The 144,179-nt window shown below is 41.1% G+C and overlaps 3 protein-coding genes across 5 annotated transcripts in view; 1 reads left to right on the top strand and 2 right to left on the bottom strand.

The window, feature by feature from the left end:
- Positions 1–26,692, top strand: part of LOC140736795 (tissue factor-like) — a 50,884-nt gene extending 24,192 nt beyond the window's left edge. Inside the window, exons 4-7 of one of the 2 annotated variants that reach the window (XR_012101008.1) lie at positions 538–719; positions 3,145–3,298; positions 23,988–24,090; positions 26,556–26,692. Coding sequence is in view for 1 of the 2 variants with exons in the window: in XM_073062722.1 (XP_072918823.1) it covers positions 538–719; positions 3,145–3,298; positions 5,914–6,050 (473 nt within the window). In the remaining variant the exon portion in view is untranslated. Of the gene's footprint in view, positions 1–537; positions 720–3,144; positions 3,299–5,913; positions 6,579–23,987; positions 24,091–26,555 lie in introns of those variants that run through there. The other variant, XM_073062722.1, reaches the window with a different exon arrangement.
- Positions 26,693–40,826: 14,134 nt separating this feature from the next.
- Positions 40,827–77,697, bottom strand: acp5b (acid phosphatase 5b, tartrate resistant). 2 transcript variants are annotated; one of them, XM_073062380.1, is made up of 7 exons: positions 77,423–77,697; positions 76,445–76,538; positions 70,869–71,062; positions 69,576–69,703; positions 59,511–59,702; positions 51,320–51,467; positions 40,827–41,095 (listed from the first exon to the last, which is right to left on the bottom strand). In XM_073062380.1, the coding sequence occupies exons 1-7, from the start codon at positions 77,444–77,446 to the stop codon at positions 40,847–40,849; spliced, it is 1,029 nt and encodes a 342-aa protein (XP_072918481.1). In that variant the 5' UTR covers positions 77,447–77,697; the 3' UTR covers positions 40,827–40,846. The 2 variants fall into 2 exon arrangements, with proteins under 2 accessions (XP_072918481.1, XP_072918482.1); XM_073062381.1 differs by lacking the exon at positions 76,445–76,538 and having other exon boundaries at positions 77,423–77,695.
- Positions 77,698–84,754: 7,057 nt separating this feature from the next.
- On the bottom strand, positions 84,755–143,915 carry abcd3a (ATP-binding cassette, sub-family D (ALD), member 3a). Its single transcript, XM_073062721.1, has 23 exons — positions 143,758–143,915; positions 138,560–138,593; positions 138,355–138,453; positions 124,645–124,733; positions 122,103–122,172; positions 121,564–121,661; positions 118,469–118,592; positions 116,532–116,588; positions 115,924–116,066; positions 112,458–112,527; positions 110,113–110,182; positions 100,017–100,114; positions 99,805–99,896; positions 95,624–95,715; positions 95,032–95,095; positions 94,634–94,697; positions 93,599–93,676; positions 92,857–92,922; positions 91,019–91,108; positions 90,390–90,509; positions 88,356–88,460; positions 87,740–87,796; positions 84,755–85,213 (listed from the first exon to the last, which is right to left on the bottom strand). The coding sequence occupies exons 1-23, from the start codon at positions 143,865–143,867 to the stop codon at positions 85,136–85,138; spliced, it is 1,968 nt and encodes a 655-aa protein (XP_072918822.1). The 5' UTR covers positions 143,868–143,915; the 3' UTR covers positions 84,755–85,135.
- Between the last annotated feature and the right edge of the window lie 264 nt (positions 143,916–144,179).

Here is a 144,179-nt window from a genome sequence, read left to right as displayed (position 1 = left end):
CACCCATTTAAAATGGAGCTGAGGCAGAATTTCTTTTGCCAGGGGGTGGTGAATCTGTGGAATTCATTGCCACAGGCATCTGTGGAACCTAAGTCATTGGGTATATTTAAAGCAGAGGTTGATATATTCATTTTTAGTCAGGGCATGAAGAGTTATGGAGAGAAGGCAGGAGATTGGGGCTGAGGGGGTAAATTAATCAGCCATGATGAAATGGCAGGACAGACTCAATGGGCCCAATGGCCTAATTCTGCTCCTATATCTTATGGTCAGATGGCAGAGCTTCAGAATAGAAGGATGTCCCTTTACAACGGAGGTGAGGAGGAATTCCTTTAGCCAGACGGTGGTGAATTTATGGAATCCATTGCCACAGGCAGCTGTGGAGGGCAGGTCACTGAGTATATTTAACGTGGAGATTGATAGTAAGAGCATCAGTTATGGGGAGAAAACAGGGGAATGGGGTTATGGGATAATAAATCGGTCATGGGCTGGATGACCAAATTCTGTTCCTATGTCTTATGGTCTTTATTTTTATTCTAGCTCAGATTGGACAAGCCACGTTCAACATCACCAAAAAGAATGAAACTAAAATTCAGCTGACAATAACAGATCCAATAACCTACATCAAATTTCCAAATAACACTCAAAAAACACTCCGGGATATCTATGGATCTGAACTTGAATACAGAATGGTTTATTGGAAGGACGGTACAAGTGGCAAGGTGTGTGTTAAGTTTCTTTTAATTTTAAAATAAAATCTTCCAGGGCTACACTGAGAACAGAACAATATAAGTAGCTGAAAAAACACATCCACTAGACATTCTTAGCAAGACAGGCAGAGAGAATAATATGATAATCAAATCAGGTCAGGACCGGCAAAAGTGGAAAATGAGCCTGCTTTATGTTGCAGAGATGGAAAGAACAAAGAGAATATCTACGATAGGATGGAAAATGAGGGAAAATGAATGGCCCAGACTAATGTCAGCTATGAACAGGTGTTGAAGGTTAGAAGAACTGGAATCTGCCTGTGGGATATGTAAATAAAGAAGGTAGTGTAGTGGTTAGCGTAACACCTCTACAGTGCCGGTGAACTGGGTTCAATTCTCGCCACTGTCTGTAATAGGCTTGTACATTCTCCCTGTGACCATGTGGGTTTCTTCTGGGTGCTCTGGTTTCCGCCCACATCCCAAAGACATATGAGCTAATTGGCCACATGGGTATAATTGGGCAGCGCAATCTCATTGGCCCTGAAGGGCCTATTATCATATTGTATCTCTAAATAAAATAAAAACATCAAAGGTAGAAGGAATAGCAATGCTGGAAGAGAAGACAGAGCAGTTGCTAGAAATCTGAAGTAAAATGGAGCGTTGGAACAGAAGGGTAAACAGAGAATTGGAAAGGCTGGTTACTGGAATTTGTTCAGTTAATGCGAGGTCCACGAAGTCTGCCACTTGCCAAAGTGGAAGATGAGAAGAGTGTGTCTTTTTGACAGCTCTGTTCCATGAGCTGGCAAGTGAGGCTTTTCCTGAACTGAGGGTCGGAAGCAAAATGATCCTTCTGCGTTTGTACCTTACGGTTGCGGCTGAACATTCTCAGGTGAATGGAGGATCGATAGATTTGTTTCTGTGAAACAATAGGACTTACGCAGGTGCTAAACACATGCAGAATGGTTCCTGCCATTCGTTGGAACAATGCAAAAGGCTATATAGCACTACAGCACAGAAACAGGCCTTTCAGCTCACTTAGTCCATGCCGAACTGTTATTCTGCCCATCCCATTGACCCGCTCCTGGACCATAACCCTCCATACCCCTTCTACCCATTTGCTTATTCAATTTTCTCTTAAATGTTTTAATTTAATACGCCCCTACCACTTCCTCTGGCAGCCCTTCTATCCTTGCACCACCCTCTGAGTGAAGAGGTTTTCTCCCAGGTTCCCCTTAAATATTTCACTTTTTACTTTCAACCATGACCTAGTTTCACCCAAACTGAGGAGGAAAAACCCTGCTTGCATTTACTCTATCTATACCCTTCGGAATTTTGTGACCTCTATAAAATTTCCAACACTCCAGGGAATAAAGTCCAAGGCTGTAGAGTTTTTCCCTGTAACTCACTTCCTCAAATCCCAGCAGCGTCCTTGTCATTTTTTTCAGTACTCGACACAGAACAGATTGGGAATGGTTGCTTGGAAAGTGAGTTTTGGTGGGGATGCAAGAGTGAATGTCGATTTGTGGAGGGAGCTATTCATTCAGAATGTTGAGGGGGAGGAGGAGGCAAAGTTATGTTTGGAGGTGGTATCTCAATGTAGTGGGGTGGAAGGTGAGGAGAAGTGGAATTCTGTCCTTATTCTGGGTGGATGGAGATGGGACAATAATGGAAATTTGGGAAGTAGAATAGAATTAAAGTAGAACGGTTTAAAGCCCAGCGTACTAAAGTGGAGTGGAAGCCCTGCCTAATGAAGAAGGAAAACATCTTGAAAGCATCACTATGGAAAATCTGAAACAACAATAGAAAATGCTGGAAACACTCCACAAGTCAAATTGCAAACAGGATAGAGAAACAGGACTACCATTTCAGGTCAAAGACCTTTCCTCAGGACTGGGTTGGAAGGCTCAGAAGCTTCATAGCTGCTGGGATGTTGGGAGAGGAGGGATGACTCTGATAAGGTAAAACCAAGGTGACCATGGAGATAAGCTACATCCAAGGTTATCTGGTCAATAGAAAGAGTTAGAGAGTGAGAACATAGACAAAAAAATGTGAACAAAGGAATGTAGGAAGTGGCAAATTATGGAGTAGGAAGGCAGGTTGGTCCCATACACATTCTGAAGTAGATCGTGTTATCATCAGAACAAGTACAACTGTGCTGAAGAAGCTCTGAAAATGGCAAAGAGTCCTTACAAGAAACTGGGTAGAAAGAGGTGTAGAGAAGATTGAATACCATGAAATTGCTTGCATATTGGTCCCTAACGGAGATAACGGAGAGGGAGAAATCAGAGAGGACCACATGAAAGTGAAAGCAAAAGGTGAATTGTAGCCAAGACAATGAGGGGGCAGAAATACCATGACTACCATCAGAAACATATGGGGAAAAGATGAGTGGAAGGCAACTTTCTGTTCGCATTAATTGTTACATTTTTTCTCTTAACAGAAAAAGGAAACTGTAAAAGGTCAAGTGATAGTGATGGAAATTGAGCCAGCTTACAGTTACTGCTTCTCCATTCAGCCTCATATCAGATCACCATACAAGGAAGGCCAAAAAAGTCTTGACCAATGCATACGCGCCAACAGAAGCTTCACTACAGGTATTTCCTTCTTTGAGATTTTGCATCCTAAACTAAATATGATATTGCACTTACAGTGGAAGTTTCCAGAAGTATTAAATGACTCTGAGCCTGTACTCATTGGAGTTCAGAAAAATGAGGAGAGATCTTATTGAAATCTATTGAATATTGAAAGGCCTAGATAGAGTGGACATGGAGAGGATGTTCCCTATAGTGGAGGAGCCTAGTGGAGGAATACAAGGATGTCCCTTTAGAACAGAGATGAGGCAGAATTATAGCCAGAGGTTGGTGTATGAGACCAATTAACCTACTACCCTTTGCACCAGGAATGTGGGAGAAAACTGGAGCCCACACAGTCACAGAGAGAAGGGACCAGCTCCTTCCAGACAGCCAGGGAGCTGAACCTGGGTTGCTGACACTGTAATAGCATTATGTTAACTGCTACACCACCCTGTGGCACTGATTTACTGAGGAGGTCTCTCAAAGATCCAGTGCAGGCATGATGGTTGTATTCTGCACAGTGCAAGTCTCCATGAACAATGACATCCCTGAACAGCCCTATGGACTTTAAAGAGTGCAGGTCGGCAAAACCAGAACTTCTCACGAGTGTTTTAAGATTTTCAAAGTTCAAACTAAATGTATAATAAAATATGTATATATTACCATTTACTACCTTGAGATTCATTTTCCTGCAGGCGTTTAAAGGAAAAAAATAATACAATAGAATTTTAATCAAAAACAATACATAAACAGACAAGGACTCACAACAACCAATATGCAAAAGAAGACAAACTGTGTAAATATAAATAAAACTGAGAATGTGAGTTGTCACTCACCCGCAAGAATCAGTGCTGTGCATAATTTAGAAAAATAACATGCTTAAACAAATATAATCTTCTGCACAACAGATTATTTAGTTTAAATAAGGCCAGTTTCAGTGCCCAGTAATTTTCTCAGTTACCAAATGATCGAATGATTTGGAAAGGGGTGATTGGTGGCCTTTCAAGGAGGATCATTTCACAACACATTTAGATACCAACCAAACCACGTATTACTTCTCCAGAAAATATGTTGCTCTTAAAGAGCCAATCTTATATTACACCTTATTTGGAATATTGGCACCACTCGTAAGACCAACTCTTCAGTGAATCTGTAAATTTATCCTGGAGTGGCCGGTGCAGTGTCATCTCTTTGAATTGCACCAGTACTTGAGGCACCTACAGTGGTAAAGAGTTCCATGATTGAAACCCAGTGATACTGAGCAAACAGTAATATTTCTCCTTAGGAAGATGTAGCGTGACTTGAAGGTTAACATGTAAATAAGAGCATTCTCATTAAGACCATAAGACAATGGATAGAATTTGGTCATTCAGCCATTCTGTCATGGGTGATTTATTATCCCTACCAACCTCACTCTCCTGACTTCTTTCCCTGACCTTTGATGCCATTATTAGTCAAGAACATATCGATCTCTGCTATGCCCAATGACATGGCCTCCACAACCATCTGTGGCAATGGATCACAGATTCACCACCCTCTGGCTAAAGAAATTTCTCTTCATCTCTTTTATAAAGGTGAGTCCCTTGATTATGAGGCAGTGCTCTCTGGTCCTAGACACCCCCACTATAGGAAACATCCTCTCCACATCCACTCTATCAGCGACAGGTTACTGTCGATGCAATGCTCCTCAGACAGGATGAAGAGGTCAATACTCCCCAATGCCATTAGGCTTTACAATTCAACTGCCAGGACTTAAGAACTTTTTTTTTTAAAGCTATTATTAATGCTTTTTGAGTTAGTGATTTAGATGCATATCATATTATTACTGAGTTAAGTATTGTATGTAATGAGTTTTTGCTACAACAACAACAAGTGTATGGGACATTGGAAAAAAAATGTTGAATTTCCCCATGGGGATGAATAAAGTATCTATCTATCTATCTATCTATCTATCTATCTATCCAGGCCTTTCAATATTCAATAGGTCTCAATGAGATCCCTCCTCATTTTTCAAACTCCTGTGAGTACAATACAACCATAAAATGCCCCTCATATGTTAACCCTTTCATTCCTGGGATTATTCTTCCCAACCTCCTCTGGACCCTGTCCAGTGCCAACACATCCTTTATTAAATAATGGGCCCAAACTGCTCACCGTTGCCTTATAAAATACAGGAGCAGAATTAGGCCATTTGGACCATCAAGACTGTTCCGACCTTATGACCTTGCTAATCTAGGACACTGAGAGGTGATGCTGAAGAAACCTAGTAAATAGTCAGAGTGCTTTTGTAGTAAGAGCAACAGGAACATGCTAACAAAGCAGAGCCATTGATCTAATGATCAATGGATGTATGCACAAAAGTGACTCCTGTGCACATTATTTAAATAATTAGCAGCTTTTCATTGGGTTAATTTTGCCACTGATAACTAGAGTTCTGAACATACAGATGATTCACTAAAGTTAGTATTCCAGGCAATATCCTGTCACTGGAATCTGAGATGACAATCTCTGTTCATTTATGAAAGGATTAATTGTGTCTACCTCCCATATTTTGTTGCTGTTTGAATGCCAGAGTTCAGCGTATTTCTTTTTCTCACAATTATTTCATCCTTCTTTCCTGTTCTGTTCCCATCTAGAGTATGGCTTTGGTATGCTTGCCTTAATCGGACTCGGAGTACTGCTGCTTCTCAGCATATTTATTGTGATAATGGTGTTCTTGTGCCGACGCAAGACTGTTCCAAACGTACCTGAAACCAATCCCTTGAAAGCCTAGGCACAGCGTGGAAGAGTGTGTGTGTGTCCTTAACAGCTCTGTTCCATGAGCTGGTGGGTGAAGCTTTTCTTGAACTGAAGGTCGGAAGCAAAATGATTCTTCTGCAATTGTACCTTACGGTTACGACTGAACATTCACAGGTGAATGGAGGATCCATAGATTCGTTTCCGTGAAACAATAGGACTTACCCAGGTACTAAACACCTGCAGAATGGTTCCTGTCATTTTCTAAAGCACTACTTAGCAGACTGTCAATGATTGATGAGGCACTTTCATTTATATTTCTCTTTTGGTTTCTGGGTGATACTATGATGCTGTGAAATTATAGATGTTGTAAATGTATTTAATAACTAGATTTCAAATATTTTTCTTTCTACTGACGGGCACCTTAAGGAATCTTGTGTATATTGGGGTTTATTTATCTTGCATATCTTTCAAAGGAAAATATATATTTTGTATGAGTATTTTTAATTTTTTTAGTAAAAATAAACTGAGTACTTAATAAATGATGGTGATGGCAGCATTGAAATGGTTGCGGCTCTTTTATTTCAAGTATGTTTGGAGTGTACAAATGCTTTGAATTTGGGAACCGTAGTATCACTATCTTAATATCACAGAGCTTCTGTGCATACAACTTTGTCATTTTCCTTTCGAAGTTTAAAGGTTACGGAGAGAAGGCAGGAGAACAGGGTTGTGGGGGGATTAAAAAATCAGCTGTGGTAGAATGACAGAACAGACTCAATGGGCCGTAAGGCCTAACTCTTCTCCTCTGTTTGATGGTCTAAATGCCGACTGCATGTATGTTACCTGAGATTCATTATCTTGCAGGCATTTGTGGTAGAACAAAAAAAAACACAATTGGTGGAAAAACTACACACAAACACAGACTTTGTAGAAAGGGCCAACTGTGCAAACATAAAAAAGAACACAAATAATGATGAGATGAGGCCTCCGTCTGTCAGCATCGACCATGGATGTTGCGTCCTAGCTGTCTAGATACGCAAGCCTGGGCAGTATGATATGGAGAGCGAGCTATTGCCCATGTAGCAAGCTTTCCCTTGCACACATCTGATGAACCGAAAGGAAGGGCAGAGACCAACACATTTTAGCACCAGCCACATCACAGGGATTGCTACTCAGTGTGGAAGTCAACATGTGGCTGCCTTAGGAACTCCAGCTCCAGATTTTTCCCTCTCGGTTTACTCCTGCAGCCTTCCCCATAAGTGGGTAGAACACAAGGCAGCAGAGGTTTGAGATCAGAATTTCTCTTTTCTTCAGTGAGTTCCCAACCGCAGCTGATGAGCTCCATCTGTCTGAAGCAACTGGTTTTAAGGCACCAATAGCCCACCATTGCCCCTTCTCCTGTCAGTAGAAACAGTTCCACCAGGCTTGGTAGCTAAGCCACACATGAAGGCCAGGAGCTGGATTTGGTTCTCAGAGGGTATTTGAGATGTATGCCATTGGGGGCATTTAATGGGTAACGGGAGCTTCTCCTCACTACCACTCCCAGCTATAAAACCTTGAGGAACCTCACTAATAATAATTAATAAATATATAGGGCTGAGAACCTGAATTGTAGAGTCCTTGATAGGTTGTGTTCAGTGTTGCGGTGAGTGAAATTATCCACACTGAAGGGTAATAACTGTTCCTGAACTTTGTGATGTGGAACCTGAGACCCCTGTACCTCATCCCTAATGGCAGCAATGAGAACTGGGCATGGCCTAGATGACTGGGGACATTGATGATGAGTGTAGCTTGCTTGAGGCAGCACTCCCTGTAGATGTTCAATGGTGGGGATGGCTTTTCCCGTGCTCCCTCTTGCTGCCAATCTTTTCTTGAGGGTTACTTTTTCCTCTTTTTTGACTCACATTACAGTTCTGCATTCTTTTATAAAAATCCAAGTGAATATAAAATAAGATTGCTTACCTTCAACACCCTGCCAGGTGGATGATTTAATGTCATTCTGAAGACTACACAAGAGGGTTGTAACAACAATTCCTAGGCTAAATAATCTCTTTAACCCATTTGGATCCATAATGCCCAAATAATTTATTTCATTGCAGCTCACATTTAATAGTGAGCCTACTAAAGGCTGACATGTAATGAAAGAGTTTAAATTCCCTGTATTGGATATACTGACATTTAAGAAGGGTGGGAGACAGCAGAAAGGAAACTATAGATCTGTTAGCCTGACATTGGTGGTTGGGAAGTTGTTGGAATCGAATGTTAGGGATGAGATTATGGAATACCTGGAGGAACATAACAAGATAGGCCAAAGCAGGCATGGTTTCCTGAAAGGAAAATTTTGCCTGACTAACTCACTGCAATTTTTTGAGGAAATTACAAGCAGGGTAGACAATGGGGATGCAGTAGATGTGGTGTACTTGGATTTTCAGAAGGCTTTTGACAAGGTCCCGCAAACGAGGCTGCTTAGCAAGATAAGATCTCATGGAATTACAGGGAAGTTACTAGCATGGGTGGAGCATTGGCTGATTGGCAGAAAGCAGAGAGTGAGAATAAAGGGATCCTATTCCGGTTGGCTGCCGGTTACCAGTAGAGTTCCACAGGGAGTTGGTGTTGGGACCGCTGCTTTTTACAATGTATGTCAATGATTTGGACTATGGGATTAATGGATTTGTGGCTAAATTTGCCGATGATACAAAGATAGGTGGAGGAGTGGGTAGTGTTGAGGAAGCAGAGAGCCTGCAGAGAAACTTAGATAGTTCAGGGGAATGGGCAAAGAAGTGGCAAATGAAATATAATGTTGGAAAGTGTATGGTCATGCACTTTGGTGGAAGAAATAAATGGACAGACTATTATTTAGATGGGGAGAGAATTAAAAATGCAAATATGCAAAGGGAATTGGGAGTCCTTGCACAGGATATCCTAAAGGTTAGCCTCCACATTGAGTTGGAGGTGAAGAAGGCGAATGCAATGTTGGCATTAATTTCTAGAGGTATAGATAGATAGATAGATAGATAGATAGATAGATACTTTATTCATCCCCATGGGGAAATTCAACTTTTTTTCCAATGTCCCATACACTTGTTGTAGCAAAACTAATTACATACAATACTTAACTCAGTAAAAAATATGATATGCATCTAAATCACTATCTCAAAAAGCATTAATAATAGCTTTTAAAAAGTTCTTAAGTCCTGGCGGTAGAATTGTAAAGCCTAATGGCATTGGGGAGTATTGACCTCTTCATCCTGTCTGAGGAGCATTGTATCGATAGTAACCTGTCGCTGAAACTGCTTCTCTGTCTCTGGATGGTGCTATGTAGAGGATGTTCAGAGTTATCCATAATTGTAGAATATAAGAGCAGGGATGTGATGTTGAGGCTCTACAAGGCACTCATGAGACCACACTTGGAGTATTGTGTGCAGTTTTGGGCTCCTTATTTTAGAAAGGATATACTGACATTGGAGAGGGTTCAGAGACGATTCCAGGAATGAAAGGGTTACCATATGAGGAACGTCTGGCAGCTCTTGGGCAGTATTCCCTGGAGTTCAGGAGAATGAGGGGAGGATCTCATAGAAATTGTCCAGATGTTAAAAGGCCTGAACAGATTAGATATGACAAGTTATTTCTCACAGTAAGGGAGTCTAGGACTGTGGTGAACTACATATACCTGTCTGGACTGCTCCTGTGGCTCCTCCCACAGACCCCTGTATAAAGGCGATTGAGGCCTGATGCCCGGCCTCATTCTTCAGGATGTAGTGTTGTTCATTCTTCCAGTCAATAAAAGCCGATATCTCGCTTCTTACGTCTCAGAGTGAGTTATTGATGGTGCATCAAGGACAAGAGTGCATGACTTCAGAATTGAAGGACATCCATTTAGAACTGAAATGAGGAGAAATTACTTTAGTCAGAGGGTGGTGAATCTGTGGAATTTGTTGCCACGAGCGGCTGTGGAGGCCACGTCACTGGGTGCATTTAAGGCAGAGATAGATAGGTTCTTGATTAGCCAGGGCATCAAAGAGTATGGGAAGAAGGCAGGGGAGTGGGGATGACTGGAAGAATTGGATCAGCCCATGATTGAATGGTGAAGCAAACTCGATGGGCTGAATGGCCTACTTCTACTCCTATATCTTATGGTAACAGATGAGAGAGCCTGGCGATTGAAGTGTGTAAATTAGGGATGAGTGATGGTAATGCAGTATTTTCTTAACCCAGAGAGAGTAAAGTCAAAAACAATGTTGAGTTCATTATCATGTGCACAAGTGCATATATGCACGGGTCCATTGAAAAACTTACTTCAAAACCTGACTGCTTATCACTGACATATGTTGAGAAATGTGTTGTTTTGCAGCAACTGTACAGTGCAGGATTTAAAAATTACTACAACTTCCTAAAATAAAGAAGAAAACACAGAAATCTGATGGTGGCAAACACATAACACATCATAAACATAAAGACATCACATAAACACATCAGCAGCATTCACAAAAAAAAAACAGAACACAAATTTTATTTTTTATTAGAAAGAACATAAATAAAACAAAAACAGGACTAAGTACATTTTAAAGGTGGAAGTGTTGCCAGGGTGTTGACAGTGGTTGGGTTCAACCAACAGCTGAATCAGCCCTTGATGGGATCAGAGGCTGTATCAATCAGTTAAGTACCTGCATGGCTAACTCACATGAATTTCTGAACGTGTTTCAACAGCCCAAGGAATTACCAGGAATTTATCTTTTTATTACCCTTAGTTTCCTTCTTTCTTACACGATAGTAAATGGTTGGGGAGGGAAGCGTCCTGCCACAGGAAATTGGTTTGCTGTAGTCACATGCACCCAGGAGCAGTGGAAAACTTGCCTTGCATATTGTCCATACAAATCAATCCATTACAGCAGTGCATCGAGGTAGTACAAGGGAAATCAATAATAGAATGAAGAATAAACTATTACAGTTACAGAGAAAACAAAGCATGTATAGACTCCCTGTGATAACGGGGGTTTCCTCCAGATGTTCTGGGTTCCTCCCACAGACCAAAGGCATACTGATTGGCAGGTTAATTGGTCATTCTAATTTGTCCGGTGATTAGGCTTGGATTAAATCGGGGGTTACTGGGCAGTTTGGTTCGAAGGGCCAGCAGGGCCTATTTCACACTGTATCTCAATAAATAAATAAAAAAACAATAAGGTAGAATTCATATCAAGGTCAACAACCATAAAGTCATAGAACAATGTAACATGGATACCCTGCATCCACGTAGGGCACACTCAGACAGGTTGTTGATTAGCCAAGGCATCAAAGGGTATTAGGTGAAAGCAAGGGAGTGAGGAGTGGGGAGTGTGGCCTACTTCTGCTCCTATATCTTATGGTACACACACACACACACACACACACACACACACACACACACACACACACACACACACACACACACACACACACACACACACACACACACACACACACACACACACACACACACACCACCCCCACCCCTCCCAGTGTCAGTTTACGTATAGACAATAACTCTTGAATCCTGAACCATTGGCCTGAACTGTCTATGCTGAACATAGTGCCCAAACAGCCAGTCCCAATTTCCTGCATTCAACCCATATCCCTCTAAGCCCTGCCCTTCCATGTACCTACCTATCCAGGGCTTCTTAAATGATACCCATGTACCTGCTCAACCACTTTCTCTGGTAGCTCATTACACATACTTACCACCCTCAGGTTTCCCTCAGGTCCTGTTTAAGTCTTGTCCCTCTCACTCTAAATCTATGCCTCCTAGTTTTGGACTCCCCTACCTTGGGGAAAAGACAGTTACTGGCAGCCAAACATTTTAGTTACGATTCCCAATCCCATTCCACCATGTCGGTACATGGTCTCCTCTTGTGCCAAGGTGAGATCACCCGTAGGGTGGAGGAGCAACACCTTATATTCTGTCAGGGTAACCTCCAACCTGATGGCATGAATATAAATTTCTCCTTCTGATTAAAAAAAAAATTCCCTCCCCCTCCCCTCTTCTTCTATTTCCCACTCTGGCCTCTTATCGGTCCTCACCTGCCCCTGGTCCCCTCCTTCCTTCCCTTTCTCCTATGGTCTACTCTCCTATCAGATTCCTTCCTCTCAAGCCTTTGCCACCCACCTGGCTTCACCCATCACCTTCTAGCTATCCTCTTTTCCCTCCCCTCACCTTTTTAATTCTGATGTCTTCCCCTTCCATTCCAGTCCTGAAGGGCCTCAGCTCAGCCCAAAACATCGACTGTTCATTCATTTCCATAGATGTTGCCTGATCTGCTGAGTTCCTCCAGCATTTTGTGTGTGTTGCTTTAGATTTCCAGCATCTGCAGACTTTCTCATGTTTACTGTTACCATCTGCATCTTATAATGTTAAAGATCTCTGCAAGACCTATGGCCCTATCCTGCCCCGCAAAGTGCCTATCGTAGTGCTTCCCAAATGATACTATTGTACCTGCCTCAACCACTCCCAAGAAAGAATATATAAGACAGTGACTGCCAGCTTTTACTCATCAGTTCAAACTTGTGTACAACTGGCACCTACTCGCATTAACTGCTGGCTGGTGGTGTAGTGGCATCAGCACAGGACTTTGAGATAAATGGTTCTGAGTTCAACTCTAGCTGGCTCCTTGTAGGTTTTCCATCCTGGCTGGGTTCAGCTAGAAACCTGGCCCCAAAACAAACAGCCACATGCTACAGAAATGGCAAAAATGGCACCAAGTGTGAAAAGGAACAAAATCTCTCAATAACACATTCTGCTAGTGGTCATGAAAAGGTTAATTCTAGAAAAGACATTAGCTTTCAACATCAGAGATGTTGGCAGCTTGCCTACGTCATCTTACTGTACAAGGGAACTGTTCAATAGTTACGTAACCGCAGGGTAGAAGCTGTGCTTGAGCCTGGTGGTATACGCTTTCAGGCTTTTGTATAAGACCGGTAGACAAAAGAGACGATGTAGGCCATCCAACCCATCGACTCGGCTCCACCATTCAATCATGGTTGATCTATTGCTCAAAGTAAGTTCGTTACCATAGCAATACAGAAATTCACTTACTTGCAGGCATTTACAGGGAGAAAGAAATACAAAGAATTTCAGAATTGACGTTTTTGGTGACGTGCCAATCTACACAAGCTTCCAGTGAAGTAGAGGTGCTGGTCTGCCCTCTTTGGAATGACATGCTGGTCTCATGACAAATCCTTTTATGTTAATGCCCAGGAATTCAAAACTACTGACTCTTCACCTCTGTTCTCCTAATTCTCATGCCTTTCCTTGTAACCTTTGACATCCTTACTAATCAAGAACCTATTAACTAATACTTTACATATACCCTATGACTTGGCCTCCACAGTCATCTGTGGCAATTAATTCCAGCGATTTGCCACTCTGCCTAAAGAAATTCCTCATCACTGTTCTTGTACTCTGCAGCTGTGCCCTCTGGTCCCAGACTCCCCCACTATTGAAAACATCCTTTCCACATCCACTCTACATACTGCTGAAGTCAGAAGTTTACATACACTTAGGTTGAAGTCATAAAAACTCACTGTTTAACCATTCCACAGATTTCATATTAGCAAACTATAGTTTTGGCAAGACGTTGAGGACATCTACTTTGTGCATGACCCGGGTAATTTTTCCAACAATTGTTTACAGACAGATTATTTCACTTTTAATTGACTACATCACAATTCCAGTGGGTCAGAAGTTTACAAACAAAGTCAAAAGAAGTCAGCCAAGACCTCAGAGGGAAAAATAATTGTGGACCTCCGCAAGTCTGGTTCATCCTGGGAGCAATTTCCAAACGCCTGAAGGTACCACGTTCATCTGTACAAATAATAGTGCGCAAATATAAACACCATGGGACCACGCAGCCGTCATACCGCTCAGGAAGGAGACGCATTCTGTCTCCTAGAGATGAACGTACTTTGGCGCGAAAAGTGCAAATCAATCCCAGAACAATATCAAAGGACCTTGTGAAGATGCTGGAGGAAACAGGTAGACAAGTATCTATACCCACAGTAAAACGAGTCCTATATCGACATAACCTGAAAGGCTGCTCAGCAAGGAAGAAGCCACTGCTCCAAAACCGCCATAAAAAAGCCAGACTACAGTTTGCAAGTGCACATGGGGACAACGATCTTACTTTTTGGAAAAATGTCCCCTGGTCTGATGAAACAAAAATTGAACTGTTTGGCCATAATGATCATTGTTATGTTTGGAGAAAAAAGGATGAGGCTTGCAAGCCGAAGAACACCATCCCAACCGTGAAGCATGGGGGTGGCAGCATCATGTTGTGGGGCTGCTTTGCTGCAGGAGGGACTGGTGCACTTCACAAAATAGATGGCATCATGAAAAAGGAAAATTATGTGGATATATTGAAACAACATCTCAAGACATTAGTCAGGAAGTTAAAATTCAGTCACAAATGGGTCTTCCAAATGGACAATGACCCCAAGCATACCTCCAAAGTTTGGCAAAATTGCTTAAGGACAACAAAGTCAAGGTATTGGAGTGGCCATCACAAAGCCCTGACCTCAATCCGATAGAAAATTTGTGGGCAGAACTGAAAAAGCGTGTGCCAGCAAGGAGGCCTACAAACCTGACTCAGTTACACCAGTTCTGTCGAGGAATGGAACAAAATTCCAGCAACTTATTGTGAGACGCTTGTGGAAGGGTACCCAAAATGTTTGACCCAAGTTAAACAATTTAAAGGCAATTCTACCAAATACTAACAAAATGTATGTAAACTTCTAACCCACTGGGAATGTGATGAAAGAAATAAAAGCTGAAATAAATCATTCTCTCTACTATTATTCTGACATTTTACATTCTTAAAATAAAGCAGTGATCCTAACTGACCTGAGACAGGGAATGTTTTCTAGGATTAAATGTCAGGAATTGTGAAAAACTGAGTTTAAATGTATTTGGCTAAGGTGTATGTAAACTTCTGACTTCAACTGTGGGGTTTCAATATTGAATAAGTTTCACTAAGATCCTCCCTCATTCTTCTAAAATCCACTGAGTACAGGACAAGAGCCATCAAGTACCAACTATTCTCCTTTCTTTCATCCCACCTTTTATAAACTGGCATCTTCCCCCTTATTTCCAGTCTCTGTCCAAAATGCCAATGTATTAATTTCCATAGATGTTTCCTGACCTGTTGATTTCATCCAGTATTTTGTGTGTGTTGTTGATTTTGTCCAGCAATTTTCTGTTTCTTTGTAAAGTAACCCTTTCGTTCCCCAGATTATTTTTGTTAACTTCCTCTGGATCCTCCCCAATGCCAACAAACTATGCCTTTATCCCTTCTATCAAAGTTCATGACACATGCTTTTCTTTGTTTTATTCCATTTGCCATTTCTTCGCCCATTCTGCTAATATATCCATAAAACCATATAACAATTACAGCACGGAAACAGGCCATCTCGGCCCTTCTAGTCCATGCCAAATGTTTACTCTCACCTAGTCCCACTGACCTGCACTCAGCCCATAATCCTCCATTCCTTTCCTGTCCATATACCTATCCAATTTTTTTTTAAATGACAAAATCGAACCTGCCTCTACCATTAATATGTGCTAGGCCTTCTGCGGACTCTCTGCTTTCTCAACAGTAACTGCCCCTCAACCTCTTTGCATCATCTGGAAACATGCCGCAAAGCATCCAGATTATTAATATATAGCATGTAAAGTAGCAGCCCTAACATCAACTCCTGTGGAAGACCAGTAGTCATTTGCAGCCAACCAGAAAAGGCCCCCTTTATTCCCAATCTTTGCTTTCCGCCTGTCAGCTAATCTTCTATCCACAATTCTTTCCTGCGATGCCGTGGGCTCCTACCTTGTTTAGCAGCCTCATGTGCAGCACCTTGTAAAAGGCCTTCTAAAAATCCAAGTGAACAATATTCACTGACTCTCCTTTGTCTATCCTGCCTGTTATTTCCTCAAAGAATTCCAACAGATCTGTCAGGAAAGATCTTTTCTTCATAAATCCATGCCGACTGATTTAATTTATCATGTGCCTCCGAGTACACTGAATAATTTAAAGATGGACTCTTACCAACCACTGGCCTACAATTTCCTGTTTTTTGACTCCTTTCCTTTTTAAAGCGTGGAGTGACATTTGCAATTTTCCAAACCTCTAACCATGAAATACCTCCACAATCTCTTCTGCTACCTCTTTTAGAACCCTGGTCTGATAGAGTGAAGAAGATGGCAGGTGATAGGGAGACAAGATGGATGGGTGGAAGAGGGAGATAATTTGAGTAGGTGGAAGAGGTAAAACAATCTGATAGGAGTGGACAGTGGACTATTGTATTTGAGAGTAGGTTGAGGGAGCTTGTGTGTGGGTCATGAGGGCAAGGAAGGGAAGGGAAATAGTGAGACAGCCAGCAGAATGAGTGGGATGAGGTGGGGGGAAAAAAGGAGAAAGGTTACTGCAAGTTAGAAAAAATCAATGTTTATGCCACCAGGGTGGGGTTTATGAAGAGCGAACATGAAAGTGCTACACCCCACCCTGTATTTGCATAGCACAATACAAACGCTGGTAAGCAAAGGGCAAGTTTCTCCCACTACTAATGAGTTACAGATTGTGACCACCACTCACTGGGTGAACGCGATGTACAGAATAAGGGTAAGAAATGACAATGTACCCAAGGTTAGTTGTCCTCCCGGTTTATATAAACTTTAAAAGAGATCAGAAGTCAGATGCACATCCAAAAGACTCTTTTAAAGATAGACCAAACAGGGATCCTCAACTGAGTAATCACCCTGACTCATGGTTTGATCAGCCTGTCCAGGTGGATTTTGCTACAGCCAGCAACTTTCTGTGCCCTGTTCTAGTTTTAAGCTGTTTTCGAATAAACAAAATAATCCTGAGAATGTCTCCCTGTGATGTTGGATCCCTTCCCCAATGGAAAGCATTTTCTTTAATTAAATTGGCTCTGGAGAGATGCTGGGAAAGAACATTTTTCTTGCCCTACTGCTTTGCCAACACCATTGATTCCCATGATTGGAATGCATCCTGTGAAATGTGATATAGACCCGACCTTACAAAGAGTCCTTCACTGCTTCCCTTTCATATCCCGAGTGATCAGTGTTGTAGAGATGTGTGGGGGAATACTGTGGGAACAGTTTTTAAATAGTAATGGCTAAACATTTGATCTTTTCAAAAGTAGGTCGGTAGCATTACTAAATCTTGCTTATAAGAACAGAACCATTGTTCATTAGCAGTGAAGTGATTCGTGACTGGGTTTTCAATGTTTTAGCATACACGAGGTGCCACTGACTAAGCTGGACACTCACACGAGGAAATTCGGCTCGCAAATTTGATCCGCTTCGCCACACTCTTAACGTTGCATGCTTGACACATGTACCATGCACAACAGCCCATGAGAGGGGAGCCAGCGCTCGGGGACCGTACATTCCACAAATAACAAGAGTTAATCTAAAAATCTGTGAAGCACGGAGCGGATCTGAAGCAAGGGACGATGCGGCATCCGGGCAGCAGCAGTTGGCCATCGGACGGCTGTCGATGGCTGAAGTAGTGGACAATTGAGTGGGCCCTCGTCTGCTGTGCAGCGCCGGTGCCAATCACCTCGCGGGACGGCTTCAGAGGAAAAAGGAAGAGAAATCTCACCCAGCTGATTGTAGCACGCACGTGCACATTCACACAGACAGACACGTACATACACACACACACACACACACACACACACACACACACAACACACGGGCAGACACGTACATACAAATAACATACACACAACACATGGGCAGACACGTACATACACACACACAACACAACACATGGACAGACATGTACATACACATAACATACACACAACACATGGGCAGACACGTACATACACATAACATACACACATAACACATGGGCAGACACAAACATGCACATTCACACAGACAGACACGTACATACACACACACAACACAACACATGGACAGACACGTACATACACATAACATACACACAGCACATGGACAGACACGTACATACACATAACATACACACATAACACATGGGCAGACACGTACATACATACACACAACACATGGGCAGACACATACATACACATAACATACACACAACACATGGGCAGACATGTACATACACACACAACACATGGGCAGACACGTACATACACATAACATACACACAACACATGGGCAGACACATACATACACACACAACACATGGGCAGACACGTACATACACATAACATGCACACAACACATGGGCAGACACATACACACACACAACACATGGGCAGACACGTACATACACTCAACATATGGGCAGACACATACATACACACACACAACATGGGCAGACACATACACACACACAACACATGGGCAGACACGTACATACACACACAACACACATGGGCAGGCACATACATACACACACACAACACATGGGCAGACACGTACATACACACACAACACACATGGGCAGCCACGTGCATACACACAACACACGGGCAGACACATACATACACACACAACACACGGGCAGACAAGTACATACACACACACAACACATAGGCAGACACGTACATACACATAACATGCACGCAAACAGCACAGACTTTCAGAAAACAGCTCAGTTTCTTTTGGAGAATAGTCAAGAGATTTGTCCGATTTAGTGAAAGTAACATAGAACATAGAATAGTACAGTGCACTACAGGCCCTTCGGCCCACAATGTTGTGCCGACCCTCAAACTCTGCCTCCTATATAATCCCCACCTTAAATTCCTCCATATACCTGTGTAGTAGTCTCTTAAATTTCACTAGTATATCTTCCTCCACCACTGACTCAGGCAGTGCATTCCACACACTAACCACTCTCTGAGTGAAAAACCTCTAATATCCCCCTTGTACTTCCCTCCCCTTACCTTAAAGCCATGCCCTCTTGTATTGAGCAGTGGTGCCCTGGGGAAGAGGCGCTGGCTGTCCACTCTATCTTGTACACCTCTATCATGTCACCTCTCATCCTCCTCCTCTCCAAAGAGTAAAGCCCTAGCTCCCTTAATCTCTGATCATAATCCATACTCTCTAAACCAGGCAGCATCCTGGTAAATCTCCTCTGTACCCTTTCCAATGCTTCCACATCCTTCCTATAGTGAGGCGACCAGAACTGGACGCAGTACTCCAAGTGTGGCCTAACCAGAGTTGTATAGAGCTGCATCATTAGATCATGTCTCTTAAACTCTATCCCTCGACTTATGAATGCTAACACTCTATAAGTTTTCTTAACTACCCTATCTACCTGTGAGGCAACTTTCAGGGATCTGTGGATCCCTCTGCTCCTCCACACTACCAAGTATCCTGCCATTTACTTTGTACTCTGCCTTGGAGTTTGTCCTTTTAAAGTGTACCACCTCACACTTCTCCAGGTTGAACTCCATCTGCCACTTCTCAGCCCACTTCTGCATCCTATCAATGTCTCTCTGCAATCTTCGACAATCCTCTACACTATCCACAACACCACCAACTTTTGTGTCATCTGCAAACTTGTCAACCCAACCTTCTACCCACAATTGCAGTTTAATAGCTACAGGTAGCAGAGTCATAGATATTTGAATTGTTGATAAGCAAAAGCTTTAAACTCAAAAGCTGCCTGGCTTTTTCTACAGAGTCGAGTTCAGCCATCATAATTTCATAGTCATGGAGTTGTTCAGCCCATCTAGTCCATGCCTAACTGATATTCTCCCTAGTCGGACCTGGACCCGCACCCGGATCATAGCCCTCTATACCCCTCTTAAGCATGTACCTATCCAAATTTCTAGTCTGACACCAACCTACACACATTCAGCTGAACACAACTCCACTCCCTTTGCAATTTTTGCTCATTTCTTTTTCAATTCCGGCTAGAACTTTGTTTACATTTACATCATTTATTATTATATTGTAATTTGCCCTTTACTGTGCCTATTGTCTTGTTTATTTATTATTGTACTGTCTTACACTGTTTTGTGCACTTTATGTAGTCCCGTGTAGGTCTGAAGTCTAATGTCATTTTGTGTTGTTTCATGTAGCACCAGGGTCCTGGAGGAAAGTTGTTTTGTTTTTACTGTGTACTGTACCAGTAGTTATGGTTCAAGTGACAATAAAAGCGACTTGATGTGAAGTGTTGAAATCAAACCCGCATCCATCACTTCCACTGGCAGCTCGTTCCACCCTCTCACCACCCTCTGAATGATAAGGTTCACCATCATGTTCCCCTTAAACATTTTACCTTTCAACCTTAACCCATGACCTCTAGTGCTAGTCTCACCCAGCCTCCATGGAAAAAGCCTGCTCGCACTTTGATCTGTTCTGCCCTTCAATACCAATCCTATTTGCTCACATTTGCACCGCAAGTCTTGTTTTAAGTGTCTTTCTAAATCTCTCATAAATGTAATTGTATCTTGTCCACCACCTCCTCCAGGGGTTAGTTCCAGATATCAACCACTCACTTGCCCATCAGAACCCCTTAAGGCTCTTCCTCTCATCTTGAACCTATAGCTCTTCTTTGTAATAGTCCTACCAGGGAAAAAAGATGTGACAATTTTATCAAGGCAATTGGACTTGCTGTGCTGTTTAGAAGATACTTCACTGCTTATCCAAGGGGCTTCTTCAGTTCTGATCCATGGTGGGTAGTTTTCTGGCTTATAAATCTGAGTTGTTTAAAGGTATGGCAATCACATGAGGGTCGTTAAAAGTATTAGAGGTAATGAGAGGGTCATTAGTCTTGTCTTTGCATGAATGAGGCGTGAACTGTTGTGGGGACGCTGGGGTAGAGATGTTAGGACTGCATTGTAGGTAGCTGATAGGTGGTGTAGTATCTCACCCCCTCTGCAGTCTCAGTGAGTTTGGCGACCACTTCCTGTTTGTGCCCGCAGGTTAAGGATAGTTGACTTCATACTCAGTATCGAGAAGGGAGGGTCAAGGCTAGGCAATCTTTACAAAGAGAGAAGCAGATGGGAGACAGCGTTCATCACCAGATATTCTGGAAATACAGCGGGGGATAGAAACCTCAAATTTCGAGGAAGTGTCAGATAATTAGATAAGTACAGAAACTGCTCTTGAAGGTGTGTGGAGATGATTAGTGTTGGAATGATTACTGACGAATGGCCTCATAATGGTCGAGGGCTCTACTGAAGATGACACGCACTATGAACAAATTTGTGAAGGACTGAGACGAGATCGCGTAAAGGAAATGCGACTGACTGCCTGTTGACGTTTGTGGTTGAATAACGGTAATATGGGAAAAATGGGAGTACTAGGATAAGAGTAGGACATCATGCTTTATTGTGAATGTAATGGTATTGTTGATGTGGATGCAAATCAAAAATAAGATTATGGATTATCATGTGCCCCAGGTAAGTCAATCTAGTGGCTCCAGGGCTCTGCGATTTTTCATATATACCTGACTCCATGGTGTGAATGACGACAGCCGATACCACAACCAGCGCAGTGCCAGCCGTTGCTAGCGCCTTGTTGTGTGATGAGGTTCGGACCTACAATGGGAGTAAATTCAGTTCTTGTCATCGAAAAGGAGAATATTGTGTTTATCCAGGGGATTTAGTTAAGAATGGGTTAACAGGCTGTGGATTTGTTTCTTAAGATTATTTTCTATCCATTTTAACAGAATATTTCATTTTACGGCAGAGTGGGATACAGTTATTTATCATAATATTATTAAACAGTGGATTGAGTTGCTCAAGACTATTAAAGATCACGTGGGTTTAGCTAACGACGTTTTGCAGAATCCATCCGTTTTGGGAGTGAAGTTAATGTGCATCCTTGGATGTGTATTGCTTTACATGTTATTATTGCTGTGCTCGGGTTCAAATGGTTATACAATTTATTTTTCCCAGTGTTTTTTTATGACAACTTTAAAAACTTAACCCTTACATAGTGTTTGGGTCAAATTTGACCTGTTTTGACATTTGACAGCAGTAAAAACACCCTAAATGCCATTTTTTTAGCTGAAATTTGATGACTTTTCCTAAAGTGACCCAAAATGCACAAAAATGAAAATATTTTAAAATTTCATAGCTTTTGTACAGGTGCTACAAATTTTTGTACATTGAGGCTGTTCCGGGTCAAATTTGACCCGTATCTATTGAAATGGATTTTAGATCTCTGAAACATTAATTAAGGATTAATCGCCCATTTATTAATGTCAGATAGGCTATTTATACATTCTAAATAGATCTGTGGTAAAAATTTAGTATAGACTCTTGTTATGAGGGGATTCTTGGGCTGAGTCAAAACTGACCCGGACTATACTGTGAAGGCATAGAATATGAACAGCATGTAAGGGTTAAGTGTTTGCATGCCACATGCCATTCTAAATCTTTTTTTTTGTGATCTCAACAGCATGATGCTGTGTTATTGATTGATTGCTGTTAAATTCCTTGATATATGGTATGAAAGTGGGTACTTTTAGGTTGGACACTCAGGTTGGAGGAACAACACCTTATATACCGTCTGGGTAGCCTCCAACCTGATGGCATGAACATTGATTTCTCTAACTTCTGTTAATGCTCCTCCTCCCCTTCTTACCCCATCCCGGATTTATTTATTTCCCCCTCCCTTTTTTTATCTCTCTCTGTCCATCACTCTTTGCCTGTTCTCCATCTCCCTCTGGTGCTCTCCTCCCCCTTTCTTTCTCCCTAGGCCTCCCGTACCATGATCCTTTCTCTTCTCCAGCTCTGTATCCCTTTTGCCAATCACCTTACCAGCTCTTAGCTTCTATCATTTCGGATTTCCCCCTCCCCCTCCTACTTTCAAATCTCTTACTATCGTTTCTTTCAGTTAGTCCTGACAAAGGGTCTCGGCCTGAAACGTCGACAGTGCTTCTTCCTATAGATGCTGCCTGGCCTGCTGCATTCCACCAGCATTTTGTGTGTGTTACTTTTTTTTATCATGTTTCTTCATGTTTTTGTATTGATGATATTTTTAAATCTTTGTCAGTATTATTTGACATAGTCATCCTTTTGTGCTATATTTACTCAGATACATAGACAGTAGTGTGATCCCCAGGGTTTTCTGTGGATCAGAAGGGGGGAGATGATGGCCATGGCGGGTTGGAAATATGGAAGAAAACGTCAAACTCGAATGGGTCAGGGATAGTGGACAGGGACAGATCAATTGTCTTTGCTTCTGCCATGTGCTTGGAGATAGAGGCTGCCATTTTGTGGAACTATTTTACGTCCTCCATTTTGTGTGTAAGTTGCTTGGCTTGATCAGTGTTTCAAAGGAGACATGATGATGCTTCTGGCAATCTGCTGGAATTGAGATCATTTCCAAATTTAAAAGTTTTTTGTGAAGATATTCTTTGCTTGGATATGACATGCAGGTTTTGACTGTTGGAGTCAATATCTGTTTTGCATGAAACAATGTTGTTGCTAATTGCGAACAAAGACCCATGAATTGCAGATTGCCACTTGCTGGGAAGAAGGCATTAATAGATGCTGGCTTGGAGCAGAGCCAGTAAAAAGGTGTTGAAGGTCAGACACATGACCTACAGCCAATGACACTGGAATGCTACATTTGAATTAATAAGAAATGAATATAAAAATGATCACTTCGAGTGTGCTATCGGCGATAACTCCAGAAAATTATCATTGCAAGGAAGAACCCCAACACCAGGGGCTGAGAAAAGAAAGGATCGATCACTTTCACTAGTCCCCTATTTCGATGTTATAAATTGGAAAAGTGGTCTGAGTGACTATTGGTAGAGTGGGAACAGTAGAAGTCATGTTCCAACTTGCTGGCCCGGGGTCAACATAGTTATGGTGTTGTTTGTGCAGAGACAATAAAGTGTGAGCTTTGATTAATTATGAGCTGTGTAGTGAATTTCTTAACCTAGTTCCATCGATGAACAGTCAGCGTAAAAGTACATTTATAATAGACGTATGGATACCTTATACAATCTTGTGATTCTTCTCCTTGCAGGCAGCCACAAAAGAACGAAACACAACAGAACTCATTAAAACAAAGACCGTCGAATACCCAATGTGCAGAGAGGGAAAAAACACAAGTCATGCAAACAATGAAAGTAAGCAAATAGCATCCAGAGCTGAAGTTTACGGAAGTGGGTCCGTCCACAGACACAAAGTCAGTTACCACTGCAAATCATGAAATTTGATATTTTTCAGCATCAGTACAGTGCAATATATTAAAATGCCATAAATTACAATAAGACTATATACAGTAAAATAGATATTATAAATCGGAGCAAAATAGTAAGGTAGTGTTCATGGGTTCATGGACCATTCAGAAATCTGATGGTAGAAGGGAAGAAGGTGCTCCTATAATGTTGAGTGTGCCTCTTAAAGCTCCTGTACCTCCTTCCTGCTAGTAGTAATGTCCTGGATAGTGAGGGTGCTTGGATAGGAAATGAGTTGAAGAACGTGGGCCTATTACAGACACATGGGATTAGTGTGGATGGTCATCGTTGTCGACGGGGACAAGTTGTGTCAAAAGGCTCCTTTGGTGTACTACCTAATGCAGAACATTTAGGGGATGCAATGGGCAGAGGAGAGCCAGAGATAACAATAAGACTGCAAGACGGTCATTGGACAGAGAGCAGAGTGGGACTTTATAGAATGATGGTCATTTGGTGACAGTGCGATGGTTGACTGCTTTGTGTGCAGAGAAGTGCGTCCAATCTGATTTGGCCCCAAGCCTACAGCCCGATGAATGTTGAATTGACTTACTTTTCTTGCCAGCCACTGAGCATAAATTATGCTTTTACAGAACCTGGATAGAGATTCCAAACATAACACAGCTGTCTAGAGAGCAACAAAGACATAAGCACAGGAACGTTCTGAGCTGGGACCTCTTATCGACTGATCAGCGACCTGTCTGGGCTGGGTGCTGAGTGACACAGATGCAAGTTTGTGTTTGAACGCCCCCAGATACTTCCAACAAAGCAAAGTCGCTTGCTTCCCTGTTTCAAATCTTTGAAAGGCGGAATGCAAGCAGGCTGGTTCAGTGTGTGTCAGAGTTCACACAGAATGGAGCTTGGGAGGCCACTGAGCAGAAAAATAAAGAAAGAGATGCATTTATAGAGGCTGTTCACAGCCTCTGAACACCCTCGCAGAACAAAGAGACTATGGTGCCCTAGTAATACAGTCATAGAAAAGGACAGCTCAGAAACAGGCCCTTCGGCCCACCTACTCCATGCCGAGTCATTTAAACTGCCTACTCCCATTGACCTGCACTGGGACTGTAGCCCTCCATACCCCTGCCATCCATGTACCTTTCCAAACTTCTCTCTAACCTTGAAATCGAGCTGGCATGCACCACCTGCACTGGCAGTTCGTTCCACACTTCCACACTTCCATGACCCTCTGAGTGAAGAAGTTTCCCCTTGAACTTTCCACTTTTCATCCTTACCCCATGACCTTTAGTTGTAGTCCCACCCAACTTCAGCAGAAAAGCCTGCGTGCATTTACCCTCTCTATACCCCGCATTTTGATGATGATAACTCTTGTGGTATCTGCAGGACTGATTGTTGTTGTTCATGCAAACAACACATTTCGATGTACTTGTGATAAACTTGAATCTTATACTGCAAAAGTCAAACTTGAAAAACTTCATAACTTTCAGGGTGTGCATACAGTTAATTGGAACATCTAGACGAAACGAGCAAAATGGTTAAGGACCAGCAAATGGCTGTCTGAAGGTTTTGCCCTTTCCTAGTAAATTCTCATCTTGTGCAAAGATCATTGATTATGACACACTGAGATTGGATTATTATTATTATTATTATAGATTGGAAATTTTACACAGTCTGGTCACCATGTTAGGGCCTAATTGCACTGGAGGTGATCCACCAGGATGTTGCCCAAAAGGGAGTATCTCATTGATGGGGAGAGACCCGATTAGGCTGGGGTCATTTTCATAGGAGCACAGGACACTGTGGAAGTTCCTGATTTAAAAATTCTGAGGGTATTCAGGGTAGATAGTAAGGCATTCTTCCCCAAAGTAGAGGCATCCAAAACCAGAAGATGTAGGGTTAGAGCAGGGTTCCTGGCATTTTTTGTGCCAGTGAGCATTACCATTAACTGAGGGGGTCCATGGACCCCCAGATTAGACTAAAGGGGTTCTGATGGGATCTGAGGAAGAAATTTCTCAGGCAGAGTGTGGTCAAAACTTGGAACACACAGGCTGAGTGGGTGGTGCAGGCAGGTACTCACACGGCATGGGGTGTCATGGTAGTTAGCTTAACACTATAACAGTGACAGCGACCTGAGGTTCAATTCTGTAAGGAGGTTGCAGATGACTGAGTCTCCCTTCAGCCACAATGGTTTCCTTCCACGTTCCAAAGACATACAATTAGTAGATTAATTGATCACATGTGTGATTGGCTATAGCATGGGCTCGTTTATTTTATTTTATTTAGCGGTACAGTTCAGAACAGGCCCAATATCCCACCAATTTAACCCTAGCCTCATCACAGGACAATTTACAATGGCCAGTTAACCTATTAACTGATATGTCTTTGGATTTTTTTAGGGAACTGGAGCATCCAGGGGAACCCTAATGTTCACACAGGAAGAACATACAAACTTACTTACAGAAGACATCCCAATTCAACTTCAAACTCTGAATCTCCAAATGGTAATAGTGTCATGCTAACAGCTATACCTCTGTGGTGCCCAGAAGGGCCTGTTACCAAACCATATCTCTAAATAAATAAAAATAAAAAACATATGTGAAGTGGTTCATTTTGGTAGGTCAAATATGATGGCAGAATATAGTATTAACGGTAAGACTCTTGGCAGTGTGGAGGATCAGAGGGATCTCGGGGTCCAAGTCCACAGAACACTCAAAGCTGCTGCGCAGGTTGACTCTGTGGTTAAGAAGGCTTACGGTGCATTGGCCTTCATCAATCGTGGGACTGAGTTTAAGAGCCGAGAGGTAATGTTGTAGCTATATAGGACCCTGGTCAGACCCCACTTGGAGTACTGTGTTCAATTCTGGTCACCTCACTACAGGAAGGACGTGCAAACTATAGAAAGGGTGCAGAGGAGATTTACAAGGATGTTGCCTGGATTGGAGAGTCTGCCTTATGAGAATAGGGTGAATGAACTCGGCCTTTTCTCCTTGGAGCGACGGAGGATGAGAGGTGACCTGATAGAGGTGTACAAGATGATCAGAGGCATTGATCGTGTGGATAGTCAGAGGTTTTTTCCCAGGGCTGAAATGGCTAGCACAAGAGGGCATAATTTTAAGGTGCTTGGAAGTAGGTACAGAGGAGATGTCGGGGGTAAGTTTTTTACGCAGAGAGTGGTGAGTGCGTGGAATGGGCTGCCAGCAGCGGTGGTGGAGGCAGATATAGTCGGTCTTTTAAGACACTCCTGGATAGGTACATGGAACTTAGAAAAATAGAAGGCCCTAGGCCCTAGGGTAGCCCTAGGTAATTTCTAAGGTAGGGACATATTCAGCACAGCTTTGTGGGCCAAAGGGCCTGTATTGTGCTGTAGGTTTTCTGTTTCTATATAACAAATATCTAGCTAAAGCAGTTAAGTCATCAGGACATAGAAAGCTACAGACCAAGTGACAGAGTGGATGTGAAGGGGATGTTTCAAACAATGGGAGAGTCTAGGACAGAGGGCACCCAATAGAAGAATGTCACTTTAGAACAGAGATGAGGAGGAATTTCTTTAGCCAGAGGGTGGTGAATTTGTGAAATCATTGCCACAGATGGCTGTGGAAGCCAAGTTAAAGCAAAGGTTAATAAATTCTTGATTCATAAATACTTCAAAGTTTATGGAGAGAAGGCAGGAGAATGGAGTTGAGAGAGAAAATAAATCAGCCATGATTTATCTATCCATAAGTTTGCAGATGATACCACCATAGTGGGCCATATTTCAAATAACGATGAGTCAATACAAGAAGGAGATGGGGAGTTTAGTAACACGGTGTCATGACAACAACTTTTCCGTCAATGTCAGCAAACCAAGAAGGTGGCTATTGACTTCAGGAAGGGGACAGCGCACATGCTCCTGCTTACATCAACTATGCTGAGGTTGAGAGAATTGTTGAAAGCATCAAGTTCCCGGGAGTGATTATTAACAATAGCTTGTCCTGGTCTGTCCGAGTTGTCAGCACAGCCAGGAAAGCTCACCAGCAGCTCTACCTCCTCAGGAAGCTACAGCATGTCCCAGTTGACCCTTACCAATTTTTATTGTAAGTATCCTAGCTGGATGAATCGCAGGTCGGTGGGGCAACTGCTCTGCATGTGTCTGCAAGAAACTTCAGAGAGCTATGCATGCATGGGAACCACCCTCCTCTCCATGGACTCTGTCTGCACTTCTCAAAGTTCAAAGTAAACTTATTATCAAAGTAATTACATGTCATCATATACTGCCCAGGGATTCATTTTCTTGTGGGCAATTCACAGTAAGTACAAAGAAACACAATAGAATCATGAAAATCCACACACAAAGACAGAGAAACAACCAACATGCAAAGCACAACAAATTGTGTTGTACAAGAAAGAAAAAAATAAATAATAAATGAACAAAAAATATTGAGAACATGTTTCAGAGTTCATAGGTTGTGGAATCCGTGCTGTGCCGGGGAGAGAAGTTACCCATTCTGGTTCGGGAGCCTGATGGTAGAGAGGTAATAATGGTTCCTGAACCTAGTGGTGTGGGACCTAAACCCCCTGTACCTCCTACCTGATGGTATCTCTGAGGAGAGAGCATGGCCTGGATGGTGGGGTCCTTGATGATGGATATTGCTTTCTTGCAAAAGTGTTCCTTGTGGATGTGCTCAGTAGTGGGGAGAGCTTTATCTGTGACAGACTCAGTGGCCAAGTGGTTAAGGCGTTCATCTGGTGATCTGCAAGTCGCTAGTTCGAGCTTTGGCTGAGGCTGTGTTGCGTCCTTGAGCAAGGCACTTAACCACACATTGCTCTGCGACGACACAGGTGCCAAGCTGTATGGGTCCTAATGCCCTTCCCTCGGACAACATCAGTGGCGTGGAGAGGGGAGACTTGCAGCTTGGGCAACTGCCAGTATTCCATTAAAAAAACTGGAAACTTTCCAAGGCACAAATCCATGGCCTACCGAGACTCATGGAGGCCTACACACGGTATCCACCACTTTCTGTAGGAGTTTCTATTCAAGGGCATTGGTGTTTCCATACCAGGCTATGATGCAACAAGTCAGTACTGTGAATCTTTAGAAGTTGGTCAAAATTTTAGATGACTTGCTGAATCTTCACAAACTTCTAAGAAAGTAGAGGCACTGCTGTGCTTCCTTTGTAATGATGCCTACATACTGGTCCCAGGACAGGTTTCTGAAATGGTAACACTGAAGAAATCAATGTCTCTGACCCTCTCCACCTCTGATCCCCCGATGACGACTGGCTCATGGACCTACAGTTTCCTCCTCCTGAGGTCAAATATCAGCTCTTTGCTTTTGTTGACATTGAGTGAGAGTTTCTTATTGTGGTGCCATTCAGCCAGATCTCCCTCCTATATGCTGATTCATCACCAACTTTCATCTGGTCAACCACAGTGGTGACATCAGCAAATTTGAACATGGCACTGGAGCTGAGCCTAGCCTCACAGTCACAGGTATAAAGTGAGTTGAGCAGGGGCCAAGCACACGGCCTGTGTGGTGCGCCTATGCTGATGGTGATCGTGGAGGAGATGTTACTGCCAATCCGAGCCGACTGACCTCTGCGAGTGAGGAGATGGAGGATGCAGTTGCACGAGGGGGTACTGAGGCCCAGGTCTTGGAGCTTATTGATTCGCTTTGAGGGGATGATGGTGTCGAATGCTGAGCTGCAACCTGACGTACGCATCCATCCACCCTGTCCAAGTGTTCCAGGGTTGAGTGTAGAGCCAATGAAATGGCATCTCCTGTGACCTGTTGTGATGTTAGGCAAATTGGAGCAAATCTAAGTTGCTTCATCACCAATCTATCAATGCACCTCATCACAGTGAGTGTAAATGTTACTGGACGATAGTCATTGAGGCAGGTTGCCACGTGCTTCTTGGGCACCTGTTTGCTTTAAGCAGGCGGTTACCTCAGACTGCTGAAGTGAGAGGTTAAGAATATCCGTAAAATTTTGCTGAGGCAGCAAAGTTAAAGATCTCGCTGCTTCTGTAAAGCAGCCAGTATAGTCGAAGAGCCCACAAAGCCTGGTCATTTTCTCTTCTCCCCCCTCCCATCAGGTAGTACTACAAAAGACTGAAAATGTGTACCCCCCCCCCCCCCAGGTCAAGGACTGCTTCTATACCAAAGCCTTCAAACGCCGCTCATATGCCAATCCTTTCATTCCTGTGATCATTTTTGTTCCCTGGTGGACAATTGGGTAAATAGTCTTCAAGGTTCTCAAGAGCTTACCGTGGAAGCCACTGCTTCGCCCGATTCATCCCTGAAGGAAGGCCAGACAGCAGAATGAGCAAGTTACAATTGTTCCACATTGCATTGGAGACAAAATAAAGAGTGCCAGGAAAAGCTAAGACTTTCAGATAACTACCTGCTGTTCTTTAAACATTTGTGCATTTTACTACAGTTAACTACATTACACGTGTAGAAGAATGCGGTGGGATTTCAATGAAACCTACCGAATGTTGAAAGGACTAGATAGGGTGGAGGTGGAGAGTTGTTTCCTATGGCTGGGGTATCCAGAATTAGAGGGCACAGCCTCAAAATTGAGGGATGACCCTTTAGAACAAAAGTAAGGAGGATTTTTTTTTTATCCAGAGAGTTGTGAATCTGTGGAATGCTCTGCCACAGACCGCAGTGGGGGCCAAGTCTATGGGTATATTTAAGGTGGAAGTTGATTGTTTCCTGATCGGTCAGGGCATCAAAGGATATGGTGAGAAGGCAGGTGTATGGGGTTGAGTGGGATCTGGGATCAGTCATGATAGAATGGCAGAGCAGACTTGATGGGCTGAATGGCCTAATTCTCCTATGTCCTATCATCTTATGGTCTTGCGTGTACTTTGAATGTTCTAAATTTTCAAAATAGATTTCTGGAAGAATCGGAGAACACCCCCAATCATTATGATCTTGCAGTTTATTATTTTCCTGCCCTGCACTTTCTCCGTAGCGTTTACACTTTCTCCTGCACTGCTGTTGTTTGGCCCGGCCCCGCCTCAATGTGTTGTGTCATGATTTGATCTGTATGAACAGTATGCAAGACGAGCTTTTCCCTGCATCTCGGCAATGTGACATGATGCACCATCAATAACTCACTCTGAGACGTAAGAAGTGAGATATCGGCTTTTATTGACTGGAAGAATGAACAACACAACATCCTGGAGAATGAGGGCCGGCCTCAGGCCTCATTCGCCTTTATACAGGGGTTTGTGGGAGGAGCCACAGGAGCAGTCAGCAGGGGTCTGTTGGGAGCAAGCCACTCTGGTATATGTAGTTCACCACATTACAACAATAAACCATTGTTTTATCACCCCAATGCCGCGATGTGCTGCCACCTAGTGGAACTTTATAGTGAACCAGTCAAACTAATTCAGCAGACTTGTGCAAAGGTGGTGTTTTTTCTGGTGCGGGTACAGGGAGTAGTTTAAATTACATGCTGCATTGGTTTGCTTACTTAAGTACTTCCTGCCCGCAATAAACCCTCTTGCTTTTGATTGCATGTTCACCCTGTATAGAGAAGGCTTATGAGGATTGCAAACTGCCTTTTCCAAAAGCTCCCTTCTGGAAAGCTCTATGGGGTCATTAAAACAAAAACTTTGCCCTGTCTTTAAAGTTCCTTCCCCCAGGCAGTTAAACCATTCTCTCTATTGCCCCCATCACAGCACTGCACGGTAAACAATTCAACCACTTTCAACCTGTTGTTTGCAATACCACTCATTAACCTATTAACCAAGCAGCTTATTTAATAAAACTCCATTGTAAAATATATCCGGCTGGAGATAAGAAACACAGGGAAGCAAGAATTGCCAGTGGAGGTGAAAGTTGGAGAAATGATGATACAGGGGATGGAATTAAAGTGGAAATCAGAAATGCCCGCAATTAGGGTGATCTCAATCTACAAATATGTTGGTCAGACCCAATTGGCAATATTATAGTGGAGGACAGGTGCTTAAAATGTACATGTGATACCTTTTAGGAACTAGCCAGAGAACAGACTGTCTTAGACAGGGCGTTGTAAAATGAAAAAGAAATACCTAAGTATCTTTTTGTGTGCGTCATCGCCCAATGAACTTTAGACTCTGGAGCAGGAAGAGACAACAGTAACAAATGTAATTTAAAGAAAGGGGGAGAGAAACACAGATGTTTACATACCACAGTAAGCCAACCATTAGGAGGAGGGCAAAATGTTCAATCCATTTTAAAAACTAACAAGGTCTGATAGAACACTTCGAAAACATTAACGGCATTGAATAAAGTCAGCATGTGTTCATGTAGTGGTAAAATGTGATAAGGTAAAATGTTTAAGGGAAACTGAAGGGGAAGTTCCTTAAAGGGAAGGGGATCTTCTTCACTCAGAGGGTGGTGTGAGTGTGGAACGAGCTGCCGGTGCAACGTAATTTAAAGAAGGAGGGAGAGAAACACAGTTGCTTACGTACCAGTAAGCCAAGCATTAGGAGGAGGGCAAAATGTGGGTGTGGGTTGGATTGAAACATTTAAGAGACGCTTGGGTAAGTACATGAATGGGAGGGGTATGGAGGGCAATGGTCCAGTTGTGGGTCAATAGGACTAGGCAACATAACAGTTCAGCAGGCAAAGAGCCTTTTCTCCTGTCCTGTATGACGATGACTCGGTTAGTGTCTCAAATTAAAAGACATGAGACAGAGGGGGAAGTACTGAGAACTGGTACAGAGAGTGGGAATACTTGGGCCATTTGCTGGCAGTGACTAGGAGCTGCTGCTGGGGTCATCAGCTCTGCCAGGATCCAGCTACTCACAGTACATATTAATAATCTGGATCGAGGCTCCATGTGTAACATCTCCTAGTTCGCAGCTGCACGAGGCTGCAGCAAATACAAAGCGTGAGGAGAATGAAAAGAAGTTACAATGTGATTCGCTGAAGCTGGAGTGAGTGGGAAAAATTAACGGAAAATGGGGTAGAACGTGGACAAATGTGAGCTTTTCCCAGTCTGGTTCTAACAACAGAAATATAGATTACCTGCATGGTGATAGACTGGAATAAGAGAAGGTGCAATGGGCTCTTGGTGTTCTGTATACAGGTAAAGTCCTCAGAAAACAACTTCCCCGAGGATCATCATCTTGTTGTAATGGAGAGGCTTGTGAGTTCTTCCGATAAGACCATAAAACCATACGATAGAGGAGCAGAATTAGGCCATTTGGCCCATCAAGTCTGCTCTACCATTTCAATATGGCTGATCCGCTTTCATTTTCAGCCCTAATCTCCTGCCTTCTCCCCGTATCCCTTCGTGTCCTGACTGATCAAGTGTCTATCAACCTCTGCCTTAAGTATACCAAATGACTTGGCCTTTGCAGCTGCCTGAGGTAACGAATTCCACAGATTCACCACTCTCTGGCTAAAGAAATCCCTCTTCTTCTCCATTCTAAAAGGACATCCCTCTATTCTGAGGCTGTGTCCTCTGGTCTTAGACTCCCCCACCACAGGAAACATCCTGTCCACCTCTACTCCATTGAAGCCTTTCAATATTCCATGGGTTTCAATGAGGTAACACCTCATTCTTCTTAATTCCAGTGGGTAGAGGCCCTCCTAATATGACAAGCCTTTCAATCCTGGTATCATTTTCATGAACCTCTTTGAACCATCTCCAATGCCAGCACATTGGATAGGATCCCAAAACTGCTAACAATATTTCAAATGAGACCTCACCAGTGTTTTATGAAGCCTCAACATTACACCCTTGCTTTTATCTTCTAGACCCCGAAAGCAATGCCCTCTGGAATTTAGCCACCTGGGACTTAACATCCTTTAGGGTCACCCATGCGATAAGGTCAAAGGGGAGACAAGGGCTGCAGACAAAGAGTGATCCAACCAAGACCTCAGCAGTGGAGCTGGCGGAAGATGATGACGCATCACAACGCCAGTGAACGTGGAGGAAGGCTGCAGCAGTGAGGGTTTCCCAGTCATCTTGCATTCCATGGCACTGGACCCTGACCCCGAACTGTCAAAGGCCATAGCGGCTGCCCGTACAGCACATGCCCCACATTAAACAAAGTCTCAGAGGCGTTCTCCATTAAGGGAATCCATATTAAACAATCAGGTACAACGGAAATTGGGAAGGTAAATAATACATTGGCCTTCACTGAAAGAAGATTTGAATACAGGAGCAGGCATGTCCTGCTGTGTCTGTATGGTCTTACTGAGAGTCCTTCTGCAGTTTTAGTCTCTCTAACCTGACTTACTGAACACCCATTCAAAGTACTTTATTGACGTTTTTAAAAAGCAAGTTACTGGTGACAGTTTTAGCACAGCACTTATCTCCATGAAAATCTGAGAGCTGGTGGGAGATACAATAGAATATTTGCAACTATTGGACTCCAATAATTCCCTATTTGACAACATTAGGCAGTATTTCCAATGTGGGAAATTTTTACAAAAAAGACCCCTTTGCATCTGATGCACCATCGATAACTCTCGGAGACGGGAGGCGAACGATAGGCTTTTATTAGCTGCAAGAGACCACGATTAGTAGCAAGAGACCACCACACAACATCCTGGAGACTGAGGGGGGAGCAGTGCCTCCAATCGCCTTTATACAGGGGTCTGTGGGAGGAGCCACAGGAGCAGTCAGCAGGGGGGTGTGTCCAGATGTAGTTCACCACAGCATCTAAACAAGCTGTCTTTTAAATAGTCAGTGAGACCTCCCCATTCTCCAGCACTGGGGAGATAGCAGCAGCCAACTTTATGTCAGTGTTTCACTATCACAAACCTTTCTGGCAAGTGTGCATGTGCTAAGCCGGCAGACTGAATGCCGCGCCTAAGTTCCAAATTGCTGGCTGATTAGACAGCTTTGGCAGAAAGCAGGCCACAAGCAAAGGCTTCTGAAAGGAATGTAGATGTGTCAACAGCAGATAAGTAAATGTGGACAATGTTACACATACAACGGGTCCAGGGATCAGCGGCTCATGAAAGTGATTGGCAGCATCGGGAAAATATGCAGGTTGCTAGGACAGAGAACGGGAAATTGTGTAAATGGGGCTGCTGCTTTACAAGTGCTGACAGAACCTACGTAAACCATGCATGGTTCTGTCTGGTACAGCACTCACACCCTATTTCTAAAGCATATGACCAGCTATTGCCTGTCCCACAATTATTCCGCTCGGACCATTATCATTCGGACTGATAAGAGGGAGAGTGTTTATGGTCACATGGAGTGTTACCAGAATTATCTCTGCAGAAAATATACCTTCTCTGACTTTACTCTAGGCAATGGAGCAATACAGAGGGGCCAACAACTTAACCCTTAAAATGCCAGAAACAACCGAACATAAACCTGAGATGCACAGACACAGCAAATGCTGCATATTCATAAAAGATTTGCTAACACTGTAACTGGTGAATCGTTATGACAGAATGGAATGGCAGTTGGAATATTGTAAGGAAGTGCATGATCATGGTGTAGGGAACTCAAAGTTCAAAGTACATTGACCATATTTTTTACAGAAAAAATGTTATTAAAGTAATTCGTTGTATTTCTTGTTTTGTTAACCACCGGTAAGTTGTTGCTTGCCCTCAGTAACGCCATCTTAAACCAGAACACTAAGGTAGAAGGAAAAAAGATGTAGACCAGTGTTTCCAACCTTTTTTAGACCAACTCCCCCCCCCAAAACACTTTCATACTTGCCAAAGCCCCTCTTAGACACAATATTCTTTCCCATGCCCTGTATTGAATAAACATGTCTACCATATGCTAACATGAGGAAAATGATCCTGCTTTAAATTTTTATTTGTCTTTAAACCTAGCTTACTCAGTACCTGTGCGCTGTACAGATCATTGTGAACCTTGAGCTTGATGGCTTTTTAGCAGGAGTTGAAATACCTGGTTCAAGTTGTGACAGCAAAAGCCTTAAGTCCCAACAAGTAACGATGTTCATGCGGTTTCTGTTTTTCTGTGAGTACATGTTTCACTACATTAAAGCCTTTTTCAACAGTGTAGGAGGATGGAAATGCAATGAAGAGCAGTTTGGCTCTTCTCCAAAGACCAGGAAACTTTATATGACAATGTAGCCACATACCACAAAAGCCAACATTTTTGAAAAGCATTTTTGTTTCTTCATCATTCTGAATTTTAATAATTCCTTCTTGCAAGCTCTCTTTCTGTTCTTCCACCTTGCAAAGAAATGGGTTAATTACCCAGTCTGGAATTTCCAGATCGTTCAAATCCTTGAATCCATTCTGAAAATCCTTCAGTGACTGCAGGTGTAAGCAGTACTCTTGCAAATCACCATCTGTGAAAAACAGTGCCACACTTTCCATGCACAGAAAGTATGAGAACATCCTTCTCCCAATGTCTTGCTTATATATTTCAAATTTTCCAATAAAAGTGGACATTGCTCTTTTGCCATGATTAAATTGAAATTCTAGCCCTGCAGTTTCATATTTAAAATGTTCATTTTGTCATACGGATCAGCTACATATGCCACATCTCCACGTTGAAGTTCAATCTTGTTTCCTAAGCTCTTGTCCACTTTGGGCAAAAATTCAATCACTGTGTCAAAAAAAATCAAAGGAACATTTTTAGCAGCAGCCTTTTGACAGACAATGCACTTCAGTGTGAAGAAGCAAGCGTTCAAACTCCTCATTGATATCTTGTCATAACTGGAGAAAAATTCTGCTATTTAATGGATAAGCTTTAATTTTGTTGATTGCAAATATTACAAGGGTTATGCTTAAACAAAGTCATTTGCAGAGGTTTTTGTCTGTGAGATGCTGAAGATGAATTACACAATGGATTGCAAACAGATTTGGAATTTCTTTTCTCATAAATGCCACTAAACCAGCATGGCGACCTGTCATAAATAGTGCTCCATCTGTTGCACAAGAGATGATGTTCCTAATTGGAGTACTTTTATCATCAGGATACAGCTTGAGCTCATTGTAGATTGATTTTCCATTGATATTTGTTTTTAACTTTTTACAAAAGAGAATCTCTTCATAAACTTTCCATTTTTGATAAACCATACATATGACATTAGCAAAGCCTCATTCCATCTATTTCACCGAGCGCTTTGGGCCAGTGCTGCATCATTGCGTGACCTGTTTTCTGTAGATCTGTAGAGAAAGTTGAGAGGGCGTACTTGACTTACCAACTGCTAAATTGTATAAACTCGTTCCATGCTGCGAGTCAAGGGGAACTGTTGGGCACCTTGGTTGCTAATCTATGCATCCCCAATAATGTCTGTTTGCTTGGTAAGGTCAGAAGAGATTGCCGAGTCTCAGGCACGTTGTGACGATGCGTGCTCGCCACTTGGAGATTAATAGTTCTTCCTGTGTTCCAGTTCCTCATCCTTTTGTTCAGAAGTGTCTGCTCTACTAATGATCAATCAGGTCTCGTGCCTCAAGCTAGGGTGCCACTTACTGCACCTTCCCCCAAGAATCCTGAATGCCCCCGACAACTTCTATTTCCCCTAAATCCTCCTTAGGACACATAACTGCCCCCTTGGGAGGCGGCACCATCCCCAGTGGGAATCACTGACTATTCAATTTAGAATAATTTCTAAACGGTGCAAATTCAGAAATCAGAGATGCAAGTAGACTTGGGAGTCCTCCGGCAGGATTCCCTAAAGGTAAACTCGCAGGTTGAGTCAGTGGGAAGGAGGGCAAATGCACCATAAGCATTCGTTTCAAGAGGACTAGAATATTAAAAGGAAGGATGTAATGCTGCGGCTTTATAAGGCATTGATCAGACCGCACTTGAAGTATGCCTTGTGCAGGAAGGCACAGAGTCGACTGTACTTCCTAAGAAGGTTGGCGTCATTCAATGTCTGTAGTGAGATGCTGAAGATGTTCTATAGGTCAGTTGTGGAGAGCGCCCTCTTCTTTGTGGTGGCGTGTTGGGGAGGAAGCATTAAGAAGAGGGACGCCTCACGTCTTAATAAGCTAGTAAGGAAGGCGGGCTCTGTCGTGGGCAAAGTACTGGAGAGTTTAACATCGGTAGCTGAGCGAAGGGTGCTGAGTAGGCTACGGTCAATTATGGATAACTCTGAACATCCTCTACATAGCACCATCCAGAGACAGAGAAGCAGTTTCAGCGACAGGTTACTATCGATGCAATGCTCCTCAGACAGGATAAAGAGGTCAATACTCCCCAATGCCGTTAGGCTTTACAATTCTACCGCCAGGACTTAAGAACTTTTTAAAAAGCTATTATTACTGCTTTTTGAGATAGTGATTTAGATGCATATCATATTTTTTACTGAGTTAAGTATTGTATGTAATTAGTTTTGCTACAACAAGTGTATGGGACATTGGAAAAAAGTTGAATTTCCCCATGGGGATGAATAAAGTATCTATCTATCTATCTATCTATCTAAGTATTACATGCAGTTCTGGGCCCCTTATCAAAAGATAGTTGATACCTACATGCTCTCTCCTTGCTGCTGCCATCAGAAGGAAGTACAAGAGTCTGGTTCAGAATATTATTACCCCTCAATCATCAGGCTCCTGACCCAAACTGGATAACTCCAGTCACCCCAGCACTGAACAGGCTCTGTAACCTATGGGCTCACTTTTAAGAATTCTACAACTCATATTGTCAATATTATTTGCTTGTTTGCTTGTTTGTTTCTTATTTTGCTTTTGTTTTTGTATTTGCACAATTTGTTGTCTTTTGCACATTGGCTGTTTGTAGGTCTTTGTGTGTAGTTTTTCATTGTGTTTCTTTGTGCTTACTGTGAATGTCTGCGAGACAAGGAATCTCAGGGTAGTATAATGTGACGTACATGTACTTTGATAATAAATTTACTTTGATCTTTGAACTTATCTAAGAAAGGAGGTGCTGGTATTGGAGATATTTTACAGGAGGTTCATGAGAATGATCCTGGGAATGAAAGGGTTAACATTTGAGGAGTGTTTGATAACTCTGGGCCTGTACTTGCTGGAGTTTAGAAGAATGAGGGGGACTCTCACTGAAACCCATTAAATATTGAAAGGCCTAGACAGAGTAGATTTGGTTAAGATGTTTCCTATAGTGGGAAGTCTAGGACCAGCGGGCACAGCCTCAGAATAGAAGGACATCCCTTTAGAACAGAGATGAGGAGGGATTTCTTTCACCAGAGGGTAGTGAATCTAATGAATTCATTGCCACAATCAACTGTGGATACACGGTCATTGGGTATATTTAAAGCAGAGCTTGAGAGGTTCTTAATTAGTAATGGCATTAAAGGTTATGGGGAGAAAACAGGAGAATGGAGTTGAGGGGAATAATAAATCAGCCATGATTAAATAGTGGAGCAGTCTCAAACGGTGAAATGGCCAAAAGCCGCCCATCTGTCTTATGCTTCACAGGACCATTAAGAGTTAACCAAATTAACAGTGGGTCTATGTTCCCTGTAAATGAGTACCATCCCTATTAAAATAATGCAGAATTTCACAATCACCATTACCAATACTCACGTATTACTTTCCACATCTAATTAAATAATATCTGATTCCAAATTCTCCCAGTGAAGTGGTGAGATATAAACATATGTCAATGGCACATGAGCCCGAGCCTCTGAATTACCGACCCAATCATGTGGCCCTCTGTTACCAGAAATAAGGTTTTCTTAACAACTTACCCTCAGGTTTGAGCACTTTACCAACAAGATTAAATGGGAGCTAAATAATCATGCTGTTTAATTTCATGCTGTTTGTGACCAGTTGGATTCTTACAGTAAGTGTTACGGAATTGACTTATAGATTGCAAAAGTAAATGTATTATCAGAGTGCATGCATGTCACCACATCCAACCCTGAGATTCATTTTCCTGCAGGCATACTTAGCAAATCTTTAGAATAGTAACTATAACAGGATCGATGAAAGATCAGCTAGAATGCAGAAGACAACATAGAAACATCGAAAACCTACAGCACAATACAGGCCCTTCGGCCCACAATGCTGTGCCGAACATGTACTTACTTTAGAAATTACCTAGGGTTACCCATGGCCCTCTATTTTTCTAAGCTCTGTGTACCTGTCCAGGAGTCTCTTAAAAGACCCTGTCGTTTCCACCTCCCCCACCACCGCCGGCAGCTCATTTCACGCACTCACCACTCTCTGTGTAAAATAAACAAACCTCTCACATCTCCTCTGTACCTACTTCCAAGCACCTTAGAACTGTGCCCTCTCGTGTTAGCCATTTCAGCCCTGGGAAAAAGTCTCTGACTATCCACACGATCACTGTTCACCATTCTGTGCCACATTGTCTCCTTCTGCATAGGGGAAGGGTGGTGCAGAAAGCAAACTGATCAAGATGTTAGCCATCAGCCAAAACTGATCCCTGGTCATCGACCTTTTTGGTCCTTCAGTGGCACATTTTGAACCTTTGTGACTGGAATCACAGATAGAAGCAATACTACCATAGCTTTGTCTTACTAGTTTAGCAAGGCCTCTGTGAGAACAACTGGCTCCATTAGGGTCTCTGAGATGTCTTAGGCCAAACCAGAGAGCACATTGTGCTTACATATCCAGAGCCTTGATTTAACACTGGGCTATGCCATTTCTCTTTCACTAGGAAGGCTGTTTCTTGGCTTGGAATATAGGCTAAAGGATTAAATAGTGAAAACATATCATTATCTTCCTAAATTAAGATGTGAAATTTAGGAACCAATTAAGCCATTTGATATATACCATGAAAACTAAACATGTATCATTTTTAAAGAGTAAATTTTATTTGATGTAAAATTTACGCCTCGGTAATACGGTTTGGAAAACTACCGTGTCATATGGTTGCCTGTATGATATAAGCATTTGCTCTGGAATGATCTGGATCAGTGTGAATCCACCCAAGGCACTGATATCAGCATTGTAGAACTGCAGCCAGCTTTCTGGAATGTCCTTCTTGTGTGCCGTGGACTTGTCAACGATGCTCCCACTTCCGCTAACGATATATGCCGGCCCATCATCCTCGCGGATAAACTGCAGAGCGAAGCAGTATGTGTTAGTGTGGTGCATTTCATGTTTCAGTAATATTTGATAATATTGTATGATTAAGCATTCTTTATTAGTTTAAATAATTCATTATGGTTATATGTGCGAAGTGTGTGAATTGCATATGTCATCACATTACCGCTTCATACATTCATGTCCTGCTGAATGTAAAAATGAAATTAGCATACACTCATCTTGAACTCTTTTGGTTTCATTTTGATTAGTTTTATGTTTTGGAGTTACAACACTTAACACTGGTGACCAGATATTTTTAAAATGAACTTGAGATAACTATCTACCTGTTGAAGAGCAGTGAAATGTTTGACTTTAAAAAATCGCAGCTCTAGATGTGTCTCTTCAGAAGGGAGAGAGAGGGGTGGTCGAGTTTTAAAAAAAGCCAGAAAATGGATAATTCACAGGTTCATAAACAGTACAGAGTGATAATAATCATAATTTTCTAATAAAGTAGGAAGGGCTGACTGCATTTGAAAGACTGACATGTTCAATTGCAAAGAGATAACTGGATTTCACATACAAAGTAAATTAAGCAGTAATTAAACCAAGTGAGATGACTAATGAGAAATTAAGTACTGGTTTTGCTGAGTGCATTGGGTTTAAAAGCATATGGTTTTCTTAAAAGTTCAACTGTTCCAACCAAACCAAATGAAATGAACTATGCTGATACCTTGAAAGTAATGCAGAAACATTTAGAACCCAAACTATTGTTGATTGCAGAAAGCTTTAGCATTCATAAGTGGAATCAAAAGGAAGGGGAGTCCGTTTCAGCGTATGTGGCTGAATTGAAGAAGTTGTCTGAGTACGTTCTGTTCAGTGACGGGCTTAATGATACACTGAGGGATCATTTAGATAGTGGAATATAACAAGGAAGCATTCAAAAACAGCTCCTAACTGATGCACAGCTCCCATTTAAAAGAGTATTTGAAATTGCAGTATCAATGGAAACAGCAGGCAGAGATGCAATTGAGTTGCAGTCAGAAATGAAAGTGAATGTGAACAAAATTGAAGCATCTCGATGGAGGCCTGTCTGGCCAAATAATTTGTGCTACCATTGTGGTACAGGCTCACGTACACCAGACTAAAGCATGTTTGAAGGCAAAAGATGCAGAAAATGCAACAAAGTAGGACCCATCCAAAGAGCATGTCAGGCAGACAAAATAAATGCACTGCACAGGGAAGAGAAAAAGATAAAAAAGTCAAGTTGCAGGTTGGAAGAGACCACCAATCTGCATGCTTTTGCTGAAAAGTCTGATAATGATGACAGTGATACAGAATTGGGTAGTCTTGAGATTTACAATGTGAAAACTAACAGTCTAGCAATGGGGCTTACACCAGAAGTGAATGGCAAATCAATTAAAATGGAATGGAAAAAACCTCAGCTCTTTCAGTCATTCCACAAAATGAGTTTGAATGCCATTTCAAAGATACTGAACTGAAATCTAGAGATATCCAATTAAGAATTTATATCGGAGAAAAGACAACTCCTGTGGGAATGACATTTTGTAACAGTGAAATACAACAACCAGTGAGCTCGATCGCATGGAGGCTGAAGAAATTATTTCCAAAGTTGAGTGGAACCCATGGTCCCAGAAGCCAAGAAGAGTGGGTCTGTCAGGACCTGTGGTGATTTTAAAGTCACTGTCAGCCTAGCACCGAAAGTAGATCAATACCCTCTGTTCAGGATAAAGGATATCTTTGTAAACCTTTCTGGAGGAAATCTCTTTAGAAAGGTGAACTTACAGTGCCTATAAAAAGTATTTACCTCCCTTGGAAATTTTCATGTTTTATTGTTTTACAATATTGATTAACAGTGATTCAATTTGGCTTTTTTGCCACTGATCAACAGAAAAAGACTTCCGTGTCAAAGAGAAAACAGATCTCTGGAAAGTGATCTAAATTAATTACAAATATAAAACACAAAATACTTGATTGCATAAGTATCCACCCCATTTAATATGACACACTAAATCATCACAGGTGCAGCCAACAGATTTTAAAAGTCACATAGTTAGTTAAAAGGAGATCTGTTTTTGGAGACCTGTGTGCAGTCAAGGTGTTTCAACTGACTGTAGCAAAAATACACCTGCATCTAGAAGGTCCAACCGCTGGTGAGTCAGTATCCTGGCAAAAACTACACCATAAAGACAAAAGAACACTCCAAGCAACTCCCCAAAAGATTATCGAAAAGCATAATCAGGAGGTGGATATAAGAAACTTTCCAAGTCACTGAATATCCCTTGGACCTATGACAACTCTGGAGGAATTACAAGCTTCAGTGGCTGAGATGGGAGAGACTGCACATACAACCACTATTGCCCGAGAGAGGGGCAAAGAGAAAGCCACTGTTGAAAAAACTCACATGAAATCTTGGCTAGAGTTTGCTGGAAGTCATGTGGAGATTCATAAGTCAGCTGGAAGTTTCTATACTCTGATGAAGCCAAAATTGAGCTTTTTGGCCACCAGACTAAACACTCCACATCATCAAAAACACACCATCCCTACTATGAAGCATGTTAGTGAGTACGTCATGCTATGGGGATGCTTCACTGCAACAGGCCCTGAATGGCTTGTGAAGGTAGAGGGTAAAATGAATCCAGCAAAATACTGGGAAATCCTAGAGGAAAACCGGATTCAGTCTGCAAGAGAACTGTGACTTGGGAGAAGATTTGTTTTCCAGCAAGACAATGACCCCAAGCATAAAGCCAAAGCTACACAGGAATGGCTTTAAAGCAACAAAGTTAATGTCCTGGAGAGGCCAAGTCAGAGTCCAGACCTCAATCCAAATGAGAATTTGTGGCTGGACTTGAAAAGGGCTGGTCACTCATGAGCCCCATTCAATCTGACAGAGCTTGAGCAGTTTTGTAAAGAATGGGGGGGGAAATGGCAGTATCCAGATGTACAAAGCTGATTGATGTACAAACCTATCCACACAGACTTAAGGCTGTGATTGCTTCCAAAGGCGCATCTACTAAATACTGACTTGAAGGGGGTAAATACTTAACCAATCAATTATTTTTTGTTTTATATTTTTAATTAATTTAGTTCACTTTGTAGAGATATGTTTTCACTTTGACATTGAAGAGTTTTTTTTTCTGTTGATTATGTCAAAAAATGTCAGATTAAATCCACTGTGATTCAATATTGTAAAAGAATAAAGCATGAAAATTTCTGGGTGGGGGTGGTTGTGAATACTTTTTATAAGCACTGTAGCCAAGACCTACCTGTAGGTGGAGATAGAAGAGTCCAAAGCGTTTCTCACCATAAACACTCACAAAGCACTTTATCACTATCACAGGCTTATTTTTGGAGTAGCATCTGCACCTGCGCTCCGGCAGAAACCTACAGACCGGGTGCTGCAAGGTTGTGCAGGCACTCAGTGTTACCTGGATGACATCATTGTTATGCTAAGGATGACAAGGAAAATCTCCAAAATCTCAAGACAGTGTTAAAAGATGAGAAGATTACGGGCTCAGAGCAAAACACAATTGTGAATTCTTTAAACCAAGCATTGCTTGCTGCGGTCACACCACTGTCACTCAAGATTTACACAAGTATGTTGAGAAAATTTAAACAGTGCTGGAAGCCCCAAGGCCAGAGGATGTGTCACAGTTGTGGTCCTTTTTAAGATTTGTCAATTACTGTAGCAGGTTCCTGACAAACCATGCCGCCCTGTAGCCACTTGAACTCCTTACGACAGATCGGGAAGAAGTGGTAGCGGACAAAGCGGTGTGAGGGGGCTTTGCATAAGGTAAAGGAAATGGTGGCGTCAGACACTGTATCACACGTTATGATCCGCACCATCCAGTGAAGCTTGCCGTGTTCGAGATGACAAAGCATACAGAAGGGCATTCAGGGCTGCAGTCCCGAGTCCACCATGGAGGGGACCCCAGAACCTGAGATTGTTTCACAGCCACAGATCTCACCTTCCTAGCAGAGCGACACCAACACCCCGTCCGGGCAGACATTATCCCACAGAATAAGAAATCCTCCAAGACAACTAAATCTTTAGGCCTGAATGGGACAATTTAAAATTTACTATGCTGTAGATGTCTAAATAAAAGTTGAATTATAGAGTTTACTGTATACTATATGAAACTCCTTTTTACCAGGCATCTCTAGAGATGTGACTCATTAGCCCTTCACTAATGGCCACCGGACTCAGTGGGGAGAAAATCACTTTTCTCAAACTCTGTGTGTCTCGGGTCGGTATGACTTTGGTCCCAGCAGAAGTGGGAATTTGGGATGTCTTGACCACCCGAACCCTGATTTGGGTGAATACTGTGTAAATACTGCCACCATGCAATTAGCCATTGGCGAGAAATGACAGATCGTACACTGCGGACAATTATAAAGAAAGACAATTATATTATAAATATAAAGAAAGTATATTTACAAATTTCAGCTTTATCAATCAGTTAGTAGGAAAAAGAAAAGAAAAAGAATTTTAAAAGGGCCTACTACAGTTAACCCAGTCCAAATGTGAACTTAAGTTGGAGGTCATCTTGAAACAACAACACACACAAAATGCTGGTGGAACACAGCAGGACGAAGGGTCTCGGCCCAAAACGTCGACAGCGCTTCTCCCTATAGATGCTGCCTGGCCTGCTGTGTTCCATCAGCATTTTGTGTGTGTTGTTGTTTGAATTTTCAGCATCTGCAGATTTCCTCGTGTTTGGTCATCTTGAAGTTGTCTTTCACTCAAGTGCTAGACCCATGGTCTTCATAAAAGCACACGCCACTTTACGAATGTCGCTCGAAATCTGTCTCAAACAAATGAACCTCCTCCCCTCCACCCTACGGGAGTATCAGTCCTTCCTTCTTGTTACACAAAACACCTTGTGCAACAGGGACGGCATATTCAGCCATCTTCCCTCCCGTCTTCTCCCAGCTCCCGCCAAAAAGACCTCAACCCACATCAGTGTCCATCACCAAAACCTCTCCACCCAGTGTTCTCCAGAGCCTTTTCTCAATTCCGCCATCCTGATTGGCTGACACAACACTCCTAGGTTAAACAACATAGCCCATTATCTTTAGCTCAAACCCAAACATGCTAAAAAGCAGAACAGACTGCTGTTACAGAACTGCCAAAGTGAAATACCTACAGCGTACCAATAAAATCTTAACCAGGGTTTTACATATATAAGTGAAGATGAATTCTTGAGCAGGAGTTTCTAGCTAAGCAAGGACACCTACACTCTGTCTGCCAGAGAAAGCAGGATCTCCCAGTGGCTACACATTTTAATTCCACGTCCCATTCCCATTCTGATATGTCTATCCATGGCCTCCTTTACGTCAAGATGAAGCCACACTCAGGTTGGAGGAACAACACTTGGTATTCCGTCTGGGTAGCCTCCAACCTGATGGCATGAACTTTGATTTCTCTAACTTCCGTTAATGCCCCTCCTCCCCTTCTTACCTCATCCCTGATTTACTTATTTCCCCCCTCCTTTTTTCCCTCTCTCTGTCCATCACTCTTTGCCTGTTGCCCATCTCCCTCTGGTGCTCCCCTCCCCCTTTCTTTCTCCCTAGGTCTCCCGTCCCATGATCCTTTCCCTTCTCCAGCTCTGTATCCCTTTTGCCAATCAACTTTCCAGCTCTTAGCTTCACCTCACCCCTCCGGTCTTCTCCTATCATTTTGGATCTCCCCCTCCCCCTCCCACTTTCAAATCTCTTACTATCTTTCCTTTCAGTTAGTCCTGACGAAGGGTCTCGGCCCGAAACGTCGACAGTGCTTCTTTTTATAGATGCTGCCTGGCCAGCATTTTGTGTGTGTTGCTTGAATTTCCAGCATCTGCAGATTTCCTCATGCTAGTACTGTGTAGTTAATATTTCAGTAATATTGTAAGTATATTGTATGATTAAGCATTCTTTGTTAGTTGAAATAATTCATTATGGTTTCATGTAGGAAGTGCGTGAATGGCATACATCATCATATTGCCCTGTCATACAAATGCTTCTCGCTAAGAGTAAAAATGAAACTAACGTGCATACGTTCCAGCTTCCCTTGTTTTTATTTCGATTAGATTTATGTTTTGGAGTTACAAGACATAACAGTTAGATCCCCACCTCGTCTGGGAACACCAGTACTTTGCAACAGTCAAGGGTTTCCTACAGACTCGCCTGTAAACAGCAAGGAGGTGAGTGGTATTGAGTTTATTGAGTCAGCGTATATAGAAATCTTACTGTGATTATGTAGGGAAAGCTAACATTGCAGATGCTATGAATCCGAAATAAAAGTTTAAAAATGCTGGGACCCTCACCTAGTCAGTCATCATCTGAGGAAAGAGAAGCAGAGTTAGTGTTTCAGGTCTGGGAACCCTCATCAGAAGAGAGAAAACAATTTAGTTTTCAGCAGCTGAGAAGATGGGAGGACAAAACGGAATATCTTTGACAGGCAAAGGAGTATCATCGATAGGCTGAGACTGAATAAGTTAACATAGCAGTTATGATAGTTAGACGCAGAAGATACAGTCGTAGAGAATGAGAACCTGACCTTCGGTCCATACTAGTCTAACTCATCAGTACTGACCAAGACTCTCATCTAAGCTCGTCCCATTATGCATTTTTACCTGTGTATTCTGTTGCTAACAGCAATGACCTGCCCAGTAAACCAGACTGAAATAATAGTTAGTGGAGCATCTGCATTTTATCTGCAACTTCTTGTTGCCTAACATTTTAATTCACCATCACACTTTCACCTGAGTCTGTCTACATGTTATAATGAGGGCCCAATGCAAGCTTGAGGAACTACGCCTCATTTTTGGTGAGGGCACGTTGCAGCCTGTCGTACTCAGCACCTCAGTATCTCTCACTTCAGCTATCTCACTCTTTCTTTTCTGTCTGAAATGGAACCAGCCATTTCTGTCAGTCATCACATTAGCTCATTTTGGCAATTCCTCAGCACTAACCTCATGTTTCCTTGCAAACCATAATGACATACAGCCATTTCCCAAAGAACCCCACCATTTGGAGTTGGGAAATAACGTGGCGTGGCAAAAGGCCAGTTTGTCAGAAACCCAAATTTCATCACATCCATATTAAAAAAAGGATGAGCAAATCCAGCTGCTGAATCTTTATGCAATGCACACAAAATGCTGGTGGAACGCAGCAGGCCAAGCAGCATCTATAGGGAGAAGCACTGTCGACGTTTCGGGCCGAGACCCTTCGTCAGGACTAACTGAAAGAAAAGATAGTAAGAGATTTGAAAGCAGGAGGGGGAGGGGGAAATCCAAAATGATAGGAGAAGACAGGAGGGGGTGAGGTGAAGCTAAGAGCTGGAAAGGTGATTGGCAAAAGGGATACAGAGCTGGAGAAGGGAAAGGATCATGGGACCTGCCCTTATACTTCCTCCTTCACCAACATTCAGGGCCCCAGACAGTCCTTCCAGGTGAGGCGACACTTCACCTGTGAGTTGGCTGGTGTGGTATACTGCGTCCGGTGCTCACGGTGTGGCCTCTTATATATTGGTGAGACCCGACACAGACTGGGAGACCATTTTGCTGAACACCTACACTCGGTCCGCCAGAGAAAGCAGGATCTCCCAGTGGCTACACATTTTAATTCCACGTCCCATTCCCATTCTGATATGTCTATCCATGGCCTCCTCTGCTGTCAAGATGAAGCCACTCTCAGGTTGGAGGAACAACACCTTATATTCCGTCTGGGTAGCCTCCAACCTGATGGCATGAACATTGATTTCTCTGACTTCCGTTAATGCCCCTCCTCCCCTTCTTACCCCATCCCTGATTTATTTATTCCCCCCCCCCTCCTTTTTTCTCTCTCTTTGCCCATCACTCTGCCTGTTCTTCATCTCTCTCTGGTGCTCCCCTCCCCTTTTCTTTCTCCCTAGGCCTCCCGTCCCATGATCCTTTTCCTTCTCCAGCTCTGTATCACTTTCGCCAATCACCTTACCAGCTCTTAGCTTCACCCCACCCCCTCCTGTCTTCTCCTATCATTTTGCATTTTCCCCTCCCCCTCCTACTTTCAAATCTCTTGCTGTCTTTTCTTTCAGTTAGTCCTGACGAAGGGTCTCGGCCTGAAACGTCGACAGTGCTTCTTCCTATAGATACTGCCTGGCCTTCTACGTTCAATCGTTGCTTGAATTTCCAGCATCTGCAGATTTGCTCGTGTTTGCTGAATCTTTATAATTCCTTCCATAGAACTCTCAACCTCCGTATAATACTTTATTTTGCTTCTTAAAACCTACCTCTTCACTGTTTGGTTATTTGTCTCTAGGTGTCTTTATGTGACCTATTCCTGCTTCAGTTTATTTTTTAACTATTTTAGTTTTTGAGTTTGATCTAAACAGCAAACAGGTCATTCTTCAACACACATGAATGGAATTTGCTCCAGGGCAGCCTTCCCCTGTAACATACACTCAGGCTACATCCACACTAGACCGGATAATTTTGAAAACACCGGTTTCGCGTAAAAACGATAGGTGTCCACACTATGCATTTTTAAAAATATCTCTGTCCACATTGAAATGGAGATTTCGGCTAATCTCCTCCTACTGCACATGCGCAGGACCCATCTACCGAAAACAAGCGACCTATTTAGTGTCGATTCTCGCAGTGGAAGACGGTGCGTGTTTGTTCAGTTACAGACTAGAAAAACATAAATGATGGACAGCCATTGGATCTCGCACTGGAGAACTTAAAATTAAAAAAAACAAATACTGGAGCGTACAGAGGCAACCGACAGGGAGTTCACAGACAGTATGACCCAGCTGATGACGAACATTGAAAAACTGACTAACTCTGTTGCATTAATAAAGCCCCTTGTTAAATGTATAAAACATATCTGCATCAGTATTATCTTGTATTTCCATACAATGTTACATTAGGCTGTTACACATCTATTGTCAGAGAAATACTTGTATAAATAGGTAAACCACCTTCAAACGAGCAAGGACAGAAAACAGGGCAAAGTGAGTACAGTATATTTATGTATTCAGTAAGTTATGTGTCAAAGTATTTGGTGAGTACATTTCTAACTCTTCTGGCATCAGTCTCATTGCCGTCTGCTCCGGAATTGTTAGGTTGCGTTCAAGAAAACAATGAAATGGCGCGCTGCTGTCTGACAGCGTTTTCAGAAGTCTCCGGTTACCCCGTCCACACTGCTCTGGCCAATTGGGCGTTTTCAAAATTACACACTTTGGAGAGCATTTCTGAAAATCTCCCTTTTTGGGGGACGAAAATGCCGTTTTAGTGTGGATGGAGGGTAAAAATGAAGAGAATAAGCTTCGGTTACGGATTTATCCGGCGTCGTGTGGACGTAGCTTCAATGGTCACTCTATTAAGTACCTCTTATACATAATAAAGTGGCCACGGAGTGTATGTTCATTGTCTTCTGAGCTGCTGTAGCTCATCCACTTCAAGGTTTGACATGTTGTGCATTCAGAGATGCTCTTCTGCACACCGCTGTTGTAAGGCATGGTTACTGAGTTACTGCTGCATTCCTGTCTGTTAGAACGAGCCTGGCCATTCTCCTCTGACCTTCTCATTAACAAGCCACTTTCACCCACAGAATTGCCACTGACTGGATGTTGTTGTTTATCACACCTTTCTCTGTAAACTATAGAGACTGTTGCGTGAGAAAATCTCAGGAGATCAGCAGTTTCTGAGATACTCAAACCACCCTGTCTGGCACCAACAATCAGTCCGCAGTCAAAGTCACTTAGATCAAATTTCTTCCCCATTCTGATGTTTGGTCTCAACAACAACTGAACCTCTAGGCCATATCTACACTATTCTATGCAGCCACACAAATGTCTGGTTAGGTGTTTGCCTTAACGAGCAGGTGTACAGATGTAGCTAATAAAGTGGTCACTGAATATATATCAGAGAAAGGAAGTCTCTTTGAGGTATGCTTATCCTGAAGAAGTTTAAATTTTCTCTTCAACAGGGGGTCAGTGAACCCTCTGACAATACTCTCCCTCTGTGATCCCTGCTGCTCTCCGGCTCCTCGACCATGTTCTCAACCAGACTCAGTACCTTGTCTCCTTCCCCTAACCCACCCTCTTATTCTGGCTTCTGCCCCTTTCCTTTCCAGTCTTGTTGAAGGGTCTTGGCCCGAAACGTTGGCAGTTTATTCCCCTCCATAGATACTGAGTTCCTCCAGCATTTTGCTTTGCTCAGATCGGATGGGAGCAGATACTTTAAAATAGACACCCATAAGTTCAAAGTTTCCTACCTGCAGGCTGTGATCATGACCGCTGATGTAGGCCGTCACGTTGTATGTTTTTAGAAGTGGCCTCAGCTGATCCACGAGACAAGGAGTTGGACCGTGATGCCCAATGGACCATACAGGGTAGTGACCAGCAACTATCAGGTAGTCTGCCCTGAAGTAAAAGTACAGTGGACTTAACACCTGTAAACTCCATTATTTATCAAAGAGGTTTGAGCTATCATCTTCATTATCACCATTATGTGCCATGTTGTATGGCATGCTATAAATCTGAAATAAAAGTTTAAAAATGCTGGAACACTCACCTAGTCAGTCATCATCTGAGGAAAGAGAAGCAGAGTTAGTGTTTCAGGTCTGGGAACCCTCATCAGAAGTGGGAAAGGGAGAAAACAATTTAGTTTTCAGCAGCTGAGAAGATGGGAGGACAAAACGGAATATCTTTGACAGGCAAAGGCGTATTATTGATAGGCTGAGACGAAATGAGTTAACGTAGCAGTTACGATAGTTAGACACAGATGATACAGTCGTAGAGGATGAGAACCTGACCTTTGGTCCATACTAGTCTAACTCATCAGCGCTGACCAAGATTCTCATCTAAGCTCGTCCTATTATGCATTCTTATCTATGTATTCTGTTGCTAACAGCAATGACACGCTCAGTAGGCCAGACAGAAATAATAGCCTGTGGGGCATCTGCATTCTATCTGCAACTTCCTGTTGCCTGATACAGCTTTGACCATGATTATTCAGGGTAAATTTTTTGGCAGAAGTAGTTTCCCATTGCCTTCTTCTGGGCAATGTCTTTACAAGACAGGTGACCCGAGCCATTATCAATACTCTTCAGAGATTGCATGGAGTCAGCAGTCACATAACCAGGACTTGTGATGTGCACCAGCTGCTCATACGATCATCCAACCATCCACCCCCTGCTCCCATGGCTTCAGATGACCCTGATCGGGGGGATAAGCAGGTGCTACACCTTACCCAAGGGTGATCTGCAGAAGCACTTTACACCAGATGTATCTCCACCCGCCACCTGATTTAAGGTATTAATTTACAAAATAAACCATTGTGGTTTTTTCAAATTATTGGATGGATGCACAGTGTTCAATAATACTGCAAGTACTGAGATTTTTATAACCGCTGTTTGCATTCTTTTAATATATCTCAAGAGAAGTGATCACAGCTTTATCACGAAACTCTTATAAAAAACCATGTAGAAAAGCATTGGAAGAAGCAACCAAATGATAAAGAGTATGGTTTAAAAAGCCAAAACAGGATGCGAAAGATTGAGAAACACACATTAAATACACACACATATCACACAAACAAGATATGCAGAAACGCAGCAGGTCAGGTTGAGGGGAACAAACAGTTGATGTTTCAGGCTGAGACCCTTCGCCAAGAGAGATTGAGAGTTTTACAGAAGGAATTCAAGAGAAAAGACAGTTGGAACTGCTTAATCTTCAATTATGAGTTTGATGATATTAGTGGTCAATGATCAATTTAATTTCAAAGTCAATTAATTATTGTGCCATCTCCCTTGGTGGTACGATAGTGTAGTGGTTAGCACAACACTTTGCTGTACCAGGGACCAGGGTTCAACTCCTGCCGCTGCCTGTAAGGAGATTGTGCTGTACGTTCTCCCCATGAGAGCGTGGGTTTCCTCCAGGTACTCCAGTTTCCTCCCACAGTCCGAAGACCTACCAGTTGGTAGGTTGATTGGTCATTGTAAATTATCCCACGATCAGGCTGGGATTAAATCAGGGGGTTGACGGGCAGTGTGGCTCAAAAGGCCAGAGAGCCTATTCCACACTGTATCTCAATAAATTTTAAAAAATTTAAACCGCCTTTTGTTTTGCAAAAGAGAAGCCAGGACGGTGTGTTGTGTCCCAGGTACCAGGGTCCAGGATGTCTCAGAGTGGCTGCAGGAGGTTCTCGAGGGGGAGAGTGATCAGCCAGAGGTCCTGGTGCACATTGGCACCAGTGACATAGGTAGAAAAGGGGAAGAGGTCTTGTGCAGTGAGTATAGGGAGTTAGGGAAAAAGCTGAAGAACAGGACATCCAAGGTAGTAATTTGCAGAATACTCCAAGTGTCATGTGCTAGTCAGGGCAGGAATAGGATGATGATGATGATGATGCAGATGAATAAGTGGTTGAAGAAGTGGTGTGGGGGCAATGTTTCAGATTTCAGGGCCATTGGACTCTCTTCTACAGAAGGTATGACCTATATAGAAAGGGTGGGTTACACCTGAACCCAATGGAGACCAATATCTTTGCAGGTAGGTTTGCTAGAGTTGTTGTGGAGGGTGACGTGAATCAGAGCTTTAGGGCTGAGGATGGGGCAGTTGGTATACAAGTAGATGCAGTGTGTAATAAGACTGAGGAAGGACAGGCAGATTACAGGGCAAAATTGCAGTCAGTGGGATGAGGTGAAATGTAACGTGGGGGCAAAAGCAAAAAGAGTGATGAATACAGGGCTGAAGGTGTTATATTTGAATGCATGCTGTATACGGAATAAGCTTTTTGATCTTGCAGCACAGTAAGAGATTGGCAGCCAAGATGTTGCGGGCATCACTGAGTCATGGCTGAAAGGAGATCATAGTTGGGAGCTTAACAGCTAAGGATGCACATTGTATCGAAAGGACAGGCAGGAAGACAGAGGGGGTGGGTTGGCTCTGTTAGTAAAAAAATTAAATCAAATCCTTAGAAAAAGGTGGCATAGGATCAGAAGATGGAGAATTGTTTTGGGTAAAAAGACTCTGATGAGTGTTATAGACAGGTGTCCAAACTATAGCCAGGATGTAGGATAATTTTCAACAGGAAGTAGAAAAAGCATATAAAAAGCCCAATGTTAAGATAGTCATGGGGATTTCAATATGCTGATAGGTTGCGAAAACCAGGTTAGTGCTGGATCCCAAGAGGGAATTTTTTTAGAATGCCTGCGAGATGGCTTTTTCGAGCAGCTTGTGGTTGTGCCCACTAGGAGATCAGGAATTTTGGATTGGGTGTTGTGGAATGAACCAGACTTGATTGGGAGTTTAAGGTAAAGGAACAAGTGGGAGTCAGTGATCATAATATGATAGAATTCACCCTGCAGTTTGTGAGGGCAAAGCTAAAGTCAGATGTATCAGAATTACAGTGGAGGAAGAGGAATTACAGAGGCATGAGAGAGAAACCGGCAAAGTTGATTGGAAGGGAACACTAGCAGGGACGATGGTAGAACAGCAATGGAGAGAGTTTCTGGGGGGCAAATTTGGAAGGTACAGGATAGATACATCCCAGAGATGAAGAAGTACTCTAAAGGGAGGATGAGGCAACCATGGATAACAGGGGAAATCAAAGATAGCATAAAATCACAATATCATCATAATATAACAAAAAATAATGGGAAGTTGGAGCAATGGTAAGCTTTTAAAAACCAGCAGATGGAAACTAAAAAAACATAAGGAGAGAAAAGATGAAATATGAAGAACTTGTATAAGATAACTTGAATAGTCTCTTCCTGTACTGTTCCTTCATGAAATCATCCTTGTATCTTACCTAGTTAGAGCTCATAAAGCAATGGCAAACTACAGTCTGCGAACCTAAAGACCCAAAGCTTCCAAAGAGGGCAACTGGCAATTTCAGCAGGGGTACGTCACCAACTTGCTCTAAGACCCAGATTTACTTAGTGATAGCTGTCAATGATTTCTGGCCATGAGCTTCACCTTGAATCCATCTACACTCCCCTGCCTTTCTGGGATTCTTGAGTATTATGCTGCAATGTAACATCTCTAAACCATGCCACATCAGGCTAGCATAGGATGGCAATTAAAATGAATGCAGATTTACCCTTCCTTTACCCCTACCTCTCCTGCCCCCCCCCCCCCCCACCTTCTTAATCTGGCTTTTTCCCCTTTCCTTTTCTGTCTTGATGAAAGGTTTTGACTCAAAATATTGACTGTTCATTCCCCTTGCAAAGATGCTGACTTGCTATGTTCCTCCAGCACTTTATGTGTGTTACCCTTCACTTTAATGGGGATTCTCAGCTGACAGATGAGAGCTACAGTGTAATTACAGTACAGAAGGAGCTCGTTCAGCCCTTTGTATCCATCCTGGCTCCTGGAAAGCAGAGCCAATACCCTTCTATATCCGTGAAGCTCTGGAAGTTTCTCCTCCTCACGTACCTTACTATGACTCAACATCTCCACTTCTAACGTTCTCATGGGCAGTGCATTACCGGTCATTTCAAGCAATGCATTTCAAAGTAAATTGGTTTAATTTAATTCACTTATTTTTATTTAGAGATACAGCACTATAACAGGCCGTTTAAATCCAATGAGCTTACATTGCTCAATTCCACCCACATGACTGATTAACCTACTAACCCACACATTATTGGGAATGTGGGAGGACACCAGAGCTTCTGGAGGAAAGCCATGTGGTCACAAGGGGTACACATAAACTCCTTACAAACAACAGCCGGAATTAACACAAATTACTGACATTGTAATAGCATTACATTAGCCACTACACTACCAAGAATAGTTTAATGGCCTGAGTTTCATGATCTCTTAGTTAATGATTTTAGTTTTTGCAATTTTATAATAGTTTAGACTGATATCATCTATCTCAGATAAAATTGTTAAAATTAATTATGAGCTTTGACATTTAGTTTTACCTCCTGTCTCTGAGCACCTGGCTGACAATTCCTGGTATGAAGCAGCAAGACAATGTTATAGAAAACATAGAAAACCCACAGCACATTACAGGTCCTTCGGCTCACACACTGAACATGTCCTTATCTTAGAAATTACTAAGGTTACCCATAGCTCTCTATTTTTCTAAGCTCCATGTACCTATCCAAAAGTCTCTTAAAAGAACCTATCGTATCCGCCTCCACCACCATTGCTGGCAGCCCATTCCACGCACTCACCACTCTCTGCATAAAAAACTTAACCGTGACTTCTCCTCTGTACCTACTCCCCAGCACCCTAAACCTGTGTCCTCTTGTGGCAACCATTTCAGCCCTGGTAAAAAGCCTCTGACTATCCACATGATCAGTGCCTCTCGTCATCTTATACACCTCTATCAGGTCACCTCTCATCCTCCGTTGCTCCAAGGAGAAAAGGCCAAGTTCACTCAACCTATTCTCATAAGGCATGCTCTCCAATCCAGGCAACATCTTTGTAAATCTCCTCTGCACCCTTTCTATGGCTTCCATATTGTTCCTGTAGTGAGGCAACCAGAGCTGAGCACAGTACTCCAAGTGGGGTCTGACCAGGGTCCTACATAGCTGCAATATTACCTCTCGGCTCCTAAATTCAATTCCATGATTGATGAAGGCCAATACACCATATGCCTTCTTAACCACAGAGTCAACCTGCACAGCTGCTTTGAGCATCCTATGGACTTGGACCCCAAGATCCCTCTGATCCTCCACACTGCCAAGAGCCTTACCTTAATATATTCTGCCATCATATTTGACCTACCAAAATAAACCACTTCACACTTATCTGGGTTGAACTCCATCTGCCACTTCTCAGCCCAGTTTTGCATCCTATCAATGTCCTGCTGTAACCTCTTACAGCCCTCCACACTATCCACAACACCTCCAACCTTTGTGTCATGAGCAAACTTACTAATCCATCCCTCCACTTCCTCATCCAGGTCACTTATAAAAATCATGAAGAGTAAGGGTCCCAGAACAGATCCCTGAGGTACACCACTGGTCACCGACCTCCATGCAGAATATGACCCATCTACAACCACTCTTTGCCTTCTGTGGGCAAGCCAGTTCTGGATCCACAAAACAATGTCCCCTTGGATCCCATGCCTCCTTACTTTCTCAATAAGCCTTGCATGGGATCCAAAACAACGGAAAAACCTTATCAAATGCCTTGCTGAAATCCATATACACTACATCTATTGCCCTTCCTTCATCAATGTGTTTAGTCACAGCCTCAAAAAATTTAATCAGGCTCATAAGACAAGACCTGATCTTGACAAAGCCATGCTGACTATTCCTAATCATAGTATACCTCTCCAAATGTTCATAAATCCTGCCTCTCAGGATCTTCTCCATCAACTTACCAACCACTGAAGTAAGACTTACTGGTCTATAATTTCCTGGGCAATCTCTACTCCTTTTCTTGAATAAAGGAACAACATCCGCAACCCTCCAATCCTCCGGAACCTCTCCCGTCCCCATTGATGATTCAAAGATCATCGCCAGAGGCTCAGCAATCTCCTCCCTTGCCTCCCACAGTAGCCTGGGGTACATCTCATCCGGTCCTGGCGACTTATCCAATTTGATGCTTTCCAAATGCTCCAGCACATCCTCTTTCTTAATATCTTCATTGTCAAGCTTTTCAGTCTGCTGCAAGTCATCACTACAATCACCAAGATCCTTTTCCATAGTGAATACTGAAGTAAAGTATTCATTAAGTACCTCTGCTATTTCCTCTAGTTCCATTCACACTTTCCCACTGTCACACTTGATAGGACCTATTCTTTTATGTCATATCCTCTTGCTCTTCACATACTTGTAGTATGCCTTGGGGTTTTCCTCAATCCTGCCTGCCAAGGCCTTCTCATGGCCCCTTCTGGCTCTCCTAATTTCCTTCCTGTTAGCCTTATAATCTTCTAGATCTCTAACATTACCTAGCTCTCCGAACCTTTTGTAAGCTTTTCTTTTCTTCTTGACTAGATTTATTACAACCTTTGTACACCACGGTTCCTGTACCCTACCATAACTTCCCTGTCTCATTGGAACATACCTATGCAGAACTCCACACAAATATCCCCTGAACATTTGCAACATTTCTTCCATACTTTTCCCTGAGGACATCTGTTCCCAATTTAAGATTCCAATTTCCTGCCTGGTAGCCTCATAATTCCCATTACTCCAATTAAACGCTTTTCTAACTTGTCTGTTCCTATCTCTCTCCAATGCTAATGTAAAGGAGATAGAATTGTGATCACTATCTCTAAGATGCTTTCCTTCTCCCACTGAGAGATCTGACACCTGACCAGGTTCATTTCCCAATACCAGATAAAGTACAGTCTCTCCTCTTGTAGGTCTATCTACATATTGTGTCAAGAAACCTTCTTGAATACACCTAATAAACTCCACCCCATCTAAACCCCTTGCTCTAGGGAGATGCCAATTGATATTTGGGAAATTAAAATCTCCCATCACGACAACTCTGTTATTATTACACCTTTCCAGGATCTGTTTCCCTATCTGCTCCTCGATATCCCTGTTACTATTGGGCGACTTATAAAAACACCCAGTAATGCTATTGACCCCTTCCTGTTCCTAACCTCCACCCACAGAGACTCCATAGACAATCCCTCCATGACGTCTGCCTTTTCAGCAGCCGTGACACTATCTCTGATCATCAGTGCCACGCCCCCACCTCTTTTGCCTCCCTCCCTGTCCTTTCTGAAACATCGAAAACCCGGCACTTGAGGTAACCATTCCTGTCCCTGAGCCATCCAAGTCTCTGTAATGGCCACCACATCATAGCTCCAAGTATTGATCCACGCTCTAAGCTCATCCACTTTGTTCATAACACTCCTTGCGTTAACATAGACAAATCTCAAACCTTCAGTCTGAGCGTGTCCCTTCTCTGTCACCTGCCTATCCTCCCTCTCACACTGTCTACAAGCTTTCTCCATTTGTGAGCCAACAACTTCTTCCCCAGTCTCTTCAGTTCAGTTCCCACCCCCTACAATTCTAGTTTATACTCTCCCCATTAGCTTTGCAAACCTGTCACCTGCCGTCAAGCTGGCACCGAGGCCTTGCTGCCAATCCCAGCTGAAGAGTCATAGAGGACTAACGAGATAAACCCTCTGCAGCCAGACTTGCAAAGTGCATGTGGGTAAGGGCCATGGACATGAAACTAGGTAGAAGATTAAAGCCAGAGAGATCTAGCCCAGTCCAGGTAATAGATCTCCAAGTATGCCTTGGAAAGTATGTGGATCAGATCCTGCACCTGATGTTTGAACTTCCACGTAGGCACTTGTATGTGCCACCTATGTGGTGTTTCCATGTACTTTCTCAAACTATTGAAACCAGAATTGTGAAGTATGAAAACTAATTACACGTGATCTAGACTTTAATTGATTTCTTTTGGAGGGGTTGGTTCTATTTTGTAAAACAGCACCCTGGACATGATTTTTCTTTGTTGCCTTTTTTTTTGGATAGTTACCTGGAACTTGCCAGCTTTTTCTGGATCCACTGAAGTTGCTCCTGGGCTAAATGAGGATCTTCCGGTCCTATTGGCTGGTTCTTTTCATATGTGTTCCCACAGATCACAACGGTGTCGATCATCATAATGGTGACGGAAACATTGGTATTAGGGATCCTGAAAGTCAACTCATAGTAGAGATGTGGGAAATTCCTATAACAAAGGGTATAAACCATTTAATTCCATATTGAGCAAAATGCTTTGGCTTTTCCAACTGAACTCTTGCTAACCTCAGCTCTGGATTCTTGAGAACAAAACTGCATTGGCTATCTCATGCTGACTGGATTCTAATATCCAGAGTTTTCCCACAGATGTTTAGGATGCTGTCAACTTTAGAGTCTGCAAATCTCATCGGAACCAACTTTAATTGGATACACAGTGATGCAAGTTATTCTGAGGCACAGCACACTGTATTCCTCCCACATCCAATGGCCTGGTGGACAACCTTGTTGGCGGCAAACAGCCCTTTCCATGTTCTCTGGTTTGGAGCCAGATATCTGAACTTTGGGGGGTGGGGGGGAGGTGTTGAGGGTCATCCTCCCTGCAGGTCTTACAAAAAGTTTGCTTTCAAAATTTGCTGTAAGTTGAGGGCTGTTTTCTACCATGTTCAGAGTGCTTTCTGTGGCTGAGTACTTGACTCCTGTGATCTGTTTCAAAGTCAGAAACTATAGAGGGTCTCCATGACCTGTTTCCTGTGGTCAGAGGAGCAGCGATCTGATCTGCTTGTTGGTCTCAAAGTCATCCCTGGTGTAGGTGGGTGGATGGGGAACCAGGTGAGCTGATGGACCTCTGGGAGGGAATAGGTTGATAGGTTGCAGGGAAATAAGACCATAAGACATTGGAACAGAAATAGGCCATTTGGCCGATTGAGTCTGCTCTGGCATTCCTTCATGGATGATTTATTTCCCCTCTCAACTCCATTCTCAGTGGGAGAACGGGATTTCTCTGAAAGCTAACCTAGACTTGACAGGTCAGTGGCCTCCTTCTATATTATCCTTCTCTGATTATTGTCACCTTCTCGCTGTGGACAGACATGAGCCCCTGGGATTGAGAGCAATGCTTTAGCTCCTGGTAGGGTCACGCATGGCAGTAATGTTGAGGGGTAAGTTCCAGACGAAGAGCGATCCAACCAAGTCCTCAGTGGTGGAGCTGGTGGAAGATGATGACGCATCACAACGGCAGTGAAGGGTCCCCACTCACCTTGCATTCCATACCACGGGACCCTGACCCTGATCTGTCATGGACCCTGTGGTAACTGCCTCCCTCTATTAAACAGAGTCAGATACAGGCACACTCCATTAAGGAACATCCTGGTGATCAGCAAATGGCAAAAGGGGCAGGATTGTGAGGTCTGGAAGGTTGTGGATCCTGGATCAGCCTCTACAGGCACCTGAAGACTCACCAAAGGACAACCCCTTAGGAGAACATCACAGACAGCTGAGCGATCACATCACTACTACTCTACATAATCAGGAACTATGACAAATAACATGCAGCAAATGCACTGTGGGTGAAGCTCACTTCTCCATTCAGCCTAGACCACTGATTCCCAATACCCTTGGGTAGGGTCCCACGCAGATCACAGCAAAGCTTAAACAAGTTTGATATCATTTGGTTAAAAAATTCACAAAACAGGGGAAAATGAAGAAAAGCTATGCTTGGCATGATGGATGGTGTTGTTGACAGTCCCCAGAATTATCCAGGACAACTATAGCTTCTTAGAAGTAGTGGCTGTGCTGATAAGACCATAAACTATAGGAGCAGAATTAGGCCATTCAGCCCATTGAGTCTTCTCCACCATGATGTTAAGCATACAGTATTAATGATTCAAGATTCAAGGTGGTTTATTTTCATTCTTCAGTACACAAGAGTAAAGAAGGATGAAATGATTGTTACTCTGGATCGATGCAGCATAAAAATACACAATAAGCATAAAGAACAATTTTTTAAAGACCATTATAAATATAAAAGCAATTCTATAAACCAGAATGTACAAATAAATGTTATAAGCGTAGATTGATTCTAAGTAGATAACACGACGCTGGATGATGTGCATGTAGGAGCGGTGGGTAATGCGTGGAGGCATTGATCAGCCTGACAGCTCGGGAGAAGTAGCTGCTTTTGAATCTGGTGTCCCTGGTGTGGATGCTGTGTGACCTCTTTCCTGATGGGACCCATCGCAGGGTGGGTGGGATCCTTCATGATTTTGCCGGCCTTTTCTCAGCACCTTTCTGTATAGCTGTCCTATGAAGAGATACCTATTCACAGAGTGCAAATCAGGATTGGGCTGGTTCATCCCACCCGCCAACAGCAACAGGTTCACCAGCTGCTACGGTGGTGTCTATGAAAGGAATGGTGAGAGCGACCCCATTTTCTTTTCATCCCAAATGATCCCTCCACCTGAGGGTTGTTCCACACAACTGAAAAGCTCCGGTCTGGACCGTAACAGCACGCGTGCCCAGCTGCGGTGGGTCAGGATGTCCGCAGCAATGACCCCTGTCACGTTTGGTCACTCTCTGCAGAGGAAATCACTCTCCAGGGCAGCTTGCGCTACAATATATTAGGAGGACTACCTACTACTCAATGTTTGCCACTGACCACGGATCAGCAGACGCAGAAGGTGTATTGAGCGACTCTGTTGTGTTGTTATTCCCTCCCAGTCCCATCCTACCCCGAAGGGAAGACAAGTCAGCTACCAATAAGTTGCTCATGAAACTCACATGAGCTCATTGTCTGGCTATCTTCCTCTCCCCCTCACTCTCAATTTGCTCTTCTTTGTCTGGGCACTGTTCTCCATCTTCCTCTCCCCCTCACTCTCAATTTGCTCTTCTTTGTCTGGGCACTGTTCTCCATCTTCCTCCCACTCACTCTCAATTTGCTCTTCTTTGTCTGGGCACTGTTCTCCATCTTCCTCCCACTCACTCCATACAACTTACGGAGTCATTGGGACAGGCGGAGAGCTTGTGAGCTGCCGATGGGATCTTGGGGAGAACCCACAGGAAAGGGAATAGGATTTTAAACGGGTGGCTCTATTAGAGGCTTCCAAGGCAGCTGAGGTGACACGAAGTTCATCCAAGTAGCTGACTCATATAAGAACCAAAGGGGGTTTGCAAAGCTAAACAGCACATGCAAACCTGTAACCAATACAACTGAGGAAAGAATCCAACCTATAAATGGTCCTCCTCCTGAGATTTTATTTGGCAGCTAAGGGTAGACTTGGCCTCTGAGCACATTCTAAAGGCTAGTTACCATTAAGTAAATTAATGCTGCCATCTCTCCAAAATATCATTCGTAAGCTGAAGGATTTTTGTTTTCTTTTGGTGTAGAGATATAACTAGGAGTTTGTATAACTACCATCACTGCTCTATTCTTTCTACACTTAAACTGGGTGGCTAGACACAGCTCAAACGCCATTTATAAATCTACTGATGACATCCCTGATGTTGGCAAAACCTCAGACTGTGATGAAGAATTGTGCAGGAGTGAGATATATTAAGAACTTAAGAACTAGGAGCAGGAGTCGGCCATCTGGCCCATCGAGCCTGCTCCACCATTCAATAAAATCATGGCTGATCTGACCATGGGCTCATCTCCACCAACCTGCCTTTTCCCCATAACCCTTAATTACCCCACTATGCAAAAAGCTATCCAACCTTGTCATAAATATATTTACTGAGGTAGCCTCCACTGCTTCATTGGGCAGAGAATTCCACAGAATAACCACTCTCCGATTAAGCAGTCCTCTTCATCTCCATCCTAAATCTACTCCTCCAAATCTTGAGGCTATGTCCCCTAGTTCTAGTCTTACCTACCAGTGGAAACAACTTTCCTGCCTCCATCTTATCTATTCCTTTCATAATTTTATATGCTTTTATAAGATCTCTTCTCATTCTTCCCAGGTGACTCAATCTCTCCTCATAGTCTAACACCCCCATCCCTGGAATCAACCTGGTGAACCTCCTCTGCACTGCCTCCAAAGCCAGTGTATCCTTCCTCAAGTAAGGAGACCAGAACTGCACACAGTACTCCAGGTGCAGCCTCACCAGTACCCTGTACAGTTGCAGCATGACCTCCCTGCTCTTGAATTCAATCCCTCTAGCAATGAAGGTCAACGTTCCATTTGCCTTCTTGATAGTCTGCTGCACCTGCAAACCAACCTTTTGTGATGTATGCACAAGCACTCCCAAGTCCTCTGCACAGTAGCATGCTGCAGATTTTTACAACTTTAATAATCTGCTCTTCCATTTTTCCTTCCAAAGTGGATGACATCGCAGTTACCAACATTGTACTCCATTTGCCTGACACTTGCCCACTCACTTAACCTATCTATGTCTCTGCAGATGTGGTCAGCAGGAACAACAATGGGGTCCACCAGCTCCCACATCATGCAGCTACAACGCATCACCTGATCCTGCATCACCCCTTTATTTAATTAACTATAATTTAGCGACTTTTCACTTGCTACTTACCTCTGCCTCCTCACCGAAGCCTCTTGAGCCCAAGCCTCAAGTTCCCACTCCTACACTGGTCCACTCACACGATGGCAGCTCCGCTTTGACCCTGCTTTACCTCCATTTGTTCCTGCTAATGAATCGCAAATCGATTGGTCTGCCGCTGATGTGCTGAGCCCCACGAAACACTACTTTTTAAATTTCTTCTCCCCAACCTGTGCGAAGCTCACTCTCTCTTCGAATCGATTGATCCACTGCATCTTGGTTGGCTGAGTGTGGCTCAACCAGAGTCTTGTGCTCAATGTCAGTAAAATAAAGGATTCAGGAGGGGGAGGTCAGGAGAGCACACATCAGTCCTCATTAAGCGGTTGGCTGTGGAATGGATTCATAGCTTCAAGTTCCTGGGCATCACAGAAAATCTATCCTGGGCCCAACGTATTGATGCAATCTTGAAGAAGACATACTAGTTCCTGGGCAAACTTCATTAGGAGTTTGAGGAGATTTGGTATGCCACCAGAGACTCTATCAAATTTCTACAGATGTACCAAGGAGAGCATTCTGACTGTATGAAGGCTCAATGCACAGGATCAAAAGAGGCTGCAGAGGGTGTGGACTTGGCCAGCTCCATCATGGGTACAGGCCATTCCACCATGGAGAACATCTCCAACGGGGGTGGGCTTCAAGAGGTGGCATCCTTCAGTAAGGACACTCACAATCGGGACATGCCGTCCGCTCACTGCCACCATCAAGGAGGAGGTACAGGAGCTTGAAGATGCACACTCAATGTTTTAGAAGCAGCTTCTTGCCTCTGCCATCAGATATATGAATGATCCATGAAAACTACATCACTATCCTCTTTTGTGCTGATATTTTTAAGTTTTATGCCTGAAAAATCAACTGTTTACTCTCCTCCATAGAGGCGTGACCTGCTGAGGTCCTCCACCATTTTGTGTGTGTTACTCCTGTTCTCATGTCAACCTGGGCAGGTACAGATCCTCCACAAAGTTGTGCTTTCACACCTGATATGAAGGAACATCCCTGCGACTATACCCAGCTTGGCAGGATCCCTTGCATTTCAGTCCCTTATCCAGGTTTCACAATGGGATTTAGGTCCATTTATAGGCAAATAGTAAAAACACGGACAATTCAGAATCAGAATCAGGTTTCATATCACTGGCAAATATCATGAAATTTGTTAACTTTGTAGAAGCAGTGCAATGTAATTCATGTTAATATAGAAAGAAACTGTGAATTACAGTAAGTATATGTATCTCTATATTTCGATATTGATATGGAAATGGAAGTGGGTGAGGCAGAGCCAGAGGACCAGAGGCCATGGCAGGACAAGCCACTGCACGGGATGCACGGGATGCCAGATATCAGAGGTGGCTGACGTAAGAAAGTCCTACTAATGGCTGGAAATGGCAGGGCAGAGGACAACACAGAGGTGATGCTCATGGCTGCTCAAGAACAGGTGCAGAGCACAAGAACAGTAGAAGCAGGAGTCTATCACACCAGGCAAGACCCACGATGCAGATTGTGCAAGGAATCCACAGAAACCATCCAGCACATAGTAGCAGGGTGCAAGACCCAGGCAGGGACAGCATTCACTGAACGGCACAACCAAGTTGCAGGAATTTTGTACAGGAACATCTGTGCTGGTTATGGGTTGGACACTCCCAAGTTCAAATGGGATACACCCGAGAAGGTAATGCAGAATGACTGAGCTAAGATCCTGTGGGACTTCCAAATACAGACTGGTGAGCAGCTACTGACCAGCCACACATAGTAATACTGGACGAGGAACAGAAGGAAGCAATAGTCATAGATGAGGCAATCCTGAATGACAGTAACATTGGGAAGAAAGAATATGCGAAGCTGGAGAAATACCAGGACTTGAAAAAGCAGATAGAAAGGATGTGGAAGGTTAAAGCCAGAGTAATCCTGGTGATGATAGGAGCACTTGGAGCTGTGACACCTGGACTGGGAGAGTGACTCCAACAAATCCTGGGACAGCATCTGAGATCTCGGTCCAGAAGAGCGCATTACTAGGAACAGCAAGGATACTGTGCTGAACCCTCAAGCTCCCGGGCCTCTGGTAGAGGACCCGAGACTGAGGGAAAAATACACGTTCACACCACCCTTAAGGGGTGAGGAAAATATATCATAAATAGTTAAATTGAATAAACATAGAAAACCTACAGCACATTACAGGCCCTTCGGCCCACAATGCTATGCCTAACATACACTTAATTTAGAAATTACCTAGGGTTACCCATAGCGCTCTATTTTTCTAAGCTCCAGGTACCTATCCAGGAGCCCCCTAAAAGACCCTATCATATCCGCCTCCACCACAGTCGCCAGCAGCCCATTCCACATACTCACCACTCTCTGCGTAAAAATCTTACCCCTGATATCCCCTCTGTACCTACATCCAAGCACCTTAAAACTGTGCCCTCTCGTGCTAGCCATTTCAGCCCTGGGAAAAAGCCTCTGACTATCCACATGATCAATGACTCTCATCATCTTAGATAGATAGATAGATAGATAGATAGATAGATAGATAGATAGATAGATAGATACTTTATTCATCCCCATGGGGAAATTCAACTTTTTTCCAATGTCCCATACACTTGTTGTAGCAAAACTAATTACATACAATACTTAATTTAGTAAAAAATATGATATGCATCTAAATCACTATCTCAAAAAGCATTAATAATAGCTTTTAAAAAGTTCTTAAGTCCTGGCGGTAGAATTGTAAAGCCTAATGGCATTGGGGAGTATTGACCTCTTCATCCTGTCTGAGGAGCATTGCATCGATATTAACCTGTCGCTGAAACTGCTTCTCTGTCTCTGGATGGTGCTATGTAGAGGATGTTCAGAGTTTTCCATAATTGACCGTAGCCTACTCAGCGCCCTTCGCTCAGCTACCGATGTTAAACTCTCCAGTAGTTTGCCCACGACAGAGCCCACCTTCCTTACCAGCTTATTAAGACGTGAGGCGTCCCTCTTCTTAATGCTTCCTCCCCAACACGCCACCACAAAGAAGAGGGCGCTCTCCACAACTGACCTATAGAACATCTTCAGCATCTCACTACAGACATTGAATGACGCCAACCTTCTAAGGAAGTACAGTCGACTCTGTGCCTTCCTGCACAAGGCATCTGTGTTGGCAGTCCAGTCTAGCTTCTCGTCTAACTGTACTCCCAGATATTTGTATACACCTCCATCAGGTCACTTCTCATCCTTTATCTCTCCAAGGAGAAAAAGCCAAGTTCTCTCAACCTATTCTCATAAGAAATGCTCCCCAATCCAGGCAATATCCTTGTAAATCTCCTCTGCACCCTTTCTATGGTTTCCACGTCCTTCCTGTAGTGAGGTGACCAGAACTGAGCACAGTACTCCGTGGGGTTTGACCAGGGTCCTATACAGCTGTAACATTACCTCTTGGCTCTTGAACTCAGTCCCACAATTGATGAAGGCCAATATACCGTATGCCTTCTTAACCACAGAGTCAACCAGCGCAGCAGCCTTGAGTGTCCTATGGACTCGGACCCCAAGATCCCTCTGATCCTCCACACTGCCAAGAGTCTTACCATTAATGTTATGTTCTGCCATCATATTTGATCTACCAAAATGAACCACCTCACACTTATCTAGGTTGAACTCCATCTGCCAATTCTCAGCCCAGTTTTGCATCTTATTAATGTCCCACAGTAACCTCTGACAGCCCTCCACACTATCCACAACACCCCCAACCTTTGTGTGATCAGCAAATTTACTAACCCACCCCTCCACTTCCTCATCCAGGTCATTTATAAAACTCACGAAGAGAAGGGGTACTAAAACAGATCCTTGAGGCACACCACTGGTCACCAACCTCCATGCAGAATATGACCCATCTGCAACCACTCTTTGCCTTCTGCGGGCAAGCAAGTTCTGGATACACAAAGCAAGGTCCCCTTGGATCCCATGCCTCCTTACTTTCTCAATAAGCCTTGCATGGGGTACATTATCAAATGTCTTGCTGAAATCCATATACACTACATCTATGGCTCTACCTTCATCAATGTGTTTAGTCACATCCTCAAAAAATTCAATCAGGCTCATTAGGAACGACCTGCCTTTGACAAAGCCATGCTGACTTTTCCTAATCATATTATGCCTCTCCAAATGTTCATACATCCTGCCTCTCAGGATCTTCTCCATCAACTTACCAACCACTGAAGTAAGAGTGCAAATAAGTAGTGCAAAAAATAGAAATAAAAAGGAGTGAGTTAGTGTACATTGGTTCAATGTCCATTCAGAAATTGGATGACAGAGGGGAAGAATCTTTTGAATCACTGAGTGTGTGCCTTCAGGCTTCTGTACCTCCTTCCTGATGGTAACAATGAGAAGAGGGCATGTTCTGGTGGTGGTGGTGGACGCTGCCTTTCTGAGGCACCGCTTCTTAAAAAAGTTTTAGATACTATGGAGGCTATTGCCCATGATGGAGCTGACTAATTTTACAACTTGCTGTAACTTACTTTGATCCTGTGTAGTGGCTGCCCATACCAAACGTTGATGCAGCCAGTTAGAATGGTCTCCACGGTAATCTGTAGAAAGTTGCAAGTGTTTTAGGTGACAAACCAAATCTCCTCAAAGCCCCCAGTGAAATATAGTTGATGCCTTGCTTCTTTATTGCTGTATCGATATGTTGGGGCAGGTTAGGTCCTCAGAGATATCGACACCCAGAAACTTGAAATTGCTCACTCTCTCCACTTCTGATCCCTCTATGAGGATTGGTGTGTGTTCCCTCACCTTACCCTTTCTGAAGGCCACAATCATCTTCGGTCTTGCTACGGTCTTGCTGCAACACCACTCAACTAGCTGGTATATCTCGCTCCTATATGCCCTCTCATCACCATCTGAGATTCTTCCAGCAATGGTGGTATCATCAGCAAATTTACAGATGGCATTTGAGCTATGCCTAGCCACACACTCATGGGTGTAGAGAAACTAGAGCAGTGGGCTAAGCACACACCCCTGAGGTGTGCCAATGTTGATTGTCAGTGAGGTGGAGACGTTATTTCCAATCTCCATAAAAATGACAACAAGAGGTTGTCAAGCAATGAAACCAATTTGCCACAATTGTGGGAAAATATAACAGGGGAGAATCTACAAGTTTTTATTTTGTTTTTGTTATCTTGCCGAAATTTCTGTTTAAGTAGGGCTAGTGTCTGTCACAAAATATTATATATTAACTAGATGATAACCCTTTAAAATGGAATAATCAGTAACCAACTTCAATGCAAAAGACTAATATTTTAACTTCACAGCGGAAGAAGACTGAGGCGGAAATTATCATTAAGTTTCTACATCTGTTTATTTCATAAAGCAAACTTTTCCAAACAATGCAGGTTCTTTAGATGCCTCGGCCTTGTACGTGTCATTTCCATGGAGTAGATTAATGGTAGACTGTTTCTATTTCTAAGTTACTGAGAAAGTTAACCCCAAGAAAATGTGGAAAGCAATTAATACTACCTTATTATTTCATTATAACTATTAACAACCTGATATTCAAATTACTTACCATCTCTTAGAAATTCCTGAATAAGCAATCTGTGCTGACACATTACCCAAATGGTCATGGTTCCCTGCCAGAATGTACCATGGTATATCAACAAGGGAGGGAGCTTTAAAAACGTTCTCAAATGTTTCCTATTCAGACAAGTAAAAAAAATTACATCAGCTACTTAGTGTCTTAGTAATGGAGAAAGGGATTTAACTTATGAATGCGAGAGCAATTTTAAGAGAAATGCATGAATAGTTAACTAATAAGGAAACAAGAGCGTAAGTAGTTTACTGAGACAGATCTGAATAAAAACTGTAATTAAAACATGCCATTTTTTTCAAACAGGTGAATTTCCTCATATTTGTTCCACCTTAACTTTCTCTTGGTTACTTTTCATACTCATGTTAATTCAGAATTCTAGCTGCAAAAATTCTAAAATTTAACCATTGAAAATCCAATCAGTAACAATTATAATTCTATTACAATAAGTGACCAAGTTATATTTCATACTTCTACTGACTATGCTGATTTTAGTTTCTACTTGGATTGTTTTACAATAGTATATGACTTCAAAAGAAAGGATGTTCATTTAGCTAGAGAGTTGCAATGTCACTTACAGCACACTACAAAGATCCAGAATAAATTTACCATTTTGTATTGCTCATACGCACCTCACAAAATTTCATACATCTTGTAGGTGAATTTTATAAGCAAATGTGTTATTTAAATTCACTCTATATATATTTCTTAAGGGATACAAATTAATTTTACTACCCTCATATTTATCAGGATCCAATTGTGAAAAGTACTAGATTCTTATTTACTATCATGTATCCATTCACAGAGATTAAAACAACACATTCAATTTACAATAAGTTACCAAGTTTACTCACACTCAGTATAAAACATAGAGGTATTGACAATATTTGATCGAAAATCAATGAAGAGAAAACACTAGTAGAAGAAGCAAGTCTCATGTGGGATATAATACCCTATACATAGCACAGAAGTTAAACATAAGGCACCTATACTTCTCATGATCAATAATGCATGGAAAATTATTTGGAGTTTTATTTCTTTTCAATGGAGAGTAGAACCAGGTGTCTTGTCTAAGTAACTTCAAAAGGGAATTAGTGTGGCCTCTGTGACTTTCCAAGCTCAATATGAGAAGCAATAGAGATGTAGGGACCAAGTTAACATACTATGGGAATATAGCATTACTGTATATCATCAGCCTAAACACATTTTATGAGAGTAGTCGAAGATTTCACTTCCTCTCAAATATGACTATAACGAATTAACAATATTCACCTTAAATCTGCAGTCATTTACACTTGTCACACCGTGGAAGTAGAAGTTATCTCCGACATTAAGCACAAAATCTACTCCAAATTTCTGGGCAACTCTCGCCATCTCTTGTGCTGTGGCTCTCTGGATGTCAGTCACATATGGTGGATGAGGGAGGCCTCCCCCATCTCCAAAGGCAATAAACTGGATGGCATTATCTTATAATTAAAAGAAAACAAAATATAACCCCAGATATAACTGCTTAGTCAACGCTCAAAGTATGCATACATTATATGACCTTGAGATTCGTCTCCTTACAGACAGCCATAAAAATAAGAAACCTAAAAGAATCGATCAAACACCCGACATGCAGAGAGAACAAAAAACAAACGATGCAAACAATAAAAGAAAGCAAATGGTATTCAGAACAAAAGGGAGTTGATAGACACAGAGCCCCGAGCAGGCCTCAGACTCAACCTCAGTTTAGTGCAGAGCTGAGTAAACATCGCAGAGTCCTCAGACACAAAGTCAAGCGCAGAATCAGTAAGTAAGACAATTCAAAGCAGATGGCAAGTAGTTCACACTAACTACTGAAAAAGGCAAAAAAAAAAATGCAACTAGGAGTCAAACACAAATAAAAGTAAGGTTGTACCAGGGCTAACTTACTCAATCTTTATTTAGACTGATATAGTAATTGTATTGAAAAGAAATAGTGAAAGGAAGGAGGAGGTTAGATTATTTGTGATCCAAAATAGACAAAATTGCTTTGGGTAAAGAGGTCATGAAGAATTATTGGATACATATCTGAATGGAATACAAGGAAATGGAATGAGTACCAGTTAGAGTCAAAGGAAGGGAAAGGGGAAGGAGAGGAAGAATGCAAAATCTAAGAAAGGATGTGTTGACATTGGAGAGAATTCAGAGGAGGATCAAGAGAATGATCCTGAGAATGGAAGGATTAATATATGAGAAGCATTTGATAGCTCTGGGCCTGTGTTTACTGGAGTTTATGAGAAGGGGATCTCATTGAAACCAACCAAATATTGAAAGGCCTGGATAGAATGGACCTAGAGAGGATGTTTCCAGTAGTGGGAGAGTCTAGGATCAGAGGATACAGAATACAAGGTTGTCCCTTTAGAACACAGATGAGAAAAAAATTTCTTTAACCAGAGGGTAGTGAATCTGTGGACTTCATTGCCACAAACAACTGTGCAGACCAGGTCATTGGGTATATTTAAAGCAGAGGTTGATTGGTTCTTGATTAGTAAGGGTGTCAAAGATAAGAGGAAGGAGGCAGGAGGATGGGGTTGAGAAGGATAATAAATCTGTCATGATAGAATGGCAGAGCAGACCCAATGGGTTGAATGGTGAAAGGCCTTGATAGAGTGGATGTGGAGAGGATGTTTCCTATGGTGGGAGAGTCTAAGACCAGAGGACACAGCCTCAGAATAGAGGGGTGTCTTTTTAGAACAGAGACGAGGAGGAATTTCTTTTGCTAGAGAGTGGTGAATCTGTGGAATTCTTTGCCACAGGCAGCTGTGGAGGCCAAGTCTTTATGTATATTTAAGGCAGAGGTTGATAGATTCTTGATCAGTCAGGGCATAAAGGGATATGGGGAGAAGGCAGGAGATTGGAGCTGAGAGGAAAATGGATCAGCCATGATGGAATGGCAGAGCAAACTAGACGAACCAAATGGCCTAATTCTGCTCCTATATCTTATGGTTAAATGACCTAATCCTATGTCTAATGATCTTATGGTTAAAGGGAAGGCAAGATGGGCACAGGAGAAATTAAATGCTAAAAGGATGATAAAACAGCAATGCAGAATGTACAGAATTAAATGATTCATTGGGTAGATATACCAGGGTCATTATTTACAATCACTCATAAAAAAATCAAGCTATAATTAAGATTCAAAATTGCTGAATTTGGTGCTGAGACTGAAAAGTTGTGAAGTGCAGAATGGAATGGGAGGATGAAGTGGTAGTCAGCAAACTTTCATTTACTTTTATTCAAATAATGTAAGAGGCTGTAATCAGAGTAGCAAGGGGCAGAAGCTAAGACCTATGCCTGCAGTCTAAACTTTTGATCTCCTCAGCGTTGTGGAGACAATACCACGAGCTGCAAATAAAAATATTCTAATTAAATATTGTACAAGTAAGTCACTTCTTTACTGAAGGGAAATGTTGTGGGTGTTACGTGTGGTGAACTAGATATACCTGTCTGACTGCTCCTGTGGCTCCTCCCACAGACCCTGCTGACTGCTCCTGTGGCTCCTCCCACAGATCCCTGTATAAAGGCGACTGTGGGCTGCTGCTCTCCCTCATTTTCCCCAGGATGTAGTGCTGTTTATTCTTCCAGTCAATAAAAGCCGATATCTCGTTTCCTAAGTCTCAGCGTGAGTTATTGATGGTGCATCATTACGGAAAGGAGGGAAAAGACCAAGTGTTGCACTCCCGGACCCGGAGGGGATGAAGCAGTTTGTACCAAAGAGAATGTAGAATGCTGCAAAGGTTGCAGGTTATACCAACAATGGTGAACATAATGGAGGATAAACTATTGGATACTGAAGCTGGTGGGATTTCAGGTTAGAAAACCCGAGAAGGAGAAGGAAGTGGAGTGGGCACAGTCAATGGCTCGTTCAGTCGTGTGGAGAGAAATCTGAATTAAAAAGACGTATTGCAAGTACTGGTTTAGAAGATGTCAACGTCAAAAGTGGAGCAATGGGGATGTGAAAACAAAGCACGGGACTAGTTCTTGCAAGAAGCAGGTTGGGAGTCAGTGGGGAGTTGGGCATCATGGTAGCGTAGGTGTTAGTGTGACACTATTGGATCTCGGGGCATCCCAGATTTCGAATCCAGTGCCGTTCTGTAAGGAGTCTTTGTACATCCTCCCAGTGGAATGGGAGGGTTTTCCACAGGTGCTCCAGTTTCGTCCCACAGTCCAAACACAATGTACCGGGTAGGTTAGTTGGTCATTGTAAATTGTCCCGTGATTATCGGGGTTGTGGGGTTGCTGGGGTAGCACAGCTTGAAGGGCCAGAAGGGCCTACTCCCCACTATCGCTAAATAAATCACTTTTATTTTCAATATTTATACATTTTACCAGATGTATAGGGTGGTGGGGGTGGAATCATTGGCACAGGCAGCATCTATTGTCCATCGGTAATTGCCATCGAAAGTAAAGGTTGTGAGCTACCCTCTTGAACTCCAGTGAAGAATCTCCCATTGGGGATGGCAGTTCCAGAATTCAGACTTGGCAACAATTAAAGATCCACGATCTAGTTCCATGGTGTGGAACTTTGAGAGGCATCTGTGACCGATGATGTTCCTTTACATCTGAAAAACTTGCCCACCCTGGTGGTAGAGATCATGGGTTTGGGAGGTTCTACCAAAGTAACCCTTTCAGTTTTTCACAGGGCACGAGCAACAATCATAGTGCAATTGTTAATCCTCATCCACACCTGGATGTAGCAGAAATGTGAGCAGACCCACTGGTTATGGCAGACTTACATTCTGTTACTACATCCTGTTCCTGGCATCTAACGGATAGTCCCACGGTGCTGTTACAGAAGAAGGCAATGGCAAATCACCTCTGTAGAAAAATTTGCCCAGAACAATCATGGTGGTGACTGTGATCACCCACGTCGTGCGACGCAGCACATGATGATGTTAGTGCTGCTGTTGTAAACAGGCTGGCACCTCAGTTTTAACGTACAGGCTGCTACTGGTTGCAGTCGCTCCTCAGCAATCCAGAATTTGGTTTGTTCCTAATGGTAAAGTGAGGGACATTTTCTAATATTTCCTTACAATATCGGAAGCTAGAGGCATTAAGGAAGCAGCAGAAACGTACAGGGCTGCCGTTTGTAACTTCATGGCCAGGTGCATGGCAGCTGTACATTTTGAACATTAAGGAAGTATAAAAGGAAACGAACTAAGAACGCAGAATATAATACTGCATTTACAGAGAAAGTACCGTGCAGGTAGACAAATGAAGTGCAGAAACCATGGTGAGATAAACTGAGAGACTAAGAATTCATTTTTATTGTCAAAGGGGATCATTCAGGACAAGCTGTACTTGAGTGTGGTGGTATGTCCTCCCAAGCTTGTGTATCTTCTGCCCGACAGAAGGGAGGGGAGGAGAAGAGAGAATGACCAGGCTGGAAGGGGTTCTTGATTACGTTAGCCACTTCCCCAAGGCTGTAGGCATGCTAATGCAAGGGAGGATGATTTTCATGATAGACGGGGCTGTGCTCACAACTCTCCAATACCTTGCAGTCTTAGTTAAGAGCAGTTGCCATATCAAGCTATGATGCATCTGTAAACATTTCCCCACAATCTCCATCCCAGTTCTTCCTCCATTTACCAACCATAACTTCCAACCTCCAGTTACTTTGCCACCTGGCTCTTCTTTGGGCTGTAGGAGGAATCTGGAGCACTTGGAATTCCGAACACTCACAAGGAAGCATGAGAGCACTAGAGGGCAGGATTGCACCTGAATTGCTGGATTTGCAAGGCAGCAGTACTGGTGCTATGGTGGAGCCATATGTCTCTGCTGCTGCAGTACTTCACGGAAACTCTCTTCTAAGCTGCCAGATCTGTTCTGAGTCTATCCCATTCAGCACATTTATAATGCCACACACAAACATTACAGAAGCAAGGCATACACCTGATTTTAAATAAACTTCAGCAAAATATAGCTTGAATCTTCCTCATTCTACTTTTAATATAAGTCACAGTCATTTTTTTTAATGTCTTGCACTATACTGTTGCCACAACACAACAAATTTCATGACATATGTCGGTGATAATGAACCTGATTTTGATGGTTCACATGCGTAATGATGGTTCACTGAAAAGAACTTTCACATTTCATTGCAACTTTTAGGAAACTCTTAGAGCAGGGGTTCCCAACCTGGTGCTCACGGATCCCTGGGTTAATGGCAGGGGTCCGTGGCATAAAAAAGGTTGGAAACCCCTGACTTAGAGGTAGTTTACTGAAAGGTAACTTACATACCTTGTGCAATTTCACCTGAACTAAGTATTTCTAAATGTTGCAATTCAAAATTTCTGCTTTACAGAAAATATAGTGAACATGTACCCTTTGTGGCCACTTTATTAAGTACACTTGGACAGCTGCTTGTTAATGTAAATATCTAATCAGCCAATCATGTGGCAGCATCTCAATACAAAAATATCATGCAGGCATGGTCAGCAGGTTCAGACCAAATGTCAGAATGGGGAAGAAATGTGATCTAGGTGTCTAAGTTGAATGACTGCTGGTGCCAGATGGGGTGGTTTGAGTATCTCAGAAACTGCTGATCTCCTGGGCGTATCACGCACAACAGTCTCAAGAGTTTACAGAGAATGGTGTGAAAAACAAAAAGCATCCAGTGAGTGGCGGTTCTACGGCCATAAGGTGCTTTGTGAATGGGCGAGTTCAGAGGAGAATGGCCAGGCTGTTTCAAACCGACAGTAAGCCAAATAACCACGCATTGCAACAGTGGAGCGTAGAAATGCATCTCCGAACCCACAACACATCGAACCTTGAAGTGGAAGGGCTACAGTAGCAGAAGACCACAACCGGTTACACTCCCGTACCTAATGAAGTGTCCACTGAGTGTGTGTCGTTGATAATAAACCTGACTCCTGCTGGTTCACACAAAATGCTGGAGGAAATCAGATCAAGCAACATCTATGGAAAGGAATAGAGTCAACAGTTCAAGTTCAAGTTTAATTGTCATTCAGCCATACACATGACTACAACCAAACAAAACAGTGTTCCTCCCGGGCCAAGGTGCAAAACACAGTACCAACAGTCACCGCACATATAGTACATATAATTTCAAGGGGTGATTGATATGTTCTTAGTCTTAGGTAGAAGGAGTCTATTTTAGAAAACCTAGCACATTTATTTTTCAACATAGTCCCCTCCTACATTTACACACTTAGTCCAGTGGTCGTGGAGCATACGGATCTCGGACCTCCAGAAAGTGTCCACAGCAGGGGTGATTGATAAGTTTGTGACCTAAGGTAGAAGGAGATGAGTTATACTGCTCTCGTTATATGCACATGCAGTTCAGCTCTTTGAGTGATTATGCAGAAAGTTTGAAGTTAATAACTCATCTCCTTCTACTTTAGGCCACAAACTTATCAATCACCCCTGATGAGTTATTAATAGGTGATACGTAGAAAAGGTAAAGGGCTAAAGAAGATGCCCTTTTCCTTCTTATTCTGGCTTCTTCCTCCTTCCTTTCCAGCCCTGATGAAGGGTCTTAGCCCGGAGGGTTGACTCTTTATTCCTTTCCCATCGATGCTGAGTTCCTCTAGCATTTTGTGTGTGTTACTCTGCATTTCCAGCATCTGCAGAATCTCTTGTGTTTCTAACGGTTCGCATTGAGAGGAACTTGCACTTTTTGCTGCCCCTTTTTATGCAAATAACTTCAGAGATATTTTACTGAGAGTTGCCCTTGTGCCATCTCATCTGAACAAAGCATTTCTAAATGTTGTGATTAGAAACGTCTGCTTTACAGAAGATATGTTAACATACAGATGATATGTAAACTAAACACCGCTTACCTTTTTGTAGATAGGGTTGAACATATTGGAAATAAAGGAATGCCATGTAAAGTAGTTGTTGAAACCGGCTCATGATCAAACAATAGGAAACGTATGACTGGGCAACACACATGCAGCGGGGTCTGATTTTTACCTGTGCTTGAGTCTTTTCTTCAAAGTAAAAAATCTACACAAAAACTTTAAAAGAAAACATTAGTTCTTCTCTGGTCATGAAGCCAACAAACTGTAGTCAGTCTGCTTGTTAAAGACAGTTAGGACCGGATTTCCAGAAATACACTTTTGAAATATGTTCTTCCTTCTTATAAAGGAAATCATTACCAAAGTGTTCAATTTACTACCGCATCTAAGATATTTTACTACATTGTAAAATAACTTTGTTTTGGCTGATAAAGTATTGCATCATAATTCACTGCTAATGGTTTCGAGAACAAAGGCAGTAGAATGTTGATTTACAGTATCACAAATTGTTGGGTGTTCTAATCGATTCTTTAGTACCTTTCATATTTCTTTACCTTTTGCTAGACAAGGATATTTTCAAGATAAATTACCAGTTCTAAATCCGATTCATATTTGGCCCTATGAGATATGGGGCAAATTCTGAAATCAATTGGAAGGCTTTTTTTTTAATGTTGAAAATTCAATTACTTTTTGTGTTCTTGTTTCCATATATTGGTGGCAATGTACAGGTGATTGCTGGTGGTAAAACCAGGTACTGTTGTATCACTTCTAACAAAGGTGACGAATTCCATCAGCTCACATTCTTTAAAAAGACCATTTGCCAGGTACCTCATAGAAGATTATATGGTTTCAGTCTAAGTTCTAAGCACATTTATTATCAAAGTACTTATACATTGTACAACCTTGAGATTCCTTTCCTTACAGACAACTACAAAACAAGAAACCCAAGAAAGAAAATGCAGTTTGGAGCACTGAACAGCACCCAATCAGAGATCGGAAGCCTGAGAAGACATAGTTCACTCGGGTTTGCCAATTGACTAGAAGAGGGCAGTGACTCGCAGCAATTCGGAGCTTTAAGCAGCGGCCAATCAGAGTCCGGGATTGATTGTCAGGGTGGAATTAAAGTAAAGCAGTGAGGCCATTGTCAGAACAGCCATAGTTGGAATTTTGAGGTTTCAGTAAGGAGAAGCTTGGGGCTTGAATGAGAGATGGCAAAAAAAAGCTGTAGATAGAGTTTATTTACCCTGCTGTATTTTATTGTTTTTTTTTCTTTATATTTGCTCAGCTGGAACAATAGAGATGCCAGACAGGATAGTGAAATGCTCCTCTTGCCGGATGTGGGAAGGCAGGGAGACCTCTGGTATCCCTGACAACTACGCCTGCGAGAAGTGCATCCAGCAACAGCTTCTAACACTCTGTGTTAAAGAGTTAGAGCTGGAACTGGATGAACTCTGAATCATTTGGGAGGCTGAGGGGGTGATAGATAGGACATATAGAGAAGTAGTTACACACAAAGTGCAGGACACAGGAAACTGAGTGACAGTCAGGAAAAGGATAGACAGCCAGGTACCTCTGTGGCCATCCTCCTCAACAACACTGTTGAGGGGGAGTGACCTAGTTGAGGAAAATCACAGTGGTCGGGTCTCTGGCACTGTCTGGATCCATGAAGGGAAGTTGGGGGGGTGGTGGAGAAGGGAAGAACTGTGGTAATAGGGAATTCATTAGTTAGGGGAACAGAAACGAGGTTCTGTGGATGAGAATAAAATTCCAAAATGGTATACAACACACACAAAATGCTGGTGGAACACAGCAGGCCAGGCAGCATCTATAAGCAGAAGCACTATTGATGTTTCGGGCCGAGACCCTTCGTCAGGACTAACTGAAAGGAGAGATACTAAGAGATTTGAAAGTAGTGGGGGGAGGGGGAAATGCGGAATGATAGAAGACCGGAGGGGGTGGGATGAAGCTAAGAGCTGGAAAGGTGATTGGTGAAAGTGAATAGCAGGTCTGGGTCAAAATATGATCGAAAAGTTGAAGGGCCGAAGGAATTATAGATGGGGAGCAGCGAGAGAGGGTTTCTTCTCCTTATAGATGCTGCCTGGCCTGCTGTGTTCCACCAGTATTTTGTGTGTGTTGTTTGAATTTCCAGCATCTGCAGATTTCCTCGTGTTTGCTCTTTAAATTCACTACTGCGAAGCCTCTGCCAGTGATGCCTACACTGAAGAAGTTTAAATCTTCTCTTCGACGGGAGTTCAGTGAAACCCTCTCTTGCTGCTCCCCATCTATAATTCCTTCGGCCCTTCAACTTTTCGATCATATTTTGACCTAGACCCACTATTCACTTTTGCCAATCACCTTTCCAGCTCTTAGCTTCATCCCACCCCCTCTGGTCTTCTCCTATCATTTCACATTTCCCCCTCCCTCCACTACTTTCAAATCTCTTAGTATCTCTCCTTTCAGTTAGTCCTGACGAAGAGACTCGGCCCGAAACGTCGACAGTGTTTCTCCCTATAGATGCTGCCTGGCCTGCTGTGTTCCACCAGCATTTTGTGTGTGTTGTTTGAATTTCCAGCATCTGCAGATTTCCTCATGTTTGCTCTTCCAAAATGATATGTTGTCTCCTGAGTGCCAGGATCCAGGATGATTTGGATCGAGAAGTGGGATAGTAAATCGACAGAAGCCATTGTCCTTGTAAGCACCAATGATGTGGGTAGAAAAAGTGACGAGGTTCTACAGGGTGAGTTCAGGGAGTTAGGTGCTAAGTTAAAGGACAGGACCTCCAGGATTGTGATATCAGGATTGGTACCAGTGCCACGTGCTAGTGAGGCCAGAACTAGGAAGATTATACAGTTTAATACATGACTAAAGAGTTGGTGGAGGAGGGAGGGCATAAGATTTTTGGATCATTGGGCTCTCTTCCAGAAAAGATGTGACCTTTACAGAAGAGACAGTTTGTACCTGAACTGGAGGGGGACTGATATCCTTGCAGGAAGGTTTGCTGGTGCTGCACGGTGTGGTTTAAACTAGAATCGAAGGGGGGTGGGAACCAGAGTGCCAGAATGGATAGTGGAGAGGTTGTCGAAGCAGATGTTGGTATGACCTCAAACAAAGTCAGGAACCAAGAGGTTGAGCGTGGTGTGACTAGTGTCTTAAGCTGTGTATATTTCAATACCAGAAGTATCATGGGAAAGGCAGATGAGCTCAGGGCATGGATCAACACCTGGAATTTTGATATCGTAGTCATTGGTGAGACTTGGTTGCAGGAGGGATAGGACTGGTAGCTCAATATTCCGACTTCTGTTGTTTTAGACGTGACAGAGCAGTAATGATTGAAGGAGGAGGGATGGCGTTACTATTCAGGGAAAAGGTCATGGCAGTGCTCAGTGAGGACAGACTGGAGAACTCGTCTGGTGAGGTGTTAAGGGAGGAACTGAGAAATAAGAAAGGAATGACCATGTTAATGGGGCTATATTACAGACCACCCAACAGTCCAAAGGATTTAGAGAAACAAATTTGTTTAGCAGATCACAGACTATTGCAAAAAACATAAGGTTGTTATAGTAGGAGATTTTAACTTTCCACATATTGACTGGGATTCCCATGCAGTAAAAGGACTAGATGGGATAGAGTATGTCAAAGGTGTTCAGGAAAGTTTCCTTAATCGGCGCATAAAAGTCCCATTGAGAGAGTGTGTGTTACCGGATCTGCTATTAGGCCATGAGACAGGGCAGGTGACAGAAGTTTGTGTAGGGGAACACTTTGTGTCTAGTGACCACAGTGCCGTTAGTTTCAAAGAAAACATGCAAAAAGATAGGCCTGATCTGTGGGTTGAGATTCTAAATTGGAGAAAGGCCAATTTTGATGGTATCAGAAATGATCTGGCAGAGTGGATTGGGTCAGACTGTTTTCTGGCAAAGGAGTGCTTGGTAAGTGGAAACCTTCAAAAGTTAAATTTTGAGAGCTTGTATGTGACTGTCAGAATAAAACATAGAGATCACAAGTATAGGGGACCTTTGTTTTCAAGATATATTGAAGTCCTGGTTCGGAAAAAAAGGAGTTACTTGGCAGGTAGGAACATATGATGTACTTATGGAGTATAATGCAAGAGAACACTTAAAAAAGAAATCAAGAGGGCATGAGGTTGCCCTAGCAGACAAGGTGAAGGAGAATCCTAAGGGATTTTACAGATATATTAAGAGCAAAAGCATTACAAGGGACAAAATTGATCCTCTGGAAGATCAGAATGGTAATCCATGTGTCGAGCCAAAAGAGATGGGGGAGATCTTTAAGTAATTTTTTTTTACACCTGTATTTATTCAGGAGACGGACACAGATTCTATAGAAGTGAGGCAAAGTGGAGTTAACTTCATGGACCCTATACAGATTACAGAAAAGGTGTTTGCTGTCCTGTGGCAAATTAAGGTGGATAAATCCCCAGGGCCTGACAAGATGTTCCCTTGGACTCCAGGAGGCAAATGTAGAAATTGCCAGGGCCCTGAGATAATTAGATCATCCTTAGCAACAGGTGAGGTACCAGAGGATTGGAGGATTGCTAATGTCGTTCCCCTGTTCAAGAAAAGCTGCAAGAATAAACCAGGAAATCTTAGGCCAGTGAGCCTGACATCAGTAATGGGAAAGCTGTTGGAAGTTATTCTGAGGGACAGGACATACTTGGATAAACATGGACTGATTAAGGATTGTCAGCATGACTTCATGCATGGTAGGTCATGTCTAAACAACCTTATAGAGTTTTTCAAGTAAGTTGCCAGGAAAGGGGTTTAAGGCAGGGCAGTGAATGTTGTCTACATGGACTTTGGGAAGGCACTTGACAAGGTTCCGCATGGGAGGTTGGCCAAGAAGGTTCAGTTGCTCAACATTCAAGATGAGGAAGTAAATTGGATTAGATATTTGCTTTGTGGGAAAAGCTGGAGAATGACAGTAGATGCTTGTCTCTCTGATTGGAGGCCTGTGACTAGTGGTGTGCTGCAGGGATCAGTCTGTTGTTGCTCATCATCTATATTAACAATGATAATGTGGATAACTGGATGAGCAAATTTGAGGATGACATCAAGATTAAGGGTGTAATGGGCTGAAAAATGGCAGATGAAATTTAATGCAGACAAGAGCAAGGTGTTGCACTTTCTAAGACTAACCTCCCCGGTTGGTCTTACCACAGCAAACAGTAGGGCACAGAGGAGTATGGTAGAACATAGGGATGGGGGAATACAGGTCCATAAATTGTTGCAAATGGTCACAGGTAGATAGCATCATTAAGAAAGCTTTTGACACATTGACCTTTTTAAATCAAAGTACCGAGTACAGGAGATGGGATGTTATGTTGAAGTTGTATAAGACATTGGTGAAGCCTAATTTGGAGTATTGTGTCAGTTTTGGTCTCTTACTTACAGGGAAGATGTAAATAAAGTTGAAAGAGTACAGAAAAAATTTACAAGGATGTTGCCGGGTCTAGACGATCTGAGTTACAAGGAAAGATCGAATAGGTTAGGACTTTATTCCTTGGAATGTCGACGATTGAAGGGAGATTTGATAGAGGTATACAAAATTGAGGGGTACAGATAGGGTAAACATCAGCGGGCTTTTTCCACTGAGGTTTGGGGAGACTACAACCAGAGGTCATGGGTTAAGAGTGAAAGGTGAAAAGTTTAAGGGGAACTTTCTTCACTCAGAGGGTCATGAGAGTGTGGAACGAGCTGCAGGCACAAGTGGGGCATGCAATCTCAATTGCAACATTTCAGAATAGTTTGGATAGGTGAATGAACGGTAGGATAAAGGACTGTGGTCCCAGTGCAGGTTGATGAGAGTAAGCAATTTAAATGTTTTGGCACAGAGCAAATGGGCTGAAGGACCTGCTTCTGTGCTGTACTTTGCTCTATGATTCTATAACCTATAAAAAGACCGTCAAGCACCCAATGTGCAGAGAGAGAGAAAAACAAATCATGCAAACAATGAAAGTAAGCAAATAGCTTTCAGAGCAAAAGTGAGTTCACAGACACAAAAGTCTGGAGCAGCCGGAGTAGGTCATAGTCTCAGCCTAGTTTAGCACATCGCAGAGCAATGGGCAGAAACCATATTCAATACACCACATAACATGTCATAGTCAGTGGCATGAAAACAGACCTTGGCTGACCAAGATGCCAAATCCAAGTTAGTCCCCCTTGCCAGTGTTTGGCCCATAACTTTCTAAATCTTTCCAATCAATTTACCTGTCCAACAGTCTTTTAAAAGTCCTTCTTGTACCTGCTTTAGCCACTTCCTCTGGCAGATCATTCCACATATGTAGATACCACCCGTTCTATAAAAAAGTTGCCTCCCTCAAGTTCCTCTTAGATCTTTCTCCTCTTACCATAAACCTATTCCCTCTAGTTGATTCCCCAGCCCTGGGGAAAAGACTGAGTGCATTCAGCCTAACTACAGCCCTCATGATTTTATATACCTCTATAGATCACTTCTCATTAAGTGATCTATACTCCAAGGAATAAAGTCATAGCCTGTCTAACCTCTCCCTATAACTCAATTCCCCAAGTCCTGACAACATCCCTATAAATCTTTTCTAACCAGTGTAATATTTTCTACAGCTAGAGCTGTGACATTGTCTTGTTTAGCCTTCCAAAGTGTTCTTTTAAAAACATCCAACACTTCCTATACTCCATCTCCAAGACCACCCATTTACTTTTCCTAGCTCCAAAGCCCTGTCTTTCTCCACAGTAAAAACAGCAGAGAAATATTCACTAAGGATCCTGACTCATTTCCTGTGCCTCCCCAGAAAGGTATCTCCTTAAGGGACCCTAATCTCTCTCTAGTTACTCTTTTTTCCTTAATATACTTTTAAAATGAATTTTCCTTAATCTTTGCCAAAGTTATCTGGTCGCATTCATGCCCTTCTGATTTTCCTCAAGTACATCCCTGCATCCCTTATACTCATCCAGGGATTCACTTTAACCCAGCTGCTTGTAACTGACATGTGCCTTTTCTTCTTTCCTAGTCAGTGTCCCTCATCATCCAGCGTTTCCTACTCCTGACAGCCTTGGCCTTCGCTTTAACAGGAACCTGAAGACCTTGATCACACACTATCTAAGCCTTTAAAAGCCTCCCATTTGCCTTGCTCCTTTGACTGCAAACAACCTTTGCAAGTTCCTGTCTCATATTGTCAAAGCTCACCTTGCTCCAATTTAGAACATGAACCTGCAGACCAGTTCTGTCCCTTTCCATCGCTATTTTAAAACTAACAGAACTACGGTCACTGGTCCCAAAGTGCTCTCCTATTGTCAAATCAGTCATTTTCCCAGTAAGTGACTGAGTAGTTCAGTGATCAAAAATCAAAATATTTACTCATACAACATTAACACACAGAAGTTAACATTCACTGTCTTTATTTTTTCTGGAAAACATTAGGAAATGAATTGTAGATATCAAATTATTGCATAACAAGAACATGCCATTTTGTAGTGCATTCCTAGGTTACTTCATTTGTACTGTACATAAAACATTACAAGTTATTTTTATTACAGTATTAATTCAAACATTTCCTAGATGAACATTACTGGATCTACAAGTCTCATAATTAATATTTCCAAATATACAGCTCTCGACAAGACTACAAATTAATTAATAATTCAATTTTATTACAGTATCTTAAAACTGAGAATTAATTACAAACTGAAATATTTAGTGCAGGATAAAATGCATATTGTACAGATTTCTTTTGTAAGTCATCCACAGATCGACAGATGGATTTTAAGAACCAAATTCTACTGTGTCAGCAGTAATCGGCTTAAATTCATAATTCCCTCTGCCATCCATGTGCAGATAATACTGAGAACAAAAGAAAAACAATGTTATAAATCATAAGAAAACCAAGAACAGGTTAGGAGAAGTTAATATGAACAATCATGAAATTAGTACTAATAACCTGCAAAGTATTTGAGATGGAAGCAGGTCTTTCCCACAATAAGGAGAACAATTGGGAAAATGAGGGTGCATTTTGAACCACTGACAGTGGTAGTTACTGTGTTCATAAATATTACTACAGTGGTAGATATGCACAGATCAATTTCTCCCAGTAAATGGTTAAATCATCCAAATCAAATTTTTATGGTAATTTGACATTAAGGGCAATTTATTAAGGTATTAAGACATTTAAAGAGATACTTTCTTCATACAAAATGTACTGCAGGTTGTATTGTTTCCTTCAGCAAGGTTTAAAATGCATGCATATTCACAAATACATACAAATAACCATTATATTATGCACCATTTCATAATGCAGCTCACTTTAGCAGGATTAGGTTCCTAATTACTGCAACAACTTGCATGAAGAGTAGTTTAAATTTAAGTTGCTTAAGGTTGATAAGAATCTAACAATTCTATTCCGGAGTTTAAAGAGACTTTTAGCAAAGGCTTTTCTGACGGACTTGAACCTGAACAATGTTACAAGTTTAAGTGAAATGGAACTAACGTGCCTAATTTAAGTTTACAACTCCAAGGATACAAATTCAAATTAGACAATGCTAACTACTTTGATCTTCATGGGCCATGGTCAAATGAAACTCAAAGCAATGAGGATATCGCCAGTTTGGGTGTAGAAGTTTAACATACCAATACTCAACCTGAGAATGCCAGCGGGATAAAACTAATTTTGTTAAATTAACCTGTTCTTGTGCTTTCAATTCTGTTTTGTTTAGCTTAATCTGCTAAATTTGACACTACTATTACATCAGGCAGAGAACACATTACTCAACACATTACCCATCCTGTCTGCTGGTTACCCTCTCAGAGACAGTTCCCACAAGATACAGTGCCTTGTATCTTGTATTCAGTCTCCAACCCTTTGTTCCCATAAATGACTATTACAGCCAGGGAGTTTGATCAATTTAACTGAGAATTTTTATTTGTGAATTACATGCATCTTTTTTCATAATTACAACCAAAAAAAGGGAAAATTATAAAGCATGAAAAACTAAAATTCCAAAAAATGAAATATTAGCAATACAAAAGCATTCATCCCCCTTTGCTAGTCCTTAGTTGAACACCTCTCGCAGCTATTACAGCCAGTAGTCTTTTTGGATATGTCTCTAATAACTTTGCACAATGTGATAAAGCAGGAGTTGCCCATTCCCCCATACAAAACAGCTCCAAGCTGTGCCAGGTTAATTGAAGAGCAGAGGTGGACAGCAATTATGAGGTCTTGCTAGAGATATTCGATCAGGTTAAAGTCAAGACTCTGACTGGGCCACTCAAGGACATCAATTTTCCTCATCTGAAGCCACCCCATAGCATGATGCTACCTCCAGCATACTTTACAGTAGGGATGGTGTTACCTGGCAGATGATCAGTATTAGATTTACGCCACTCACACAACTTAATGCTGAGGCCAAAAAGTTCCACTTCACTCTCTTCCAACAAGACTCTCTTCCACATGTTCACAGTATCTTCTAAATTGTACTTTGCAAAGTCTTTACAGGCAAGGATATGCTTTTTTTTGCCAGAGCTTCATCCTTACCACTCTTCCATAAAGACCCTTTTGTGCAAGGCCTTAGAGATTGTGGAGCCATGAACTTCACCTCCATTTGCAGCCACTGACTTCTGCAGCTTACTCAATGACTGCTGGCATCACAGTAGCTTCTCTTATAAGTGCCATTTTTCTCTGACGACTAAGTTTAGAGAGGTGGTCTGACCTAGACACTGGGACTGTAGTTCAATATTTTTCCACTTTTTTCACGATGCACTGAGCTCCAAGGTAAGTTGTACTTTGTACCCTTCCCCAGATTTGTGCTTCTCCATCATCATTTCCCTGACTAGACTTGAATACTCTTTTGCCTTCATTTTGGTTTGGTCTGTAGAAAATCTATCATACAACGTTGGATCTTACAGACAGAGAGGTATTTATTCTTATAAATTCATTGAAAACAGGACTGATCCTCCAATTTCCTACATCAACAAATTGGGTGAGTTGGAAGGGTAACAAGGTAATGCACCTGAGGAAAGTTAGTGAAGTAATTACAAAGGGGACGAATTCTTTTTTAGCCTCACAATTGGGGTTTTAAGTTTTAGTAAACTGTTGAAAAGTTTTGGTATTCTTCTTTGGATTTGACATGATGCACTAAGTTTTGTAGCTTAGCTCAAAAATCCCACTTCAATATATTTTAAACTTAGAAACTGAGAAAGAAAATAGTTGTAGTGGCTGAATACTTTTTCAAGCACTGTAATTGTTCAAGATTACGCTCCAGGATAAAGTGCAACCTTGCTAATAACTTTTGTTATCTTTTTTTAAGAAGAATTCACTATTTATTTCATGGATTTTCTTCTGCATTTCCAGTGTGCTGACATTACATTACTAACCTCATGATGAGTCCAGAGAGATTTTCTGTGTGACACAGTGAACAGAGTGATGCCAACCTTTGGGGAAAAAAATCATTATGGATGACAATCATCACAAAGGACAAAATATTAATTGTCAGTAGGCACAAAGTTGTATTATAGAATTTTTTATACCTTTTACTTAAGTCTAAATAGTACAAAATGATGTATATAAAATACTACAAAGTTTATGCATTATGGGAACACAAAGCAATCAGATCAAACATACTGAGCTACAGAAGTACTGTAACTCTTAGCTTTACATTCATAATGCTCACAAAGTACATTCATGTTCTCCGTTGCACTATCGTTAAGGTATATTTGATGTTTGAGAAAGTAATTTCGACATGAAGAACAATGGGGGAAGAGAGAGGATGTATTTTAAACTAGTTTATTACTAGTTTATTTTAAACTAGTAATAATTAAACATCATATAAACATGTCAATTAAAGACTAACACATAGGATTCAAATTTTAGCTTCAATTTATTTTATAATTCAAGAAAACTTACTAAAGTATTAAGAATTATAATGTAAATACTTTGTTGCTGCAATACATATTTTAATGTAATGTTTCCTTCTTCAGCATCAAGGCTTACCTTTCTGCAGTGGCTGTAGATATAGCCTTCAACGTCGACACTAACTGCGCTGGTACATTCATCTAAAATAGCAAATTGTGGTTTGTGGTAGAATAATCGAGCCATCTATATTAAAATAAGTGAAATTAAATCATGTTAACAGGTGCCCACTGAGGTCACTTTTTGCCCAGTCAGATAGTCCCTTCAATCATATTAGCCATGTGACTTCCAGATTTCATAATAATTAGTAAATATTAGTTGGGGGAACAACATACTCAGTGTCCCAATTTATTTGGTACACCCCTGTACACTTGCTCGTTAATATCTAATCAGCCAATCATGTGGCAGCAACTTAATGCATAAAAGTTGCTATTCAGATCAAACATCAGAATGGGGAAGAAATGTGATCTAAGTTACTTTGACCACAGAATGATTGTTAGTGCTGGATGGGGTGACTTGAGTATCGCAGAAATTGCTGATCTCCTGGGATTTTAGAGAATGGTACCCAAAACAAAAAAAAACAGTGAATGGCAGTTCTGTAGGCACGAACATTTTGTTAATGAGAGTTCAGACTGGTTCAAGTTGACAGGAAGGCAACAGGAACTCAAAGAACCATGCATTACAACAATGGCATGCAGAAGACTATAAACATATACTCTGTGGCCACTTAATCATAATGCAGCCACTGAGTAAATCTCTATAACTGGATAAGAGAAATATGCATGTGATTTATACTGGCATCAAAACAGTTAGTTTCAATCCCCATTCCCATTCCGACATGACAGTCCATGGCCTCCTCTACTGCCATGATGAGGCCGCTCTCAAGTTGGAGGAACAGCACCTCATATTCCATCTGTGTAGCCTCAAGCCAGATAGCATGAATATCGATTTCTACAACTTCTGGTAACTTTTCCACCTCCTTCCCACTTCTTCAATTCTCCACTTTTGCTCCCCTGTTACCTCTTCCCTTCTCCTCACCTGCTTATCCCCTCTCTCTGATGTCCCTCGTCCTTCCCCTTCTCTGTAGTCCAGGAAAAAGTAACCATAAGTTTTTAAACAACAAGAAGTGGCAGCATATAATAACAGGGGTTAAATTAGTTAGACTTCTCTGACAAAACAAATTGTAACAACAACATGGGTTGAACTCACTCCACTATTTCTAAAGTAGGGGAAACTACCTCTTAAAGAAAAGGCACATCATGGCTACATATGGTGGCAGATTTCAGTGAGGGCTTCTCTGCAGATGTCTCATATACTGTTTTCACTCATTTCAGATGGGGGAATTGTTAAATGATAATTCTGCATGGATACACTGCCCTTCTCCTCCTCTTCCAGCAAACTTATCCTGATCTGCATGGCCTTCATCCATTCTCCTCTTTGTGCTGTATTTTACATGTAATTGAGTTGAAGAAGAAAGATTCCCATGGACACCCATGTCTGGGCAAATGGTAGGTCCAGAATACTTAAAATGCAGGGGCAAGTCCTGTAGCATCTATTATATCACTGTCTATAGATTTCTAAGAAAAGCCAAGGAACTGCACAAAGCACCAAACACATGTAGAAAAAAAAAATCGTGAAAGTAATTGTTGATCCTTTAAATATCACCTACAAGGGAGCTTTCATTTCAGTGAAGGAAGGCCTGGTCAACCTTGCACGACTGAAGGCGTTACCACAGTAGCGAGCTCTAAAATGGCAGTGCTGACATAGAAGATGCACTGATAACTTGTCTACTCCTCACACTATGGAGGGTACTACTGCAAGTGCACCTCAGCACTTCTGATACAACCACCTAAAAAAAAAACATGTGCATATACTGGATGCCATTTTGGAGCTAAGACAGCATGTCTGGCATGAAAATACACTGTGGATATGAATGTTGCACCCATATATTGCATACCTTTTCATGGCTAAATTATAAACCAGCCAAGACGTAATGTTTTTTGATAATCAAGCATTAAAAAAAGGATACATTTAAAATCATTACAGGACTGTTCTACTTTTATTTCTGGTGATGCAAACTTTAGGAATGAAACAATATCTGAATATTGAACGTACAGCCATTCGTTGCTTTTCCCCTCCACTGAGTACATCCATCCAGTCCTGAATGCAATCCCATCCTCCCTCACGTTCCAGAATATGGCCAAGTTGAACATTGTCCAGATACTCCTTCAGAACCTATTGACAAATACAATCATACAATCAAATTAGATCTACTAGTTATTAATTTCCATGAGAAACATCGCAGATGTACATGCAAATTAAATTATAAATAATTTACTTCTAATTTTGAGTGCAATTCTGTGCCCTAATATATTTTATTAAACATGTATAATTTGATGACACTTCAAATAAACAAAAAAAAGACTTTTTTTCATTAGAGAACAGCTTAGTGTGATTGAGAAGTTAAGAACAAAACAAAATGCTGGTCCTGAAAGGCTGAAGGAGAAACTATAGTTGAAACACTTCAGCATCTCTGCAAAGAATAAACAAATCTAACATTTCAGGTCATGAACCCTTCATCAGAACCTCTTCTAGGTGTCTGATATCCACAGACTACAGTACACTGTCTTCAATCCCTCATAATCCACCTTAATCCAACATTAACACATGATACATAACTACAGTGGAAGCAAGACGGTAGGAGGAAAACAGCTAACATAATAATATAGTAATATTTGATATACCAGATCAGATACTCCTTTCTGTCTCTGATCTTCCCGTGTGTCAGGGTAGATCACCTGATCTCTTAGAGTTCCAAGAGTCATGTATGGTCGCTGCAAGATAAATAAATATTTGATGTTTGAATATGAGAATCAAAATTGATTCATTTGAATCTTTACCAAACCAGTTTTTAGACAATAACACAGTAATTCATGATTCAAAAGTTACTTTAAAATATAACTTAGGTTTAAGTTTTATATTTTGTAGTTACATGCACACACTTCTTGAACTTCATGAGTTCTGAATAATACGTTAAAAAATTTTAAACATATTATCTGAAACTTAATACCAGATAACAAAGAAAACTTGAACTAATGAGGTGCATTTTTACTAATCTGTAACTTAAAATTTGATTATCACATTATCGTCCATAACTTCATTATCATCTGTAACTTTCCGTAATACGTAAAACACTATGACATAGGCCAACTACAATTAAAGTACGCAAGATATAAAATATATGGCATTTATTTATAGCTTTTTATTTATGTTTCTCGATCACCCTATTTTACCGTGGATCTGTTTATTTTATCAAAATGAGACATACATGAGCAGTAGGATAGAAATCGATGATTAGAGTGACATCATTCTAATTCAGAGTGCAAGTTATCAGATATTATGTGCTATTTGATACTGAGCTGTTACTCTACTTGATGTTAGTCAAGTGAATTGGTTAGATGTTAGGTACCACCAGTTCTGAAGACACAAGATAACCACAGTACACTTTACTTAGGTAGTTTAAAGAACATTATTTTACAAAACAAGTTATCAGCTCTGAATAATGTTAAACTATTGCTCACAAATAATTAAAATTATTTTGATTTGAATCTGAAAACTCAATGCTAACTGGTGAAAATAAGAAAATACTAAGTGCATCGTTGTCTCTAACATGTACAATGAGTTTTTAAGAGATTCTGATACTTTCACTCAATAATCTCTGCCATGCACTTGAGTATTTGACCAAAATTTGCTAAGCCTAAATCGCAATTCATGTTGACTGTTGAATCCACACATTTATGGAAAATTATGCAGACTGGACCGGCCATGACACCTGCATAGCACAATTAGATGAAACTCAGTCCTGATGTTTAAAATTTTGACTTCTGAATTAAAGCTGACCAAGTATTCTTTCTGAAATAAACAGAAATTGGCAGAGACTTGAGGATTCAAAGTGCAAATCTTGAAAGATTATGAAACATAACAGGGAACCTTGTGTCAAGATAGGAAATATTGTTTTGGTTCTGTGGAGCCAATGGAGGAATGCCAGAAAAAGAATCCAGCAAATTGTGATAACTGCTCATACCACAGATGGAGTGTTACCACATCCTGCAGCTCTGCCTTTGAAAAAACTTCAGAACGGTGAGTGCACCATCTTTCCTCTATTTCCTGGGCTAATTATTTGCAGTTGTCTACATCAGAACATCAATGATTCTCCTTATGTTCTGCAGCAACTCTGACATTTTGGAAAAAAAACATGAAGCAGGCCAAAGAGAACATGAAAATATTTCACCTCCATTTACTATCATTAAGAGACAAAAGCCTTTGTAGATATTTGCAAGGATCAGTAACTCACCTTTAAATATCATTTGAAATGAATGACCAGAATGTTATGCAAAATTAGTTTTTTAAATTTGTATTTAAGAATAACTATACTAATAAAATCTGAACAGCAACAGTGTTACATACATTGTAAGAGGTGACAAGTAAATAATCTACTGAGCTGGATGGAAATTATTCAGAGAGAGCAAAAGATCTGCATAGTTAAAATGTGCCCAGATTGAAAAGAATAAGTCAGTCCTACCTGAGGTACATAAAACAGCTTCCCTCTGTCTGGTTTTGTTAGACATCCTCCAAAAAGAGGCCATAGCTATCAAAATGAAAGATGATAGTTCAACTTACCGCTACTTGGAAACAGGTGTTTTAACATTCAATATACACTCAATGGCCACTTTATTATGAACCTCTATATAAGCGTACACCCAATGGCCACTTTATTAGGTACAGAGGTTCCTAATAAAGTGGCCACTAAATGTACGTTTGTGGACTTATTTGTTGTAGCTCATCCACTTCAAGGTTTGACATGTTGTGAGTTCAGAGGTGCTCTTCTGCACACCATTGTTGTAATGAGTGGTTATTTGAGTTACTGTTACCTTCCTGTCAGCTTGAACCTGTCTAGCCATTTTCCTCTGACCTCTCTCATTAACAAGACGCTTTCACCCACAGAAATGCTGCTTACAGGGCTGTTTATTTTTTGCACCATTCTTGCTAAACTCTAGAGACTGTTGTGCATGAAAATCCCAGGAGATCAGCAGTTTCTGAGATACTCAAACCACCTCAACAATCATTCCATGGTCAAAGTCACTTAGATCACATTTTCTGCCCCATTCTGATGTTTGAACTGAACAACAACAACCTCTTGATCATTTCTGCATGTTTTTATGCATTGGGTTGTTGCTGCATGATTTGCTGATATTTGCATTAACGACTAGGGGTACAGGTATACCTAATAAAGTGGCCACTGAGTATATACTATCTGCACTTACCTCTCCTAAGCAACGGAAGAGTGAGCTCTTTCCACACCCATTTGGTCCACAGACGAGAACATTTGCTCCTGACTTGACCTGAACAATAATAGTTAATAGAAATTGCATTTAAAAGCAGTTCATAGAAGCCTTTGCATAGTCCATCTAAGTAAAACTCTAATTACTTTTCACAATATTTGTCCTTCCCGGGTTACACACGCCTGACTTATGGACTCTGTACATATGAATGAGCACTTGGGAGACCAGTGGGATGAATTTGCTGGCTGTTGCAGGGCTGCAGGCCTTTTCTGACAGTGGGAATGAGGAATTCCTGTGTGGCTTTGCTCCCCATACCTGGCTTTCCTGAACCACCACAAATGGAATGTCAAGTCAAGCTGGAAGAGCTCGAAGCTGAACAGGCCTGTTTACTTACTGAATCAGTGAACCCAGCTCTTCCCTCTCCTATCACTGTTTCTGCTTTCCTCTCCCATACACTAATTTTTGTTCATTTCCAATTTGCGAACAGTTCAGGTTACAAACAGCTCTCAGGACCAGAACCCTTTCGCAAGCTGGAAATCCCTGTAGAATGATTCCTTAAAAATTATGACATTTTCAAATTTAAATTTTCAACATGTACTTGAAATTTCAGATAATTCTACTGCCAAACAACAAGACTTAAAGAACTGATTAGTTTAGAGACAACAGTTTACAACTACAGATTTATGTAACTTGCTATGCAACATATAGTTTATTCTGCATTTATTTCCTGACTAAGAACTAGCCCTTTATGCTCTTCCTCAATGCAATTATTCTTTCATCCACTAGCATGATATGTGTGACCTGTCCACCCACCCCGTTAATTATTCTCAACAATAATTGTCGATTTTCACTCAATCTGCCAATATGACTGCATAGTATGTTTGTGTAAGTCAGACAGCAGACCAAGTATTAGAAGGTTTAGACTGGTCCCAATTTAAATGAAAAGGACTAAAGAACACAGTGACAGAGAGGTAACATAGCACAAGGAAAGGAAAGTATAACAGTTATATTCTTTACCTCAAAAGAAAGATCCGGAATCAAGACATCTCCATTTGGAGTCACCAATGGCACATGCTCAAATCTGACAAGAAAAATCATTTCAGTTTACCATTAAATGGCCCAGGAAAACCAGCGAAGCCAAAAAAAAGTATTTTTGATCGACCTTCTCTGTCAAACTCTGCCTCAATATTGTGCAAACTTCAACAATATCAACAAGCCTAGAGACTTCAAGAAGGTTATGTTCCTGGTGGAAAAAAAATTTAGGTCTGTATATTTGTAAAGGAGGTGTAAAAGGATTTCCACAAGCAAATGTACAAAACAACTGTTAATAACCAAGTGGTAAAAAGCCAGTATTGGTCTGAAGTGGTTAAATTTGTACTGTTGTCTACAAATTAAGTATACAGCTTTACACTTACTTGATAATATGATCCATAATAATGATTTCCCCACTCCCTGGTATCAAAGGCTGACTTTTTGAACCTTAATAGGAAAATTAGAGATTGTGTATAAACTTTATGTGACTAAATACAATATATCTTGCAAGTGCATATTTCAGGGAAAATACATGGAAGAGTTAGGGTACTTTGCATTCCTCTCCGGGAATCAGCAACTTATATGGTTCTAGAGGGGTCAGCAGTGACTTATACTTGGCGCAAGAGGTCATTGTATTATTAGAGGGCAGTGGGGAGACTGTTCCCCTGAGGAAGCTGATCTCTTCCTTGCCTGGTGTTTATAAAGAAACACATTCTTTGGCAGCAATTATAGTATTACAAACAGAAATCTAAACCTTGGCTGATTGTTTCTTTCCCCAAGACTGAAAAGTTACCAAAGTCACCACGGTTAGTCTCAGCCAACAGAGCATAGATCAGGTATCCAGAACCACAGAGTTCTCAAATACTAATCATGCAAATCAAACTACAAACCTAATTACAGGGTATAGTTTATACCCAAGGATAAGTTTACATAAACCGGTTCTCCATGTAATCCTCCATCTGCTGCATTACTCACCCTTATCCTGTGTAGAAACCATTGTGCGTTCATACTTTCCACAATTCAGATCTTTCAAAACTTGCATTAGTTCTGTGATTCGAGCTGTGAAACTAAAACAAATTCAGAACAGGCTGTAAAGATTTGGTGAGATTTTTACAGGGACCTAAAAGCTGCCAGTTTTCAAAAGACTGCTGGAATAAAAATGTGAAAGCAGAACTAGTATTATTAAATATAAAATACAAGATTATCACTCCCAGGGAGGAATATCCTCAATCCAATCCACTTTATTTAGAGTACATTTTAGTATTTGACCAGCAGTCTTGTTTATTAACACTAATGGAAAAAAACGGCACACCAAACAGTGGAGAGTCTGGAGTCTGATTTCTAATCTAAACTGATAGCTAAAAAACTTATTCTTGTAAGTGTTTTCATACAATGTTTTCCGCTACCGGTATGATACTGAGTGAACCTGGTGTTGGACAATGAACTTGAAAATGATGTCCATTAGATCTCTGAAGGTGGAAGCCTAGGTAGGTAAAATGGTGAAAAAGACATATGGATCTTGTGCAGGATTCCTTAAGGGTTAACTTTCAAGTTGAGTCGGTAATAAGGAAGGCAAACAGAACATTAGCATTCAAATCAAATTAAATTTCAAATTCAAGTTTAATTATCATTCAACCATACATGAATACCGCCGAATGAAATAGCGTTCCTCCGGGACCAAGGTGCAAAACATACACAGCACATTCAAAATAGCAAGCAAAAAAACAGTCATACAAAAAATAGATATATAGCCCAAGTCCCTAAGTGACATGTCCTGCAAACTGATGGTGCAGTTCCTGGCAGCATGCTGACAAAGATATGCACACAATCCAGCTTGTCATTCCAAAGACCAAACACTGGAGGGCAGCGCCAACAGGAGAGGCCGGCCGCATCTGCCTCCCCCCCCCCACAACCGAGCACAGACACCATGCTGAACCCACCTCCGGCATCTCCTCTCCTGGCCTGCAGCAGCAGGCAAACACGGGCCTTGAGGCCCAGTCCTCGCTACAACCAAGGTCACACAGCGTCTTGTCACACCACCAAACAAGGGCAACAGGGCTGCGGCAATGTCCAACAGGGTCTTGTGGTCACCGGAGAAACACCCAAGACAATCATCCATGGCTACACTGTGCGCAGCCTTCGGCACCAACTCTGATGCTTTTGACGCCTTCCTATAGCGGGCTGCAACCAGTCCAGCACCTCCACCACTGAGCAGCTCACTGATGTGGTAGACCTGCAGTACCTGACATTCGTGGAGTCCAGCATTGTCTTGCGATCATAAAAAAAGACATTTAACAAAGAAAAAATACACCTTAGGTTGGCCTGTGAGAGGCCACTGTGCTCAAACGAGCCGCCATCTTACCAGAAGTCCGGAAATTCATTTTGAGAGGACTAGAATATAAAAGCAAGGATGTAATGCTCAATCTTTATAAGGCAATGGTCAGCTCGTAATTAGAGTATTCCAAGCAGTTTTGGGCCCCTTATCTAACAATAGATGTGCTGGTACTGGAGAGATTCCAAAGGAAATTCATGCAGATGATCTCTGGAATGTATCAGAGAGGCCTAGATAAGAGTGGATCTGGAGAGGATGCTAGATATAGTGGGGAAGTCTCGGATCAGAGGGCCATCCATTTACAACAGCGATGAGGAGGATTTTCTTTAGTCAGAGGGTGGTGAACTTGTAGAATTCACTGCCATGTACAGCTTTGGAGGCCAAGTCATTGGGTATATTTAAAGTGGAGGTTGATAGGTTCTTGATTAGTCAAGGCATCAAAGATTACAGGGAGAAAGCAGGGGAATGGGGTTGAGAGGGATAATAAATCAGCCATGATAGAATTGTGGATCAGTCTCAATGGGCGAAATGGCCTAATTCTGCTCCCACGTCCTATAGGCTTATGGATGCTAGCCATCATTAGGCATAAGACCATGGAGATTATGGTACAATTTTTTTAATTGACTGGATCCAGTATTGCTTGCCACACAAAAGGAAGTAACTGAATGCACTAGACAGAGCGCGAAGTAGATAAGTATGCAGCCTGAGATGATGGAAAGACCGAATAGACTAATTTGCATTCCTTGGAGCAGAGGGAACATAGAACTTAGAACTCTCTGACGGTGGTGTCTGAATAGAGGATGCTGTCCAAGTTGCATGCCACCTTGGACAATGACTCCCATCCAGTCCATAATGTACTGGTTAGGCACAGGAGTACATTCAGCCAGAGACTCATTCCACCGAGATGTAACACTGACCATCATAGGAAGTCATTCCTGCCTGTGGCCATTAAACTTTACAACTCCTCCCTCGGAGTGTCAGATTCCCTGAGCCAATAGGCTGGTCTTGCATTTATTTCCACTTGGCATGATTAACTTATCATTATTTATGGTTTTATATTGCTATATTTCTACACTATTCTTGATTGGCGCAGCTGTAACGAAACCCAGTTTCCCTCGGGATCAATAAAGTATGTCTGTCTGTCAAACAGTACAACACAGGAACAGGCTCTTCAGCCAATGAAGTCTGTGCTGACCATGATGTCACATTCATAAGATATGACTTCCTCTGCACAAAGCCATGCTGACTATTTTTAATTAGTCTGTGCCTTTTCAGCTGTGAGCAGATCCTATCCGGAATAATTTTTCCTTACTATTGATGTAAGGCTCACCAACCTATAATTTCCTGTTTTGTCTCTATTGCCCCTCTTAAACAGATGAACAGCACTGGCCATCCTCCAGTCCTCTGGGACATTGTCTAGATACAAAATATTTTCAAAGATTCGGTAATCTCCTCTGTTGCCTCTCTCAATAAACCAGAGTATATCCCTGGGAGGTCCTGACTGACCTATACAAAATGATGAGGGACATGGGCAAGTGTTAGGGAGAAACTTTCCCCCTACAGGAATAAAAATCTGGAGTGCAATGCCTGAGGTGGTACTGGAAACAGGTACTCTAAAAATCGTTAAAAAGGTACCTTGTAGGGAGCTTGAATCTCTAAGCCATTTAAGGCTACGGATGGTGCTGGGAAATGGGATTAGCACAGATGTGCACTTGATAGTCATTGTTGATAAATTGGGATAAATTATTCTGTGTTGAATGACTCAATAAAATGGACTAAGATTAAGACATTTAAAAGAAAACAGACTTAGGGAGCTATTGCAATTTATTCATGAAAGTAGCAAATGACAGGTTACAGATGGACTTGGACAGATTACAAGAGTAACAGATGGAAATGAATGTGAAGTATTAGATGATAATAGTCTGGATTCAAGAAGAAACAGAAACATTTCTTAAATGCGTGCAATGGAAAATCCAGAGGAAGTAAAGGAATTGATTATCTACGTTAAAAAAAATTAAAATCTAATAGACACATAGGCTACCAAAACATTGAGCATAATTTCAAGAGGGCTAGTGTAACATCAAGAAATTGATCCTTTCCTTGTACAGAACTCAATCTGATGGACCCTGTTCAGTTTTAACATTGAAGAGATTGGAAGGGAAACAGCCCAGATTCATCAGAATGATACTTTTGTGTTACAAAGAGGATAAAGCTATATATATATATATATATATTTGAATGCAGAACTTTGAGCTGTTGATTTTCCCATGTGCCTCCTGTCTTTGCCCATACAAATGGCAAAATTCACAAGCTTGAGAAGTGCCATTTAAAAAAGGAGCCTGGGTGAACTGACACAGAGTGCATCCTTGTAAATGGTACACACTGGCATCTTTGCCTTTAATAATGTTAACCACCCTATCACCAATATGCGTGGAGCTGCTTTCATCCAGCAGAGTGGAAAGCATTCCATTACACTCCCAACTTCTGTCAGAAGATAGTTTAAAAGCTTTGAGTCAGTAGAATCTTTCGCCACAAAACACCCTATTGCTCTTGTATCCACAGTCTTTGTGGAGTTGGTCCATAAACAGACTATTGCTCACCATGGGATCTGAACTGAAATGTTACTATCTCAAGATATTGACTGACCTACTTCCAATCAGTGGATTTTCCAATATGCTGTAACTGAACAATTGCGTTCTCAGATTATTACATTTACACTTCCTCTGAAAATGTAAAACAACTTACCAATTTCAATTTTGAATTAACAGTCATTCAATGGAAAAGACACAAAAACTATACATCTAGCTGGAAACACTGATCTTACCCAGATAGCCTTGTCATCTCACGACCAGCCAGCACAATTCTTCCAAGAGCCTGAGACATTCTGAGTAACATCCGACCACTTTGATAGTAATCCTAGGAAGAAGGCAGACTTGATTTTACCAGAATGAATAAAAACTATTTTTGTTCTTTTTTCGAGCAATAAACTATCTTTTCTGGCTTTATCTACAATTGGGAAATCTAAACTACAATTACCTCCAGTAGTTCCGCATGGGTGCTCTTCTGATGGCGAGTATGTGACAGATTCAAGAAAGGTCGACTTACTACTAGATAACCCACTACAGTAGCAAGATCTATATTAAAAAATAGAAACAAACCACTTCAGAAGATCCAGTCAATGCTTCAATAGTTTGTAAACATATTTGATTAACCAAGTAAGTTGATAAGAAAATCCAACAATAATTCAAAAATGAACATCTGACATACTAACATTTTCATTCCTGGTTTAAATACATGCCTTAAAAGAAACCGGAAAAAAGGACAAACACGATTAAAGATTGCCAGCAAAGCTTTGTTAGGGGAGATCACGTCTGATTAACTTGACTGAATTTTTTTGAAGAATATTGATGAGGGTAGTATTATTGATGCTGATTTCCAGAAACTTCAATAGGCTTTGATAAAGCATCCACATGGTTAGATTCCTAGAGATTCACTGGTTCACAAACTGGATCCAAAACTGGTATTATAACAGGACCTATGGGGTGATGATGGGGAGTTCTTTTTATGATCAGAAGCTGGTGACCAGTGGTATACACATGGATCAATATTGGGATCTTTGTTGTTACATACACTCAGTGGCCACTTTATTAGGTACACCTGCACATCCACTCATTAATGCAAATAACTAATCAGCCAATCACGTTGCAAGAACTCAATGCATAAAAGCATGCAGATATAGTCAAGAGGTTCAGTTGTTGATCAGACCAAACATCAGAATTGACCTAAGTGATTTTGACCATGAAATGATTTTTGGTGCCAGACGGGGTAGTTTGAGAATCTCAGAAACCGCTGATCTCCTAGGATTTTAACACACTACAGTCTCGAGAACAGGGATTCCCAACTCAAAGAACTGTGTTACAACAGTGGCATGCAGAGGAGCATCTCTGAATGCACCACAGGTTGAACCTGAAGTAAATGGGCTACGGCAGCAGAAGACTATGAACATATACTCAGTGGGCACTTTGTTAGTTACAGCAGGTACCTAATACAGTGACCACAGACAGTACATTAAAGATTTGGATATGAATGCAGAATGTATGATTAGTAAGTTCACTGATGTCATAAAAAATGATGGATATGCTGATAGTGAAGAGGGTAGTTTCGCTAAGAAGCTACAGAATTATAGTTGATAAGATTGCCAGAGATGGAATTTAACCACTTCCCTAGGACTTAATGCAAAGGGACATCTTGTATTTTGAGGCTGAGCCTGCCCGGTGGCCTTAGACTCTCCCACTATTGGAAACATTCTCTCCATGCCCACTCTATAAGCCTTCAAATATTTAGCAATTTTCAAAGAGATCTTACTTCATTTTTATAAACTCCAGTCATTACAAGCTCAGAACCATCAAATGCTCCTCATATGTTAAGCACTTTCATTCTTAGGGTCATTCTTATGAACTCCTTCTGGACCCTCTCCAATACTAGCACATCCTTTCTTAGATAAGGTACCCAAATCAGCTCACAATACTCCAAGTTTGGTCTGATCGATGTATTTACAAAGCTTTAGCATTGCATTCCTTTTTTTATATATTCTAGTTCTCTGGAAATGAATGCTAACATTGCATTTGCTTTCCTTACTACCAATTCAACCTGCAGGTTGACCTCTAGGGCAAAGATTCCAAATGTGGGGTCCACGAACCCCTCAGTAAATGGTAGGAATCCATGGCATAAAAAAGGTTGGGAATCCCTACTCTAAGGAATTCTGCACCTGGATACCCAAAATCCCTTGCACCTTTGATTCTCAATTTGGTCCCCATTTAGAAAATAGTCTATGCCTTTATGCCTCTACCAACGTGCATGACTATACACTTCCCTACAACGTATTCTATTTACCATAGATGTAGGGAGTACTGAAGAGCAGAAAGAAGTTGGTGTCCAAAGGGAGTAGCAGAGGTCACTGGGAAGGCATATGAGGAAATTGCCTTCATTATCTGGGACACACAACATAAGAGCAGAACATTAAGGATAAACCTTATAAAACATTGGTAAAGTCACAGCTGGATTACAGTGCACAGCTCCTGGTCGCCATGTTGTAGGAAGCACAGCAGAGGGCGAAGAGGAGATTCACCATGTTGGTGCCTGCTATGGAGCATCTCCGACACAAGGAGAGACGGGATTTGTTTTGTTTGGAACAGAGAAGACTAAAGTATATACAATTATGAGCATACATTGGCAGTAGAGAGTTAAAAAAAATTTCCCTACTGCAGGGTTGTACAAATCCAGAAGATATAGGTTTTAAGTTAAGGGACAGGTGGTTAATTGGGGGGGGGGGGGTGTATAAGGAAGAATTTTTAAATCTAGAGAGTGGTTGAAACCTGGAATGAACTGCCTGAATGATTAATGAAGGGATGAATGCCCACAATATTTAGGAAGTATCAAGACAAGCTTCTGAATTGGCATAAAATAGATGGTTATAACCATATGGATATGGATGGTGATGGAGAAAGGGTCTTATATCAGAATCAGAATCAGACTTTAATCACCAAGTACCTATGCACATACAAGGAATTTACTTCCGGCAGATGTTGTCTCTCTGCTCATAACAACAATAATAATGATAGATATAAATGAAAATATAAATTATACATACAGGTAGTGCAATCCAAGTAATAGTTAGCCGACAGTTAACCGGCAGTTAACTGTTCAGCAAAGTGACCAGTATTCACTGGTCATCATGGATACAGTAGGCCAAAGGATCTGTTTCCATGCTATGCCAGTCCATCTGCAACACTACACTTCATTTGTTTAATTATATGCTGTAGAATACATGGTGAATATGGTATTCCTCTGTGAATAGCCTCCAGCAAAAGCTTCGTAAATTGAGTTTGCATATTTTCTGCACATGGTGGCATTTAGATCCTGCACTCTACCAACAGCAGCAGAGGGAGCAAACAAAACCAACTTTAAAAAAGTTGAAGGAAGGGAGATCTTATATTGGCTACTCTCCATACCCCCACAAAATGCTGGAGGAACTCAGCAGGGCAGGCAGCACCTGTGGGAAAGAATACAGTCAGCGTTTCAGGCCAAGACCTTTCATCAGGGCTGGAGGGAAAAAAGCTGAGAAGTCAAGAGTAAGAAAGTGGGGTAGGGGAAAGAGAAACACAAGGTGATAGGTGAAAGTGGGAGGGGGAGAGGTGAAGTAAAGAACTGGGAAGTTGATTGGTAAAAGAGATACAGGGCTGGAGAAGGCAGAATCTGATAGGAGAGGACAGAAGGCCATGGAAGAAAGAAAAGGGGAGAGGAGCACCAGAGGGAGGCAATGGGCAGGCAAGGAGATAAGGCGCGAAAGGGAAATGGAGATGGGGACTGGTGGAAGTGGTGGAGGGCATTACTGGAAGTTCCAGAAATCGATGTTCACGCCATCAGGTTGGAGGCTACCCAGATGGAATACAAGGTGTTGTTCCTTCAAACTGAGTGTGGCCTCATTGCAACAGAACAGGCGGCCATGGACTGACATGTCGGAATGGGAATGGAAAGTGGAATTAAAATGGGTGCTCCATAGGTGTTCAGCGAAGCGGTCTCATCGATATTCCGGAGGCCACACCAGGAGTACTAGACACAGTATATGACCCCAACAGACTCATAGGTGCAGTGTCGCCTCACCTAGAAGGACTGTTTGTGGCCCTGAAAGGTAGTGAGGGAGGAGGTGTATGGGCAGGTGTAGCACTTGTTCTGCTTGCAAGGATAAGTGCCAGAAGGGATCTCACAGTGGCCACCCATTTTAATTCCACTTCCCATTCTGATATGTCCATTCATGGCCTCCTCTATACTGTTGTGATAAGGCCACACTCAGTTTGGAGGAACAACACCTTGTATTCCACCTGGGTAGCCAGTGATGTTCAACCTGATGGCATGAACATCAATTTATTGAACTTCCGGTAATGCCCCCCCCCCCCCCCGACTGGTTCCCATCCCCTTTTTCCTCTCTCACCTTATCTCCTTGCCTCCCCATTGCTTCCCTCTGGTGCTCCTACCCCTTTTCTTTCTTCCATGGCCTTCTGTCCTCTCCTATTAGATCCCCCCCCCCTTTTTCCAGCCCTGTATCTCTTTCACCAATCAACTTCCCAGCTCTTCACTTCACCCCTCCCCCTCCCTATTTCACCTATCACCTTGTGTTTCTCCCTCGCCTACCCCCAACTTCTAACTCTGACTCTTCATCTTTTTCTCCAGTCCCGATGAAAGGTCTCGGCCCAAAACATCGACTGTACTCTTTCCCATAGATGTTGCCTGTCCTGCTGAGTCCCTCCAACATTTCGTGTGCATTGCTTGGATTTCCAGCACTGTAGATTTTCTCGTTTTTTTTTACTCTCTATGCCAATTCAGTTGTGTTTTAAATTTATACTGAGTCCACAGGTCGGTCGCATGAATTTACTATGAGCAAAGCCAGCTGCCAGCAGCTTGGAACATGGACTCAAGTTCAATAACATTTTCCCAAAGGAATCAATTATCCAAGTCATCATTTTTCATTAGGTGTTGCACTTTGGTAGGAACAATTTGTCCTTACACAGTGAATGGTAGGGCACTGTGGAGTGCACAGAAGAAAGGGATCTGGGAATTACAGGTCCATAATTCATTGAAAGTGGCAGCACAGGTAGAAAGGGTCATAAAGAAAGCTTTTGGCACACCAGCCTTCATAAATCAAAGTATTGAGTACAGAAGTATTGAGTACAGAAGTATTGATGTTATGTTGAAGTTGTAAAAGACGTTGGTGAAGCCTAATTTGGAGTATTGTGTGCAGTTTTGGTCACCTAGCTACAGGAAAGATGCAAGTAAGGTTGAAAGAAACAGAGAAAATTAACAAGAATGTTGTTGGGACTGGAGAACCTGCATTATAAGGAAAGACTGAATAGGTTAGGACTTCATTCCTTAGAATGTAGAAGATTGAGGGAAGATTTGATAGAAGTGTACAAAATTATGAGGAATGTTCAAAGGGTAAATGCAAGTAGGCTTTATCAACTGAGATTGAGGTGGAACTACAACTGGAGATCATGGGTTAAGGGTGAAAGGTGAAAAGTTTAAGGGGAACATGAAGGGAAACTTCCTCGCTCAGAGGGTTGTGAGAGTGTGGAACAAGATGCCAGCGCAAGTGTTGCATGTGAGCTCAATTTCATTGTTTTAGAGAAGTTTGGATAGGTATGTGGATGGTAGGGGTATGGAGGGCTGTGGTCCTGGTGCAGGCCAATGGGAGTAGGCAGTTTAAATGGTTCGACACAGTCTAGATGGGTTGAAAGGCCTGTTTCTGTGCTGTACTTTTCTTTGACTCTATTAAGAACCAAATCAGCTTGTTCTTTCATCACTGAGGTAGGATCAGGCACACAATAAGAATATTCTGGAGCCAACTTAACTGTTTTAGAAATTCATACAATTTTGGTTAAATGGTTTTCTCATTCTCCTTTATCAGAAGCTCAAGTTTACCTTTGACCCTTCAAATTCTCCAAATGTTAACTTTGAATGAAAAAGTCACCGACATAATACATAAAAGACTGAAAACCAAACACTCTGAAGCAGTGAAATTACATTCAAGAAAGTATAGCTTCCTTCAAGAATTCAAAAATATTGTCCACAAATGAGTCCAGACCATGTTTTAACAGTAGAACAATGTTGTGTTTCCCTATACCATTGCTGTGGTGAATCCCAATAAGAGAAGGAAATTAAATTGCAAGCCTAATAGAACAATGTTGTCACGTTTCCCTGTGTAAGACCCTGTTGAAATTAGCACAGTTGGTTTCAGTATAGCATTTCCCTTTACAAGCTTTCAGACTCAAATTGTTACTGACAAATCTTAAAGGGACATAACACCATACAAGAAACGTTTTTGCAAGTACAGAGAAATGTTGTCAGAGAATGAATGGAAAAAACTACATAAAATTTCTTAATTTTCAGGCAAGCAAGGTTGAAAATCTTCCTGCAGACAACTTGTGTGTTGCACTACATGTGATATAATTTGGGAGGGCTTTACACCAGAGCAAGTGTGGTAAGCAAAGCAGATTATCACTCAAAGCTCGAAGTACATGTAAGTCACCATACACAACCCTGACATTCATTTTCTTGTGGGCATACTCAATAAATACAATAACCACAATGAAAGACTGCACAAACAGGGTGAAGTGTGCAAAAGACAAAAAAAAGGTGTAAATACAAAAAGAAAGAAAATAAATAAACAATATCAAAAACATGAGATGAAGAGTCCTTGAAAGTGAGTCCACAGGTTGTGGGAACAGTTTAGCAATGGAGCGAGTGAAGTTATTCTTTTTGGTTCAAGAGCCTGATGGTTGAGGGATAATAACTGTTCCTAAACCTGATGGTGTGAGCCCTGAGGCTCCCGTAGCTTCTTCCTGATGGCAGCAGTGAGAAGAGAGCATGATCTGGGTAACAGGCGTTCCTGATGACGGATGCTGCCTTCCAGTAATAACGCTCTGTGTAGATGTGTTCAATGGTGGAGAGGGCTTTACCCATGATTGTTGGGCTGTATCCTGGGAACACGTCTTCACTGCCAGCTTGTACCAAATGGCTTCCAGGTCCATTTTCAAGCCTCTGGATTCGGACTCTCTGAGGAACCCATCCACTGCCACCAACCTCAGTTTTTTCACCCTGCACCACCCGTTTCTACCTCCTGCTCAGATCCACAAACCTCCCTGTCCAGATAGACCCATTGTTTCTGCTTGTTCCTGCCCCACTGAATTTGTATCTGCCTACCTCAACTCAATTTTATCCCTTCAGTTCAGTCCCTTACTACCTACATCCATGACATTTCACACGACCTTGATCTTTTCAATGATTTCAAGTTCCCTGGCCCTGAGCATCTCATTTTGTCTACGGATGTCTAGTCCCTATACATCTCATCCCCCACCAGGAAGGCCTCAAAGCTCTCCATTTCTTTCAGACCCAACCAGTTTCCCTGCACCACCACTCTCCTTTGCCTAAGGGAACTTGTCCTCTCACTCAATGATTTCTCTTTTGGCTCCTCCCACTTCCTTCAAACAAAAGGTGCAGCCATGGGCACTCGCATGGGTCCCAGCTCTACCTGCCTTTTTGTTGGCTATGTGAGAAAGTCTATGTTCCAAGCCTACACTGGTATCACTCCCCAACTTTTCCTACCCTACATCGACAACTGCTTTGGTGCTGCTTCCTGCACCCATGCAGAGTTCATTGACTTCAACTTTGCCACCAATTTCCACCCTGCCTTCAAATTTAGTTGGTCCATTCCTGACACCTCCCACCCCTTTCTTGATCCCACTATCTCTGCCTCTGGAGATAGCTTACCTTCTGATGTCTATTATAAATCCACTGACTCTCACAGCTACCTGGACTATACCTCTACCCACCCTGCTACTTGTAAAACTGCTATCTCCTTCTCTCAATTGCTCCATCTCTACTGCATCTGCTCTCAGGATGAGGCTTTTCATTTCAGAACTATGGAGATGTTTTCCTTCTTCAAAGAAAGGGGCTTCCCTTCCTCCACCATCAACACTGCCCTCAGCTGCATCTCTTCCATTTCATGCATGTCTGCCCTCAACCTATCCTCCTGCCACCTCACCAGGGATAGGGTTCCTCTTGTCCTTACCTACCACCCCACCAGCCTCCACATCCAGCACTTAATTCTCCATAACTTCCACCATCTCCAACAGGCTTCCATCACTAAGCACATCTTACCTTGCCCCCAACTTTCTGCTTTCCGTAGGGATCACTCCCTACACGACTCCCTTATCCATTCATCCCTCCACACTGATCTCCCTCCTGGCACTTACTCTTGCAAGCGGAACAAGCGCTCCACCTGCTCCTACACCTCCACCCTCACCCCAAACATTCCTTCCAGTTGAGGTGCCACTTCACCTGAGTCTGTTGGGGTCATCTACTATATCCGGTACTCCTGGCGTGGCCTCCCGCATATTGGTGAGACCCAACATAGATTGGGAGACCACTTCACCGAGTACCTACACTCTATCCACCAGAAAAAGTGGGATTTCCCAGCAGCCACCTATTTTAGTTTCATTTCCCATTCCCATTCTGACATGTCACTCCATGGCCTTCTCTACAGTTGTGATGAGGCCACACTCAGGTTGGAAAAGTAGCACCTTATATTCTGTGTGGGTAGCCTCCTACCTGATGGCACAAACATTGATTTCTCGAACGTCTGGTAATGCACCCCCCCCCCCCCTTCACCATTCCCCATCCCCCTTTCCCTCTCTCACCTCATCTCCTTACCTGCCCAACATTTTCCTCTGGTGTTCCTTCCCCCTTTTCTTTATTCCATGGCCTTCTGTCCTCTCCTATCAGATTCCCTCTTCTCCAGCTCTACACCTCTTTTGTCAATCAACTTCCCAGCTCTTTATTTCACCATTCCCCTCCTGATTTCATCAATCACCTGAAATGTTGACTGTACTCTTTTCCATAGATGCTGCCTGACCTGCTGAGCTTCTCCAGCATTTTGTGTGTTTAACCTCAATTTCCAGCACTGCAGATGTTCTCTTGTTTGTGATTGGGTTGCATCCACTACATTTTGTAGGAATTTTCCGTTCAAGGGCATTGGTGTTTCCAAATGAGGCTGTGAGGTAGCCAGCCAATAGACTCTCCACCACACATCTATTGAAGTTTGTCAAAGTTTTAGATGTCATGCCGAATCTCACAAACTCCTATGGAAGTAGAGGTGCTGCTGTGCTTTCTTCATAATTGCACTTACATGCTGGGCCCAGGACAGGTCCTCTGAAATGATAACACGGAGGAATTTAAAGATGCTGACCCTCCGATCCTCCAATGAGGACTGACTCATGGACCTCCAGTTTCCTCCTTCTGAAGTCAATAATCAGCTCCTTGGTCTTGCTGACATTGAGCAAGAGGCTGTTGTAGTGGCACCACTCAGCCAGATTTTCAATCTTCTTTCTATTTGCTCAAAAATATTACATCAACAGATTTCCCAACAAATACCAATGCACCGAAAGTTATACACAAGATTGCTCTATACCATGTTAGAATGATTTTCAATAGTACAGCTCCGTTTTCTTTGGAGAGACATTAATAAATTTCTAGCCCACAACCTGCTGCAGCTACTGGCATTGCTTCACATTCCACCACTGCAAAACATCAACAAGTCTTAACTGTGAAACAAACAAACCAGGTTCAAATTTAAAAGTTAGATTAGAAGGGCTTCTAATCTAGTTTTTTTTTTAGTCTTTGCTCATATTTAAAAGATAAGTAAGAAGGCAGAGGAGTGGGGATGACTGGAAGAATCGGATCAGCCCATGATTGAATGGTGGAGCGGGCTCGATGGGCCGAATGGCCTACTTCTGCTTCCATATCTTGTAGTTTTGCTTGATGTTTAGCACATCTTTCAGAAGTATTGATATAAAAGGCTGTTCATCAAATATATTTTCTAACCACAGTGTCACAGTAAGCATGTTTTAAAGGTTTTCAGAAGCAAATTAAAAGTCAAATTTGCAATATGTATGATTACAGTACAAGATAGCTAATCTCTAACAGATTATACTGCACTAATGGACAAATTACAAAGTACAACCTTAATGCCAAAGCCTTTCCAGATACTGTGTTTCAAAGTTAGCAGCATAACATTTGAACAATGTTGTTTAGTTTCTCTGTGTGACAATATGTTGAGTTTCTCAACCAGTAATCCTATTTTGTGGAACACCAAACTACTGAACCCACACTTGAAGGCATCAGAGTTCCACATGTAACATTTTCCTGTTCTACAAAGGATACTCATTTCAGCTCACAAGAAAATAACCATCTTAAAATAGCTAGCAGTATATGATTTTAGATTCTATAGTGAAAATCACAGTTAATGTAAATGTTTTAAATTTCAGACCATTCCATAAGATATAGGAGCAGAAGTAGGCCATTCAGCCCATCGAGCCCACTTCGCATTCAATCATGGGCTGATCCAATGCTTCTAGTCATCCCCCCTCCTCTGCCTTCTCCCCATACCCTTTGATGCTGTTGCTAATCATGAACCATTTTGAAATGGCAGAGCACTTTAGGGAAAATTCTCTGGAATAGAATTGGAAACTGGATGCCTATATTTAAAAAAATCATAATTTCTGACAATGTATATACTTACATTTGGCAATTATACTGTCCACAAATCCCATGGTGAAACGAAAGACGATGAAATTATGCAGGTGATCCACCTAAATGAGAAAAAGGCAATGTAAAATCCCTTCTGTACCGGTTAGAGAAAAAGATGCAACAATGCTCAGTAACAGATTCAGGAAGTGAGACGATAAAAAGTACACAATCAAACTCACAAACAATTTTTTAAAAAGATGAATTAATGGAACAATACAAATGAGTGGGAAATCTAATAGAAATGTTGAATCACATCAACAATGCCTGGACAGGGGTAATCAAGCCATAACTATTGTATATGTAAGTGAGTAAAAGATCATACAAATGGTCTATGTGACCAACCTAAGCTTTTAAGCAGTACAAATAGGTCACTATCATTCTATGAAATTAGAGTGTGAAGGATAAGCAAAAATCACAAAGATCACATACTTCATAATTATCAGAAATAATTTACATACAATTTGCCTAACTTTCAAAAGTAGCATTATGGTAGTAACTTGTTATGTTGATGTATCTGTATCAACAAAATAACGTGTTTAATTTGAATGGGTTATCATGTAATTATTATGTACATTATGGACCACTTGGCCCCTTGTGCATACTCTGCCATTTAATAAGGTCAAAATGCTAGATTTCTGCACTAATACCATATCTATTGATTCCTATTGTATCTAACATATCTAAAAGTTAGCCTCTAATTTTTATTTTAAAAACGGAATTACTAAATGGCTTTGGTATTAACACGTAATTATGGAGCTCAGCTTTACGGACGGGTCAGCCATGATCTTACTGAATGGCGGGGCAGGTTCAATGGGCTGGATGGCCTACTCCTGCTCCTATTTCTTATGTTTATAGATGCGTTGCCAGTGCAAACAAGATGGGCTGAAATATCTACAACTGTGCCAAAAGTTTCAAAGAGGAGCCAGGTTTGAACTAAATAACGACATGGAGAAGGGTAACATTTAACTGAAAGACAAATGGTTAATTACAAATCTTTATCCTAATAAAATTGACACATAAACTGAAATGAATCAAATAAGAATTTCTGGAACATGACTACAGATTCACTAGAAAATGACTGCTGATTACACTAGTGTACAACTTGAACAAAGAACATAGAATATCACAACACAAATGTTGTACTGATCTTTTAACCTACTCAGTCCACCAACCTACTGAATCTAAACCTTCCCTCCCACACAGCCACCCCATTTTTCTATCATCTGTTTGCCTATCCAAAGGTTTCTTATATTTCCCTAAAGTATCTGCCTCCATCTCCATCAATGGCAGGGTGCTCCACACACCCACTAATCTCTGTGTAAAAATCTTACCTCTGACATCCTGTTTATACTTTGCTCCAAACACCTTAAAATCATGTCCCCTCATATTGGCCTTTATGACTTTAATTGTTGATTTTTAATGAAAAATATTGAAATATATAACCTTTAAGGCCAATCTGAAAAAAAAATGTTTTGAATTTCTTCACCAATAAACTGCATGCTAAAAGTAATTGTCAATCATGCAAATTTTACGCTTTCTATGGAGGGAAATAAACTGTCAACGTTTTGTGTTGAGACCCTTCAGTTTGACTGTAAATGAAGCCAGAATAAGGAGGTAGGGGGAGCAGAAGTAGAAGCTTGTAGGTGATATGTGAGACCAGGTGAGTGTAAAGATGGGTGGGTGGGGAAAGAGGGATGAAGTGAGAAACTGGAGGGAATAGGTGGAAGAAGTAAAGCACTGAAGAAGAAGGAATCTAATAAGAGAAGACACTGAATCATTTAAGAATGGGAAGGAGGAGGGAATTATAGGTTGATGGGCTAGCTGAGAAGAGAAGGAGTGAGAGTGTAATCAGAATAGGGAATGGAAAAAGATAGGAGGGAGGGGGAGAAATTACTGTCAGTAAAAGAAATCAATGTGCATCAGGTTAAAGACTACCCAGATGGAAAATGAGGTATTGCTCCTCCAACCAAAGTCTGGCATCATCATTGCAGTAAGGAAAGATATGTCAGAACATGAATGGGAGGTTGAATTGAAATGTGTAACCACTGGGAGATCTGGCCTTCCACAGTAGGCAAAGTGAAATAGTTTGACAAAGCAGTCCTCCAAGTTGCATTGGTGTAGAGGATGTCGCACCGGAAGCACTGGATACAGGAGATGACCAGGATGGACACACAAGTGAAGTGTTGCCTCACCTGGAAGGACTGTTTGGGGCCCTGAATGGTAGTAACAAAGAGGGTGCAGGGGCAAGGCTCTCACTTCATAAAGTTAAAACTAACTAGGTAATCTAATGAAACACAACTTTAGTAAATATTTATATGGAATAAAAGAGATGCTTACCAATTTTTTGAAACTGGTACGTATTGTCTGTTTTTCTCGTCTATTTCCATTGTAAAAAGCAATTTCTTCGCTGTAAAATATAAGTGCCAATAGTTTTATTCTCTCTCTCTCTCTCTCCCCTCTCCCTCTATCTCTTTCACAGTACTGAGCACCTCCCAGTCAGTAAACAGGAAAGTGTTACAAATAGAAAACAGGAAATTCAATCGGCCATCATTTTACCAAGAGCAGTTTTCCTAGTTGTCCAAGTGTTATGCTATGAAAAGGCAGAACAATTTCACTGCAAATTAAAAATCAGTGCCAATTTAAATTTTCTGGTTGACCTGCAAGTCTTTCAGGGTCAAGAAACATGGCACTGCCAGGGAAGTAGGAACTTCCTTTGTCAAAGCCTACGTAGGCCAGGAGTACTAATCTTGTTCTTTGTTTCAAAAGGAAGTATTCAGCTTCTCCTCTATTCTTCATACCCTTCCCTTGTCGTAGCTATCACCTCCTCCCTTCTCTCCCCACTGGCCATGCATTGGTCGATTTAATTTAGTGAACTACAGTTAAGATAATGGAAAAAAAAGGGGAAAAAATTGAGAGCTAGATAGCCAGCTACTCTCAAAAGTCATTCAGACTTGAGATGAAGATGGTGCCAGAGTGTGGTAACTCGTTCAAATTGCTCTCGGTAGATCTACTCATTACTATTATAATTGCTCTGTGCTTTTAAATCTAAATTCTATGGCTCTAAGAATTACACTTCATTATACTATTGCACGTCCTCAATGTACTGGTGTGATGGCATGATCTGTATGGATGGCATGCAGTAAAGCTTTCTACTGTACCTCAGTACAGGTGTCAATAACAGATCAATTTAATGAACATTCTTTTACTGAGCAACTACCAACTGTCCAAGTGCAGTCCAGGGCTCTTACAGTCACTATGGCAAAACCAGAAAGAAATCTGCCCATTATTAATGACTTTAATTAAGTTGCACTTTATAGCAAGCGAAAGTTAATGCATCTAACTAACTTAAAATTTAAAGCAGGAAAATTCCAATATTTGAGAACACACCTTTTTGCTTTTTCAGCACAATAAACACAATAATTCAGGTGGAAAACTACACCAATTATTTCTTCAATTCCAGACTTAAAAGGCAATACAAGGCAGTAACATACAATAGCATTTTTTAAATCATTAAACATTTTTTAAGGAGTAAAAATTGTTGAAACATGTAGAACACTAGGAAACAACTGAATATATGGGAAACAACTAAGTACATTTAAATCATTTCAATTTTATATAAGAGAAATTGAAGTGCAGATACTGGAAATACGAAACAAAACAGAAATATGAGGGGGCATAATTTTAAGGTGATTGGAGGAAACTATGTGGGGGGGGGAGAGATGTCAGATGTAAATGCCACGTCATTTTACAGAGAGTGTGGTGTATGTGCAGAACGCCCTATCTGAGGTGGTGGTAGAGACAGATATATTCGAGCATTTAAGAAACTCTTGTATAGGCACATATAGGCTATGTAGGAGAGAAGGGTTAGGTTGGCCTTCGAGCACACTTAAGGTCAGACAAAATCATGAGCCAATGGGTCTGTGCTCTGCTGTAATGCTCTATGTTGCTAGATAGAGACACAGGAGGCTGCGTATGCTGGAAACTAAAGCAAGAGACAAGATGCTAGAGGAATTCAGCAGCATCATCAGTAGTTCGGGGGTAAACGTGAAGACAGAAACAGGTCAATGACTCTTTTTTTAAAATGTTTCCTGCATGTGCTATTTTTATTATATAAATAATCAAAACTACTTTCCACTTTGTACTTATGCTTCTCCCTACAGTCGTTTTTTCCTGATAAAATAAATGGGTCTGTTGGACCTGCTGCAGGCATATTTCTCAACTCAGCTGTTGAGAATGTCCCAGCTGGACACCTTGAGAAGCCAAACAACAAAGTACAAATGTCTTATGAGCAGTTGCAGAAAATTCAGGACATCCCTTCACTCAGAAGTCTACAATTTCCACATGGTCACATGAGTAAAAGTTGACAGTTCCAACATAAGCCAAATTATGATAAAATTTCTGCATTTCCATCTTTGCAAGGTTATCTGATTGACCTTATCCTGCCTTTTATGCTCCCATTCCCCACTCATAAATAGCAAGGCTTTTTTTAAATTTAGCTTTAAACATATGCCAACTTGTGGAGTAGTGCCGCAACAACAACCTAATAATCAACGTCAGAAAGATGAAAGAGCTGATTGTGGTCTTCAGGAAGGGCAAGACAAAGGAACACATACCAATTCTTATAGAGGGATCAGAAGTGGAGTGAGCAAGCAGTTTCAAGTTCCTGGGTGTCAAGATCTCTGAGGATCTAACCTGGTTCCAACATATAATGAAAGCAAGACAGCAGCTATACTTCATTAGGAATTTGAAGAGTTTTGGCATGTCAACAAATACACTCATAAACTTCTATAGCTGTACCGTGGAGAGCATTCTGACTGGCTGCATCACTGTCTGGTGGGGTGGGGGGGGTGCCTACTGCACGGGACCGAAAGAAGCTGCAGAGGGTTGTAAATCTAGTCAGCTCTATCTTGGGTACTAGCCTACAACACACCCAGGACATCTTCAGGAAGTGGTGTTTCAGAAAGGCAGCGTTCATTATCAAGGACCTCCAGCGCCCAGGACCTGCCCTTTTCTCACTGTTACCATCAGGTAGGAGGTTCAGAAGCCTGAAGACACACACTCAATGATTCAGGAACAGCTTCTTCCCCTCTGCCATCCGATTCCTAAATGGACATTGAACCCTTGGACACTACCTCACTTTTTTAAAACATACAGTATCTGTTTTTTGTATGTTTTTAATCTATTGAATATACATGTACTGTAATTGATTTACTTATTTATTTATTATTTTTATTTTATTTTCCTCTTCTATATTATGCATTGCATTGAACTGCTGCTGCTAAGTTAACAAATTCCACGTCACTTGCCAGTGATAATAAACCTGATTCTGATTCTCACACTTCACTTCAACTGGCTAATCCATTCTGGAGAAGAGCATAGACTATGCCCTGGACTTTCTTATTGTCAACATGCCACTGGACAAGCACAACAAATATTTAATAGCAATACAATATTCCAGTACACATCACTAACATAACTTTTTGACTTTGTTCAAGAACAACAATGAAAACAGTTAAGGGACAGTGGGATAAGGAGGCAAAGACATTTGTATTCTCGCACTGAAAAGAACTCCACTGAAAATAGTTAAAGAAATTCTTTATAAGGAAAGGACATAAGATAGTGTCATTTAGCTCCTCACGACTGCTCAGGAATTTAATATGATCATGGTAAAATGTTCAATGCATTTCTTATACTAACGCCATATTCCAAGATGCCACTAATATCAAAAAAATTAAGTATCTAAAAGTTAATACCTAAAAAAAGTTAAAAGTAAATGGTACTGTTTTACATAATATCTTCTCACCTATTTGTAATAAGCCGAGAGTTGACATATCTGTATTCACCTTCATATCTTTGCTCCGATACCGTCATTTTACCAATTGGTCTCCTGAGTCGTGTTAGGATCAGACCTGAAACAATCAGGTAAGCCACCATGCTTGCAGGACCCTAAAGAGAAAATAATTAATCAATGTTAAAATTATATAGATTTTTTAGCAGTAACATTTCTAAAATTATTCATTAATTTACTAACCTTTCTGCTTAAAAATGTTAAATATTTTACCAATTCTACTTAATTCTATATTTAAAAAAATGTTAAAGCAATTCTTCATAAGGAGTGGACATAAGAGAGGATCATTTGGTTCCTCATGACCGCTCAGGAATTTAATATGATCATAGTAAAATGTTCAATGCATCACTACTTTTCATATACTCACCCTATATCCCAAGATGCCCCTAATATCAAAAAACATCTAAATATTTAAAAGTTACCATCTAAAATATTTGACATTTTGATTGTGTTTTTTCACAAATGGGTCCTAAAAAGAAATTTCTCATCATTCTAAGCCGAATACAGTAATTATTTAAAATGAATAGTGTCAAGCAATTAAAATTAATTCATACTCAACTTACCTGAGCGCCTATTGCACTTGTCAATTTACATATGTACAGAATTATGTCCAAAAGTGGCTAGAAAGGAAATAGAACAAAAATGAGTTTGTGAAATAGTGTGAGAAGAGCACAGTGAATCAGCATTAAAAACACAATATTATATTGCAGATACTGGAGCTAAATCTAAAACACACAAATTTGTTTCTGCCTGTGGAGAGGTCAAGTTTACGCTTTGAACATATTGCCTTCTTAAGACGACAAAATTACTTGTGGATCAGGCTTTTCTCAAAGATCTGAATAAAAACCCCTGGACTACATTTAACAACAAAGAGACAGTGGAAATGCACATCAGATGACGTTTACAGGGGTGGAAAATGAAAGCTAGTAAGGTCAGTGTAATAGAAGTCAAAAGTTGGAAACACCAGTTACAGGTAAAAAATCTTAAGAGCAGACCAAGGCAATGAAAGATGATTCAAGTTTAGGTATATGGATGATAGGAAAATGGGAGGACTACTTAGGAGGGAAGATCCTGACGAAGGGTCTCGGCCCGAAACGATGACAGCGCTTCTCCCTATAGATGCTGCCTGGCCTGCTGTGTTCCACCAGCATTTTGTGTGTGTTGTTGTTAGGAGGGAAGAGTTAGATTAATCTTAGAGTAAGTTATAAGGTTGATCATGGGACGAAGGGTCTGTACTGTACTGTAGTGTTCAATGTTCCATGTTGACAATTTTTGTGGAGAGGTCTCAGAATCAATTTGATTTGGACACTGAAATTGCAAACATTACCAATCATCCTAAAATAAAGGAGCTAAATAAAGGAAAATGAAATCAAAGGCAAATATATGAAGTTATGGCAAAACAATGGCTTCTGGTTTTGGTTTCAATGTAAGCCAGACTACTTGTGCAATATACAATTTTCGTTGAGAAAATACAAGCAAAATTAACTTTGAGGTCATAAACATTCTTTGAAAGCTGACCATATGTCAGAATACCATGCGACATTTAGATAGGGTAATAAGGATACATGAGGAATTAGCACACATGGTGCATGAACACATAAAAAGAACATTTTTGGAGATGACCTTGCCTTGATTGGATAATGGAACAAGGAACAGGTAAACAGATATTAAAAGAAGTTTAATCATCTGATCACCACAGAGAAAATAAGGATGGACCATTGAACAAAGGATAGAGATAGACCATTGTAAAGAGCATCAGTCTTGACTTTTATTAGTGCCATTTCAGTGCTCTGTCATCTTATTTGTATTTTTATATGCTAACAGTCAACAGTCTGAATGGGAAAGAATAGGTAGAGGTGATATTTTCTGTTTGAACTAATGCCTGTTCTATTTTACGTGATACATCTTGTCATTCAACGAAATTTGAAAAGGACAGTGTGAGTCTGGGAGTCTGGATACATTGGCAGAATTCTGAATGAGTCTAATTACAGACATCAGGTGAAAACTCAATTATGGGAACACTAGAATAGTCTGTTATATAAGAAGTAACAAAAGGTGTGTGGAATCTACAACACTGCAGTTTCCAGTCCAATATAATTGCTCTGGAACTAACTACGACCTCTGTTGCTGTGTCAGGTTAAACCCAGTCACTGGCTTTCACGACAATCATGTTTAAATAAACCGATATCCAACTGCTTAAATAATAATTAAAAGTTTATCTTTTATATTGATTTAATTATTGACTTAAGGTAAGTATGTCATTGGTAGTAGAGTTAACAGAGTAGGTTTAGAATCATTATTTTATCTACAATTTATGTGAATTCTGAGGGGATGTTAAGAGAAGGTTTAATAAAAATGGGCTCTAGTGAAATGATATTGACCTGATATATTCACTTTGTTCAGTGCACTCAATGCCTGACATTGAGCATTTCCAGCATTTTCAGCTTTTATTTCAGATTTCCAAAGTAAACAGCATTATGTATTAATGAGTATAACTCACCTTGCTGAGATTTGAATACAAGTCCACTACACTGTTGCAAAATTTCTCCACGTCCTGTGTTAAAAGCTGATCAGCATTTGCTATTCTGTTGTCAAGATTACCCATTTTATAATATGTATAACCTCTGTCAGAAGAAAACAGTGTGATTAATAATCAATGAAAGCATTTCATGGAAATATTAATTATACAGATTGCCAAGATGATAACTTTAAAATAGCTCATTAAATTCATTCAACAAAACAATTTGCACCACATATTACCGGGCTCAGCTATTGTTTATAATTCAGAGACATTGATCAAGAGTGGCATGTCAAGGTATGCTACTTCCCCAAGGAAGAAATTAGTCTTCAGATCCTGCATTAAACATATCATAAATTAATCTATATGTAAACATACAGAACAATTAGGAGTGGGATTCAAGCCTGCTTATTTAATAAGATCTGACTATAATCTCAATTCTATATCCCTGCTGTCCAGTGATTACTTTACACCCCCCCGGCTTACCAGTATTTCTGCCTTAAAAATATTCTAAGTCTCTGCTTCCTTTTCTCTTGTAAGCGACACCTTGTTTTAGATTCCCAAGTAACAAGAAACATTACCTCCATATCCATCTAGTCAAGACCTCTCAAAATCTTATACAACTCAATTCCACCTCTCGGCCCCCCCCCCCCCCCCAACCCTCGCCATTCTTCTAACCTCCAGCTGAACAAGCCTTGCCTGTCCTGATGAGTACTCAGCTATTCTGGATTTCAATACACTAAATCTCTTCTCAAGTGCTTCCAATATATTAATACCCCTCCATACACAAAAAAACTAAAACATTTATACAACAGTCTGGGATCTCACTATCGTCTTATGCAATTGACACAAAATCTCTCTCCTTTTGTAACAAAATACAAACTATTGGAGCAACTCAGCAGGTGAAGCAGCATACATTGAGTTAAAGAGCTAGTCAAGGGTTTGGGTCATAATCCTGTATCAGGGCTCTTTTCTTACTCTCAATAACTTTTAAAAATGTTTTACCAGAGAGTAAGGAGAGAAAGGAGAGTAAGGCCCTCTCCTTTCTGAGACAAAATCCCAACCAAACCTATAAACTAACACACTCATTCACCCATTCTAGCATCTGCATTCCTCTCCTTTTGTATGTATTCCCTTTCAATAAATATTGACTTTGCTAGCTTTCTTAATTATTCAATGCACCTTCATAGTAACCTTTGCAAATCATGCTCAAGGACATCCATTTCCTTCTGCATCTCAGATCTCTGTAATCCTTCCACACTTAAATAAACACGCCTTTCCATTTTTTCCTGCCAAAATGATAATACTCATTTTGTAGGTTTTAGTCACTCTCTGAACCCATCTATATCCTTTTCACTCCATCTTTTATCTTCTTCACAGCTTACTTTCCTGCCTATATTTTTGTCATGTGCAAAATTAGCAACCATATCTCAGGGTCTGCATTATACTGTATGTACAAATGGACTGTTTGGCAGATATGTCAAAGACTTATTTCTACTTTATTATGTTTTTGCAAATCAAATGCACAATGCACCAGTAGTTATAAAATGCAATTTTAGGGCTCCAACTCCAGTTTCTATTTGTTAGTCTGGAGGTAAAGAGAGTCATTCAAACTTTGGTCATTTAATTGTGGATGTCATCAGCACATTAAACTCAGACATATTTGAAAGGAGTGCTGAAGAGAGCCACTGATAATTTATCCCAAAGCATGATCTCCATTACCTTTATCTGTATTGTACTCCTCAACCATCAGGTTCCTGAACCAGAGGGGATAAGTTCATTCAACTTCACTTGACCCATAACTAAACTGTTTGCACAACCAAAAGGCTCATTTTTAAGGACTCATCATCTCATGTTCTTGATAGTTATTGCCTTTTTTTTTCTTTTTGTATTTCCACAGTTTTTTTGTCTTTTACACACTGGCTGTCCACCCTGTAATACAGTCTCTCATTGATATGGTTATGGTATTTATTGAGTGTGCCCGTAATAAAATTAATATCAGGCTTGTATATGGTGGTGTATCTGTACTTAGATAATAAATTTTCTCTTTTTTAGGCATCTGCACTTTTAATAAAGGATGATTTTAAAGACAAAATGTTGATTTGGTTTAACTTCTGAAGAAGAGCCACCAATTTTTATTTTTTAAAAAATTAGGAGTACCTACAAGACTGAGCTATCATGTTGCATAACATTTCTGCTAAGAATACAATTTTTACAGCTGGATACAACTTCCCAAGAACGTCTGCAAAATATGCTGAATGTCATCATCACTCGGCTTTTCCCGAACCCACATTAAACTAGTACAAGTTATAGTGACCTCAAGGCTATTAGATTCCCATAAATATTTCTCTGTTCACTGATTTTCTTCAGGTAAAGGGATCTACTATCCCTAGCTCATCTTGCTTGTACTGACTCCAAACAAGAACTGTCAAAAGAAGCGGAACAGATCATGGCCGGGCGTTGTGGTGATCAGATGGGGGCAGGGTTTAAAATGCAGATAGTGCCACAATTAGCTCAAATGTGTAACAAAAGAACCAAGGGCAGCAAAGGCTCCATGGCAACAGTGCAAAGGCAGGCACTGCTTGAAAGAGGGAAAATATAACACAGGCGGCCTGGTCCTGAAGCCTGACAGTTGCCTCGCTGTAATGAAATGATCTGTGTGGATGGCATGCAAAACAAAGTTCTTTACTGTACTTCAGTTCATGTGACAATAATAATAAAAAAAAAATAATTTACTGTAAGCTACTGCAAGTCTGTAACCGTGATTTTAAACTGCAATTTAAACTGCTGGAAGAGTCCTGTTCCAGGCTGGTCTCTGATGCCAAATCCCAAAATGGTCCTACATGCAGATTAAAATTAATCATTTCTAAAGTATTCTAAAACACAAGCAGTTATAGAAAAATCTTTTTTTTGGTCTAATTTTTGACTTTGATCTAGAACACTAGAACACTACACTACAGCACAGTACAGGCCCTTCAGCCTTCCACGTTGTGCTGACCCATATAATCCGTAAAATCTCTGACTACCTATACAAATATAACACATGCAATACACTGTTACAAATGCCAGAAACTTACTTTAAGTACTCCTCATACAGGTAATCTGTAAGCCGTACTCGGAACCGAAGTTTCAGTTGATTCAAGCCCAATTTCAAGAAATTATTTACCAAAGATATCTGAAATAATAGAAATAGGGAACTAATCACTACAAATGCAGAATTTTAAAAAAACCACCAGCATAAATTTAGAGCAAGGATATCATAAAAATACTATCATTGTAACCCTTAAAATTTGTTGGTCAGAATTACAGTCAGATTCAGGTTTAATATCACTGTATATCATGAAATTTGTTATTTTGCACCAGTAAGGTGAGGGGGAGAGAGGGGGGGGGGGGGGCGGTGAGGGAGAGGGGGTCGAACGGGTCCAGGTTCTTGATTCTAGCCAGGAAACAACCTCTCAAAGCACTTCATCACAGTAGGTGTGAATGACACTGGGCAATAGTCAATTACAAGGTATACTGAACAATGATTGGAATGTAGTCAGAGTAATGCATGTATTCAACTATGACCATTAGCTATCTACCACCATTGATATAAAAACTACAGAAATATACTTACAGCTGGCATTGCTGCAACAAAGTTGAGTAGATATCTCTTGAAATCTTTGTTGCTCCGACCAATAATTGCACTGCAAACCATGACAAGCATAGAGACCGTCAGAGCAAAATTTACATAATCCAAATGTAAGTTATACAATCCAAATGTAAGATTAAAACACTGTATGCATTTTTATAAAGCCTATACAACTGCCACGAAGATATTCAGTTATTATCAGTGCCAGCACTGCTTTTCCATAAATAGCATATATTTTGCATCATATCAAATCATAAGGCCATAAGACATAGAGCAACTATTAGGCCATTCAGCCCATCAAGTCTGCTCCACCATTTCACCATGGCTGATTTATTAATCCCTCTCACTTATTCTCCCGCCTTCTCCCTGTAACCTTTGATGCCCTGACTAATCAAGAACCTATCAACCCAAATTACTGTCGCCACAGCCTTCTGTGGAAATGAATTCCACAGATTCACCACCCTTTACCAAGAAAATCTTTCTAATCTCTATTCTAAATTGATGTCCCTTTATTCTGAGCCTACGCCTTCTGGGGTCCTAGACTCCCCCACTATAGGAAACATCCTCTCCAAACATTCTATCTAAGTCTTTCAATATTCATTAGATTTCAATGAGATTCCCCCTCATTCTTCTAAACTCCAGCGAGTACAGGCCCAGAGCCATCAAACTCTCCTCATACACTAAGCCATTCATTCACGGAATTATTCTTGTGAACCTCTTCTGGCCTATCTCCAATAACACATGTTCTCTTAGAAAAGGGGCCCAAAATAGCTCGCATTACTCCAAGTGCAGTTGACCAGTGCCTTATAAAGCCTCAGCATTACATCTTTGCTTTTATATTCAAGTCTTCTTGAAATGACATTATCCACATCAAAATCCTGCACAACAATATGCAGTGAATCTTAAACATTACTGCTACTTATACGTTTACACTTCCTTAAGTTCACCCACATAAGTCTTTGGAGTAAAATTGTCAAATGAGAAAGATTTCTTTTAAATAAAATAAAAAATATATTTTCATAAACAAATTATGCCCATGTACAAAATATTTATGCAAACACAAGAATTACAGAAAACATCACTCAAAATCATTTTATCTACTTCTGTGTAATACAGCACCTTCTTGCACAGGCAGTGATGCTGAAGATCATGGTCACATTAAGAGTTGATATAGTTTTACATTCTGGTGGTATTCCATGATCTACTCTCCACTCTTACTAGATTCCTTCTTCTTCAGCTTCTTAATTTTTACACCTATCATCTCCCAACTTCTTACTGCCTCTCACTCCCCCACCCACCCATTGTTCCCTCATTTGGCTTCACGTATCACCTTCCAGATTGTACTCTATCCCCTTCCCTAAATCTTCTTTTCCTGGTTTCTTCCCTCTTCCTTTCCTCTCCTGATGATGAAGGGTCTTAGCCCAAAACGTCAACTGCTTATTCCTCTCTATAGATGCTGCCTGACTGGCTGAGTTCCTCCAGCATTTTGTGCGTTATTCTGAGTTGCAAGTAGACAATCTTAGAGGTAGTACCTCTCAATTCTTAGAGAAGACTCTGGTAAATGTGTCACTGAAGTTGTGATTGCTATTGTTCAGCTTCAGACAACTCACAGAAACCGTCAGTGGCAAGAGTGTAACTTTTTACATAAACCCAATGATAATGGCTCCAGTCTTCCTAACATTTAATTTAAGAGAAATAGCTCATTCAGTCTTAAACTTTGCACAAAATTCTGATAATTTAGTGATAGTGATATCATCAAAATGGGTTTCTTTCTGAATTTATGGAGGCACATAAGAAAACAGATGCTCAAATCTACAGCAAAGAAATAAACTGCTGGAAGAAACTCACTGTGTTAAGCAGGAAGACAAATCCACAGATCTGATGGATGTGGTCTCGACATAGTTGAAACTAAGCATAGACGAGGTGACAGTTTTGTGGAGCACCTCTCTCCGTAATAGCCAGATTGAGCTTCCAAGTGCATGTCATTTCAACTCCTCTTGCCACTCTCATACCAAACTATCTGTCCTCAGCCTTCTCAATTGCCATAATGAAGGTCAAGTGCAGATGAGAAAACCTCATATTCTGCTTGGCTAACTTGCAGCCCAACCGTACGAGTGCTGAATTTCAGGTCACTCAGTCCATGCTCCTTTTGCACACCCATCAGTCCACCCAGGGTCTCGCTCCTTTTATTCACCTACCCCCATGCCCCCACGTTACCTAGACTCTCCATCCACCCCACCTTGTTCCATTGACTTAAAAGTGCTTCCTTATTCCGTTTTCACCTATCAACTACCTGCCTCCATCACAATAGTCCCTCTCACTTCTATATACTGGCTAACTCCCTCTATAATCTCAGTTCTGATGCAGGGTTTTGATTTGAAACATCAACCATCCCTTTCCTCCACAGATCCTGTTTTTGACTCGCAGAGTTCACGGGTGTATATTTTTTTTTGTTTCTTTCCATATAATTCCAGTTTATAGTACTCATATGCAAGGACTGATCAAGTCACAAAGTCTCCAAACATACCTTTCAATCATGGTTCCATTTTGAATCATCCAGACGTCACAGTAGGTTCGAGCAACAAGCATTACCGCAATGAGTAACAGGTAGGCAGACTAGAATGAGTAAAATAGGCATCCAAGTAAACTTACAACTGGTCAAATAAAACATCCCCCCCACCCAACTTATCTATTGGTTTCAAAGATTCACATCCTCTTTTGCTACTTGCATCAGGTTAATAAACGATAATGTAATAATACTAGAAACAAAATAGTTTCTTTTCTTGATTCAACATGATACCAAACAGAGAGTGGTCATTTAAGAGGAAGAGGGAGAGAAAGAAATGAAACAAAACTTATCATAGTCAAGCAACTGGACTGAGGACCACATGAAAAAGTAACTTGGAATATTCTTTATTCATTTTCTTCCTGGGTTAGAAAATACACAATATACAATTCGGAAGAAAACACAGGGAAAGGAATTTGCATTCTATCAAAATTTGGGAATGTTTAGTAAACTAAATTTTCTAATCCTTCACATGTTAACAGAGTATGTATGTAGACTATAGGTAATGGAATTTCAATATGATCCTGAGTACTTTGTGGGTTTGATAAGTAAAATTCTGTATTGAACTAAATATACTGTTAAAGACCCCAGAGTTTAGGTCTTGGTTTGTCTTGAGACAGCTCCTGGAAATGAAACAGCAAGTATGAAGGTTGTGGCTTGGGAGAGGGAGAAGAACCCACAAGTTGATACTTCCAAGTCAGTTCTCAATAATTCTGTTGGAAGTTGCAAATGAGCAGCTTAAGTGCTTCATCTACTTGATCACTATATATAAGCTGTTTAGTTCAAGATACATGTCAGCTTTATAAGAGTGAAAAGGATAGAAATCAATTGAACAAGCCAGAATGTAAGTACAGCAAGACGTATGAATCATAACTGCCTGGATTTCTTTGGTTTTAAACAGGCAAAGAATTGGACACAACTTTAACAAAAAATCCATTATCTAATGTCTGTCCAAGATCCCTACAATTCTGCTCAATTCCCTATTCAAGACAATAAATTCCCTTCAATGGCACAAATTCAGCTTTTGCCATGAAGAATCTTCTCAAATGCCTTCTCTGAGTTCATATAAATAATATCCATAGACAACATCCACTTCATTACTTCGTCAAAACAAAGACATGTGACATGACATTCCAACACCCTTCACAAACCAAAGTGACCCTATAATTAACTCAAAATTTTCAAAGAATTAGTGCACTATAACATTAATGAGGGCCTTTGGTAATTTCATGACATTAGCTAACAGGTCCAGAATTGTTTGGTTTTGCTCTTCCTTTCTTGAATAGTGGAGTGACACAGCAACTTTTCCAAACTGTTTCAGAATTTAGGAGAATTCCAAAAAAAATACCAAGGAAAAAGCGAGTCCCTAAAGGGATAATATACGTGATGAGCCAGGCAATGTGAGCAGGATCCTAAATGACTTTGCAGCAGAGTAACAAATAGTAAACACAAAATACACTGCAGATGCTGTGGTCAAATCAAAACGTACAAAAACGCTGGATAAACTCAGCAGGTCGGGCAGCATCCGTTGAAAGAAGCAGTCAACGTTTCGGGTCGAGACCCTTCGTCAGGAAGGGTCTCGACTCAAAACATTGACTGCTTCTTTCAACAGATGCTGCCCGACCTGCTGAGTTCATCCAGCGTTTTTGTACGTCCTAAATGACTACTTCTCATCTGTATTCACCAAGAAGGCCACATAAGATAATGAGTTCAGAAAGAAGCATGTGGATAATCTGGAGGTGGTCAGAAATAAGCAGGTGTTAAAAATCATGGGGTGTGTAAAGGACTGATTAATCCATCATGCTACATGGGATCTATCTCAAGTAGTTATGGAAAGAAAGATAGGAGATAACTGGGACCCGCTGGAGAAATTTGCACATCTTCATTACTTGCTGGAAAGGTGCCAGAATTCTGAAGGATAGCTAATGTTGTTCCTTTACTTATAAAGGACAGCAGGCATAAACCAGGTAATTACAGGCCTTACGTTTGTGGTCAGTTAAGTATTATAGAAAATCTGAAAGATTTAGGTGCATTTAGAAAGACAGAGGCTGATCAGTGTCAATCAGCATGACCATGTGTAGGGGAAATTTTGTCTTGTGCTTTTTGAGGACAAAGGATGTTTTTCTAAGGTAGAAGGTAGTGGTGGTTGGATGCTTTTGTGATTGGAAGTCTGCAATCATAGGTGAACTGCAGGATCCAGTGGGACCCTTGCTCTTATGTCATATATTACCAATTTGGATTTGAATGGTGCCAGTTGCTCCATTTGCTTTACCTTTATGACTGTGTGGCTAAGCACAGCTCCAATGCCATATTCAAGTTTGCTGATAACACCACTGTCATAGGCCAAGTCAAAGGTGCAAATCAGCATATTAGCAGAGAAATTGAAAATTCTGGCTCAGTAGTGCCATAACAACAACCTCTTTCTCAATGTCAGCAAGGTCAAGGAGCTGATTACCGACTTTGGGAGGGGGACATCAGAGGTCCATGAGCCAGTCATCATCAGAGGACCACAGATGGTGAAGGTCAGCAACTTTAAATGTCTCTGTTATTATTTTGTAGGACTGGTCCTGGGCCCAGCAGGCAAGTGCAATTACTAAGAAAGCACTGCAGCAATTCCACTTCCTTAGGAGCTTGAGTAGATTCGGCATGACATCTAAAACTCTGACAAACTTCTACAGATCTGTATCACAGCCTGGTATGGAAATACCAATGCCCTTGAACAGAAAATCCTACAAAAAGTAGTGGACACTGCCCAGTCCATCACGGGTAAAGCCCAAACATCAATCAACATCAACTACATCCATCATCAGGGTCGCCATCACCCAGGACATGCTCTCCTCTTGCTCTTGCCATCAGTAAGGTGGTACAGGAGCCTCAGGACTCACACTCAGGAACGGTTATTACCCCTCAACCATCAGGCTCTTGAACCAAAGTGGATAACTTCATGCACCCCATCACTGAAATGTTCCCACAACCTATGGACTCACTTTCACAGATTCTTTATCTCATGTTCTCGATATTTATTGCTTATTTATTTTTTGTTATTATTTTTTCCTTTTTACATTTGCAGTTTGTTGTCTTTTGAACACTAGTTGAATACCCAAGTCTTTCATTGATTCTATTATTATATTATGGATTTACTGAGTATGCCCGCAAGGAAATGAATCTCAGGGTTATATATGGTTGTATATGTATGTACTTTGTTAATAAGTTTACTCTGCTGGTAAATTAAGCTGGTGATGTGGATAGGGAGGAAAATTACCTAAAGCATTAAGACAAGTTGGCAAATTGGATTCAACAATGGCTTGGTACAGAGGGTGATGCTGAGTTTCTTTGTGTAACAGGAACTGGTGTTGCTTGTTGTATACATTAGGAGGAACAGTTAGCAAGTTTGCAGATGGGATAAAAATTGGTGGTGCTGTTGTTAGCAAAGATACTTTTAGATTACAGACAATATTGATCAGTTGGTGAACTTAGCAGAACAGTATCAGATAGAATTTAATCCTGATAAATGTGTAGTGATGCATTTGAGGGGGAGGGAGATGGGAGATTTCAAAGAAGGGGAGAGCATATATCATGAGCAGTGGAATCTTAGGGAAGAATGAAAACAAAGGGAACTTTGGTGTAAAAGTCTAAAGAAGTCTGAAGGTGGCAGCACAAGTAGATGCGATAGTGAAAATTCATGCAGGTGCTTTTCTTCATTCAATTAATTAAAATATAAGTGTAGGGAAGTCTTGATATAACGTTTTAAAACAATGATTAAGCCACAGTTGGAATATTATGTGTAGTTCTGGTTACCACATTAAAGGAAGATTATAATTACTCTGGAGAGGGTGCCTGTGATGGAAAGCTCTGGATGAAAGACTTGATTCTTTTTTCTGAAATCCTTAGTTCAGAGGACGCTGAGAGGTGACTTGATAAAGGTATAAAAAAATTATAAGAAGCATAAAAGAGGTAGATAGGAAGAAACCTTTTCCCTGGTTAAAAAATAAGAGGAGGGGATCCAAGGAAGAATTTTTTTTCACCCAGAAGGAGTTACATTATGGATTGCACTTCCTGAGGTGGTGATGGAAGCAGGCATGTTCCAAATATTTAAGAAGCAATTTGGTAAGCACTTGAATCAGAAAACTGTAGTAGGCTACAGACCATTCTTTAAACATAAAGAATTTACCAGAATTTTAATTATAAGTGAATAAATAAATTGAAGAAAGGTCATAGACCCAAAACTAGAACACTGCTTCTTTCTCCACTTGCTGAGTATTTCCAGCACCTTTAATTCCAGATTCCACCATTTTGCAATAAATAAATATACTGGGCACTTAAGTTAACACCTTTATATACAATGGATACTGGCCTAATTAAGCAGCTGTCCCAATTAGCCGAAGTTTCATGGAAACAAGTTTAAAAGGTATATAAGAAAAAAAACCCACCAACGACCATATAACTGGGTAATAATTTAGGCATTTAAATGAAATACAGAACTAATTAGAAGACCACAATACCTCTACTGTACTATAAAACTGTGCATTTGTTCCTAATAGTTAACGATGGAAGAATTTATTGAGTGTGCACTGCTGTGTTCTTTTTACTGAATAAAATCAACGCACATAGAGCAGGTAATGGACTGCCTTCATGCAATGTTTTTGACAATGGAATCCTCCAAATCTTCATTTTCACTGTAACATTCAAGATGACTGTCAATACTTTCAAATACTTCGTATTACCCAACTTGTTGAAGTAGTGAAATCATTTTATTTTCACTCCCAGCCATTTCTGGCATCTCCAATCCAGAATGCTTGAAACTGCAGTGAACAAAACAGTTCTGAATTGTCTTACTACTTATTTCTTGTCAAGTATCAGTGATGAAAATCACTCCTTTTTGAACACAAACACATCCACAGCCACACAAGTGCATGCAACTGATGCTAATTAGAAATTGTTCAGAAAGTTTCCTGTCTCAGCATAGTGTCACAAATAAGTTAACAGGATCCCGGCTATTTTCTCAGTTAGTTTTTGTTCTTTACGAATTGTCCCAAATAAGCAGCTTCCCCCATTAACCAGAATCCATTGTATTAAGCTTGATAAACAGTCTTGGCAAATATTCAAATTAAGCTTCCTTGGCATCTTGATATTTAGAAAAAACATTTAGCTTCTGAGGGAATAAATTCTTGGCAAGGCCAGGCTTGTAGATACATATCAAGTTTCAGGGTGGGTTATGAAACACTTGAAACAATGAATGACAGATTGCTGAGACATAGTTTCTGTGACTCTTTCTTAAAGCAGTCTCACCGGGCTGAGGCAGCATTCCATTTGATTCCTGTTAAGAAGTCGGTGATGAATGAGGCATCAGTAGATTCTAATACCTATGGGACTGCAGATATTTACCAAGGTAAGTTGGGTGGGTAGCACAGGAGGCAGTGCACTGCTTCCAAACTCTCCACATAGCTCCAATGAAGGTAAATGAGGCTCTTTCTCAGTGCCATGCTTTTTTTGCATCTTACTTAGACTCCCCTATCCTAGGTAGAAGATTGATAATTCACCTCATCTATGCTACTCATGATTTCATAAACCTCTATAAGGGCACCCATCAGCTTCCTTCACTATAGGCCATGGATCAATACCATTCAGCAAGTGGTCTGTGGATCCCCAGCTAAGTATCAGCTGATCCACTCTCTTCTTACAACTCAAGCCCTCCAGTCTTATGCGGTGTTCCTATCTTAATCGCATCCTCTGTAACAAACAATATGATTCACCCTCCTTGTTAACTATTTCCTTACAACACAGAAGGAATCCATTTGGTCCATCAAGTCCCTGCTGGCTCCCAGAGCAACACCATCAATCTCATTGCCCCACTCATACCCCTGTACCTTCTCATACCCTTCCACCTGGCAGTTTAATTGAGGGAGGGGGACGGGGTGGAGTGAGTGGGGGAGAATTAACCTAAACAACCAGCATGCCTCTGGGTTGTGGGAGAAAAGCAAGAACACCCAGAACATGGACATGGAAAGTAAGTACAGACCCTGAACAAACAGCATCAAGAACAAAGATCGAAACAGGGTCTCTGCAGCTGCAATATGATAGTGTATCGCTCCATTCCTTCTCTTACACTTCATCCTTTCCATTATTCCTCACTTTCAATCACTAACGTCCTGCTAACACTTTGCTTCTGTTACCCGTAGGAGCCACGTATGTATTTTCTGTCTGTATTGTATTTTGTGTTGCGTGTTTATCGCAGGTAATTTATCGTGTGGGTTTGGGCGTGGTAAAAGCTAATGAGTACAGTTACTCATATTTGTCTTAGTTAGCTAGTTTGGCTTAGTTGTAAGAGAATGAGCCTGTGGTGATTTTTTTTTTGTTGACTACTAATTTGAAAGCTTAATTTTGCTTATTACACTTAATTACACTAATTTCAGTTTTGTTAGTTTTTATCACTATAAGATCATCTTTGCTGATTTTGTAATAAAAGATCGAACATACTTTTTCCAATTTGGAACTCAGTTATATGGAAGCACATCATTCAGCATCAACTCCCTCAGCAGTTTTGGCTTGCTTTCAAGTAACTGCTACAATAGCCTTCCCATTATTTTTAAATATATTTATTAACCGGCAATGTTCTGTCCTGAGCCCACCCACCAACTTTAAATTTTTTTCTGATTTAGGATTACAACACTGTACCCAATGAGACCACGCTGCCCATGTGACCAATCAATCTACTAACATGCAGGTCTTTGGAATGTGGGAGGAAACCGGAGCAGCTCAAAGAAACCTGTTCAGCAACGGGGAGGGGGAAGGTACAAACTGCTTACAGACAGCACTGGAACTGAACCCGAGTCACTGGAGCTGTACGAGCGTTACACTATGCCACCATGCTGCTCCCAACTGTGCTGTTCCAACAAAATAAGGACTCAGTTCTTCAAGCCTTTCTTGCTTCATTTTTTTCAATGTATGCTGGTAAATTTGTATTACATTCTTTATAGGATCGCAAAATCTTTCCTTTGGTGTAGAGTTCCAATGCTCCACATTTTTTAATTCCAGCCCAATTAAGAATTAAACACAGGCAATGCCAATCCACCTTCCTTCTTTGCCTTCTGTAAATATATTTTACCTAACCTAGAATTTTTATTCTGCCATATATATGAGGAAATTTTTGAATCAACATTAGCAAAAAAAGATTTCGGAATAAAAATTGGTACCACTTGAAATATATATAAAAACTTGGGTAAAATAACCATCTTAATAGCATTAATCCGACCTATCAGAGATAAAGATAGTGGTGACCATTTAGTAAACAAACATTTAATTTGATCAATTAAGGGTAAAAAATTAACCTTAAATAAGCCTTTATAGTTTTTTGTGATTTTAATCCCTAAGTAAATAAAAGAGTCATTAACTAATTTAAAAGGTAAATTTCCATAAATTGGAACCTGTCTATTTAAAGGAAACAATTCACTCTTATTAAGATTTAATTTATACCTGGAAAAATCACTAAATTGAACCAACAATGATAAAACTGCAGGAATGGATTTCTCAGGATCAGAAATAAATAATAATAAATCATCTGCATATAATGATAACTTATGTATATCTGTCCCAGGATTAATGCCAAAAATGTTCTGTGATTCTCTGATAGCAATTGCCAAGGGTTCTAAAGCAATATCAAATAATAATGGACTAAGAGGACAGCCTTGTCTAGTACCCCGAAATAAACGAAAAAAGGGAGATCTTAGATTGTTAGTAAGCACCGAGGCTACTGGAGTATGATATATCAGTTTAATCCAGGAAATGAATGTCGGACTAAAATTAAACTTCTCAAGCACATAAAATAAGTATGGCCATTCAACTCTATCAAATGCTTTCTCCGCATCTAATGAAATAACACATTCTGAAGTGCTATGTGAAGGAGTATAAACAATATTCAATAATCTCCTAACATTGAAAAAAGAATAGCGATTTTTAATAAAACCGGTTTGATCTTCCGAAATAATTTGGGGTAATACCTTCTCCAGCCTGGATGCCAGTAACTTGGAAAAGATCTTGGAATCTCCATTCAATAAAGATATTGGTCTATAGGATGCACAGTCAGTAGGGTCTTTATCTTTCTTCAGTATTAAAGAAATGGAAGCTCTATAAAAAGATTGTGGCGGATTGCCCAATCTAATTGCTTCTTCAAAAACCCTGCATAACCAAGGAGAAAGAGTAGCGGAAAAACATTTTTAAAATTCTACTGTATACCCATCTGGACCTGGTGCTTTCCCAGAATTCATAGAGGAAATAACCTCTTTAATTTCTGCATCCGTAATAGGAGTTTCTAATATTGAAAGATCGTCTGATGATAATTTTGGAAAATTCAATTTCCCAAGAAAATCACACATGGTATTACGATCATTAGGGAATTCGGAATGATACAGGGAGGTATAAAAATCTTGAAATGATTTATTTATCTCATCATGGTTAGCTGTCAGATCCCCATTCTGCTGACGGATCTTAGTAATTTGACGTTTAACCAAAGCATTCTTCAATTGACTAGCTAACAGTTTACCCGATTTATCACTATGTATATAAAAATCAGATCTGGTTTTCATTAATTGATTTTCAATCGAAGATGTAAGTAATAAACTATGTTCCGTTTGAAGTTCAACCCTTTGTTTGTAAAGCTCCTTGCTAGGAGTAATCGAATATTTCTTGTCAATCTCTTTAATTTTATCAACCAATAAAAGAGTTTCCATCTTAATGCGTTTTCTCAGACCAACAGAATAGGAGATAATCTGTCCTCGTATAATGCTTTAAAAGTGTCCCAAAGTGTTCCGCAAGAAATATCATCCGTGGAATTAGTTGAAAAGAAGAAATCGACCTGTTCCTTCATAAATGTAATAAAATCCAGATCTTGCAATAAGGTAGAATCAAATCGCCATTGTCTAGCACTAGAAGCTGTATCCGTAAATTTAATAGAAAGTTTTAATGGAGCATGGTCAGAGATGGCTATAATATCATAATTACAACCAATTACCAATGGAATAAAACAAGAGTCAATAAAAAAATAATCAATTCTCGAGTAGGAATGATAAACATGTGAGAAAAATGAAAACTCTTTGTCCTTAGAATGCCGAAATCAAAAATTCCATTATCAGTCAAAAAAGAGTTAATACGTGGCCGACTTATTAGGTAAAGTCTGAATAGATATAGATTTGTCCATCAAAGGATTTAAACAACAATTAAAGTCACCACCCATTATTAACTTATATTCATTTAGATTAGGTAAAGAAGTAAATAAGGACTTAAAAAAAAAGAAAGCGCCATCTTAGTAAAAAAAATTCACCTTCAAATTTTAGATTTTATTATTGGGCAGTTAATATCCGATATTTGATATGTTGGTTAAAGGATTGGGATATATCTTTTAGCCCTCATTGGGTGAACTTGGAAATTAAATCTGTACAAGGATTTGCATTGGGTTCTATTTTAGGGACTTCTCTTCCCTTTGCTCTTTCTAAATTGCCAAAACGAATTGATAACCCGATAGTTAAACATACTTTACGTATATGGTTTCAATTACAGAAATTTTTTGGGTTGACTCAGTTTGTTTTAAATATTCCTATTGTATCCAATTGCTTTTTTTATCCTTCTATTATAGACCAAGCTTATTCAGCTTGGAAGACTAAAGGATTATTACGATTTTCCGATTTATTTTTGGATAATTGTTTTATGTCTTTTGAGCAATTATCTAATAAATATAATTTGCCTAGATTTCATTTTTTTAGATATTTACAGATTAGGAATTTCTTAAATACTGTACTTCCTACTTTTCCAAATTTTGTGTCTTCAGGTATTTTGGAGAATTTGTTTGAACTAAATCCTTTTCAGAAAGGGCTAATATCAAAACTTTACAATATAATTATGAAGATACGTTCAGAGCCCTTTTATAAGACTAAAAATGATTGGGAAAGAGAACTTAACCTTACTATCCCTATTGAGAATTGGGATAAAATTCTTCAATTAGTTAATACATCATCTATATGTGCTAAACATTCATTAATACAGTTTAAAGTTGTGCACGGGGCTCATATGTCCAAGGATAAATTGGCTCATTTTTATTCCTATATAAATCCTATTTGTGACAAATGTCATTCTGAGATAGCGTCTTTAACTCATATGTTTTGGTCGTGTCCGCTTTTGAAAAAATATTGGAAAGATATTTTTGATATTATTTCTGCGGTATTGAACATTGATTTACAACCTCATCCTATTACTGCAATTTTTGGTTTACCGATGATGGACTCACTCCATTTATCCTCTTCCGCTTGTCGAATGATTGCATTTCTTACATTAATGGCTAGAAGATCTATTTTGTTGAATTGGAAAGAAATTAATCCTCCTACCGTATTTCATTGGTTTTCTCAAACTATGTTATGTTTAAATTTAGAAAAAATTAGAAGTGTTGTATTTGATACTTCTATTAAATTTGAAAAGATATGGAGACCATTTATTCAATATTTTCATATGATGTAATATGACCCTGTTCCAAGCCTATTTGTTTTTCCAGTTTTGATTGTATATATGTTGAGAGGATCGGAGTTGACGACACTGATGATTTTCTATTGTTGTGAGATATTATAAACAGCCCTTCTTTTTCTATTTTTTCTTTTTCTCTTTTTTGTTTTTTTTCTCTATTAGTTATTAGATTATTAGATTAGTTTTTTTTTGCATATTTTTTTTTCTTTTTTCTGTTTTCTTTTAAAATATATATTATGATATACCTAGGTTTGACTTGTTTATTTGTATATTGTATCGTTCATGATTTGGGAATACTCATTTATACTGTAATCATTGCTTATGTATTCTCTCATGTTTAGTTGGAAAGTGTATGTTTGTAATCCCATTATCTATGTATCATTTTATTTTGTTGATATTAATAACAATAATAAAAAGATTGAAAAAGAAAGAAAGAATTAAACACAGGTCTAACCTACATTCTATTACTTCCATATTCCACTGGTCTGGAGAAATAAACTAAAATATAATTTTAATAAAAGCCTCACTATTCTGTTAATATTTAGCATTATAATTTGGATATTCATAATTCTGTTCTTTTGCTCCTGCAAAAGACTGCAGATTTTCATCTTTTTCCCCACAAAAGTCATCACTTAATGCTTAAAATGAATTCCATCTGCCATTTTCCATGTCTCTCATGGGCTTTAAAAACATCAATATCTCCAGTTTTAAAGTATCCTCAGTTTTCATTTTAACCAATTTCTCTAAACTTTTCTAATACACATTAATATCTAGTGTCAAAAACAGCTGCAGAACTACACAGAGAGAGACTGTGATCCAATGAAATGATTTTAAAATGGGATAATTGTAAAATAATCGAGCCACACATTCAAACTAATGAAGGACCAATTTAACACTAATATAATGAGATTATTCTTCAATGAAGACACTCAAATTGAATTGATGAATAAAACAAAACTATCACAAATTCTGCTGTCAGCTACGAAATTCTTGGGCAATGCAATGGAGAGATTTTAGGATCATTTTGAATGAATGAACCATGTATCTTTTTCATTCTTAATTATCGTGTGATCTTGCACAGGAGGCAGCTTGTATCATTACAGAACTTACAGCTTTTGATTAAGGTTGTGATACATTGAGCACTTTGACTTCTCTAACCCAGTAATATATCACCCTCCCACTTCCCTTCCCCCCCCATTTCCCCCTAGCTCCCCCTTTTCTCTTCTCCTCGCCTGCCTATCATCACTCCCTGCTGCGTCTGTCTTCCCTTTCTCTGATATTCCACTCTCCTCTGCGGCCCTTTACATTGTCCACCTATTACCTCTCAGCTTCTCACTTCACCCCCCCTTTCCCCCACCTACCTGGCTTCACCTATCACTTTCCAGCTTGTACTCCTTCCCCTCCCCCCTCCATCTTATCCTGGCTTCCATCCCCTTCCTTTCCAGTCCTGACTGAAGGGTCTCAGCCTGAAATCTTGATTGTTCATTCCTTTCCATAAACGCTGCCAAGTTCTTCCTGCATGTTGTATGTGTTAGTCTGGATTTCAGCATCTGAGGAATCTCATGTTCATGAATCTCATGTTCATGTTCTCTTGCTGCTTTAATTATTATAAGTTAAAAGGATTAAATACAAACGATAAAAGGATAGAAGAGATAAATGGAAAGATTCAACTTTACAATATTATTTTCATTAAGGACAAATTCCTAAATTGGACAGTGGAAATCCTCCGTAAGACAACTTCACTCAATAAATCCATTATTCATTTCATTACATATTCCAAACAGAAAGTGGAACATTGACAAGTTTCTTCCAAGGTATACAAAATTATGAAGGGTACAGATGGGATAAATCCAAGCAGCCTTTTCCACTGAGACTAGAACTGGAGGACATGGGTTAAAGGTGAAATGTGAAGTGCTTAAGAGGAACATGAGGGAGAACTTCTTCACAGAATGATGAAAGCGTGGAACAACTGCCAGCGGAAGAGGTTAATTCAGGTTTGATTTCATCATTTCAGAGAAACTTACAAATGAAAATAGATGGTAAGTGTATGGAGGGTTATGGTCTGGCTGCAGGTCAATGAGTCTAGGCAGAATAATAGTTCAGCATGGACTAGATGGCTGAAGGGCCTGTTTGTGTGCTGAAACTCTATGTATATCCTGTGTTTATCAAACTTCATATGAAGGTTAGGCAGATAGTACTCATTTAGACTAGAATCTAATTATAAACCTACTAATTTAACAATAATATGTTTAGAATCAACTAGAAATATTAATATCCCTGCAGTCCACTAACTTCAATAGGCCAGCATCTGTGGCTTCATCTTCACCACTTTGTACATACTATAAACAACATACGAACTGCAAAATTGATTAGTCAAAATAGTTTTTGAAAACTCAATTTCAGAAAGTTATGCCTCTGAGGGGTCTTGATGGGGGGGGGGGGGGGTCATGGAAGAACCTAGAGTAAGGGGTCATTATTTAAAATAAATAATCTCACTTATGACAGTGATAAAACTTTTTTCTCTCTCTCAGGGGTTGTGTGTTTTTGAAACTTTCTTCCATAAAAGGATGTTGGAGGCAGAGTCTTTCAACATTTTAAAAGCAGGGATTGGCATGAAAGGAGTTCAAACTTTATAGCAGATAAGACATGAACATGGGAGTTGAAGTTAGAATCAGATCAGCTTGATCTTTAATGGCGAGCAGCCCCTGAGAAAAAAGGGAAGAAATTCAAAACTGAATCTAACTCCCAATCTAATTCACAACTACTAAGTACTTCAATCAACATATGATATATTTGAACAGTGGTCATTAAATTGTAAGTGGCCTACAACTATTGTCCAGAAACTGCTCGTTGATCCAAATATTAATTTGGTAGTTAAATCAATTCCTCTGCTCCAAGAGAAATAATCAAAATAAATCCTGATGAAGGTAAAACTAAGGAGGAATTTATCGTTAGCTTTTTGCACCTTCCTTAGCCATCAGTCTGCATCAGCTAATAGGAAAGGAAACCAGCAACAAACAGATTTTACCCCCTGAATAACTGAAATACATGCCAAGAATTAATTTGTGAAGCAAGTCTGTCATATCTGCCTACTTCATTTTAACATGCTCAGTTTATGAAACTGCAACATCACATTGTTCAAGTGAATAAATACAAAATATTTACCTCTTGTGAAAACATTCCAGGTACTACTATCTTCAAAATTCGCCAGATCCTCTCAAAGAACACCTTATCTACAACAGCTTTCTCTTTTTTCCCTTCTTTCTGGATAAAACAAAAGAGGGCAGGTATTTCCAAGCAACTACATTGGGCAATTACAGCAGTTAAAATGAATACCGAAAATTGCAATATATTTTCACAAGTGACTCACCTCACTATGAAGAGAAACTTTTCCCTCAAGCTTACTGTAATGAAAAGATTAACAACTTAAAGCGTTAACCAGAAACTTTCATATTTAGGGATAAGTAATTTTAGCATAACTTCCATATTTTCAGTGGGTACACTAACAAAAACATCTTCGAGAAAAGTGAACACAATATGGCAAGATACGGTCACCCGTTGGAGGAGCAACACCTTATATTCCATCTGATAGCCTCCAAACTGATGGCATGTGTATCAATTTCTTCTCCTAGTGAACAAATTCCACATCCCCTGACCTTGCTCTATACACCACTCGGACCTTTTACCTCTTTTCACCTATCACTTCCCCCCCCGGGTCCCCTCCTCCTTCCCTTTCTCCTTTGGCCCACTCTCCTCTCCCATCAGATTCTTTCTTCTCCAGCCCTTGACCTTTCCCACCCACCTGGCTTCACCTTTCATCTTCCAGCTAGCCTCCTTCTCCTCCCTTTACCTTTTCATTCTGGCATCTTCCCCCTTTCTTCTTAGTCCTGAAGAAGGATCTCAGCCTGAAACATCGACTACCTATTAATTTCCATAGATGCTGCATGCTCTGCTGAGTTCCTCCAGCATTTTGTGTGTGCTGCTTTGGATTTACAGCATCCGCAGACTTTCTCGTGTTTATGATTTAGCACAGTATAATTGCCTCTTTTGGCTTTGTTGTTTCTTTCCTTTCTTCTGCCTTGTTGGGAAACACATTGCTGAATCGCTGGAATGCGGTGACAAAGGCTTTGCAATTCAAACTGTTTCTACAATTTCTCCACTCCCAACTCCAAAGTGCACCTCATCACCTACTTTTCCCTGTTCCCTGTTCCTTGAACCTTCTGTGTTTCTTGAACCATCTCCCATTCCTTTAAGACACTAATGGACTCCAAGTACCTAGTCAAGTCCGCCATCTCTATCCATTTGCTTTGAGGTTGGTCATGAAGCATATCAACTCCTGCCAAAGGAGTGACCTGGTCCTGCACTAACTTGCCTACTGTTAGGAGCTGGAGCATTCAGAAGGCTGAGGGGGTGATAATAGGACATAGAGAGTGGTAGTTATACTCAAAGTGCAGAACACAGGAAACTGGATGACAGTCAGGAAGGGGAAAGGGGTTAAATCACCAGTGCAGAGTACCATCCTCCTCAACAACAGTGTGGCCATCCCCCTCAACAACAGGTATACCAACTTCAGATACTGTTGGGGGGGTGGGGGTGACCTGGCAGAGGAAAGTCACAGTGGTTAGGTCTCTGGAACTGAGTCTAACTCTGCGATTTAGAAGGGAAGGGAGGGAGAAGAGGTGATCTGCATTGATAGAGGATTTATTAGTTAAGGGAACAGACAAGAGGTTCTGTGGATGAGAATGAGATTCTCAGATGGTATATTGCCTCCCAGTTGGCAGGGTCAGGGACATCTTGGATCGAGTCCTTAGCATTCTTAAGTGGGAGGGTGAACAAACACAGGTTGTGGTCCATGTCACCAGTGACATGGGTAAGAACAGTGACGAGGTTCTACAAAGGGAGTTCAGGGAGTTAGATGCTAAGTCAAAGGGCAGCAGGACTTCCAGAAATTAGTGTAGGGAGGGGAGGGCATATGATTTTTGAATCATTGGGCTTTCATCCAGGGAAGGTGGAAACTGTACAGAAGGGACAGCTTGCACCTGAACTGGAAGGGGTCTAATATCCTAGAGGGGAGGAGGTTTGCTGGTGCTGCACGGTGGGGTTTAAACTAGAGTGCCAGTACAGTCAGTGGACAGACGTTGGTGAGACCTCAGACGTTGTTAGGAATCGAAAGGATCGGCATAGTGCAACTAGTCTCCTGAGCTGCCTACATTTCAACGCAAGTAGTATTGTATGAAAGGCAGATCAGCTCAGGTCATGGATCAACACACTGAGACTTGCTCGCAGGACTGGCAGCTCAATATTCCGAAAATCCTTTGTTATAGACACAACAGAGCCGGAGCAGGAGGGACTAAAGGCATGGCATCCTAGTCAGGGAAAATGTCACAGCAGCGTTCAGTCCGGACAGACCATATAACTCATCTGGTGAGGCATTACTGGTGGAACTGAGGAAAGAGAAAGGTATGACAATATTAATGGAGCTACAATTACAGACCACCCGATAGACCAAAGGATTTAGAGGGACAAAATTTGCAGAGAGATCACAGACTGTTGCAAGAAACATAAGGTCATTACAGTAGGTGATTTTAACTGTCTACATATTGACTAGGACTCCCATACTGTAAAAGGACTAGATGGGACGGAGTTTGTCAAATGTGTTCAGGAAAGTTTTCTTAATCACTGCGTACAAGTCCCAATGAGAGAGTGTGCAATATTTGATCCGCTATTAGGGAATGAGACAGAGCAGGAGACAGAAGTGTGTGCAAGGGTACACTTTGCATCTAGTGGTCATAATGCCATTTGTTTCTAAGTAAATGTGCAAACAGATAGGTCTGGTCTGCAGACTGAGATTCTAAACTGGATCAGAAAGGATCTGCTAAGTGTGGATTGGAATAGGCTGTTTCTGGCAAAAATGTACTTGGTAAGCAGGAGCCTTAAAACATGGAATTCTTAGTGTACTAAGCTTCTATGTGCCTGTCAGAATATAAGGTAAAGGTAACAGATTTAGGAAACCTTGGTTTTCAAGAGATATTGAGGCCATAGTTAAGAAAGAAACAGGAAGTGCATAGCAGGTATAGGCAGGTAGGAGAAATGAGGTATTTAAGGGGGATAAGAAATGCAAGAGAACACTTAAGAAATAAATCCAGAGAGCATGAGGTTGCCCTAGCAGACAAGGTGAAGAAGAATCCTAAAGGATTTTACAGATACATTAAGAGCAAAAAGATTGCAAGGGACAAAACTGGTCCTTCAGAAAATCAGATTGGTATCCTAAACGTGGAGCCAAACGATATGCGGGAGATTTTAAATAAATGCTTTTTTGCATCTGACATGCTCAACCTTTTGATTCCTAACTTTGTCTGAGGTCTTAACAACACATGTTCATAGCGTCCAAGACACCTTCAAGGAGTGGTGTCTCAAAAAGGCAGCATCCATCATTAAGGACCTTCACCACCCAGGACATGCCCTCTTCTCACTGATACCATCAGGAAGGAGGTAGAGAAGCCTGAAGGCACACACTCAAAAGATTCAGGAACAGCTTCTTCCTCCCTGCCATCCAATTCCTGAATGAACATTGTACCCATGAATACTACCTCACTACCTTTTTTAACTTTTTTGTTTTCACACTACTTAATTTAAAATATTTAATATACATATATGCACAACAAATGCAGGTGATATTAAATTTGATTCTGATGTCTCCACAACCTCCCCACTATCTGTTCCAACACCCTGGTTCTCATCTCCCTGACCTTCGAGCTTAAACCTCGCCCTCATGATCAACCAATCTGACATAACCTTCAGTGAATTCCCAACCATTAACATCCTCAGGTAAGAGGGGTCACAATGGGCAGAATAACAACTGGGCCAGCTACAGTAAATAAATAATATGGCTGCATAACATCAGAGGCAGATTAAAAAAAGACGAAGTACTGGAAATACTCAGCGGGTGAAGCAGCATCTATAGAGGAAGAAACTGAGTTAATATTTCAGGTCTCACCTCCTGACACATAAAAGTCTTTCCACCATCTACAAGTCAGGATTGCGATGAAATGTTTTGAATTTGCCTGTTGTTGGTAAAATCTCAGATAGTGATCAGAGGGTGTACAGCAGTGAGACTGGCTGGTTGATAAGTGTTGCAAACAGCAACCTGATACTTACACTGGCAAAGCTAAGTGATTGACTATGCACTTCAAGAAGGGGGAAATCAAGAGAACACACACCATTCTCACTGAAAGATCAGCAGTGGAAAAGGTGTGCTTCAAGTTCCTGGTTGTATTCTGAGCCCAATACATTGATGCAATTACAAAGAAGGCATGCCAGAGACTCTACTTCATTAAGAGCTTGACATTTGGTATGTCACCAAAGACTCTCACAAACTTCTATAGATGTACGGTTCTGAGCACTGGGACTGGTTGCATCGCTACTTGGTATCGAGGTTCCAATGCACAGGATCAAAATAGGCTGTAGAAGGCTGCAGACTAAGCCAGCACCTTCTGGAGTGCAATCCCTCTACCATCAGATTTCTGAACTTTCCATGAACACTATATCATTATTCCTTTCTTTGTATGTTGATTTATTTTGTAATTTGTAGTAACTTTATCTCTGTGCTGAACTGCTGCTGCAGAACAGCAGATTTCACCCAATATAAGAGAGTGACAATAAACCTGATTCTGGAGAAGGGAATCTCACGCCACCAGGAACAAAATAAGCCATACGTCATCCTTCCCTTTCATTCTCTCCACCAAGAGCTCACTGTGACTGCTCTGTGTCCCACTTACAAAATGCACTGCAGTTACTTAACTAAGCTGTCCAAATAACACCTGTGAACACCACAACTTGTAGGTTCTGTTCCAAGTCATGCACCATAATCACTTGGAAATGCACATTATTGCTTCCTTGTTTCTAAATCCTGAAGCTTCCTCTAACGCACTGAGAAGACAACTTCTCCAAAGGGGCTGCACCAGTTCAAGATAGCTCATCACCGCTTTCTCAGATGACAATTAAAGAAATTAATATTAGCACTGCCAGCAATACCCGCAAGCTTTAATATATGTATTTTTTAAATCAGCATTTGCCGCCAGGACGCTGTGGAATGGCACGACAATAAATGGCTTGTGCAAACGAGACAGAATCATCTCTAGATCATCAACAGATAACCAAATACGGAGCGCCAGAAGCAGCAATTTCCTGGCATCTTAAAAATTGCCGACCTGAAGTTCACAGACTAATCTGTAATTCCCCAAAGAAATGTTAAACAATATCTTCAGAACTAACAAATCTGAAACAATTGACTGCCGTACAAGGGAAATCAAAAACAACGCTTGAAGACGGATTGCTGATCGCTGAGTAAAGCGTTAAAATCAGCAAATCCATAGGACACTTGTTTGCTCACGGGGAAGACGAGGATTTCGGAGTGGATCCCGACGCCCGTTCAGTTTTGGCAGTCAGTGCATTCACATCCTTCTCAGCCGGAGGCGACTAGGCCGGCTTAAACCCACGGCCTTGAGTACTTGAGAGCATCCCAGCCCCGGCCCGTTGCTACTCGCCTCGGATCCACGCATCCCGTACCTGTGCAGCGTGCCGCTTCTCCGCCGCCGGGCCAGCGCAAGCAGCACCAGCACGGCGGTGGCCCCGAGAGCCGAGTTCTTCACCGTCAGTAGTTTGCTGAGAGCCGCCATGGCAGTGACCGGAGAGCGTCGCGAGCGTTGCCGGGACCCGACCTACGTCACTCCAGCTGTCAATCAAAGCTCGCTGCTGCGCTGTCACCTCTCGGTCACTGATAGATAGATAGCTGGATACTTTATTCATCCCCACGGGGAAATTCAACATTTTTTCCAATGTCCCATACAACATTCGCAGCAAATAAAAGTTGCACTCTTCCCAGAATGTCCGCGGCTCATTTGAACACCCGTTGTTCTGGGTTCCCGAACAACGCGAGCTGCAAATCCAGATCGCCTGCATACTTTAAAGCAGTGTTGTGCAGTTCTGAC

This window comes from Hemitrygon akajei, chromosome 12 (genome assembly GCF_048418815.1).
Source record: "Hemitrygon akajei chromosome 12, sHemAka1.3, whole genome shotgun sequence".
Classification (NCBI taxonomy): Eukaryota; Metazoa; Chordata; class Chondrichthyes; order Myliobatiformes; family Dasyatidae; genus Hemitrygon; species Hemitrygon akajei.
This window is presented reverse-complemented; position numbering and strand designations above follow the sequence as displayed.

What these genes read in the sequence shown, in the direction of transcription:
- abcd3a (XM_073062721.1), bottom strand. Translation starts at nt 143,867, where the DNA reads ATGGCGGCTCTCAGCAAACTACTGACGGTGAAGAACTCGGCTCTCGGG. An exon ending in CTGTATGAGGAGTACTTAAA is followed by an intron (nt 118,593 to 121,563) that starts GTAAGTTTCTGG and finishes TTCTTCTGACAG; the next exon opens with AGGTTATACATATTATAAAA. An exon ending in AGCTGTTTTATGTACCTCAG is followed by an intron (nt 91,109 to 92,856) that starts GTAGGACTGACT and finishes TTTATCTTGCAG; the next exon opens with CGACCATACATGACTCTTGG.
- acp5b (XM_073062380.1), bottom strand. Translation starts at nt 77,446, where the DNA reads ATGTTCAACCCTATCTACAAAAAG. An exon ending in TCAACCCTATCTACAAAAAG is followed by an intron (nt 76,539 to 77,422) that starts GTAAGCGGTGTT and finishes TCCTTTCCATAG; the next exon opens with ATGTTGCTTGATCTGATTTC. An exon ending in TAAATGACTGCAGATTTAAG is followed by an intron (nt 69,704 to 70,868) that starts GTGAATATTGTT and finishes TTGTCTGAATAG; the next exon opens with GAAACATTTGAGAACGTTTT.